The 124,488-nt window shown below is 38.7% G+C and overlaps 3 protein-coding genes across 7 annotated transcripts; 1 reads left to right on the top strand and 2 right to left on the bottom strand.

Annotated features, from left to right (window-relative positions):
- Window positions 1-10,614: 10,614 nt before the first annotated feature.
- On the bottom strand, window positions 10,615-12,581 carry LOC139707110 (serum amyloid A-1 protein-like). Of its 2 annotated transcripts, none has more exons than XM_071617128.1 (3): window positions 12,494-12,581; window positions 11,230-11,368; window positions 10,615-10,790 (listed from the first exon to the last, which is right to left on the bottom strand). In XM_071617128.1, the coding sequence occupies exons 1-3, from the start codon at window positions 12,579-12,581 to the stop codon at window positions 10,652-10,654; spliced, it is 366 nt and encodes a 121-aa protein (XP_071473229.1). In that variant the 3' UTR covers window positions 10,615-10,651. The 2 variants fall into 2 exon arrangements, with proteins under 2 accessions (XP_071473229.1, XP_071473230.1); XM_071617129.1 differs by having other exon boundaries at window positions 10,652-10,703.
- Window positions 12,582-32,114: 19,533 nt separating this feature from the next.
- On the bottom strand, window positions 32,115-71,894 carry Hps5 (HPS5 biogenesis of lysosomal organelles complex 2 subunit 2). 4 transcript variants are annotated; one of them, XM_071616350.1, is made up of 25 exons: window positions 71,765-71,894; window positions 71,236-71,330; window positions 70,911-71,137; window positions 69,056-69,217; window positions 66,960-67,070; window positions 66,756-66,820; window positions 65,537-65,729; window positions 64,097-64,230; window positions 60,183-60,395; window positions 59,812-59,883; window positions 53,864-53,952; window positions 51,862-52,040; window positions 51,254-51,412; window positions 50,085-50,271; window positions 49,093-49,216; window positions 47,754-47,903; window positions 47,073-47,150; window positions 46,261-46,838; window positions 42,213-42,333; window positions 41,881-42,036; window positions 40,826-40,945; window positions 39,241-39,354; window positions 37,280-37,386; window positions 34,700-34,970; window positions 32,115-33,095 (listed from the first exon to the last, which is right to left on the bottom strand). In XM_071616350.1, the coding sequence occupies exons 4-25, from the start codon at window positions 69,161-69,163 to the stop codon at window positions 33,035-33,037; spliced, it is 3,390 nt and encodes a 1,129-aa protein (XP_071472451.1). In that variant the 5' UTR covers window positions 69,164-69,217; window positions 70,911-71,137; window positions 71,236-71,330; window positions 71,765-71,894; the 3' UTR covers window positions 32,115-33,034. The 4 variants fall into 4 exon arrangements, with proteins under 4 accessions (XP_071472451.1, XP_071472450.1, XP_071472452.1 ...); XM_071616349.1 differs by lacking the exon at window positions 71,765-71,894 and adding an exon at window positions 71,572-71,658; XM_071616351.1 differs by lacking the exons at window positions 71,236-71,330; window positions 71,765-71,894 and adding an exon at window positions 71,572-71,636.
- Window positions 71,895-71,896: 2 nt separating this feature from the next.
- Window positions 71,897-107,175, top strand: Gtf2h1 (general transcription factor IIH subunit 1). The gene is made up of 15 exons (XM_027942377.3): window positions 71,897-72,178; window positions 79,990-80,158; window positions 84,839-85,031; window positions 85,773-85,938; window positions 87,289-87,382; window positions 88,636-88,785; window positions 88,919-88,998; window positions 94,438-94,565; window positions 94,677-94,764; window positions 96,400-96,488; window positions 96,885-97,002; window positions 100,631-100,721; window positions 101,001-101,116; window positions 103,034-103,126; window positions 105,916-107,175. Exons 2-15 carry the CDS (start codon window positions 80,005-80,007, stop codon window positions 106,000-106,002), a joined length of 1,647 nt encoding a protein of 548 aa, XP_027798178.1. The 5' UTR covers window positions 71,897-72,178; window positions 79,990-80,004; the 3' UTR covers window positions 106,003-107,175.
- The last annotated feature ends 17,313 nt before the right edge of the window (window positions 107,176-124,488 follow it).

Raw genomic sequence — 124,488 nt, 5'->3', positions numbered from 1 at the left:
TAAGCTCTCAAAGGCATAGAAAATGCCTGCTCAGCTGATTTAGCGAATTAGAAAATGTAAATCCTAGAGACCCACATAGTGGGAGGAAAGCTTCTGGGTGTAAGGAGCTAAAGTGTAATTTATGAAGCTTATAATAAAGCATTATGAAGGTAAAATCTGCAGTGGGAAAATGGGAGCCCAACTGGGAAGGGTTAAGCATCCAGGCAGGTGAAAGTTGGGGAGAGCACTTTGAGCTATATTACCCTGTGGGTTTTGCAGGGTGAGAGTGTCACTATCTGGCCTCTTTCACTGTGAATCTCAGCCAAGTAAGCCCTGCTCTGCAGGAGCTGGTGCTGGAAATGAGTTCCAAGGCTCCCACAAGAGCTCAGCAAGGCTAAGGCTTGTATGTATGTGAACAGTCACCAGCTCTCAAGAGAAAACCTCTCATTACTTACCTTAACCGAAACATTCTAGAAAGAGAATTCTGGGCACCATAGTTCAGCCTAAAGAAAGGAATATCATTTACAAAACTCTCTAAATTGAGTTAAAGAGAAAGTCTGATTCTGTGCCTGAAACCAAATGAAATTGATTGTTACCCCTTCCTTTTGCTGGATGCTACTTGGAGCAGCAAGGGCTACTCGTCACTCAAACCTCTTGCTTTTTTAGTCAACAGTTATATTCTCATTTTTTACTCATAAAAAGGATTACAGACTCTTACACTCTTTTTAAAAATGTTTTTTGTGTGTTATAGTTACACATAATAGTTGGATTCATTTTGACATAATAATACATGAATTGAATTGAATTTACTCCATTTCAGTCCCCAGTGCCTCCTGGTTCTTCCCCTTCCTCTACTCCATTGGTGTTTCTTCTATTTATTTTTTTAATTGGTGCTTTATAGATACCCATGAGGTGGAATTTTCTGTAAATTTTTTAAAAAATATTTTTAGTTGTTCATGGACACAATACCTTTATTTTGTTTACGTAGTTTTATGTGGTGCTGGGAATAGAACCCAGGGCCCCACACCTGCTAGGCAAGTGCTCTACCACTGAGCTAAACCCCAGCCGCTCTCTGTGAATAATTCTGTCAAATTAATTCTTGCCGCAGTCTGGCTGGGCACAAATCAGGAGCCACTCAAGAGGAACAAACTTTATTTTTGAACTCCAGCAGCACACTCTACACATGCTCCCGGGAACTCTCCCGAATGCCACCTACCAGGCTCCTCCAGCAACCACCAACCAGAAATCCCTCCTCCGACACTTCCCCAACCAATGAGAACTCTTCAGGAATCCCCGGGAGAGCTCAACCTGAACTCAAGGGGAACTCCTAGAGAACTCAAAAGTCATCATCTTAATGGCTTGCTGGCATCGCCTCTCAACCACTACTTCTGGCAAAAATGCCATGCGTCATCCCGACTCGGCTGTGGCCCTCAAAATTCTGCATTTCCTTCCTTTTCCATTCATCTTCCCTCCCCCCTCAATCTCCTTCCTGTACTCCAATGATATTCCCTCTATCCTCCTGAGATCTGATCTCCCTCCTTTGTTCCCTTACTTTCCTCTAGCATCTCCATATGAGAGAAAACATTAGACTTTAGATTTTCTGAGTCTGTCTTATTTTACTTTGCACAATGATCTCTAAGTCCTTTCACCCATTTAGTGGAAAATGTCATATGTTCATTCTTTTTTATTGTTGAGTAAAACTCTGCTTAATCCCTTCTAGACACATTCTTAATTGAATAATATATCTAGCATATGGGAGAAGAGAGATATGTCAAGATTTTCTTTTTCCTTTACATCATATATGTTTCAGATTCAAAGACCTGAGTGACAGCCATCCCTATTTGACCATGGAAAGTTTGTCCATGGGCCAGTGTGGTGATGCATGCCTATAATCCCAGGAGAAATTGGAAGTTCAAAGCCAGCCTTAGCAACCAATGAGGGCCTAAGCAACTTAGCAAGATCCTGTCTCAGAGCTAGATGATGCTTTTTGGAACACACTTTGGAACACACTCTTGTAAAATGAACATCTGTTTCTAATGCACTTACTTTCAATTACCCAGGTTCTGACAATGTAAGATTGTGTTTGTGATTACATAGTTGAATGGATTACAATATTTATGTATTAATTACACCAGAAGGATCGGCTAGGGAGTTTTGTTGCTGTTTCTTGTGATGCTAGGGATTGAACCCAGGGCCTCATACATGTTAGGTAAGAAATCTACCACTAAGCCATATCCCCAGCCCTGGTGGGTGTTTTAAGAAAACAAATTCCTGGGCCAGAATGTTGGAGGTGCTGGTCAGCAACTTTGAGTGGTCTTCAATAGTATCTGTGTTTGAAATTTTCCCTGTTTTATAGGTAACTTGTACAGAGAACATTGCTTTGTTGGGAAAGAGAGTGATAAATAATGTGGCACAGACTCAAAATAGCACAGGCCAAAGAGGATCTGTGGGAGATGGGGAGGTAAAGAAAGGAGAAATAGCAGTGGGACCAAAAGGACATAGATCCTACTGTTCCACTTTAAAAGGAACTGCAAGAGGAGCACCCCATGGGTGAGGATGAACATAAAGTGTGATCCACAGAGATAGGGTGGTTTTAGGTTGTTGCAATGGTGAATGAAGTAGGCAGAACAGATTTCTGGCTACAGCTCACCAGAAGGCAAAAGGGGAAGAGAAGGATGGAGATTGACCCAGAGAGAAACTATTTTTGTGCAGGGAAAGCAGGTCAGGCTGGGAGAGATAAAGGCAACAGTGGCTTAGCACATGGGCCAGCAACAGAAGATGGGGTTCTTTCTTGCTCTGGTGCTGAGTGTGGGGTGTTGTGCAAAGGAGGGCAGATTCTTAGGAGCCAGCAGAAGGACCTCCCCAGAGGCCCACATGGACTGCACAATGAAGCCCTGGGGATGCCCTCCAAATCTCCTCCCACAGGGGCTAATACTACTATTCACAGAAGTTCTGGACAGATGGAGGGCACTGGGAGGAGGGTAGATAAATCATGGTGAGTGAAAGGTAGATAAGAGCTAAGGTTCCAACATGTGTGCAACAGGAAGCATCTATGAGTAGGAAGTTTGCTCTTAGAGCTGAGCACAGCCTATAAATGTGGATGCAATAGGTCTCCTAGGCCAGGTCTGCTTTTTGAGACCTAGACAGAGGAGTCTCCCCCGAGGAAGGGTGCTCCGTTTTTCTGTGAACTCATGGAGTCACAAACACTTTGTTCCTCTGTCATATAGGCACATGTCCTAGGAATGACTTTCTGTTACTCATAAAGATGAATGAGCTGAGCTCTGGGGCATATGCCTGAAATCACAGAGCCTCAGGAGGCTGAAGCAGGAGCATCACAAATAAGCGGTCAACATAGGCAACTCATTGAGAACCTCTCTGTAAATAAAAAGGTCTGGGGGTATACCTCAGAGGCACAATGCCCTTGGGTTCAATCCCTTCTAACAAAATCAAAAATTACAACTAAAGATGAATCTGCCTGTAAACCCTTTCTGAAGGGAAGCTTTAGAGCATCTAAGGGAACCTTTCAAGGACCGGCACCCAGGACACATTCCGCCCTGTGGCTTATGCTCTTCCTACTCTAGTTCTTTGCCTCCAGAACATCCCAAATGTTCCTTTCTTGGAATTTGTAAACCCCTTGACAAGAGGAGGGGTGGATTATGGTAAATCACAGGTTGAGTGGTTTGGATTGGAAGAATGCCATAGGGCACAGCAATATCAGCTCTGGCAGCCAACACCTGAACATTGTCCCCTTGCTGTCTTGCCATGCTTCTACCACAAAGTTCCATTACTAAACACCCCAATACCTATCCAGTAGAGGCTGTGCCATTGGGTTCCCTCCTAGCAAAGATCCTCAAATCTGGCCACCTGGACTTGGAAGCAGTTTGGCATTGAAGTAAAGAGCCATGTCTTGGGCTCAGACAGAACTGGTGTGACTTCTGCTCTGCCATACTGACGTGGGGGCGGGGGTTTCCACATACTCGAGAAGTGCAGATGACATTTGGTCAAAGAAATGATTCTTTAGTGAAAGGCCACCTAGGAAGTTGGACATCAAATGGTGTCTATGTTTCTAGGTAGTGGGAAGCTCATGTTACTCTGGGTCTTCAGAATTTCACAAGTTCAATCATGCATCACTTAAAGGCAGGGATGTGTTCTGACTGATGCATGAGGCTATCATGCTGTTGAGTGGACATCTTCGAGTGAAGGTCAGTCAGTCCATGTGGCCTCTTGACTCCATCAGGACACACAGTGGATACAAATGTATGAGACTGCTGCTGGCAGCACAGGGCATAGTGTTGTACAGCAAGGCTTTCTTTTACTAAGAAGAAGTCATAGTGTAGACTAGGAAATACCAATAAAATGTGGGGTAGAGTCAGGCTTGGTGGCTCATGCCTGTCATCCCAGTGACTTAGGAGGCCGAGGCAGCAGGATCACAAGTTCAAGGCCAAGGTCAGCAACTTAGTGAGAAGTCTTAAGAAACTTAGAGAGACTCTGTCTCAAAATTAAAAGAAAAAAAAAAAAAAACGTCTGGTTCATAGCTCTGTGGTTAATTGCCCTTGGGTTCTAATTTCATCCTCAGTACCCCCCCCATAATAGTGTGACATAGTAAATACATAAACAGTAACATAGTCATTTATTATCATCATCTACTATTATATGCATACAGAACTTTTGGTGTAATACTTTTATGTAACTGGCAGTGTTGTAGGTTTGTTTACAACAGCATTACACAAACATGTGACTAATAACCTGGAGTACAGTGTTATTGTGGTTATCACATTGCTAGGTGGTAAGAGTTTTTCACTTCTATTATTCTATGAGCATGACTTTGTCTATTCATGCACCAGTTAGTGAGTGCCTTCTATGGGACAGCCACTCCATGACATGTTGTGCAGAAAATGGGCATCAAATCCAGGCTGTGTCTTCATAAAAATGAGTCTTATAATTGGGGGATAATGATTATAAATATATAAGAGAAATCTCACACTTATTTGATGATAAAACCTGTAAGATTCCGATCAATAAACAAGAAAGATTATGTGTACAAAAATTTGATTAAAGAAAAAGTAAGGTTTCACCAAGGATCCTATGATTGTATTCTCCCTAAAGAACAACAGTCTCCAGCTACTCTACCAGCCAAGAGATGAAGTAATGATCTGGCAAAACAGAGGAAGAAAGGGCATACAGCAGGAAGATCAAGGGTAAGGGTCTTCTAGGTAGTTGATTCAAGATAGATGATAGATAGATACTTCGTTTTCATACCAACATATATTACTTATATTTTAAAAATTTAATATATCTTGGAAATCCTTCCATATCAGTTTTGTGTTATTTATTTGTTTGTTTTTAACAGCAGCACATGATTACGCTGTTTGAATAGACCATTATTACACAATACAATATTGATGGCCGCTGTGAGTGTTACTCATATATTGCTATTGTAAACAAAACAGGCTTATACTTCATTTATTGTTTATACATCTCTGGAACATGTACAAATATTCTCTAGAATAAATTTTTAAGTAAGTGACCTGGTGAAAAGATAGGAGACTTTAAAAACTTTTATGTAGGTCACAAGTTACCTTCCATGAGGTCTCTATAAATCTGCACTCTCACCAAAATGCGTGAGAATGCCTAGTTCCACACTTTCTCTTACATAGTATACTATCAAACCTTTTGATGTTTGAAATTTTGGTAGATAAAATATAGCTCAGTGTAATTTTAGTTTTTTATTTCTCTTATTATGAGCTTGATTTCACATCCTCCCCTATGTTTAAGAGACATTTGCTTCTACTGTCAGGTATAACTACTTAGAACAAATAAAAAAGAAATATTTAAAAAATTTTAAAAAGAGCCATTTGTATTTTTTAGGAATTATACAATGATATCTTCTTTTCAAAATGGTATTTTTCATATTGGTGCTTGGTGTGTTTATTTATTATTTTGCAAGAATTTTTTAAAAAATATTTTTTAGTTGTACATGAATGCAGTATTTTTATTTTATTTACTTTTATGTGGTGCTGAGGATTGAACCAAGTGCCTCACACGTGGAGGCAAGCACTTTACTGCTGAGCCACACCCCAGACACCAAGAATTTTTTATACAAGGAAAAATTAGCCCTTTTTCTTTGATATGAGTTACAATTATTTTTTCCAGCTTCCGTTTATATTTTCATGTGGTGATTCAGTATGCAAAGTAATTCTATATATTCTCTATTGATATTTTTGTTAGTGCCCTCTAAATTTTGTGGTATAGTTTGACTTTCCCCACTTCATGTTCCATGGGTGCTGCAGATTTTATTGTTGCTATAATATTTTCATTATTTTGTAACTATTCATTACTTTTAAAATTTTAAAATATTGATAACATTTGCATTATTTTGTAAATATGAAGTACATTTAGAACCTGTCTTAACATAACAAAATATGTTTTCAACTTTACATCATTAAGATGATCACCTGATTGTCCCAGTCCCATTCATTGAATAACCCTCCTTTATTACTACTTTGACATTCAGTCTTTATTATGTACTAAATTATCATACGCACTCAGGACTAACTTGGAGATTTTTGTTCCGTTGACTAGTTTTTCCTGTACATGGCTCAGTACTACACTGTCGTACTTATTCAGACTTTATTCAATGTCGTCATTGCCTTCGTTGCTCTCCTTTTTTAGAAGTAGTTGAGGTTCATTTTCTGTTATTTCCTTTACCTGTTAGTTTTTGCTTCCAAAAACACTGTTGATGATTTTTACAAATTGTGTTGCCCACCACCTGTCTCAACTGTCTCCTTGTCTGTATGGGTGTTTCAGTTGATGTGTGGGGTGTTCAGGAGTCCCATGTCCTCCCCTGCCATTCTCTCTACACCTGTTTCACTAGGCCTCAGGCCACTCTTCCTCTGCAACCACATTAACAAGATCAGCAACCACTCCACATTGCTTAGGCAAGGGTCAACTTCACAGCCTCTCAGATACTACTGACACTGATTTTGTAACTCCACATTCTCCAGTCCTCCTTCCCCAATAGCTGTTCCTTTTCAGTCTATTTTGCTGAATCCAACTTTTCTCAGGACTTTTAACAAATGGAGACTCCAATGGTAGATACTGAGAACAAGCTCCAAAGGCCATGCATAGTCTTTTTTGTGGAGGTCCGGGGGTACTGGGGATTGAACTCAGGGGCACTCAATCATTGAGTCACATCCCCAGCCTTATTTTGTATTTTATTTAGAAACAGGTTCTCACTGAGTTGCTTAGCATCTCACTTTTGCTGAGGCTGGCTTTGAAGGTGCGATCTTCCTGTCTCAGCCTCCTGACCCGCTGGGATTACAGGCTTTGCAACCACATACTAATGAAAAACTTATTTCTCCTTGAGCAAAATAAAGTCATTAACAGGGGCTGGAGATGTGGTTCAGTGACAGAGTGCTTGCCTAGCATGCATGAAGCCCTGAGTTGGATCCCCACCAACACAAAATAGGAAACAAGCAAACAAACAAGGTCACTAATAGAAAGTGTTTTGGAAGCAAAAAAATTAATTAGTATATAATAAAATAAGCTCAACTTGGCATTTTTCCACATGATAGCTCTTAAAAATATGTGAAAACAAAAAAAAAGTGTTTCAGTATATTCAAGCATAAGGATAAAGGGTGACAATATAAATCATAAATTCTTGAGTAAACAAGTACTTTCTTCTTTGGATTAAACTCTGATATATTTTTAGGTTACAAATTCTAAGAAGACATATGATGTTGAGTTAGGAATTTAGGATAGAGAGATATATACCAAATTTTAAAGGAAATGCCCATGAGCCATTGAGATGCAGAAAGGAGAGGTGTACACCTTGAGCAACTTGCCCTTGGCCTGCTCCCTTGTAAAATGAAGGAAATACACAAGTTCAGGAAAAAGTGGCGCAAAATTATGCAGCTCCACCCTGGCTCTATCTCCAGACTGGTCCCTTCCCAACCCAAGCAGGGACTTCTCCCTCCTGAGATAGCCCACATTTTCCCTTGAGTGTGCACCTACTTCCTAAGTAAACCTGTCTATGCCTTTGTCTGTGGCTCAGTCTGAAATGCTATTCCCTTATGCATGCCAAGATCCCCACTGGTCCTGAGTTGAATTTCCCCTTCCTTCTGGGAACTTCTCAGACCCTACTCTGGAGACACCTCTTCTCCCATGACAATGTGATCCATTACAAATTGGTGAATGAATTTCTGTACCCAAGTTTCATTCCTGTGTATTATTTTTAGTAATAATATCCTTTTAGGAAGTTTTACATATCTACAGAAGATTGAAAAGCTTACCTTACTTGGATATAAAAGTCATTCTTTCTCTTATCCTTCTTTTGCTGCTGCCCTACTGCTTCCAAATCTACTTAAATACCACAACAGATAATCTACTTATGCACATCCACATATCAGCATTACACTCCTTTTAAAAAAACTTTTTTCTTTGTACATGGACATAAAACTTTTATTTTATTTATTGATCTTTATGTAGTGGTGAGGATCAAAATCAGTGCCTTACATGTGCTCGGCAATCGCTCTACAACTGAGCTACAGTGCTGTCCCGAGCATTACTGTCTTTTGACAATTTTTAACACCTTCAAACTTGACCCTCCCTGAACCCTAAGTTAAAATACTTGAGACTGCTCTCACCAGCCAATCTGGTGTCAATATCCATACCGTCATGTTGATCTTGCCCATGTCTTATTCTGAAATAAATCCACCTTCAAATATCCCAAATCTCCTTTACCTCCATGTCTACTAGTGCTTTCAGAAAAGAACTATATGAGAAAGTTCTCTTGGGATTTACTATAGCAACAGCTTCCCTACTAATCAAATTGACAACTAATTTAATGACTTTAGCTTATAAATATCACTTTCTCATCAATCTCCTACCCTTAAGAGTCTTCCTTCATTCCACTTTCAAAGCAAAAATGGAGACCAGTAATCAATTTGTTTACTGTGAGCCCCATATCCACATTTCCTTGACTGTCTGTGGTCCTGGAGCTGGACCCTCTAAACACCTCACTCTGGCCAGCTGTGCAGGATGCTAATCTCTGTCAGTAGAGGACAATGGAGGAATAGGGGGAAATGAAGACCTGTCTTCCTTGTGCCCTGTTTTGGCTTCCCAGGCTCCTGTGAGGTTCCTCCCCTGCCACACCCAGTGACACTCAGCCCAGGGAGTTTTAGTGAAACCTGAAGGACGTGGTTGTTTCAACAATTTCTGTGGCACCTCAATTAGATTTTCAGTGTGTTCAACAGCACCCCACTTCTGTTAGCCTGAGCTGCCATAACAAGGTACCACAGGTGGCTTCCACACAGATATTTATTTTTCAAAATTCTGAACACCAGGATGTTCTAGATTAAGGTACATGCTAATTGAGCACCTGGTGACTGTGCTCTTCCTGGCTTACAAACATGTACCTCCTTACTGTGACCTTGTGGGTTGCAGAGAGAGAGAAGATCTTTGTTGTCTTCACTCATAAGGACTATCAGTTCAGGTCCAAATACAGACACTCTGGGAAAAAGGCTTCAGCACATGAAGAGGAGAACATACAACTCATTCCAGAAATCCATCCCATCCACAGCTGACTTCCCAGAGAGATCAGTAGCATGCTTTCTGCTACTCCCATGAGAACAGCTTCTGAGCAGGTTTATAGCTCCCTCACCCCACATTCCCAGTGAGCACAATGGCCTCCTGGACAGCATGCTATCAAGTTCCATTGCTATCTCTATAGAGTTCCTGTTTCTCAGCTTTGACTGTGACACCCAACAAACATTCTCTCCATGTAATGGGCTATAGATTTGCCTAGGACAACCAAATGTCTACCTCTAGGGAGGATCATACAAAGTTTATACCCTCCTGATTTATTATCCATAGTGGAAACTATTCTTGATAATTAAGCATTCCTTGTATTAAAATTTCCCATTTCAACTCTCTGCCTGGTTTGTCTTCTACACGACCTGACTGATAAGGAGATCTTTTCCACCATGACTGTTCTTCACAAATACAACACCACAAATGGTGTGCACTTACATCTTTATTTAGGCTTGAAATAAGGCAATAAAAATAGAGTGGGAGACACTGCTCTGAAGGTATTTCTTGGATAGAATGAACAGAAATTGGTGAATAATTGGCTTTGCAGATGTTGCTAAAAACTAAGCAGAAAACCAAGATGGTGGTATCTGGGGCAGTATAACAGAGCCAGCCTTCCCATAGCCATGCCCCATGTCTCCAAAGGCAGACCCACTGAGGACTAAAGCCCTGGGGGCAGAGAAGGTGACAGGACACAGTTGTCAGGAGTGAGGTGGTCAGGACATGGAAAGGCCTGGAAATAGCAACAGCTAACCACGGGGGCCTGAACAAGTGAGAGAGTCTGATTCTGAGAAGCCTCAGTGCCAGTATCTGTCTGTGTTGTGTAACCACTGAAATCACATCCCCTACACCCTGAGGTCCAGGCTGGATCTTCTTGGTGTTTATTGTTCACCACTTTGTACCAAACATCCCACCCTCAATGCAAAACATAACACCCACTTGCTAGAATTTCCATTTCTTAAGTATTTATTGAACAATGACTGTGGGCCATCCACATATTTATGTGGACACAGGATGCAGTGATTTCATATCCCAAACTTTGGGGACTCACAGCCAGTCTCCTGATACAAAATGAAGATGAAGTTCAGTATTTATCAGGAAGCCCTTTAGGTCTGTAAATAATAGGATCTTCTCCTCTCCTGTTCGCTCTGTTGTCTTCCTGGTCTTCCTCTGAGTCCTCAAGTCCAGGGCCAAAAAATCTCAGAATGTTATTTCTGGCATCACTGATCAAGCAAGGCAGCAAGGAGATTCCTCAGCAGGCTGTTAAACCTCAGGCTACCCTCCTAATTCTATGCTGTCCAGGGGATGGATCTGAGGGGAGCCCAGGAAGATCAAGGAAGAGGGGCTGAGATACCACCCTTGCCTGGCACAGCCCTACTCAGCCTGGCTCCTCACCCTGAACCTGGATGAACAGCACCAGGGAGGGAGGGTTAGGGATCACTCTGTGGCCCTCCCTTTCTCTAGTTCTGAGTTGGCACACAGCCATCTCTGGCTGTCTCAATAGCCCAGGCCCTGCACTGACCATGGTGGAGGACTAGGCAGAGAGGACATGAGGAAGACTCAAGCCTCACAGAAACCTGCTGCCAGGCTCATTCCCTCATGATCCCCAGGGCAGCCAAGCTCTGCTCACCCAGGCCTGGCATCCCCAGGAACCTGCCTTACCTGATCATTTCAGCAGCCCAGGCACCCCCAGGTCCCCTTCGGGCAGCATCATATTTCCCTCGGGCATAGAAGTATCTTTGTGAACCTATGAAATTCGCTTCATTCAAGTCCCGGATAGCTCTCCACATATCCCAACTTCCTGAATTGGAAAAGAAAAGACAAAAGGGATATCAAGTATACATAAAGATCGTGACAACACCTTCAAAGGATATCCAGGAATTAATATATTCAAAATTTCATCTGTGATTTTTGCACCCATAGATATCATGGGTTGAGTGGAATCGTCTCTATTCCTAGCTGGCTTCTGCAAGTCACTCTAGTGAGAGTTGTTAGGGGTCACACCTGTTTGTCTTTGGTGGTCCACTGTGCTGAGGTGAGCTTCACCATACTTAGATGTGCTATGTTTAAGGACAGAAGGGAGGTGTCATTGTCAAACAGGATTCCTCACCTTCAGCACTGTTGATAAAATTGAGTCACGTGGTTCTCTGTTGTTCAGGGCTGCCCTGAGTCCCGTAGGATATTCACCAGCTCTCTGCTCTGCCACTAGATGTTGGCAGCATATTCTCCCAGTGGGACAACCAAAGACTTTGCCACACATTGAAAATGTCCCCTGGGCCAGCACATTACACCGGGTCCAGAACCACTGTTCCAGAATGAAGTTCCATGTGATTAGAAATTGCAGTGAGGGAGGGGGCATCCAGGAGGGGAAAGCCTGAGTGGGCTGCAGACATGAGGCACTTCTGCCCTGACTCCCAAGGAAAATGTATTTCTGTACCCTAAATGCACATCACTGTGACATGAGTGCCTCTGGGCAAGATCAGTGAAGTGCACTGATGCTGTGGTTGCTTGAGGAAACCCTAGTGTAATGGTTCTCAGCTGGGTTGGCCTGTTTTGATCACCTGGGGAGATACTGAAAGTCCTGACGCCCAGAACACAACCCTGCCCAATTCCTCAGACTATATGAGGAGGAAGAAAATCCAAGCATCCACAGGGTTTAAACTCCAGATGATTTCACGTGTGCCTGACATTGTTGACAATGGAATTTTAGGAAGTGGTGAGCAGACACATCAACTGGGCTAAATTGGCTTCATATATAGCTCATTGGCAACCTCTGCTCTGCCACCTGCTTTTTTCAGTCCCTTTAAAGAAATGCTCCTCAGTGTACCTGGGGCATCCTGCCACACAGGTAGCACAACGTAAGACTGGCTCCAGTCCTTCAGAGTGCACCACGTGAACTCTAGAGCCATCTCTCCACCACCCTTACCTAGAGCAGCTTCCTTCATGAATGAAAAAACCCCACCGCTGACTGCCAGGACCAAAGAGCAAAACACCAGGCCTGTGAGAAGCTTCATGGTGCTGAAATGAAAGAGGCATAATCAGACACATATGAGACTGGCACCTTTCCCTTTGACATTTATATCCTAAGAGAGCCTGGTTGTTCATTTCTACTGGTTCTCATTATAGTCCTAGTAGTTCCTCTAGGAAATCTGGCAATAGGAACTCACTTGGTACCAAAAGCCTTCATTCTGACCCCATCAGCCATGAATCCAAGTCTAAGAGAATAGCATGGTGGCTCCAACAGAGGATAGGGGAGTTGGGACCAGATTGCCACTCTAGAGGAGGCTATAATGCATTCTCCATGGGTCCCCTAAACCCAATCCACACCACACATGAGATAAATAAATAAATAAAAACGTAAGGGATCATTCCGTTCAAAGAAAATCACATCCTGATAGGAAAGAGAAAATAGAGTAAGGGTTTAAAAACTCACTCCTTGCACTTGACAATCACCTGATGTCTGGTGGAGTGGATCTGCTGGTCGCGGAAGGACAGGGAGAGAAGGCTGCTATTTATCCTGAGCCTTCCCCTCTGGGGTCATGGGCAGGGAGGGAGAGCCAACCTGAATTCCTGGAAAGTCTCTTCAGGTCATTTCCTATAAAAATCTGCAATAGAAATCTTACTGGACTCTAGGTGTTCTTCATCCGTGGGTCATTTTCCTCAGTTGTGCAATTTGAAGACACAACAGAGCTTTGCTCTGCATTTGGCAGCACCATGAGTCAGGTGAGCAGCTCTGCTGCTTAGCTCTGAGAGAGAAGAGGTAATGGAGATGAGGCGATGGAGGGGCAGGGAAAGAGCACTAAGATGGTGCCCCAGTGTGCTGTGAGGTGAGGAGCAAGAGGGGCTCCTGCAGCCAGGATCTTGCTTTCCAAGTCACTGACTCAGGAAGGGGCCTGCTGGGCCAGAGGGCAGATGCTTCAACAGTTAAGTCCTGCTGGGTTTCTATTTAAAGTCTATGAGCTGGATTCCACCTCTTGGGTCCCCTTCTTCCTCCGGGAGAAGTCTTTTCTGCTGTCCTTTAATAAACTTCTAATTTCTACTCTGAAAAAAATAAAAAATAAAAAAAATAAAGTCTATGAGCTACAAAACTGGCACGCTAGCCCCACACACCTCAGGTGTATCTAAGCTCTCACCTCTAAGGCATAGAAAATGCCTGCTCAGCTGATTTAGCGAATTAGAAAATGTAAATCCTAGAGACCCACATAGTGGGAGGAAAGCTTCTGGGTGTAAGGAGCTAAAGTGTAATTTATGAAGCTTATAATAACGCATTGTGGAGGTAAAATCTGCAGTGGGAAAATGGGAGCCCAACTGGGAAGGGTTAAGCATCCAGGCAGGTGAAAGTTGGGGAGAGCACTTTGAGCTATATTACCCTGTGGGTTTTGCAGGGTGAGAGTGTCACTATCTGGCCTCTTTCACTGTGAATCTCAGCCTAGTAAGCCCTGCTCTGCAGGAGCTGGTGCTGGAAATGAGTTCCAGGGCTCCCACAAGAGTTCAGCAAGGCTAAGGCTTGTATGCATGTGAACAGTCACCAGCTCTCAAGAGAAAACCTCTCATTACTTACCTTACCCAAAAACATTCTAGAAAGAGAATTCTGAGCACCGTAGTTCAGCCTAAAGAAAGGAATATCATTTGCAAAACTCTCTAAAGTTGGGTTAAAGAGAAAGGCTGATTCTGTGCCTGAAACCAAATGAAACTGATTGTTACCCCTTCCCTTTGCTGGATGCTACTTGGAGCAGCAAGGGCTACTCGTTCACTCAAACCTTCTGCTTCTGTAGTCATCAGTTATATTCTTATTTTTTACTCATAAAAAGTTTTACAGACTCTTACACTCTTTTTAAAAATGTTTTTGTGTGTTATAGTTACACATAATAGTTGGATTCATTTTGACCTAATCATACATGAATGGAATTTAATTTGCTCCATTTCAGTCTCCAGTGCCTCCTGGTTCCTCCCTTTCTCTACTTCATTAGTCTTTCTTCTATTTATTTTTTTTTAATTGGTGCTTTATAGATACCCATAAGATGGAATTCTCTATAAATTTTTTTAAAAATATTTTTGTTGTACATGGACACAATACCTTTATTTTGTTTACATAGTTTTATGTGGTGCTGGGAATAGAACCCAGGGGCCCACACATGCTTGGAAAGTGCTCTACCACTGAGCTACAACCCCAGCACCTCTCTGTGAATAATTTTGTCAAATTAATTCTGCATTTTCTTCCCTTCCCATTTCTCTTCCCTCCCCCCTCAATATCCTTCCTGTACTCCACTGATCTTCCCTCTATCCTCCTGAGATCTGATCTCCCTCCTTTGTTCCCTTACTTTCCTCTAGCATCTCCATATGAGAGAAAACATTAGACTTTAGATTTTCTGAATCTGTCTTATTTCCCTTTCCATGATGATCTCTAGGTCCATTCACCCATTTACTGGCAAATGTCTTGTTTTCATTCTTTTTTATTGTTGAGTAAAACTCTATTGTGTCTATATAGCACATTTTCTTAATTTCTTCTAGACACTCACATTCTTAATTGAATAATATATATAGCATATGAAAAAAGAGAGAGATGTCAAGCTTTTCTTTTTACTTTACATCTTATATGTATCAAATTCCAAGACCTGAGTGACAGCCATCCCTATTTGACCCTGGAAAGTCTATCCATGGGCCAGTGTGGTGATACATGCCTATAATCCCAGTGACTTGGCAGGCTGAGGTAGGAGAAATTGGAAGTTCAAAGCCAGCCTTAGCAACCAATGAGGGCCTAAGCAACTTAGCAAGATCCTGTCTCAGAGCTAGATGATGATTTTTGGAACACACACTTGTAAAATGGACATATGTTTCTAATGCAATTACTTTCAATTACCCAGGTTCTGACAATGTAAGATTGTGTTTGTGATTACATAGTTGAATGGATTACAATATTTATGTATTAATTACACCAGAAGGATCGGCTAGGGAGTTTTGTTGCTGTTTTTTGTGATGCTAGGGATTGAACCCAGGGCCTCATACATGTTAGGTAAGAAATCTACCACTGAGCCATATCCTCAGCCCTGGTGGGTGTTTTAAGAAAACAAATTCCTGGGCCAGAATGTTGGAGGTGCTGGTCAGCAACTTTGAGTGGTCTTCGATAGTATCTGTGTTTGAAATTTTCCCCATTTTATAGGTAATTTGTACAGAGAACATTGCTTTGTTGGGAAAGAGAGTGATAAATAATGTGGCACAGACTCAAAATAGCACAGGCCAAAGAGGATCTGTGGGAGATGGGGAGGTAAAGAAAGGAGAAATAGCAGTGGGGACCAAAAGGACATAGATCCTACTGTTACACTTTAAAAGGAACTGCAAGAGGAGCACCCCATGGGTGAAGATGAACATAAAGTGTGATCCACAGAGATAGGGTGGTTTTAGGTTGTTGCAATGGTGAATGAAGTAGGCAGAACATATTTCTGGCTGCAGCTCACCAGAAGGCAAAAGGGGAAGGGAAGGATGGAGAAACTATTTTTGTGCAGGGAAAGGTCAGGCTGGGAGAGATAAAGGCAACAGTGGCTTAGCACATGGGCCAGCAACAGAAGATGGGGTTCTTTCTTGCTCTGGTGCTGAGTGTGGGGTGCTGTGCAAAGGAGGGCAGATTCTTAGGAGCCAGCAGAAGCACCTCCCCAGAGGCCCACATGGACTGCACAATGAAGCCCTGGGGATGCCCTCCAAATCTCCTCCCACAGGGGCTAATACTACTATTCACAGAAGTTCTGGACAGATGGAGGGCACTGGGAGGAGGGTAGATAAATCATGGTGAGTGAAAGGTAGATAAGAGCTAAGGTTCCAACATGTGTGCAACAGGAAGCATCTATGAGTAGGAAGTTTGCTCTTAGAGCTGAGCACAGCCTACAAATGTGGATGCAATAGGTCTCCTAGGCCAGGTCTGCTTTTTGAGACCTAGACAGAGGAGTCTCCCCCGAGGAAGGGTGTTCCGTTTTTCTGTGAACTCATGGAGTCACAAACACTTTGTTCCTCTGTCATATAGGCACATGTCCTAGGAATGACTTTCTGTTACTCATAAAGATGAATGAGCTGAGCTCTGGGGCATATGCCTGAAATCACAGAGCCTCAGGAGGCTGAAGCAGGAGCATCACAAATAAGCGGTCAACATAGGCAACTCATTGAGGCCCTGTCTCTAAATAAAAAGGTCTGGGGGTATACCTCAGAGGCAGAATGCCCTTGGGTTCAATCCCCTCTAACATAATAAATACAGCTAAAGATGAATCTGCCTGTAAACCCTTTCTGAAGGGAAGCTTTAGAGCATCTAAGTGACTCTTTCAGGGACCAGCACCCAGGACACATTCCGCCCTGTGGCTTATGCTCTTCCTACTCTAGTTCTTTGCCTCCAGAACATCCCAAATGTTCCTTTCTTGGAATTTGTAAACCCCTTGACAAGAGGAGGGGTGGATTATGGTAAATCACAGGTTGAGTGGTTTGGATTGGAAGAATGCCATAGGGCACAGCAATATCAGCTCTGGCAGCCAACACCTGAACATTGTCCCCTTGCTGTCTTGCCATGCTTCTACCACAAAGTTCCATTACTAAACACCCCAATACCTTTCCAGTAGAGGCTGTGCCACTGGGTTCCCTCCTAGCACAGATCCTCAAATCCAGCCACCTGGACTTGGAAACAGCTTGGTGTTGAAGTGAAGAGCCAAGTCTTGGGCTCAGACAGACCCAGTGTGACTTCTGCTCTGCCATACTGATGTGGGGGCGGGGTTTTTCCACGTCCTCGAGAAGTGCAGGTGATATCTGGTCAAAGACATGATTCTTTAGTGAAAGGCCACCTAGGAAGCTGGACATCAAATGGTGTCTATGTTTCGAGTTAGTGGGAAGCGCTCATGTTACTCTGGGTCTTCAGAATTTCACAAGTTCAATCATGCATCACTTAAAGTCAGGGATGTGTTCTGACTGATGCATGAGGCTATCATGCTGTTGAATGGACATCTTCGAGTGAAGGTCAGTCAGTCCATGTGGCCTCTTGACTCCATCAGGACACACAGTGGATACAAATGTATGAGACTACTGCTGGCAGCACAGGGCATAGTGTTCTACAGCAAGGCTTTCTTTTACTAAGAAGAAATCATAGTGTAGACTAGGAAATACCAATAAAATGTGGGGTAGAGTCAGGCTTGGTGGCTCATGCCTGTCATCCCAGTGACTTAGGAGGCCGAGGCAGCAGGATCACAAGTTCAAGGCCAAGGTCAGCAACTTAGTGAGAAGTCTTAAGAAACTTAGAGAGACTCTGTCTCAAAATTAAAAGAAAAAAAAAAAAAAACGTCTGGTTCGTAGCTCTGTGGTTAATTGCCCTTGGGTTCTAATTTCATCCTCAGTACCCCCCCCCCATAATAGTGTGACATAGTAAATACATAAACAGTAACATAGTCATTTATTATCATCATCTACTATTATATGCATACAGAACTTTTGGTGTAATACTTTTATGTAACTGGCAGTGTTGTAGGTTTGTTTATAACAGCATTACACAAACATGTGACTAATAACCTGGAGTACAGTGTTATTGTGGTTATCACATTGCTAGGTGGTAAGAGTTTTTCACTTCTATTATTCTATGAGCATGACTTTGTCTATTCATGCACCAGTTAGTGAGTGCCTTCTATGGGATAGCCACTCCATGACGTGTTGGGCAGAAAATGGCATCAAATCCAGGCTGTGTCTTCATAAAAATGAGTCTTATAATTGGGGGATAATGATTATAAATATATAAGAGAAATCTCACACTTATTTGATGATAAAACCTGTAATATTCCGATCAATAAACAGGAAAGATTATGTGTACAAAAATTTGATTAAAGAAAAAGTAAAGTTTCACCAAGGATCCTATGATTGTATTCTCCCTAAAGAACAACAGTCTCCAGCTACACACATCATTGCCTGACCCCTTCTTGTCCACCTTAAAATAGATGAAAATGGCTCAACTCTTTGGACTTCCGCCCCAGTTCTTGCTGCCATACTGTTAGTGCACCCAGGATCACTGCAGTGGGCAGCACAGGATAGACTTCCCTCTTGTTCCTCTTCCTAACAAGCTAATTGTCAGGAATGTAGGAGGGCTTGATTAAGGACATAGATCCTAATTCTGTTGCACTTTATCCCTTCCTCTGAAGCCCCTGACCTTCATGAAGAGCACCTTCCTCCCATTGAGCTTCCATGTTGCAATTTCCGGGCTCCAGGAGATCCTGAGCCAGACTAGGACTTAGTCCTGCGTCTCCTCTGCCACTTATTCCTGTGTCTCCTCTGGCAGAGGCTTCATGCCTCTGCAGCCTGCTGGACTTCACCCAACAGAAAGAATCAGGGCAGAGGACATCAGGGGGAATGGGGTGGTGGGATTCAGTCCCAGCCCACCATAAGCAACAGCCAAGTCCAACCTGGTGTCTGGAACCACTGCCATCACAGTACAAAAGAGTTCTGCCTTGTGTTTACAGATATTTTGTTGTCTTTCTCAAAACATTTGCAACAAAGAAGAGTAAATTATAGACAGCTCAATATCCAAAACTTCTTATGTAATTGTATAGAACTGATGAAACTCATTTGGGGATGGGAAATCATTTTAAGTCACAATAATGTTTCCTAAGTTTTCTGTAAATTCCACTGAAAATAACCAGCACATATTATGTAACATCATTCACCCTTTGGCACCATTAGGTTACTCACATATAAATCGTTAAGAATATTTTATAATTTTGAAAAATAAAAAGGTTTTCAGCATAGACAGACAATAAAATATATGTCAAAAAAAGTGACTCCTGCCAAGCATGATGGCACAGGCCTGTAATTCCAGCCCCTCGGTACACTGACTGTTAGAAATACCAGGGTGCCACAAGGAATCAAACATGTACTTGTAAGTGACTCAGCAAGGTAAATATTACTTGTGCACGAGGGCATGCTATCAACGAAAATCTTGCAAGCAAGCACACTTGAGCAAGCAGTTTACCTGTTTTTATTCGTAATACAGTGCTACCCATTACTTTGATAAGAGAAGCTCAGTATTACAATCTACACAATTGGCTAATCTTAGAATTGGGGAAGGCAAAGGATAAAGCTTTAGTTAAAATGGCTATCATTGAAACTTGTGTCCCAATTAAGGCTAAACACTGTATTTTGAAAATGGACCGTCGAATTTTCCATTTCTCACATGAGATACGAGGATCACAGTTCAAAGCCAGCTTCAGCAACTTAGTGAGGCCCTAAGCAATTTAGTGAGACCCTGTTCAAATTTTTTTTTAATATAAAGGGCTAGGGATGTGGCTCAGTGGTAAATTGTCCCTTGGTTAAATCCCCAGTACCAAAAAAAAAAAAAAAAAAGTGACTCCTTCTCTGATTTTCCTATGACAGGCTGGCAGGAATGTTCGGGAAGTGTTTTTGATTGCCTTGTTGAAAGTCTATTTTTGTGTGTGTGATCTCTCTATTTTACAACTTTACATAATCTATTTCACTCATTGTGCCTTTAAGCTAAGAGACATAAAGCAATTTGAAGTATAGGCATCTAGTTTTCTCTCAGGCCCTCTTCAGTCTAGTTTCTGGTTGGTTCTAGAACCTCAGGCATGGTACATTGCCTCTCTCAGACTTGAGTTGAACTCATCTGAAAAATGGACACAATGCCCAGTTCATAGGGTTCTTAGGACTGACATAAGACAGCCACCTAAAGCACAAATTTAAGCCTGTGTTTTCAACCCTGGAGCCTTTTTTAGCTCCCATGGTGCACAGAATGTGATGTCACACCTGGCCTCTGAGTCTCTGGACTCTCACTCTCTTCTACATGGTGTCCACCAATAAGAAACACAGGCTGTGTGGGGCTGGGATGTGGCTCAGTGGTAGAGCGCTTGCCTAGCATGTGTGAAGCACTGGGTTCAATTCTCAGCACCACATAAAAAAATAAATAAAGATGTCCATTTACAGCTAAAAATATTAAGAAAAAAAAAAAAGAAACACAGGCTGTGGGACTTTGCTCCCAGTTCTCCTGTACATTATTCACTGTCCCCAATCCCCACCTTCTTGATTCTATTGATACTTTAAATTGCAGCTTTTCATGTTCTCTTTTGTGAAATCTTCCCTGAAACACACCCCAGACAATCAACCCCTTTTTTGGTCTACACGGAGCTCACACTTCTGTCACTGTAGTGGAGTTCTGCCTGGTATTATCTTAGAGCTCCTCTAGGACAAGCCTGGGCTGGTAGGTCTTTACACTCCCAAATGTATCCCTAACATAATCAATAGTAGAAATTAACATTCTTTTTGCTTCCGGGACACGCTAAGATCTTTCTGGACACAGGGCCTTCGAAATTGCTGTTCCCTCTTCCAGAACCCTGTTCTTCCAGATGTGCACCTGGTTTTTTGTCTTGGGTTTCAGTTGAAATCACCACAACAGAGAGGCTTTGCTTGACTACCCAATAAAATGGCAAGCTAGTCAATTTCTATCTCACCTCATTTATAGTTTCAGGATCTAAAGTAGGTTTTTTTTTTGTGTGTGTGTGTGTGTGTATTCTCTCTCTCTCTCTCTCTCTCTCTCTCTCTCTCTCTCTCTCTCTCTCTCTCTCTCTCTCCTTTCAAAAAAAAAAAAAGTCCATGAATAAAGAACCCTATTTGTGACTAGGGATATGGTTCAAGTAGCAGCGCGCTCGCCTGGCATGCGTGAGGCATTGGGTTCGATCCTTAGCACCACATAAAAATAAAATAAAGATATTGTGTCCACCTAAAGCTAAATAATAATAATAAAAGAACCCTATTTGTCTCTAGCAAAATGTGTCAAAGTGACTGGCTCTAGTATGAAAACAATAAATATACCTTTTATTTATTTATTTATTTATTTATTTATTTATTTATTTAATATTTATTTTTTAGTTTTCGGTGGACACAACATCGTTATTTTATTTTTATGTGGTGCTGAGGATCGAACCCAGCACCCCGTGCATGCCAGGTGAGCGTGCTACCGCTTGAGCCACATCCCCAGCCCTATTTATTTATTTTTTAAGGAAGACTCTTAGGACACAGCTTAGACAAACTCCATTTCTTTGCTTTTTCTTAATATTTTTTTAGTTGTTGATAGACCTTTTATTTTATTTATTTATATGCAGTGCTGAGAATCGAATTCAGTGCCTCACACATGCCAGGCAAGTGCACTACCACTGAGCCACAGCCCCCCCCCCCAAACAATAAATATTTCTTAAATGAATTTGTTAAAACTCATTTTAAGAGAAGAAAAAAAACAATAAAACTAGAAGACATTATTGGTGGTGTTTTGTTAAAGCAAGTTCTATAAACCTCTGTAGCAGAGCACTTGTCTGGCATGAGCACATTCTGAGTTCTATCCCCAGCATAAAAACAAAACAAAACAAATCTCTTCTTCTTTGCTGTCTAATGAAGTGGTAATATTCTTCTATCCTGTGTTATCATATTATCAATATTAACTGAGCCAGGCTTAACACATGGTATAAAGTAGACTGATGACTATATTTTCTGTGCTCACTGATTTTCTCAGCAGTCAGTAATTTTGGTTTCTTTTGAAATAGGGGTGTGGAACTCTTTCTGTGGGAACAAATAAGATTCAACATAAATTTTCAATTTTGTCTTCATTTTTGCAAAAGGTAAGTGTACTTCAAGGTCAACTGTCATGGAACATTTGGGCTGGTGTTTAGAGGCTGCCTCCTCTAGAGATGTGTGAATCAATGAATTCAAACATTAATTGAGTAAGACCCAAAGTCTTTCTGGAGGGTGATTCACATTGGGAGAGGCTGTGGGATTAGTCACCCAACTGAGACTTTGTTCTTCTCATTTTGAACTGTGCAATTACCAGAAGTCAATCCACCTGGATTAAAATAAATTTTAAAAATTTGTAGTAGCAGCAAAATCCAACATGGAAAATTTACCATTCAGGATTGAGTAAAGTCAAATTTTTCCTTTTACCAGAAAGTCTGTGTCAATATGATTAGTTAACAAATTAAAAGTCCTTGTTATGCCCTCTGTGTCCCAAACATTCTGCAACTACCTGGTTCCCGTACTTAAGAGACACAATTTACACCATAGTGATTCAATAAACAAAAAGTACTTTCAGGTCCAAGTGATTTCCCTTCCAACTCCCCTTGCATGCAAGCTGATTGCCTTCTTGGAGACTCACATATCTTTGAAGTATTATCTCATTCTGAATCTCTGATGAGACGTTGATGGGCACATTCCCCAGAAGCAAGGGCCTCCACCTTTCTGAGGCCTAGCAGAGAGGAGCTCCAGTTTCACAAAATTTCCTCCCAGGTGTGGGGAACTGAGCCCACCAGCACTTATAAAGGGAATAGGAAAATGATGACTGAGCCCCTGCTGGGCTCACCTGCACTCCTGGCATACAGATGTGTTCATCTCTAGATGCAGCACATTCAAGAAAGGTATGGAATACTGGGCCTTGAGACCAATGAGAACATTTCAGAGTCAAAGAAGAATGGATCTTGAGGTTTCCTGGGGCTCAGCTGGCCACAGTGTGTCCCAAATAGATTCCCATCTTCCACCAGCACTCCCCATTGATTCAACATTTAACATGGGATTCCTCAGACAGGCAGGGAGCCATCAGGGGTCGAAGTATCTTAGTTTTGTTTCCCTCACCCACCACATTGCTAATGGCAATCTTAGGAGCTCCCAAACCTTACTTTCTTTAAATGCATATGGGCCAGTACCTCACCTGCCTCTCAACCAGTGCTCCTGTCTTCCTGATTCAACATGCTTCTCTTTCCCTGTTGGTGTGTGTGTGTAGGTGGGGAGGTTGTTGTGGTGGTGCTTGTTTCATTTACCAGAAGTTTGGGCCCTCTCTTCTGCTTGAAATAATTGTAATGATAAGATTTGTTTTACAATATGGGTTTTATTATTATTCAGATATGGCAAGTCCCACAGAATCATTGAAAAAAAAATAGTTGGTTATACTCACAGATCCCCAAAGTCAGGGATGAACTGTGGTACGTGGGCCAGCCAGGGAAACAGGGGTGGGTCAGGAGAAAGAGAGCAAGGGAAGCGTGGACAAAGCCTATTTTTGGAGTTCTGTGGGAAACTCTCCTGTTTAGAACATCTTCAGCCTCCATTCACATCTATGCTCCATTCTCCCCTCTGCAGACTTGTGAGGAGGCTAGTGGTCTCCTCTACAACAGGTTCCAGGTGTTCCAGAGCCCTTGGCCAGTCCAGTACCAATGCCAAGACTAAATGGCCTGGAAGCAGTGCATGAGCATCTCCAGCCTGGACAGTGGTGTTGTGTACTCTCTGTCCTGGAGCCACTCACTGATGTCCCTGCCTCCCTCCATCCCACCACCTTTACCCATTGGGCTGGTACGTGCTAGAATCTGGTGCACAAACACACACTGTGCCCCTTACCTCGGGATAAGACAGCAAAGAGCTCTTCCCACCTTTCCCCTGACTTGGAGCTTGGCACATTCCCAGATGGACTGCCAATTTATTATACAACACTCTCATTGTCACCATGTGGACCTCCAGGATTCAGCTGGGTAACTAGAAAGTCCCCTGCACTACCTTGCCCCACTCAGAAGCCAGTTTTGTCAATATTTACTAATTGTGCAAGCAGAGCAGGAGTTTTCTGTGCCTTAGAGCTGGGAGCCCAGTATGCTCAGTGTGCTGTAAGGTGCCTTCCAGGACACAGGAGGTTTGCTGGGGCTAGCCTGTCTGTTTTATAGCTCATGAAATCAAAGGGGCTTAACTGCTGACACTTGCTCTGGCCCAGTAGAACCCATCCTGACACAATGACTGGGAAAGCAAGGTCCTGGCTACAGGAGCTCCCCTCACTCCAAACCTCCTGCAATGCTGTAGCCATCCAGGGGGGCTCCCTCCTTGCCTCTCCACAGCCTCAGCTCACCCAACACTGACCAGCACAACAAACCTAAATATTGCCCTCACAATTGAGAAAAATGATTATAGAGTCCAGTACATATTCTTTTGCAGTGTTTCTACAGAAAATGATGTGCAAGGATGCTCCCAGGCACCAAGCCTGTCTCTACCTCCCTGGCCATGATGCCAGTGGGGAAAGTTCAGGATAAATACCAGAAACTTCTTCCTGGAAGCCATACACAAGCGCCTCTCTCCATCAGACATGAGGAGAGGAGCAACTTTCTAAAACAATCTTACTCTGTGTTCTCTTTTCCAAAAAGATTATAAATTCACTTAAAAACAATTATCCCAGTTAGTATTTGTTCCATGTGAGGTCTGCCCCCAGAGGACTTGTGGAATGCATTGTGTGTGTTTGTGCACATGGGCATGCGTGTGAGTATGTATGAATTAGGCTAGTGATAGCAATTGTGTAATAAATGCAGAAGAGATTGGATTTGTTGATACTGCATGTTATTCTTTGCAGCAAGGACTGCCTTGTTGGTACAAAGGGTCTGAAACACTTTCATGAAGGCTGAGCCAGGGTGTGAGTGGTGGTGGTGGTGGGTGAACGTCACACAGGGCAGACCCCTGCACCCTTCCAGAATCAGATCCTCTCCCTCCCAAGGTCCCTTGAGTGTGTTGTTTCTATTTCCAGTCCTTTACATGTCTTGGCCTCCTCACTCCCTTTCAACTGTGTTTGTCACCTTACCACTGCTCCCAGCATCTTAGTCCTCAGTATTCTGTGTCTGGAATCAGGGAACACAGCCATAGGACTGGCCCTAGAATCCTGCCCCAGCACCTGCCTGGTCTTCTGTTCCTTTCTCAGCAAGACTACAAATGCAATTATTCACCAATTTCTGTCCATCCTAAGAAATGCCTCCAAAGTACTTTCACTCTGGGCTGGGGATGTGGCTCAAGCAGTAGCGTGCTAGCCTGGCATGTGTGCGGCCCGGGTTCGATCCTCAGCACCACATACAAACAAAGATGTTGTGTCCGCCGAAAACTAAAAAATAAATATTAAAATTCTCTCTCTCTCTCTCTCTCTCTCTCTCTCTCTCTCTTAAAAAAAAGTATTTTCACTCACTCTATTTACATTGACTTATACAAAATTTCTAGAACAATCCATGTCTGAAAGGGAAGCTTAGTGACAACATCAGAACAAGTGTCAGCTGATTTGTGTGGCCTTTGACCTGTGTGTCCTAGAGGAAGGAGGAAGGCACCTTCCTTCAGGAGCCTTTCCCAGCAGGGGGCAGTCTGCAACATCCTTACTCTGACTATTCTCTCCTGCGTCCCACACAGGTTATGAAATTTGGGTTTCCTTTTCGTGAAATGTGCTGGCTGAGAAATACAGTGAAAAAAAGCACATGACACAGAAATAATTTTTTTTTTTTTTTTTTTTTTTTTTTATTTTTTTTTTTTTTAATTTTTTTTTATTGGTTGTTCAAAACATTACACAGCTCATGACATATCATCTTCCATACATTTGATTCAAGTGGGTTATGAACTCCCATTTTTTACCCCAAATACAAGTTGCAGAATCACATCGGTTACACATCCACATTTTTACATAATACCATATTAGTGACTGTTGTATTCTGCTACCTTTCCTATCCCCTACTATCCCCCCTCCCCTTCCCTCTCATCTTCCCTCTCTACCCCATCTGCTGTTGTTTAATTCTCTCCCTTGTTTTTTTTTTTTTTCCCCTTTCCCCTCACAAACTCTTATATGTAATTTTGTGTAACAATGAGGGTCTCCTTCCATTTCCATAGTTTCCCTTCTCTCTCCCTTTCTCTCCCCCCACTCGTCTCTGTTTAATGTTAATCTTTTCCTCATGCTCTTCTTCCCTGTTCTGATCTTAGTTGCTCTCTTTATATCAAGGAAGACATTTGGCATTTGTTTTTTAAGGATTGGCTAGCTTCACTTAGCATAATCTGCTCTAATGCCATCCATTTCCCTGCAAAATCCATGATTTTGTCATTTTTTAGTGCTGCGTAATACTCCATTGTGTATAAATGCCACAGTTTTTTAATCCATTCATCTATTGAAGGGCATCTGGGTTGATTCCAAAGTCTAGTTATTGTGAATTGTGCTGCCATGATCATTGATGTGGCAGTATCCCTATAGTATGCTCTTTTAAGGTCCTCAGGGAATAGACCGAGAAGGGCGATAGCTGGGTCAAATGGTGGTTCCATTCCCAGCTTTCCTAGGAATCTCCATACTGCTTTCCATATTGGCCGCACCAGTTTGCAGTTCCACCAGCAATGTACAAGCGTACCCTTTTCCCCACATCCTCGCCAGCACTTATTGTTGCTTGACTTCATAATGGCTGCCAATCTTACTGGAGTGAGATGGTATCTTAGGGTGGTTTTGATTTGCATTTCTCTGACTGCTAGAGATGGTGAGCATTTTTTCATGTACTTATTGATAGATTGTATGTCCTCCTCTGAGAAGTGTCTGTTCAGGTCCTTCGCCCATTTGTTGATAGGGTTGTTTGTTATCTTGTTGTTTAATTTTTTGAGTTCTTTGTATATTCTGGATATTAGGGCTCTATCTGAAGTGTGAGGAGTAAAGATTTGTTCCCAGGATGTAGGTTCCCTATTTACCTCTCTTATTGTTTCTCTTGCTGAGAAAAAACTTTTTAGTTTGAGTAAGTCCCATTTGTTGATTCTAGTTATTAACTTTTGTGCTATGGGCGTCCTATTAAGGAATTTGGAGCCCGACCCCACAATGTGTAGATTGAAGCCAACTTTTTCTTCTATCAGGTGCAGAGTCTCTGATTTGATATCTAGGTCCTTGATCCATTTTGAATTTACTTTTGTGCATGGCGAGAGAAAGGGGTTCAGCTTCATTTTGTTGCATATGGATTTCCAGTTTTCCCAGCACCATTTGTTGAAGATGCTATCCTTTCTCCATTGCATGCTTTTAGCGCCTTTATCAAATATAAGAAAGTTGTAATTTTGTGGATTGGTCTCTGTGTCCTCTATTCACACAGAAATAATTTTGAGAAGCGAGGGTGGAATGGCTCTGCGACTTTAGGTTCCTGCTTCCACACTGGAAGGAGAGAGAGAGAGAGAGAGAGAGAGAGAGAGAGAGAGAGAGAGAGAAAGAGAGAGGAGCCTGTGTTTTATATATTTATACAAGGGGGCTTCAAAGGATTTTAGTGGAATGTTCTTTTGCCAAATAAGGCAGGAGGGGGCCTGTACAAACCCAATGGGTAGTGCCCAAGTCTGGAGCTACAGAGCAGCCTCTCTAGTCGAGCAAGGACTAAGAGCACCATGTACTTCCCATAATAAGCCACAAAATGACTTGCAATACCAGACCAAAATCTCCTTGGCTCCAAGGCCGAAGAGAGGCTATTCAGATAGCTCAGGGTGGCCCCCTACACAACATGCTATTTTTATTTAGGAAAACAGTTCACTAAAAAAAAAAAATCTGAAAGTTAAAAGAATTGTGGGTGTCTTGTCCATAGCCCAGTTCTGCTATGCCAGAGGGTAGGTGGCAGATGGGCCAAAGAAAATGCCCAGAGACAACATGGGAGACATGGTTTATTGGAGGAAGCTTAAAAGAGATGAAAAACTCTTCCAAGAAGAGTTCAGTGGTGACAAGCTGACAACACATCTTTCTGTTATGATTTAGATATTACAGGTCTCCCAAAAGCTCATGTGTGAGAAAATGCAAGAAAGTTTAGAAGTGAATTGATTGGGTCATGAGCATATTAATCAGTGAATTAATTCCCTGATAGGGATTAACTGGTTGGTAACTGTGGGCAGGTAGAGTGTGGCCGGAGTTGGTGGTTCACTGGGCGTGTCCCTTGAGGTATATATTTAGTCTGTGGTGAGAGGAATCTCTCTGCTTCCTGGTGCCATATCCCCAGGTGTTTTCTTCTGCCACGCACTTCTGCCATGATGTTCTATCTCACCTCAGATCCTGGCTGTCTATGGACTGACACCTCTGAAACTGTGAGCCCCATATAAACTTTTACTCCTCTCATTGTTCTTGTGAGGTCTTTTGGTCTGGTCAGCGAAAAAGCTGACTAAAACACTGTTCCTCCCGGTGTTTTGCCAAGGAGGGCCTCCTCCACAGTCTGTCCCCGTGGCAGCCAGCTGGACCAGTGACATATACACAAAAAAGAACAAGGGTTGAGACTTGCTCTATTTCACTTCTTCAAGTTGGCAAAAGGATAAACAGTTATAACAAAAATATTCTAAAATGTAGATGCTTACGGAATACACAAATTTACATCACACTTAACAGTGCTGCAGTTGCCAAGGGCTTCGGCCCTGTACTGTCCTTTGGGTCCTTCCAAGTTGTTGTTCTATTTCTCTGTACTGTGCTTTGCCACTCAAAATGCCATCTAAGTGGTACAGAAAGCTCAGTCCTTGTTCCTGATGCCAACCCAATAATGAGAAAATGGTTTCGAAGAAAAGGAATAAGAAGTTTTATTACTTTCCTAGCAAAAAAGCAGGAAAAGCTTCTTTGACTCCAGTCCCAGAGACTGTGAATCTGTCCATCAATGGAAACAGGCTTTTTGTTGTTGTTGTTGTTTTTGTTATTTGTTGTTGTTGTTCTCTTTAGTTATACATGAAAGTAGAGTGCATTTTCACATATTATACATACAGGGAGTATAACTTCCCATTCTTGAGATTGTAAATGATGTGGAGTTACACTGGTTGTGTCTTCATATATGAAGGAACATAGAAAATTATGTCTGATTCATGCTGTCTTGTCTAATCCAATCAACTTCTATTCTTCCCTCCCCTACCCTTGTTTAGTGTTAGCATTCACATATCAGAAAGAACGTTGGGTTTTGGGTTTTTTTTGGTATTGACTTATTTCACTTAGCATGATAATCTCCAGTTTCATCCATTTACTGGAAAATGCCATAATTTCATTTTTCTTCATGGCTACTATTCCATTGTGTATGGATACCACATTTTCTTTATCCATTCATCTGTTGAAGTGCAACTAGGTTGGTTCCATATTTTAACTATTATGAATTGAGCTTCTATGAATATTGATGTAACCACATCACTATAGTATGCTGATTTTAAGTCCTTTGCATATATACCAAGGAGAGGGATAACTGGGTCAAATGGTTAGAACAAAGACATTCTAAAATATAGAATTCCAAGTTTTCTAAGGAATCTCCATACTGATTTCCAGAGTGGTTGCACCAATTTGCAATTCTACCAGAAATTTATGAGTGTACCTTTCTCCCACATCCTCGCCAACATTTATTGTTACTTGTATTCTTGATAATTATCATTCTAATTGGAGTGAAATGAAATCTCAGTGTAGTTTTAATTTGCATTTCTCTAATTGCTAGAGATGTTGAGCATTTTTCATGTATTTGTTGATGACTTGTATTTCTTTTTCTATTAACTGCCTGTTCAGTTCCTTTGCCGTTTATTGATTGGGTTATTTGGTTTGTTTTGTTTTTGTTTTTTGGTGTTAAATTTTTTTAGTTCTTTATATATCCTGGAGATTAGTGCTCTCAGTGGGCATTTTTTCCAGGCCTTTCTTCCATTCCTATTTGTTCCACTGGACCAAGATTGACAGGAAACCACAAGCTCCTCATCAGCACAGTAGTGCTGAATTGTGCTGTTCTGCCTAGTTATCCATAAAATTTAGTAGTATCTGATTTCTACTAAACAAAGGATGGGAAGGTTGGTTTGAGCTGTGACCTCAATCTAAAGCTACTTCTCCTGACATGAGGGGAGGAAACTTTTCTGCCACATGCCATGAAGGGACAAAGCCTGAAGGGACAAAACCCTAATAGAATTTCAGTTAGGGGATTGTCAGTCTTGAGCAGGAACACAACCAGAGAGGCAATGTGCAGAAAGAACCCAAGTATCAGAGGACTAAGGATAAGGGAAAATTTGGGTTCTGAAACTGAAAAAAAGAGTTTGGTAACAATGTCATAGAATGTGGAGCTCAAGAGTTTGGGCTTTATTCTGAAAACAGAGGGGAACTGCCAAAAGTTTCTAATTGGGAAGTGGCAAGACCAAGGCTGTGCCTCAAGAGGAAAAGGATTCTGGCAGTGGATCTGCAATTAACTTCCCAGGAGACCAAAACAATCACTCTTTCTCAGGGGCCTTCATTTACTATAAACTAGGAAAATGCTGATTCTAAATCTAGGAATATGGGGTGGGTGACAAGTTGAGGGAGGTTAGACTAGTTTGCAGACCCCCAGATTCCAGATCTGGGCAGGATCCCTGACCTTTGTCTTAATAAGCTTCTGTGACCACCCATGGTCACCTACCTTTTAACATGCTTGATTAATTGGCAGCAATCCCTGAGGATGACCTTTAAAGGTCACTGGAGCCAGCCTCAATGGTCTAGGCAGGAAGGAATGAGAATGTGTATTGGTGACGAAAGAGAATGGGAAAAATGACTAATGGAAAACACCATCGACACAAAATTGAAAAGATTTACCTATTAATTAGAAGTGAGAAAAAAGGAGATGGAAGAAGCAAGGATAACTACAAGGTTTTGAGCCTTGATCAAAGTAATGACAAATTTAATACAACAAAATTAATTTCAATTTGGTCTTCCCACTCTCTGATCCATATAAATCCAGTTTCTATGGGTCTGTCTGATCACTAATAGGAGAAAATGATGTTCTAAACCTTTCAAATGACTAACATTATTACAGACACCGTCTGCATGTTAGTCTCATTTAATTCTAATAGGTAGCTCAAATCTCATTCCATATGCCAGGTACTATGCTGTATACTTCACATTCCATCATGTTATTTAATCCACAAATCACCCTGAATGAGAGCTACTATCATTCCCATTCTACAGATGAGAAACTAAAACTTAGGAGAAATGAAGTAACTTCCCCAAGGTCATTGAGTTGAAGAGCAGATGTTTAGGCATAGGCAGTCTGCCTTGGGAGACAATCTATTGGCCATTATACTACTCTGTAGCTGTTAAACAGTGGTCAAATCTGGAAACAAAAGTGAAAGTGAAGCACCCAAGAATTACAGTCTAGGTTTTTTTTTTGTTTTGTTTTGTTTTTTTCTGTTTTGGTAAAGAGTGTGATGGAGGAAGCAATCTGTTTAGAAATTTTAGGCAAGTGATTGATGTAATCATATTTGAAAATACTGCCTAATAACCAAACATACTGTTTAAATTTAAATGTTTAACTAAAGATTTTTTTTCCCCTGTTTGCCTTGGAAGATAAATTTAGGAGATATGAGTTGTGTTTGTTATGTTAGAAAATTCCCTGTACCCTTCTGGTAAAAGGATTGCTGTAATATGCATTGACAAGGGCTGTCAGGAAATGATTGCACAGTGGTGTCAGTTTATGCTGCTTGTTATTACATTTTTTTCTGGATCCTCTTTCAGTCATGCAATGATAATGACTAACACTGACAGTGAAAGGAGGGCTCTCACTTTCCTAAGGGTAAGCCTCAGTACAGACTTACATTCAATTTAAGTCAATGAAGCCAGAACTCAGGTGATGCTAGTGGGAAGGTTTCCCACACTTTCCAAAGTTCTAAACCAACTAACTCTGTAAGGCCTCCTTTCCCTGACAAACTCTTCAATCCACCTGCTGCATCATGTTCAGGTGTCATGTGTATATACTACAGCAATGTGTATCTGTGTTCTCTGTTATAAGTGAGAAAAAAAGGAATGGACATTCAATGTATCTAGCACTTTATTCTCCACATTTTCGTGCATATGGCTCAAAAATAGACCTCATGTCAACATTCTGTTAAAATGAAAACTTGCATCAGCTTTTACATTTATTGGTAATGTAATATACTATGTAAATGTACAACAGTCTAACAAATGACAATCTAGTTACATAGCTTAAATAATACAAGCACTTGCTGCGTCTTTAATAGTACTCAAGTTTCTCTTATGGCTTTTTAAAAATAATTTTGAAAGGTGCATGATTCTCTTGGGCTTCTCTGTTTAGGAAAAACATTAGAGACAACATGTTTCCAGTAATGAATTAGTCAACTACATATATGTTCATGTTAGAAAATGTCAAATAAATACTGGGAAAAATACTTTATATTAACTCAATTTTACATTTGGGAGATTTTTTAAATATCTAATTTGAATCTTCAGTATTTCATTTGTTTTATATGTCAATTCATTATCTTATGTCCTATTTCAGTAGTTTCTAGACTGTCCCAGTGAAAATAAAAAAGAATTCAATTCCAGGTAATAACATCATCCATCTCCATGTGACAAAAAACTTCTGCTCCCAACATAGGAGCCACACTAGAAAAAAATTTCCCCCAATCCACTAGTGAGAAGCAAATATATTTTAGTTTAGAATGAATACTGCACAGCTGTGAACATTCACATTCTGAATCCAGAAAACAAGGATTCCTTTCAAAATCCAGATTCATTTCAAAATCCAACATTGGTTGAGGAATGCTGAGGTTACAGAGCCACAAATGCCAAGAATACAGACACTGACAACTAACCCTGACAAGGCTGGCAGGGTTTCAGTTCGTGCCTTTCCAAAGGTTCAGGATCATGATTCATTGTTGTTATTGTTGTTTTTCCCAAAAATGTGATGACATCCTGCCAAATCTTCTTCCATTAGGGCTGCTGAGACCAGAGAAACCGATCACATTTTTCAAGCATGCTTTGTATCAAGGCTCTGAAATCCCAAAGAAAAGAAACAAGCACATTTAGCTACAGTTGATCATTCTCTACAGAAAACATTAAAACCTATAAAAGTTGATTGACCCAGTGAGTCAAAAGACAAGAGATTAAAATCAAGAGCGAAAGGCAACCTATGGAATGGGAGAAAATATTTGCAAATCATATCCAATAAGGGTTAACATCCAGAATATGGGAGAACACCTACAACAACAAAAAGAAAAAATAACCTGATTTAAAAATGGGCAAAGGGCTTAAATAGTTACTTCTCCAAAGATGTTATACAAATGGCCAATAAGCATATGAAAAGATGCCCAACATCACTAATCAATATAGAAATGCAAATCAAAACCAAAATGACATATTACTATTACCTCACATCCACTAGGTTAGCTACTATTAAAAAAAAAAAAAAAAAAACAGAAAATAGAGTTAACTGGGACATGGAGAAATTTGAACCATTATGCATTGTTAGAAAAAATTTAAATAGTATAGCCACTATGGAAAATAGTATGGAAATTCCATTTCTGGCTATTCACCCACAAGAAACGAAAACAAGGTGTAGGAGGGATATTTGTGCACCCATGTTCATTGTAGCACTATACAAAGAGAAAGTAGAAGCAACCCAAATGTCTTACAACAGATAAATGGATAAACAAAATGTGGTATATACGCACAATGAAGTATTATTCAACCTTAAAAAGTCAGAAAATTCTGTTAACATACAACAACTAAGAAGAACCTTGAGAACATTATGTTAAGTGAAATAAACCAGTCACAGAAAGAAAATACAGTTGAGTATCTCTAATCCAGAATTCCCAAACTTTTGCTGGGCATAGTGGCTCATGCTTGTAGTCCTAGTACTTAGCAGACTAAGGAAGGAGGACTGAAAATTCAAAGCAACTCTGGGCAACTTAGCAAGACCCTGTATCAAAATAAAATTTTAAAAAGGGTTGGGGATATAGCTCAGTGGCAGAGTGCCCCTGGGTTCAATGCCCCAATGCCCAGTTCTACTGCCCCCACCCCCCAAAACCCCAAAACTTTAAAGAAGGTTTGAATTTTGGAACATTTCTGCTTTGGGATTTTTGGATTAGAGATGCTCAACCTGTAAAGTCTATGCAAATATTCCAAAATCCAAAAAAATTCTGAAACCTGAAATATTTCTGGTCCCACGCATTTGAAATATGATAATTCAACCTGTACTATACAATGTTACTTAGAGGAGGTAGTTAAAAAAAAAAGGTAGGATTATCTTTTTGTGGTGCTGGTGGCTGGGGATCAAACTGAGAGCCTCAAGCATAGTAGGCAAGTGCTCTACAAATGGGCCACACCCCTACAATATTCTTAGAGAATTGAGTATACATCATATTTGGGTACTCATATTAATCCAAATAGTGTCTTGGTTATGATCATGAATGAAATTCTACTTTAGTTTCTTCCCTTAATCACTTTAACTACCAAATCAATCTCAGTCTCCCCATCTGTTAGTGAGGGGTCAGGACTAGATGATCTCTACAATCTCATCTACCTCTAAAAATCAGGGGAGGGGGGGTGTTGTACATTCTCCAAGCACCATGGAAAGGCATGATAAACTGGCATTACCTCTGCCTTTTCTCAGCAATCCTCAGGATATCACAGGTTCTGGTAAATTTCTCTGACAACTCAAGGGCCAGACCACACTCCTGTAGCAATGACCATGCTGGATCTGGACCCATGGCCTTAGCTAACAGGAGTGCCACATTCTCTGTGTTGATGGGAGAAGGCCCATCATTGAGGTTCCCATTTAGTGACTCCTGGGGGACTGGACTTGAACTCTTCTTCTGTACAAGATGTAGGAGAAGCTTCCATTCCTCCACAGTCTCTGGGATCCAACCTACACACACACACAGAAGCAATGTTGGCTCTGACTACTCTTAGTACATTGCCTGCAGAGAGGAGATAGTAGAAACTGCAAAGACATTTAATATCAAAACAAAAATATGCAGAAACATAATTTCATCACCATGGCACAAAGTTTTCGGAACATATATTGAATAAATAGTTCATGATATAGAGAAGTCTCAAAATTAGCTTCAAAATCCATTCAATAGCTTACTGAATGCTCTATGTCATGTGCCATGCTATGCACGGGATATGCAATGATGAACAAAAGACAATCCTTACACTCTTGCAGATTTGACAATCTAGTATACAAGACAGAATTAAACATAAAAATATATACTTATAAACTGTGCTAAGTACTCTGAAGAACAAAGAACCACTAGAGACAATAGCTGACTTTGTTTACAGAAAGACTATGAGGAAGTGACATTCAAACAAAAACTGAAAGATGAGACAAGCTTAGAGGGCATGTTCATGTGGCCCACAGAATGCACAAACTTGGAGCAAAGAGTAAACATAGAGGGAAGGGACCTGCATTTCTGATGCAGGAAACATGGAAAACAATGTGACACAGGAAAGAAACTGGTGGGTTCAAAGAATTTTTATAAAAGCCTATAATGTATAAAGGTAGTAGAATGAGTAAGATGATAAGGCCAGGTCTTAAGGACCAACTTAAGAATCCAGAATCTGGACTTTTCTGAGTTCAGCAAACAGAGTTTCAGAAAAGAAATTGCATAATTCAATTTTCATTAAAAAAAAATCATTCTGAAGGGAAATGGGTTAAAAGTGGTTAAGTGTGGAACCCAAATAACCAGTTATGAAGTTGTTGCAACAGTCTAGGCAAGTAGCCAGGATGAGAAATTAAAGTGGATAGATATGAGATATATATTTGGTAATAAAATCAACATGACTTGGATAGTGACTGATATAAATCACAAGGAGAGAGAAGTGTCAAGAAAGGACCTTATTTAATACATTGGGAGTAAGAATTCTTAATATTAGTAAAATTATATTAATAAAATATTGGGAGCACTTTCATCTGGGTTGGGAAGACTAGGAGATTATTTATGCTTCTTGAATTATCAACCTTTTTCTATAACAAATATGTTGTAATTTTAAACACACAAACCAGTTTTATCTTTTCCTGATGATTCTCTCATTCATATATATATATATATATATATATATATATATATTTTTTTTTTTTTTTTTTTTTTAATACTCCTACAAAAACAGCTGGCCCTCCTATTTAATTTCTGAAACAAAGATGATCTCCGTAATTATAGATATAGCTGGATGCTCAGAGCTGACCCTTGCCAGTCAACTGGTTTCTTGCTTCTGCTCTAACTTTCCCTGTCCCACACCAGAAGGGTTGAAAAAAGTTGTAGTAAAGGATCACAGGTCTTTCCACTGAGAAGCGAAGGACCTGAAGGCATGCTGTCAGCATCTGTGCACTGAGATGAATACAGAAGCACTACAAAACTGACCAAGACCACCTCTCGGAGGGCAGGATGGACTCTCAGACTTCAGCTATCAGTGTGTTAAAGTCCTGGCCTTCTGACAATTATCTTATCAGTGTGAACTAATGAAAAAATTTTAAATGGAAATTATCGAAATGACTGTGAATGTTAGTTAAGTTCATTTTAATGAATTAAAACTTTTGACTGTCTAGTGAGAAAACATGATGCAGTAAAAATACACAAGCACAAATTCTGAGAGGCCTGGGTCTGAACACCAGCTCTAGAATTTACTAGTTGTGTGATTTGGGTCATTTAATTATCATTTCTCGGCTTCAGTTATGACATCTGGAAGATAGAAATAATAGTAACTATCCCCAAGAGTTTGTTATCTCATTTAAAACAGCATATGGAAAACACAGCATTAGTGCCTGACATATAGTAAGCACTCATCAAATAGAAAAGGAAACAAATATGTGTGTGTATACGTGTACGTGTGTGTGTGTGTGTGTGTGTATACATATACGTATCTCTCTCTCTCTCTCTCTCTCTATATATATATATATGTATCTCTCTCTCTATATATATATATATATATATTAACTATATATATTATATATATATATTAATTATATATATATTATATATATATTAATTATATATATATAATATATATGTATATATATATAGAGAGAGAGAGATCTCAAAGGACACAAATTAAAAAACCCTACAAATTTGATAATTACCTAGAATGGTCATTAAAATGTTTACCAAATTCCCTTATTTAAAAGTCTGGAGAGACTTCTAAAATACTCAATCAAGTAGCTGGTTGGCAAGTACACACCATTATCCCCTTCCATCAGGCTCATATCATCCAGATACACAATGTTGGTGAAGGCCTCTCTTCTTCTCTCCAGCTCCAAACAGAGAGTAAGATATCCAGGCCAGAAACTTAGAGAACAAAGTTGAAGAAAGGAATAAGACAGTGAATTTATCCATAACTGTGCTAATAGTAGACAGTAGCCACATGTGACTATCTACATTTAATTAGAAGTAAACAAAATTTAAAAGTCAGTTTTTCATTTGACCTGTCCATCTTTTAAACATTTGACAGCCACATGTGACTAGTGATTACCATATGGGACAGAGCAATAAAACATTTCCATTATCATAGCAAATTCTATCAGACAATTCCAATCAATAGCTTTAAAGAGAAAAGCAAAGGCCAGGCCCAGTGGCACATGTCTGTAATAAAAATTACCCCGGAGGCTGAGGCAGTAGAATGCAAACTCAAGGCCACCCTAAGCCATTTAGTAGTAATACTCTGTCTCAAAAAGTAAAGTGCTGAGGATGTAGTTCAACCCCAAGTACTGCAAAGAAGAAAAAAAAGCTAGTGACATTTGAGGCCAGGCACCCATTATGAGGCATTTAAACTTTATATAGATTCATACACTTTTAGATTCAATTCAAGAATCAGCATATTTCTTCTCCCAATGTACAAACCTTGGAAGTTCTCCTGCTCTTCCCCTTCCTTTATTTGCTGTATAGTAAGTCCCACTGCATTCTCCTTTGAAACATCCATTGGATGTGTCTTTTTTGCTGCCCCACTAATCACCAATCCACTCATATCTGAATTAAGGCAACAACTTCCTAGACCTTTCTGGCTTCATACTTCATGTATAATGGTCTTTAGAAAGCTTCACTTTCATTTTTTTTCCTCCTCTACATTTTATGTCCTTTCCCTTCCCTTCAATTCCTTTTCCCTTCTAGTACTGGGAATTGAACTTGAGGAATTGGCCCTTTTTGTACCAAAAAATCTAAAAGGGTCTATATAGGTAACTAAATTCTTCTGACCAGCTTTCCAGGTCTTGCATCTCATCATAATGCCAGGAGAAAGAGAGAAGGTTGGAAGGATAGGGAGATGGGTCCCTGGGTAACTTCTTGGGCAGCATCCCTCTTTTGGGACCCCTCCATCTTTGGGAGCTCTGCTTTCTTTCTATTACCTTAATAAATCCTGTTAACTTTGCTCTCATCCTGTGTCTGTGGATTTTATTCTTCAGATTCATGAGCAAAGAATCCAACCCCCTGCTCCATGATACAATCACCCATCAGTCTCATCCCTCATTATCAATGAATAAATATGTATTAAGTACTTACCACTATATAAATTAGGCAATGTGGAGGAAAAGAAAGATACAGGTCCCTCCAAAAGATTATTACCCAGGTAAAGCCATAAGACAACATCACCAGGCAATAAATAATCACTCATGAGTGATGTGGATAATAAGCAGTGGCAGTTTTTCTTGCCCTTGCCCTTACTCTTTCTCTTACCAGACCAGCCAGTCTTCTGGCTCCTCTAAAAATGCAAATCTTACCCAGACTTCAGGGCTTACCTCCAGAATCTCATCTTCTCCTAGATCCTTTACCCACAATTCTACTGAGCCTATTCTGATTTCTCTTCTTAGAAATCCATTATCAACCGTAACTGACATCACATAAATGGAGGCTGAATTAAATACTATCTACATGCCTGAGAACCAGGGCTAACAACTGAGCCTGGGGAATGGAAAGAAATTAGCAAGAGCCAGTCACTCACTCACCCACACACACACACACACACACACACACAGCCACAAAATTTAAATGTGAAAATTGTTTACTACCACTAAAACAAAAAGGTACAGTTATCTTTAGGAAGCAAAATTGAATTCCCAAGTGATAACACATACCAATTCAGGCCCTTAACTATAAGGTTATGCACTGAAGTGATTCTTAACTTCAGCTTCTGTGAAAATCCTTACTTACCCACAAGTCCTACAGATATCAGTCATTTTCTCTTTGGTTGTAAAATCTGCAGGAAGTTTAATTAGCTGAAGGATCAGCTGACTATAACCCCAGGAAAACAAGTGTGAATGAGGCCTGTGAAATAAAAAAAAATAAAAATAAAGAAGTCAGTAATTAGAAAGGAAATAAACTCTAAAAAGTCCTAATTAGTTGTCTAATAGGAAAGAATACAGTTTATGTCATAGCTGCCTGTAATCTCAGTAACTCAGGAAGCTGAGGCAGGATGATCTCAACCAAGAAAGGCTAGCCTAGGAAACTTAGCAAGGCATCGTCTCAAAAAATTTTAAAGGGGCTCGGGATGTAATTTAATGGTAGAGTGACCCTTTTAAAAATCCAGTATTATTATATCTTCAAACATTTCCACTTGGCTTTTGAAAAATGTAAAGTAGCTACTTCTATAACCTGTTCATTTTTAAAAACTAGAAATTTAGGGGTTAGAGTTGTGGCCCAGTGCAAGAGTACTTACCTAGCATGCAGGAAACCCTGGGTTCAATCCTCAGCCCAGTATCACAGTAAAACAACTAGATATGTTAAGTAATCAAAACCAAAAAAAATAAAAAATACTGGGCATGGTGGTGCATGCCTATAATCCCAGTGACTCAGAAGGCTGAGGCAGGAGGATCTCAAGTTCTAGGCCAGCCTCAGCAACTTAGCAAAACCTTGTCTCAAAAATAAAAAGGACCAGGGATATAACTCAGTGGTAAAGCACTCCTAGGTTCAATCCCTAGTACAAAACAAACAAACAAAAACAGCAAAAAGAAAGGCTATAATTTTACTGCTCACAGCCACTGCTATCCTTCTAGTCCTTTAGCTAGATATAAAATAAGACAGGCATTAGTTTTTGTTTTGTTTTTTTTACCTATTTCCCTCCCTGGTACTGGGGATTGAACCCAGGGGCACTTAACTGATGAACCACTGAACCACATCTCCTGTCCTTTTTTAAATTTTTTATATTTTGAGACAAGGTCTCACTAAGGGCTGAGACAGGAGAACTGCAAGTTCAAGGCCAGTCTCAGCAACCTGGCAAGAACATGTCTCAAAATAAAAAAAATAAAAAGGGCTGGGGATGTGGATGAGTGATCAAGTGTCCCTGGATTCAATCCCTACTACAAAAAAAAAAAAAAAAAATCCTCTATCAGGTTATGTCTAGAAATCCCTTGAAAACTTTTTAGAAAGAAAAAAAACAAACAACAAAAACCAGTCCACACACACAGTTTTCTCTAATGGGTTTAATCACCAAGGACTCTTAATGTGGGTCCATAAATGAAGTTCAGAGAGATCATTTAATTCTCTGAAGTCATATGCAAAACTTTGCATTAATGTGCATTTTTCTGAAAGCAATCATTAAATTCTTATAGGGTCTGTGTCCCTAAAAGTGTTTAGAACCACTATAAAGTATACTCAATTTTATTATTACAGTAAATTAGGTCAGTCTTTTCTATAGCTAATCGTAAAGTGAGCCCAGAATGCTGCATGTGAATAAATCAGTTCCATCCCAAAGGAACATCAGAGCTTAGTTCTTAGAAAGAGGACTCCCCTTCCATACCTGGGGTATCCTTCATCATCCATAATGCTTGTACTTGGTGGAGCATCATGGGACACTGCCAAAAGCAGCCAATCCAATCTTAAAGATTCTGGTTGTAGAAGGGACTCAAGGAAGTATGACCTGAGAGAAAGTTGGATTGAAGAATCACCAATCTTCATAATGAGAGAAAACAAACTATGGGATACGAAAAATTTTGATCAATAGATCAATATAGTAGATAAAATAACTTGAAAATTCTTTTACTACAGAATATCTAGAAATGCCTGTGAAAATTTAATAGTCTTCTAAATGAATAACTGAGTCTTCTAGATATACAGAGAAAAAAAATCAAAGTTCCAATAAGTAAATAATAAAAACCAGTGTGACAAATGTGAACTGAAGGAAAAAGAGGAAGTTGACAGTTTAATAACCAAATGGGAATTTATAGGTATGGCAAGATAGGAAATGATGAATCAGCCTGAAAAGAGAAAAAGCTGGAAAAGAGAGCCATTCACAAAAAGTTGGGATATTGTCAATGAAAAGGTGGCAGTAGCCAGACATGGTGGCACATGCCTGTGATCCCAGCCACTTGGAAGGCAAAAAGATCACAAGTTTGAGGCCAGCTGGGGTGATTTTCAAGACCCTGTCTCAAAATAAAATTTAAAAAGGGCTGGGAATGTGTCCAGTGGTAGAACACTTGCCTAGCATTTGCAAGATTCTGGGTTCAATTCTCAGTACTGAAAAAAAGAAAGAAAGAAAAGGTGGCAGTAGATATTCTCACTAGTAGAGAACACGAAAAGCTCATCTGTTTTAGACTAGGCTCTGAATCAAGGACATAGTTTTGTACTCATGATCTGAGAATCCCCGAGAGGGAGGGTGGGTAAAGAAAGGTAGTATATATATATTTGTGGTGTGCACTATGAATTGTAGCAGAAGACAAAACTGCTCAAATCCTCATCTTTCACAGTAGGTGCCTCAACTTGGTGCAGTTAATAGTAAAAATGTTACACCTGCGATAAAGAGAACCAATGCCCTATCAAAAAAAAAAGGGAGTCTACAAATGTGCTACCCCTCACCGTTGATCTTCAGGCCTTGATTTCACCAGACTGTCTAAATAGGCCAAAAACTGAGCAGGATTTTGATGACAAAGTTGCATGATATCTGAAGGCAAAATGTATGGATAAAACCTGATTAAGGATCGAAGGGCAGATTCCCCAAACTTCTCATACAACCTGCATTTAAAAACAGAACCATTAGTCTCCAACTTCAGAGAGAGAATACAACTTGATTACATTAAGTACTAATTAGAAATGAAAATGAATATACCAATGTGCAAATGAGTACAACTTCAATGAAAAAAAAAATGCATGTACTTCAGTTCCTATAAACACCATATAGGACAACCTACCTGGTAGCATAAGCAATCAGCAAAGGACTATCAAAAGGAATTGAATCATCTAGTAACTTTAATCTTGCTGGTAAGTCTCCTTCTTCCATCTCCATATATATAGAAGTGGAACTTGCCATTTCTGAAAAATAAAGCACATCTTTTTTTCCTTCGACTCCTAGCTGCAAATGTTAATTAACATACTCATTCAAAAAGCACTGGTCACACACCTACTATATGCATCTACTACATACAAGGCCCAGTGATTATTCAGCATTGTAGGAGAGATTAAACAAACAAACAATTTCATCTGGTCTTTGTGCCTATCCATCTGTCAGTTTGATGTAGAGGACAGTGTGTGGTATTGTTCACGCTGAGATCCACGTGGAGTAGAGTGGACTAAAACTACAAGGGAAAAGATTTCAGTTCAACACAGGATTGGTAGGCGAGCATATGTGAGCAGCCAGGGCAACAAGAGATTTTACACATTAAAAAAAGCATTTTAATATGCTAAGTGAAGATAGCCAATCCCTAAAAAACAAATGCTGAATGTCTTCTCTGATATAAGGGGGGTGACTCAAAATGGGATAGGGAGGAAGAGCATGAGAAGAAGACTACCACTAAATAGGGAAGAGAGGTGGGAGAGAAAAAGAGGGAGAAGGGGAGTTGCACGGAAGATGGAAGGAGAACCTCATCGTTACACAGAATACAAGTATGATGTTGTGATGAGAAAAAGAAAAAAAAAGTGTGTCACATTAAATTGGATAGAGAGAAATGATGGGAGGGGAGGGGAGGAGTAGGGGGGGGACAGGAAGGGCAGCAGAATAGAATAGACGTTATGATTGCTGTATGTATATAGGTGACTCTATGACCAGTGTGATTCTGCAATCTGTACAATTAGAAAAATGAGAAATTATACCCCAATGATTCAAATGTATGAATTGCCAAGATCATTGTAATGTCATGTGTAGCTAATAAAAAAAAAAAGCATTAAAACAAACAAACAAACAAAAAGAACAAGCCAGGTAACACAACTCAGGAGGCTGAGGCAGGAGGATCGCAAGTTCAAAGCCAGCATCAGTAACTTAGTGAGGCTCTAAGCAACTCAACGAGGCCCTGTCTCTAATAAAATATAAAAAAAGGCTGGGGATGTGGCTCAATGGTTAAGTGTCCCTGGGTTCAATCTCTGGTACCAAAAAAAAAAAAAAACCACCAACAAAATGTAATCTCTACTTTTGTGGACTTTAAAGCATATTAAAATTTTTAAACAGGATACAGGTACAGATAATAAATATATAAGTGACCATTACTCTTGAAAAACATGAGTATCTGGGGCTATATATGTCTACCATTTATATATATATATATATATATATATATATATATATATATATATATATATATATGTGTGTGTGTGTGTGTGTGTGTGTGTGTGTACACATACATATATATAGATAGATATCTCACAAACATAAATATCTATCATCAATGCCAAACTGATCAATTTTTTTCTAGCACTAGTATCTATCGCTTAGAATTAAAGTCAATTAAATAATTTTAAAATATTTGACCTGCTTTTTAAAATATTGGTATAGCAAATATTCATCTTCTGAAGTAAGATCTGACTTTTGGGAATAGCAAAAGTCATTTAAAGCCAAGTCTGATGAATAAGGTGAGTGAAAATCTAGTTAAAACTAAAAGTACATATACACATATGAATCTAAAGATAAAATGAGTTTTTTTCCAAGAACTTTTCAACTAGTTCTGAAGACAAATCCCAAACAGTTCCAAATGTTGTCTTCCATAACTATAACATCCTTTAAAAAGTGAGCCCTGTTCAACTGACCATTTCTAGAAGTCCAATGTGCAATCCATTACCCTACAGGGTTCAACAGGTAATTTCTAAAAAGCCAACCTTCAGTTTCTGATGTCTTTTTTATTTTTTAAAGTCTTTTCTTTGTTTCCCAAATTGTTCCCCATTTGACTGTGGCAGGCAATAAACACTTAGAGGAATCCAAAGGAAGCCATCACTTAGAGTTGGAGAAGTAAGGGAAAGCTTTATGACTGGGTATAATCTAAGCCAAACTTATTTCACCTCAATTCAAGTAAACACAAGTGCTGTCTCATCTCAAACTGCCTACCAGGCACCGATAGTAAGCAACAACCGCCACTCCAGATGATGCAAACTCTTTTCTGCTATTCTACTGTGACCAGGGTGGGGTATGATCATGTAACAGAAACAGCAAATTTCCAGCAATATCCTCACACATTTCAACCTATTTGAAGAGATATAACTTGTTTCTTATTTTGTATAGAAGACAATCTCCTGCTGGGCATGGTGGTGCACACCTGTAATCCCAAAAGCTCAGGAGGCTGAGGAAGAAGGATCACAGGTTCAAAGCCAGACTCAACAGCTTAGCAAGGCCCTAAGCAACTTTGCAATACTCTGTCTCAAAATAAAAAATAACAAAGGGCTGTGGACCTGGCTCAGTGGTTAAGCACCTGTGGGTTCAATTCTTGGTACAAAAAAAAAAAGACAATCTACTACAACTCAGAAAAATAATCCAAAACCATTTTTTGTGCTATTAACAGCTATATGTGAACTAAAACAAAATTACTAATATAGATGCATGTTTCTAAAAAGCGAGATCTTTAAGTCAGATAATATAAAACTGTATCTTGGACTGGGGATGTAGCTCAATGATAGACCACTTACTTATTATGCCTGGCACAATTCACTTTTGAAATGAAGAAAAAGTGTGCTTAAAATCTAAATCAATTAGATGTGGTATCTGTTATTCAAACAGAATTCTCATTAAGAAAATTTTCCTCTTAAAAAAAAGACAATCGGGGCTGGGGTTGCAGCTCAGTCATGGAGTGCTTGCCTCGCAAGTGTGAGGCATTGGATTTGATCCTCCACATAAAAATAAATAAATAAAATAAAGGTATTATATCCATCTACAACTAAAAACAATTTTTAAAAGGCAATCAATACATTCTTTAAGGAATGAGAGAAGATTTGTGTCAGGTTGGCAAATAATGTGACCTTCACTCAACTCTAAGGTGGACACTGATGGATATGAGCCCAAATCTTTAAGGCAGACATGCAAGCGCTTCACCCATATTTATTCTCTACCTCCTGGACTCATGCACCGAGGTCACATTTCCCAGTCTTCTCTGCAATTAGGAAGGGCCATGTAATAGAATTCTCACCAGATTATGAATAAAAGACAGGTAAGGCATTATCAGGCCAGGTCTTTCAGAGAGCATGTTCCACATGCTTTCTCCTGGATATAGTAAGCAAACTTTAACCAACAGCCCCAAGGGAAGATGGAGCTTAAAACAATGGAAGGAACTTGAAATGCTAAATTACCACAAGAGCTGCTCATTGACCTGGAACACCTGCCCTAAGCAAGAAATAAACTTCTATTATGTGCAAGTTATTACATTATGAGATATTTATTACAGCAGTTTAGCCTAGCCAACAAATACTATCTCTGTGCCTAGGTTTCCTCATGTATAAAATGGAAAAACACTATCTACTCTAAAGATTGCTGTTAGGATGAAAAGAGATGATGCCTGGACACTGTTTATCATATTATACTGTACACAGGATACTCAGTATATATTATTTCTATATTACTATTATATGACAGATTTTCTTGTTTTTATATATTTGTATTTACAAATATTTACTTTAGCCCCAACTGCTCTGACATTGCTATATCATTTTCTGTATGTAACTATAAGAATAAGAAAATGAATTTCTCATAATGGAGTTGTAAATGAAGTCAATGTTAATTAAATAGTAAAATGAAGGCTGGGGATATAGCTTAGTGGTATATCTTATTAGCATATTCCACATGCTTGCCTAGCATGTGGAAGGCCCTGGGTTCAATCCCCAGAACTGCAAAAATAAATAAATAAAATGAGTAGAAAACAGAATGGAGGGTTGACCACTGCAGAAGTGATTTTTCCAATTAAATCATTATTTAAACTCAAAAATTCCAAAATGCTAAGGTCCTCCATATTCAGTTCTTTATCTTTGATAAAGCAATTTGATTATTACCTTTCAATCCTTCAATAAAAGTATCCCAAACACAAGGGTTGTTAGTATAACTAAGCTTAATACTCTCCTTTGCTCTTTTCAAGTCCAAAAGAAAAAAGTACTTCTTTAGGAACTGACAAGCCAGAATTTCAGAAGAGCATTGTTGCAAAGTATGGTCCACATGTTCACCAGTGCTATTGATAGCAGAATTCAGTATATTCAATTCCAAACACAAGGTTGTCAATTCAGCCAGGTCCTTTTGAAGACTGTTTGCTATGGTGCATGGAGAACATACTTGAAAAAGGTCATCCAAGGGCTTCCTCAGACTAATTACAGATTCACATGCTGTTTGATCAACAGTTTCTTTATTGTCTAAAGAGTCCCTTTTTTCTTTTTCATTATCTTCATCCAATATTCCCTTTTTTGACTCATTAAGTAATAGTACGTCCTGGTTCAATTTCATGGGTGAGTTGCCAGTATCTGAAATGCCTGCAAAGTTCTTCATGGCAAATGTTTTTTCTAATTGTGAAAGCCACTCCAGTAAAACCATTCTCAGAGACTTGGGTTCAAATAAAACCAGAGGATCCAGCATCTTGGTCCTATATAAAACAGTTAAGTGTGAAAAGAATATGATAAAACATACTCATCTGGAATAAATGTTCTTTATGAACAATTATCTTAGCAACAAAACAGAGAACAGTGACTTTGAAATGTCACTAATTCTTAAATTTCAATTGCAAATGAGGCTTCCTCTCTGCCTCAGACTGTCCCAGGCCCACTAGGATGGTCTCCAAAAGCCACCTCACTGACTATAAAATTTCATCCACACTCACATTGCTTCTGCTGTTGCTACTGTGAGCTCCTGGAACATGTCTCCTTCTGGTGGTTCACCAGTTATCTCTTTCCCTCCTCTAGAAGAGTATAAAAAATAAAAATAACATTCACAAGAGTTAAAGAGGATTAGAGCTTTCTTAGGAAATATTTCTATGTGCTTACTAAGTGGCAGGTATTGTTCTTCATGGTATGTTACACTGCCTGAACAGTCCTTTTCTCTTTTTCATTATCTTCATCTAATATTCCCTTGACTCATCAAGCAATAGCACATCCTAGATCTTATAGGCCAGAGAGCATGAATAACTTGCTCAAAGTCACATGCTAGTCAGAAGAAGAGCTAGGACAAGGCCTAACTCTTACTTAGTCATCTTACTCTTAATCAAACACTATTCTGACATACCAGAAATTTGACACGATTATGGGGGAGAAAGGTGGGTTTTGCAGTGGAGAGATGAAAGAGATCTAAATTAAAATTCTTTAAAATTCTATCTCAATAAATTTGCTATGGGTTGATATAATTATTCAAATCTTTGTGGAAGTCTCAATATTTATAAGATACATAAACAATCTTCAATGAATAGGGTCAAACTGTGCTTTCTCCAACAGGTCAGTTTATGGCTTTCTTCAAACTAACAGCTGGTTCCTCTAGAATGTACACAGATTTATATGTAAGGGCTTACTCAATGTCTTCCTCCTGTGGGCAGGTAACCAAACTCATTTCCTCTTCACATGACTGATCATCATCCCTGGTATCTGATCTCATTTTTAGCTCAGGGCTTGCATGAAGGGTGCCAATCTTCTCAGTAGTTTTACGCACAAAGCTAGAAACACTAGAAGTAAAATAACAAAAAAATTATATGAAATGTCACTACTGCCAAAAATGAAAAATTCAGTACCTGAGTTTGCTATGTTCCTATTAGTCCTAGGAAGACAGCTTGAACTTAATAATAGAGATTGTTTATAGTAACTTCTCTAATGAAGAATATATTTCACAAAAACCTCATGTAAAACAGACAATATAATGATTCACTTCATTTAGAAAACTGCCCTGAGAAACAATGATTCAATGCTAACAAAAGGTCTTAACTTTAATTATGTCTGTAATGTTTATGCCAACTTAGGCAATGTAAGCCATGTGATCATCAGCTCATCCTGGTCACAGAATAACAAAGAGTTTATTCATAAAACTCGGCTGCTAACTTATTCACAATATACTCTCCTAGACAATCAAAATTTGTATCCAGTAAGACTCCGATAAACAGTTAAGTAGCTACACAAAGTCTCCCCTCTCAAACTCAACTGTTAATACTGGTCCCATGGAATGGGTAGAAAGAATTCTGAATCTCCAATTCTGACACCCAACTGAGAAAGGATCAAAAGATGACTAGTAATAGTGTTCCAGGCTAGGGTTGTGGGTTCAATCCTCAGCACCACATAAAAATAAAATAAAGAAAGATACTGTGCCCACCCACCTAAAACTAAAACATAAATATTAAAAAAAAAAAAAGTTTTAAAAAAATAATACTGTTCCTATCAGGGATGAGGAAAAGGTAAATTTTTACATTTTGCTCTGTCTGGGAGAAGCCAGAGCTATAACAAATCAAGTATTTAGCTTCTCAAACATGGAAGGAAGTTAAATTCCCCAAAGTTGGAATGAAAAGTTAACAGCTTCACATAATAGGTTATATGAGAAATAATTTAGAGACTTCTTTTTCTCATTTAAAATGCTTTTTCATCTCAGCATCAAGTACCAAATGTGACCTTTTCTTTAGCATTGAATCATTGTTTCTCAGGGCTATTTCCTAAATGAAGTGAATAATGGACTTTTCATGAAATATATCATTGATTAGAGAAATTGCTCTAAAAAAAAGAATCTTTCTTTTTATTAAGTCCAAACTGACTTCCTAGGACTAATAGGAACATAGAAAACTTGGGTATTGAATTTTTCATTCTTAATTGTAGTGACATTTTTTTGTGAAGTCAAGTCAGAAATGGAATTAAATGACAAGACTCATTTACCTTTCTTTGACAGCCTGAAGAGACATAAGAGGAGATGGAGAACGAAATGATAATGGAATGCCAAAGGGGAGAAAAGTTTCATTCTTATCTGTCTCAAACGTCACTGGAACATGAGAAACATTATCTAATGAATGGAATTGGGGGAAAAGAAATAAAATCAAATCACATGGAATTTTTTCTTTAAACTTTAAAGAAATTCTAAGATGAATAAACTAAAGGAAATGAAGGATTCAATATCAAAATCACAACTGACCCAGATACAAATGAGTGTGGAACACAATTATACAAGATGCATGAAATGGTCTACATAAAACACTTAGGCAGGTACCTTCATTTGCCTACTAACCCTGAATCCCCAACAAGTCAAAAAGGAAGTTTGGGGCCTCTATTATTATCTTCTCAACAGTTCAATCACAGGAATACGTGAACATTGGAAAGGGAAGGCAATGGCTCCCAAAACTGAAGCAATTTCTCAGTCCTGATGGAAAATAATTTTGTTAGTAAGGATAAAACCTTTCCACTCTTTTGGTTAATGATCTTTCTCATCCTTTTGCAGCATTTCGATGCATGATTGAAATTAGGCACTTACTGATGTTAGTTCAAACATGAGGTTAAAAAAACAACTAAAAATAAGCTGGATGTGGTGGTGCATGCCTACAATCCCAGCAGCTCAGGAGGCTAAGGTACAAGGATCACAAGTTCAAGGCCAGCGTTAGAAACTAAGTAAGGTCCTGTCTCAAAATAAGAAATGAAAAGGACTGGGGATGTGGCTCAGTGGTTATGTGCCCCTGGGTTCAAAAATTTAAAGAAACAACTAAAAATAAACCTACTCTCCTAATGGTAAGCAGATCTATAGGTTTAGATACAAAATCTATCAATAGGCTAAAAACTACTCATACCTAGAAACTTTATGTACAAGATAATTTTGGTAAGAAGAACCCACAGAAAATAACTGCTTCTCATCAACAACCAACAGGAAATATATTCATCACCTTCATTTTCCTGTGATCCACAACTCTGATCTGGCTGGTCTTCTTCCTGATGTAAGGTAAATTCTTTAAGTCTCTCATCTTCTGAGAAGGTTTGGCTATGAAGGGAGCAAGAGTCTTCATCTGACTGACTGCCTCTTCTACTACTAATGATACGATAAATACCAGAGTCCAAGATGCTAAAACTTTCCTAAAAATGAGGTAAAAAGAAAGAAAGAAATCAAAGTAAAAATTTCCTTTGTAATACAATGCAGCTTTTTCACAGAAATACCAACACTAAAATGGGAAGCCAGTAACAACTATTATGGCTTATTAGAACAAATTGGTGAAAAAGTTTAGGTGCCTGGCAGCTGGGTATTTCACATGTGCTACTGGCATCATGCTGCCTGATTTCTCTAGCTTGTCTTCATAAAGCATGGCAGTGAGAATAAGGAGTAAATGAGATAATCCCAAGTTGTACTGAGACTCATATTAGCATGAAGCATCTGAAATCACCAATTAGGAGCAACCTAATTTGTGCTGGAGGCTATACAAGGTACATTCTGGAACAGAAAATAATAAACAATGACAAAAACAAAGTATAGCTTCAAGACACAGCTAAGTTTCATACAGACGCCCAACAGCTAAAAGAAAGCCTTTCTTCTACAACTTGAATCTCACGTGTCCCCACAAGGGCCCATGTGTTGAAGCCTTAGTCCTCAACCTATGGCACTTCTAGAAGACAGAAGAGCCTTGGGATACAGTGGAAGGAAGTTAGATCACTTAGAGTTTGCCCTTGAAGGGGATATTGAGACTACAGTCCCTTTCTGTTTCTCTCTTTGTTTCCTAGCTGCCATGAGGTAAGCAGCTTTGATCCATCATGTGCTCCCTGACTTGATGTTCTACCTAGCCATCAACAACCATGAGCTAAAACCTTTGAAACTATAAGCCAAAATAAATCTTTCCTCCGTATAAGCTGTTTATCTCAGGTATTTTATCACAGTGATGGAAAGCTAACATACCCTATCTCAAAAAAAAAAAAAAAAAAAAAAGGAATGAAAGAAAGAAACAAAGAAAAAATGAACTACAAGGAAAGGAAGACAGGATTTGGAATCCTAGGGGTAAATGAGTATAGTCTAAGGTGAAGCAATATTACTTTACAACAAAACCCCTTTAAAAGTGAGAATACTTACATGTGATGAAATGGAGCTTCTTCTACTACTACAAGCTGAATCCAAAGGTTCAAATTTTAAGATCAATTCATCCAGCTGAGAAATTAGATCACTACAGGTTTCAAGGTCCAGTTGAGATTTCAAATGCTCCAATTTATCAACAGTCAAAGTTTTTCTTGCCTAATGAAAGGAAAAGTAAAACCCAATTGTATAGCTGACTGTCTGAAATTAAGTCTATACTCACATGAACAATAAATAACAATAAATAAATGAACATAAAATTAGGTCTAACAAAGAACTAACAGATGTTTTATAAACACTTAGAAAGCTAATGAAAAACTTAACCAGAATTATCTCAGGAACTAAGAATTTAATTGAGAATTACCAAATACTCCCCTTAAAAACAAGTTCTAAAATTCAAATAAATTTGATATTTTTTAAACAGAAAGCATAACCTTCTTATTACCCTCCACCACCCCAAGATATATCTGCTATGCTTTCTTTGGGGATTTATTGCTACATCTGAAGGTCATATAGAAGAGCTAAGAAAAATAAGCAATTTTGTAAGACAATCCTGAAAACTAGCATGGTCTAGCTTGATGAACTTATTTAGATGAGTTCTGACTCACTTTACTGGCAATAATAGAATTTTGGAAAAGACAACACGTGCGAGCAGCCAGGTCCCATTGGCTTCTCCTCAGCAGGCGTTCCACACAGCGCTCCACAGACAAGAGGGAGAGATGTGAGACTTTCCCATTTAGGTGCAAACAGAACAGCTCATTTTTGCAGACAGCCATATCCTGAATATCTACACAAATCACAGGGGTTAATGCACAGGATGTTAGCCCAACACTCCTTTTCTGTTTCTGCAATGGCTGAAATTATTCTAATAAATTGACTTTATAAATAAGGTTAGTTTTGACTATCTCTGCTTTTATACTTGTATTTCAATGAAGAAACCATATTTTAGACACTATTCTATAAAGATCAGGAATAAAAGATATGAAGAAAGAACCATATCTCTCTGATTTAAAATCCTATGGTTAAAATGCTATTTTCTGTGAAAAGGAATTGGGATTGTAAAATAGGTAATCTATATTAGAGTCAGGACCAGTGTTCCTGAGAATTACAACCTGATGATCAATGAATGGATTAAAATATCTGTCTTGGCGGAACATCTTGAAAAGATTCAACAAGGATGTGAGGGTGATCTAGCTGTGACCTCTGTCACGCCATTGATTGCTAGGGTTAATTCAGCTGATCTGGCTGGCTAGATGGGTGTCCTCTTCCTCCCCCATCATTCCATGTGTGTCCCTCCCAAAGCTGCGCACTGGGTCTGTAGAAAATGACCTTCCCTGATAGAGGAGGACCTGTTCTTTGTTCAAGAGTATATAATTAGCTGCACTCCCCTGCTAGAACCTCCAAACAAGCTCTCAAGACTCAACAAACTAGTTTTCAAAGAACTTAATCCACAAGAAATCAATGTTGATCAGACCAGTAATACTTTCTTTCTCTCTCTTAAGTAGAAAAAGACCCCCAAAAGTCAACATACACTCTCTACTAAGCAGCAGTGCTAAAATAGCTGCATTTCGCCCATATCTGGTTTTAACCAAAAGAATATAAAGAGTGTCTTTGTCTTAGTTACATAATAATGACTTCTGTTCCCTCAGGGACTTTTTTTTTTTTCTTCTTTTTTTTAGTGTTGGGATTGAACCCAAGGCTTGACACACACTAGGCAAGCACTCTACTCCTGAGCTACATCCCAGCCCCTTCAGGCACTTTTCGAATTCTAAACTGTTAAGATACAAAACTGGAGTGAAAGCTGAACTTCTAGAAGGGATAAAAACTAAGGGCAAACAGAGGGGAAAATTAACCCATTTATTCTTTTTTTGTGGGGTGGTGGTGGTAGTGCTGGGGATTGAATCCAGGGCTTTGTGCCTGTGAGGTAAGCACTCTACCAACTGAGCTATATCCCTAGCCCACCCCACTTATTCTTTAGCAGTGGCTACAAATATTTAAAAATAATAATTTTAAAAAACTGTATTTAAAAGTATCCTTAAAAACAAATATCTGAATATAAATTCAAAGATGTATGGTTAGGAAGTACCTTATAATGAGAAACATCTATGATCCTAATTTTTATTTTTTTATTTTTTAGTTGTAGTTGGACACAATACCTTTATTTCACTTATTTATTTTTTTATGTGGTGCTGAGGATCGAACCCAGGGTCTCGCACATGCGATGCGAGCACTCTACCACGAGCCACAATCCCAGCCCCTATGATCCTAATTTTAAAAGAAGCATTAACCCATTCTCTTTTCAACTTCTTACACTGCAAGAGAATCCTCTTACAATAATCAAATATCATAAGCTTTATGAAATTAAAAATCACATAAGAAAAATATAAGCCAGGCAAGGTGTTGCACCCTATATCCTTAAGAGACTTGGGAGGCTGAGACAGAAGGGCCATGAGTTCAAGGCCAGCCTCAGAAACTTTGCAAGACCCTGTCTCAAACTAAAAAATAAAAAAAATTCAAAAGGGCTGGGGGCATAGGGTGTAGCTCAGTGGTAAAGAACCTCTGGGTTCAAACCCCAGTACAAAATTAAAAGAAAAAGAAAAATATAACTACCTTTGACTTCACTCCATAGAAGAACTTGAACATTCTGAGGAATGAAAATATAAATTCCTTTTTCTGTCCAAGTCAGTACACAATGCTCACTGAAAGAAAAAAAATGTAAGAAGTTAAAAGAATTAAAGTTTGCTACGATACAGAAGTTTGATATATTTCCCTGAATTCAGATCTTCACATTATCTATTAAAGTAAAATCAGACCATACAAAGAAAATACAACAGTGATCCAACTAATCAAATCTTAATACTCTCCTTTCTGTCTATAACAGCATACACACACAAAAAAAATGCATAAAAAGATGCCAGATTGGGAAAATTCAGACACATACACTAAAGACCTTCTAGAAAAAGAAATGCCTGGTATCTGGAGAAAGAAAAGCTTAGGGACGACTTACCCGACATTTATTAAAGTAGTTAAGCTTCTTGTATTTGATATGATAGGGGCTCATTTAAAGACTAACATCTTATTGCCAATCAATCATTGCTCTAGTTAGCCACTTTTAGAAATGATAATATTCTAATTTTGTTAATTGTGTGTACATGACAAAAGATTGAGTGCATCTGGTCACATACATGCCAGAAGATTTATCAAGGGCTCTACCTATATCATCTAACTTCATAGCCCATGAAGGTAGAAGTGTTATCCTTATTTTACAAAAAAGAAAACCAAATCTCAGAGAGATGACATAATATGCCCAAGCCCATTCAGCATGAAGACAGAAGAGTCAGAAAATGAAACTAAGGATGGTCTAGCTCCCAAACCTGGACATTTTTTTTTCCCTCTCATACCTCACAGAATCTATTTTCTCCCTCATTTATTCTCAGTAATCTACCCTGTTATCCAGTATACTAAGTATTTCATTTTATTGAATTATCAAAAGTAACAGATTTCCTAATTACCAAACCCAATAATCCTTCACTAATCCCAGGCAGAAGACTGTTCCTTCTTTCTTGAGTTCCATTTCCCAGATTCTCGGATACAGTTTTTTCTTGGGTCTCTGTCTGCCTCTCCAGAACTCTGGTTCTCTCCATTTCTCCTGTTCTTTTCTTTCTTTTTTTTCATACCATTTACTCATATAAATATGAGTGTATCTTATATATCTCATGTACCTTCTCAAGGCTGCTACTAATGTATATATACCACTGATAATTTCCTTTCCTTAACCCTAGTCAGGACATTCCCCAACATACAGGGTTCTCACTATAGCTCCCTATCAAGGATCAGCTGAGGTTCAACTACCCTCTGAAATAATTTCCCACAGCCCCATAGCAACTGTGCCTCTTCCTGTACTCAAATCTATTTCTTGTCAATTCACTCATGTACTGAGTCATGTACTACTCTGTTACAACTCTTGTTTTTTGTGTGTGTGTGTTTTTTTTTTTTTTTTGAGAGAGAGAGAGAGAGAATTGTTTAATATTTATTTTTCAGTTTTCGGTGGACACAACATCTTTATTTTATTTTTATGTGGCGCTGAAGATTGAACCCAGCGCCGCGCGCATGCCAGGTAAGCACATTACCGCTTGAGCCACATCCCCAGCCCACAATTCTTGTTTTTTATTGTTAAACTTTTTTTTTCTTTTTAGAAATAAACCACATTTCTCCAATTAAGTATAATCTTAAGCATAGGAATAATATTTTCTTTGTCTCCAAGAGTACTAAAAATGGTTCCTTGAGGCCATGAACCTAAGAGTGATACTTTATAGGACTTGGATCAATACATACAATATATACAAATATTAACATTCTGTCCAGATCACTGACCCTAAAGGAAAGTAATCTTTGTCATAAAGATGGAAGATAAGGTCAGCATTACAGTCCAAAGTAAGTAAAATTGGGAAGGCTGTCTTCAAGAGCCATAGAAAATATATGATATATACTCTTATCTGAGTAAAGAAATAAGAGGTCATAATTTTTTATATTAAACTTGATATTCAGCCTGAAAAATTTCTTAGAAATAGTAACCTACATTAAATGGGGGGTGGTGACTAAAATTAGAGCTGACAATTAAAATTTATACATTTTTCATCCCCTTATTACTTCACTAATAATAAATAAGTTGGGACATAAGCCTAACAGCATTGTTTACAAATTCAAGAAAAGAAAGTGTTAGCCAGGTGCATGCCTATAATCCTAGCAGCTCAGGGGGGGGGAGGTAGGAGGATTACGAGTTCAAAGCCAGCCTCAGCAATTTATCGAGGTGCTAAGCAATTCAGTGAGACCCTGTGTCTAATAAAAAAAATACAAAATATGGATAGGGATGTGGCTCAGTGGTCAAGTACCTCTGAGCTTAATTCCCGGTACCCCCCCCCAAAAGAAAGTGTTATCTATGTACCAGAAAAAAAACAAAGTACAGGATATTAGAATGCTCCCTTATGAGTTTTGTAGGTTGTGCCAATGAACATAATTTAGGACACAAAAATGGAGGAAAAAGTAAATTAACAAGGATAATAAGAAGCCCTCCTACTCATGTTTTTCAAGAAACTTTCCACTGAATTAGTCATTGTTTAAGAGCCTTCAATGTGCCTAGTGCTGTGGTACTAGAATGGATATTCATAACATAGTAAGATAGTGGTGATGATGGAGGAATAAATGAGGTTTGACAACAGTGCATAGGAACGAGTACCTAACCCAAGCCTGCTGGGGGAGTTAGCAAAAGCAAAGTGACATTAATTATTATTTTAGCTGAGGAATAGGCCAAGCTACATCATGAAAGGCTCTATTTGCCACAGCAGGGACTATAACGAAAGTTTTAAATAACCAAACTTGAAGGATAACTATTAGGAAAATCAAGCATATTTCTGAGGAAGAATGCTTTCTACTACACAGCGAGGCCATACTATCACCCAACTTATCACCCCACATATTATGTTATAGTTAACTGAGTGTTTTATGTACCAGGCACTAAGCCAAGCACTGAGAATACAACAGTGAACAAAATAGCCATGAAGCCCTCAACAAGCTTACTGTTTAGGAGCAGGATGGGTTTATAAATATTAATATTTAATTATAAACTGAAGAATGCCATAAAGGAAGGCCCCTAATAAAGGAAGAGGTTTTAATATGCTTTATGAAGTATAGGCAAATAATTAGCTGCGTTCCTCCAATAACTTTCAGGATGAATAATGTGTTTATTAAATGTTAAAAGGTCTATAATTCATTTTTAAATACTTTGGTTTAGTGAATGTGATATACATGAATTAATTTTTACTTTGCCCTTGGTGGCAACTAGTTAACATTGACAGTTTTTAATTTTTATTTATTTACTTAACTGCAGTATTAGGGATTGAACCCAGGGCCTTTACCACCAAGCTACATCCCCAGTGCTTTTATTTATTTTATACTTGTTATTTATTTACTTTTGTTGTACATAAGATTGAACCCAGGGTGCTTTACTACTAAACTACATCCCTAGCTCCACCTCCCTTTTTTTTTTTTTTCATTTTGAGACAGGTTCTTATTAAATTGCTGAAGCTGGCCTCAAATTTTTGATCCTCTTGCCTCAGCTTCTGAAGTAGCTGGGATTACAGGCAATCACCACTGCACACAGCTTATTTTTTGTTTTGAGACAGGGTCTTTATTTGCGGAAGCTGGCCTTAAGCTTGTGATTCTTCCAACTCAGCTTCCTGAGTCACTGGGATACAAGAAAATGCCATCATGCCCCACTCAGTTGTTTTTTGGTTGTTGTTTTATTATTTTATTGTCTTTTTATTTTTTATTTTGAGCAGGGTCTCGCTAAATTGCTCAGGGCCTCACTAATAAACTGCCTTTTTTTTTGGTACTGGGTATTAAACCCAGGGGCACTCTATCACTGAGCCACATCCCCAGCTCTGTTTTGTATTTTAGAGACAGAGTCTCACTGAGTTGCTTAGCACCTCACCATTGCTGAGGCTGGCTTTGAACTTGCAATCCCCCGGTCAAACTTGCAATCCCCCGGTCAAACTTGCAATCCCCCCGTCTCAGCCTCCCAAGCCACTGAGATCACAGGTATGCACCACCGCACCCTGCTAATAAACTGTTTTTTTTTTAAATCACATTCTAAGTTGGCATGGTGGCATGCATCTATAATCCAAGGCACTGAGAAGGCTGAGTTTGAGGCCAATGTCAACAACTTAGAAAGATTCTGTCTTAATACAAAAAACAAAAAGGGCTAAGGATGTAATTCAATGGTAGAATGTCCCTGGGCTTAAACCCCAGTATCCCCCCACACACACACAAAAATCACAAATCACATTCTAAGAGTGATTAGTTACTCTTTAAATGAACCCAAACAGAAGTCCACACTCCAGCCAGGTGCGGTGGCACATGCCTGTAATCCCAGCAGCTTGGGAGACCTTGAGGCAAGAGGATCGATCAGTAGTTCAACTTAGTAAGGCCTCAGCAACTTAGTAAGGCCCTAAGCAACTTAGCAAGACCCTATCTCTAAATAAAAAAGGGCTGGGTATGTGGCTCAGTGGTTGAGCATCCCTGGGTTCAATCCCCAGTGAAGTCCACACTCCAGTGTGCCCTATAAAAAACTCTAAATACCATTTTCTAAATCAGCATTAGAGATCTTATTAATTAGCCTAAGGACATTAGAAATAATTTTTCACTGATGAAATAAGTAGAGTTCCAGCACAGAGATTAGTGGGAAATTATACATTCATACTCATACCCTTGTAGAATAAGGTACAGTAATTGGCAGACCCAGAAGTTGACAAACTCTACAGTGGACTCTGTGCTGCCACTTAATATGGATTTTGCATCTAATGCACCTAGAAGGCTAACTTGAAGTTAGAATAGGGCTGAGTCTACCTTGAATAGATCTTTCATGCAAGATATTTGTCAGAGTCTCTAAAAAGCAGAAAGTTGAAATTTTAATAAGATTTCAAGAACAAGTTCTACAACTATGTTTGTGCCTGCCTATTAATAAACATATATCTATGAGGTAGACTTTAGTCAGGGACTTGCTTTCATTATATCACCCCAACAGGTAGAAGATGTTATAAGAGAATGAATACCAACAGCTCTGATTGTCAGATGTTCCCTGACAATTATAGACTCTCCATTTGGTTTGGAAAGGGATTTTCTTTTGTTTTCCCATACTTTTGTTTTTTTTTTTCCAAGTGGTGCTTTATAATTGTGCATATGTGGGAAAGTATTTTCTCATTCATTTTCACTTTTTTTTTTGGTGTTGGTGATCAAACCAAGGCCTTGGGCATGCTAGACAAGCACTCTACCCTTGAGATAGATAGATATATATATTACAGTCTTATTCCTCTTATATAGAGTATTTCATGTAACTAGTCATTTTCTAACTTTCCAAAAATAATTTAGGGTAAAAAAAAATTTTTAAAAGTTACTGGGGGGGGGGGGGGGGCTGGGCTGTAGATCAGTGGTACAGTGCTTGCCTCAAATGCGTGAGGCCCTGGGTTTGATCCTCAGCACCACATAAGTAAAAAATAAATAAAGATTGAAAAAAGAAAGCAAGCTACTGGGGACTGGGTTTATAATTCAACAACAGAGTATTTTGGATAAGGCCCTAGGTCCTAACACCACAAAATAAAAAATAAATAAATAAAAGCTAAATGGGAGAGCTAGGTGTGGTAAACTGAAACATGTAGTCCCATCTACCTGGGAGGTTGAGGCAGGAAGATTGCTTGAGTCCAGGAGCTCAAGGCCAGCCTGTCCCCCCAAAAAAAGTCAGGGGAGGACTAAGGGTATATATTGCTCAGTGGTATAATACTTGCCAACATGCAAGAGGCTCTGGCTTTAATTCCCAGCACTATAAAAAACAAAACAACAACAACAAAAATGCTCCCCCACCACCGAAGAAATTAACTAGCTAGGGTATGGTTCAGGGGTGGAGAACTTACTTAGTATGCACTGGGTTCAGTGCCAGAACCAAAACTAAATAAATAAAACCAAACTGCCTTTGAATAAAAGGAAAAGCCAAGGGAAAAACTTACCTAAGATGCAAGAGTTTGGGAAAAGACAAAGACTGGGAGCATCCAATTGTATGATCATATTGAGGTTCTGATCTAGGAAGCAAACACATACATTAATGATTTACTAACAACCTAAAATTACAAAGTTTTCCCAATATTGTGCAATTTTCACCGCCAAAACAATTTCAAGAGCTGAAATGCATCTGCCCTTATTCAATTAACTCCAATCAGAGGAAGGACAACTGATTAGAGGCTTTATCTTTTGATAAAAATTTTACTTAGTTCTTAAAAGGTATAACAAAATCATTAACAGATAGGAGAAGATCTGAGATTTTAATCCAACCTCCAAGAAAATTCCTCAAATAATCCCAATCAGCCACACAAATCATTACCTTGGAGTAATCACAGGAAGAGGTGGCAATGAGAGGAGTTTCTTGAACTGATGTGTACTTATAACTTCCCCATCAAAGTTCACTTCCCACATCCTGGAGCCAGGACGAGCACAAAATATCAAAGGTTGCTGGCTCCCAGAACACCTTGCAGGGAAGAAACAAGCTCCATATTCTCCATCTCTTTCCTTGTTTCCAATTTTCCAAAACTTTTCTCTAATGTCCAGAAAGGAAGAGACACTATGTTTACTTACAAAAAAGTTAAAGACAATGGCATTATGAATCAGCATGGCCATGATAATCCCACCCACAATGTTCTCTTCCTTCTTCATATTAGTATTATGCTGGAAAGAACAATGTAATAGAAAGGTCAAAATAGAGCTCTGCTCTATTTCTGTGACCGGAAGCAAACCTCTTCACATTAGTACTCAGTTTATTATCCATAGAATGAGAGATCAGAATTGATGGAAAAACCTGTTTCAATCTAAAAGGTGAGTGCCACCAAACCATTTCATCATACATCCTTGAACCCTAAAGTCCTTGTGCAATACAATGCTCTCTGGACATCCCATGGAAGCCATGACTCTACCTTTCCACCTCTATCTCTAAGATATGTCATCACCACAAACATCCAATAAACTCCTCTTTCCCCAAAATGCTACGTCCCTCTGAAACATATCTTGGAACATTCTGTCCACTTAGGATTACATGAGTTAAATACATAAAAGTATTTGAGCTGACCGCAATGGTGCATAGCTGTAATCCCAGAGACTAGGGAGGCTAAGTCATGAGGATTGCAAGTTTTTTTTTTTTAATTTTTTATTGTTGGCTGTTCAAAACATTACATAGTTCTTGATATATCATATTTCACACTTTGATTCAAGTGAAGGATTGCAAGTTTGAGATACACCTCAGCAACTCAGCAAGGTCTTAAGGACTTAGCAAACTTCTGTCTAAAAATAAAACATAAAAGGGCTGGGGTTGTGGCTCAGTAGTAGAGCATTTGCCTAGCATGTTTGAAGCACTGGATTCGATTCTCAGCACCGCATATAAATAAATGAATAAAATAAAGGTTCATCAACATCTAAAAAAAAAAAAATTAAAAAAAGGTCTGGGCTTCTGCCAGAAAACTCATTAAAAACATTTAGTGTTAATTAATACATAATATCTATACACACACACACAAAAAGAGTAAACGTGTCCTTTTTGCAGTCTAAAAAAACAAAAAAGGGCTGGGGATGGGACTTAGTGGTTGAACAACCCTGGGTTGAAACCCAGGTACCAAAAAAATTAAATCAAATAAAAAGTTCAAAGCCCACCTGGGCAACTAAATAAGACTGGAAAACTTAGTGAGATCTTGTCTCAAAATAAAAATAAAAACTTTTTAAAGGGTAGAGTGCTTGCCTAGCATATGCAAGGCCTTGGGTCCGACCCCCAGTACTGCAAGGGAAAAAAAAAAAAGTGAGTGCACTGCCTAGTAAATTATAATAGTAAATTATAGGTGATAAATGATGAGTTTACCTTTTCCTAAAACTTCCTGTTACTTATTCTTCATGACTTAGTTTCAGCAGTCTTCCTCTGAGAAACTTCCTTGACTCTCATATGCTGAATTACATGCTTCCTATATTATGCTTTCATAGTACTGACCACATTATAAGTGGCAATTATTTCTATTTGAATAGATTATTATGTTTTGAGACAAAAGGCATTTCTTATTTCTTTTTATTTTAATTTAGAAATTTAATTCCTTTATTGGCATTGCTATGCTTTTATTTTTAATTTTAATTTGTTCTTTTTAGATATACACGATGGTGGAGTACATTTCATACATTATATATAAAAGGAGTATAACTTATCCTAATTAGAATCCCATTCTTACGGTTGTACATGATGTGAAGTTTCACTGGTGGTGTATTCACATATGAACATAGGAAAATTATGTCCAATTCATTCTGCTGTTTTTCCTACTCCCATCTCTCTTCCCTTCACTCCATTCCCCTTTGTCTAATCCAATGAACTACTATTCTTCCCTACTCCCCCTTGTTGTGTGTTAACATCTGCATATGAGACAGAACATTTGGCTTTTTATATTTTGGGACTGGCTTATTTCACTTAGAATGATAAGTTCTCCAGATCCAGAAAATTATTCTTTTAAAAATTTATTATAGAAAAATTTACTGACAAAAGTCATAAAATCATTCTTTTTTATGGCTGAGTAATATTCCACTTTGTTTATATACCACAATTTCTTTATCTATTCATCTGTTAAAGGGCACCTAGGTTAGTTGCTTAACTTAGTTGTTGTGAACTGAGCTCCTATAAACATTGATATGGCTGTCTCACTATAGTATGCTGATTTTAAGTCTTTGGGGTTTATATCAAGGAGTGTCTTATTATACCTTCTTAGTTGAATACCAAATATATAGCAGTGTCTGACCCACAGAAATCACTCAGTACACTACAGATATCTCTTATTGGGTAATGATCTATTTATGCTCTCTGGCATAAATTTACTATAATTCAATAAAATTATAGTAAATTCAATAATTCAATAAAAATTCCTGTACTTATTTGCACCATGCATAAAATATGTTTTACTATAAAAACATGGATGTGAAAATGCTTTGATATGGACTTAGGGTAAAAAAAAAAAATTTTATTTTATTTCTTAAATTCCTTATTTGGGAAATAAGATATATTTCTTGCTTGATATTTTATGTCTAATACAGTGCTAAACACCCAGAGTACAGCATGAGGTTAATTAATACTTTCATATCCTTAAAACTATCTCTACATTATGGATGTGGAAACTGACATTTGGCAAGATTTAAATAGGGGCAGAACAGGGAGTTGATATCATGTTGTCAGGTTCCATTATCCAATGTTCTCTCTCCTCTATCATTGTTTGTTTGTTCTTTTCCTTCTCAGATTCACCTTGTTCAACAGCTGACAGGAGAAGCAAATTCATAACTTATCACTTTTGTTAATCATTAAGAGTCCCAGTTATTGTTTTCTTTTTAAATACTGTTTGTTGAATGGGGACATACATTGAAACTAAAAAAAATATTAATATAATTGAATTTTTAAATTATTTTACTATTATATCCTTGAAAACAGAATTCTACCTAACAGAAAGGGGCATACCTAAGGCATGTGACTTCTGCAGCAAGTTCTACATTACTGCAACTCAACTCAAACTTATCACTCTTTGAAATGAGGGGGGTTCATAATACAAACTCATTGTTGTGTGTGCTCAAATTTTTCTATAATAAATTTTAAAAAGAATAAATGATACTAATAAGTATGGTAGCAAGCAAACCAACCAGCCAGGGCCAGTTAGGGATGGTGGTGATACTGGCCAGTGAAAATCTCCCTGCAGTAAAAACAGCTGAGAAACTTTGCATAATGATACATAATACTCACTTCCAGCTATTTCTCATTCTTTTGTGATATTTCATGACTACCTCTAATACACTCCTTTCCATTCATCATACATTTTATCCACCTTTGAGATATTGGTGAAATAATTGCTGAATTCATAACACTCTTAATTCTTCAGCCAATTTAACTCTGAAGTAAAATGCTATTAAATACACAGCAAATTTTAAAAACAGCAACAACAATCAGGGAAGTCTTCTTGATTGTCCTATTGAACAAGACTTTAGCCTTTAGCCTTTTGCATCCTTTAACTCAATGTTCTATAAGATTATACTTCATGGTTGGGTTCTTTAAATACTTGTCTTGATTACCCATCACATTTCTCGCTCTCCTCTACCTCCTCTCTACTTGCCAACATTAGCTTGTATTCAAACAGTTCCTTATTAATATCTGTATAATTAATTGAGTGGTTTGTGCTAGATGACTTCTAAGATTCTCCTAAATTTCTATATATCTGATGACTCATGGTGTCAACATACCTCTCAGTGTCACACAAGAAAGATCGAGTAAGTGAAGATATAAGCAGTCTTCCATCCAAATAATCTAACTGCACAACACAAGAGTCAACTGTTGTTATTGTCTGAACAGGAAACATCACAAAGGCAGCAGATGCCTAAAAGGGACATGAGAAGAAAATAAAGTATTTCATTATAACATTTACATAGAATCTCCTCCTCTTTAAATAAAATTTCCTTCTCTTTTAAATAAAAATGACATGGATAACAAAATAAAATTTTTAAATAGGCAAAAATTTAATTTGCCTAAAGGGATATGAAAATTTAGCTCTCAAAAAATTTATGAAATAATTTGATACAAACTTAAGGCTTAATCCTTAAAGCTCTGTTTGTGATTATCTAACCTTAGAGGTTGGAATAAAAAAGTTGAAGCAAGTTTTGAAACATGTGAAAGAATTTTTCATCTATAGATATATTTCTCCCTTTGGGAAAAAGACAAATTAAGTCTACACTATGTAAAGGGTTTTAACTGGACTTTGAATCAAATGATAATTTAGGGGCTGATGATGTAGCTAGGTGGTAGAGCACTTGCCTACCATTCATAAGGCCAGGGGTTCAATCCCCGGTACCAACCTTTGATGGGGCACGATGACCAAGCCAGAATATTCTAATGTGTTTATTTAAAACAGAATAATTTAGTCAACTGTAGTTAGATGTCTCCTTTTCTGTCAAAAATTCTCCTAGAAAATGAGTCACGAGAGAAACTTTCCCCACATGATCACCTACAAAAACTCTAAGAACAGCTGTGTCCCAGCTGTGATATAAAGGCCTTGGAGAAGCAAAACAATGAGAAACTGATCTGCAGTGTCTCAAAATCAGACTGGAGCATTCTGTTAGAGTTACCTGAGTCCCATCCTTTTAAGCAATAAATGTGGCAGGAAGCCTGGGGACCTACACATCTGAGCATAAGTCCCTTTATGATTCCATTCACATTAAGTTACATTTATCCTGAGACAAAATATTCCTATACCCATGAGTTTGGTCTACACAGGGGCCAGGAAAACAGGAGACTGAACAATTGGTGCCATTTCTGTATTTGCCATTTTATTAGTAACTAGTAAATAGACATCTTTTCTTTCTCAATGGCCTTGTATTAAAGAATACTATTATTAGTAATATTATTATTTAAATGCACCAGACAGGTGAGTTAGGAAATACAGCAATAGACAATGTGCAAATTATTGAAGTCAGTTCACAAGAGCCACTCTACAACAGTATCAAACGAAAATAGTCTACCATATGTACTGCCATATGTACTACAAACAATTCTCAAAACCTTTTAGGTCTGTGCTTTAAATCTGTCCCCCCAGAAATACATTGAATAAAATTGTATCCTTTAACTCAATGATAAGATCACACTGAGTATCTCTAATCACATACATAAAGAACTAGAGAGGTTCTCACCTTTGCTTGTTTAGATGTATTGAGTTTGATGGCAGAAACTTTCCCCACATGATCACCTACAAAAACTCTAAGAACAGCTGTGTCCCAACAGAGAGCTGTAACTTTTCGGCCTTTGTGTTCTGAAGACACGTAAATTCGTTCTGGTTTCCCACGACGCTCTTGATTTAATTCCCAAACAACTACAAGACCTTGACTGCAAGAATTGAGTGACAGAAGCAAATTTTTGGCAGTGGTGAAAAAGATAAAAATTTTTAACTACATTGAATCATCAATTATATTAAACACACAAGCAAACACTTGCTCTTCAGAAAAAAAAAAAAAGGAAGTAAAGGCCAGAGGGAGGGTAGAGAAAGGGGAAATGCTGGGAACGATATTGGTCAAATTATATTGTTATATTATATGCATGTACAAATATGTAACAACAATCCTACCATTATGTACAATTATAATGTACAAAAATATGGAAAAAAAAGAAAAAGAAAAAAGGAAGTAAAGAGCCAAGTTATTCATTTCCTTGTTTTAGTTGCCAAACCATCATAACAGAAGAACTTAAATGTTCTAAATTATATCTGTTACCTTCCTCTTTTAGGACCTTTAAAATGTTGTTGACTCAAATTAGCAGTTTTTATAAATCCTAGAGTGACTAATGGTCCATCTGGATGGCTGGAAAGGTGTCCCAGGACACAGGACTTCCAGTATCAACACTGGGACAGTACTAGGCAAATTGAGGTGGCTGGCCACCCTCAGTTTAAAATGCATTTGGAAGGAAGTAGCCAGACAATCTCATCGCCCTGCTCCCAACACAAAAACAAAAAGGGAGGAATGTTGGGTGAGTGGGAGACTCCCCACTGAATTCCTTACCCCTCCCCTCCTCAAGCTGAAGAGCGCCAAATTCAAAGGTTTTCTCAACCAATCCCTGAAGGACACAGTGTCCTGAGTCACCCTGCCAATCAGCACCCAACACGTCCCCTATACAACCCTTCCTAAGCAGAAGCTTGTAAGGACACACTCTCTGCCCTCTGCCTTCTTCCTCTCTGCTCTCTTCCTCTTCTTTCTCTCATCTTTCCTCTCTCTGATCATCTTTCTCTCTGCCCTCCTCTCTCTGCTCTCTGCCTCTCCTTTTCTTCCCCTTCAGGCAGCCCCCCAATAAAATCTCTTGGTTGAAAATAAAATAAAATGCATTTGGAAAAGATCAGATAGTTTTAAAACAATTTTTTACCTGGTAGCTACAGCAACGTAATCATCATCATGTAAACAGCAAGCAACCTGAGATATTGCACCTTCCTAGGACACAAAAGGAAAAATATTGTTTAAGTACCAAGTTTTCATCCTTCTTTTATTCTAAATGATTAATCATATTGGAGAAATTCACATTTACAAAAGATACTCTTAATTGTATGTGACAGGCTACCCTTGGTCTTACCCGGTGTGAAAGAAAAAGCCTGTGCTTCCAGCCTTCTTTCTGAATGAGATTGAGTCCTCCTCCTGAGCTGCCCAAAGCCAACCATTTCCGAGACACAGCTATGCTTGTGCACTAAAATCATGTGAAGAGACATGCATGAGATACTCATAGCCACTTAACCAAATAAACTACAGACTGGAAATAAATAATGAGGATTTCTGTTCAGGTTCCTCCCCTCAGTCCACCCTCTGACCAGATGGATACAACATAATGGCACTCACTCTCTAATTCTAGAATACTGAAAAATATCAAACAAAGAACATTTATATATCAAAAAGGCTGAATAGGCTCAATTGTATAAATGAGTAATCTTTTTTGGGCAAAAGCCAGTTATTAGACCATTCGTATTTTGTGTAACTTGGCTAAGGTCATTCCAATGCTGACTGCAATGGGGGAAGACGAAGTAAGTTACCAGGGGATAAAGCAATTTGCTCCCTTAAATAACTTCTAGTCTGCATAATCATCACAAAACACCACAGTCCTTAGAGCAAGTGAGACTCTGGAGGGCACAGATTCAGGTCACCGTACTACCATGTCTCCCCAACCTATCAGTCTGCTGACTTCTCTCTTGACCTGCCAAACAAAGCAGTGGCCATGCTATGCCCAATAATCTGTGGCCAATTATTGGTTTGCTACTAAGAGACATTACTAACCTTCTTCAACTTTGTTGCTTTTCACCACAGAAGCTGAAAAACCTAAATATTCACTTTCCCATTTTCCCTTGTTGCCAGGGGTAACCATGTAGCTCAATTCTAGCTAATAAGGCTAAGATTGCTTTACCTTCCCAGACGAAAGGCAGAGTTTCAAGAAAACAAACCCTCTGCCCTTGGCCCCCTCATTCTTTTTTTTTTTTTTAATATTTATTTTTTAGTTTTTTCGGCAGACACAACATCTTTGTTTGTATGTGGTGCTGAGGATCGAACCCGGGCCGCAAGCATGCCAGGCGAGCGCGCTACCACTTGAGCCACATCCCCAGCCCCTTGGCCCCCTCATTCTTGCTTGAGATACAATAGGGACATTAAAACTGGAGGCAGGATATGTATCTTGCAACTATGAATAAAAGCCAACATATAGATGATGACGAGAGAGAGAAAGATGGAGAGCCTAAGTCCTCAGTGACATTGTTGGGCCACTATACAAAAACCAGCACCACCAACCTCCAATGAGATGATAAACACCTTAATTGTGTAAGTCACTGAGATAAGGTATTCTGTAACTTGCAGCTAAAAAATATTTCTAACTGATATCACCTCTCACAAATGTTGCTCATATTGCTTTGCCTATTGTTTCCTATTTTCCCTCTCCTCAGAGGCTAAAATGTACTTTGGAGCAGTAGCAAAAGTGCAAAATCAAGTTATTTTTGAATTAGTTATGATACTTTTGTTATTTACCATATCATCCTGCCTCTAATCAAACAAATTCAGATTGCGGGAACTATACACTTCCCACACAGCTAATTTTTACTCTGCTCCCTAACCAGTGGTTATATCAAATTTCTTGTTTTGGAATAAGGCAGTGGTTCATGTTGTTCAAAATGTAATGTGGGGGCATACTCATTTATACTATTAATTTTAATAACATGCTTTACTTTCTGAGAGAAGAAAGCAAGATTACTGAGAAGGAAAAAATTATTAGAACCATGGTTTCCAGAGCTGGGGAAGAATTCGAATGATAGTTTAAAAACTATATCACATAAGAGCTATGATGCCAGGCATGGTGACACACACCTGTAATTCCAGGATCTTGGAAGGCTGAGGCAGGAGGATCTCTCAAGTTCCAGCCAGCCTGGGCAGTTTAGCAAGACCCTATTTCACAATAAAATAAAAAGGACTAGGGGTATGGCTCAATCATAAAGGACCACTGAGTTCCATCCCTAGAAGAAAGAAAGAGAGGGAGGAAGGGCTAATGACTATGCTACTCCCACGTAAGGTATCATGAGGACAGGTAAGAATACAAAAGATTCCACAAAACAGAACTAGAGACCAGGGGGAAATATAACAGAGCACATAAAAACATGAATATGAAAATGAAACTAACACAAGGATGAAGAAATTCACCTTTAAACGACTGGAGTCCAACCGCAAGGCTGAGAGTAATGGATCCAGTGACTCAAACTCTGCAAGAACATGGCTGTAGGACTCTGGTATCACTGGCACAAAAGTCATTTAGTCAAAAAGGTGAAACTTGTTCAGGCACAGTATTCCTTGCCTGAAAAAAATCTGCAAAAATAGAATTTAAGATCACCATTCATTCAGGATGCATTAAAGAAATGCGTGGGGAACATAAGGAAAACATGAGACAGAACAACTAGTTCTACTTTGAACATGCTGGTAAAAAAAAACAAAAACAAAAGCAAAATAGTAATAGTGTGGTCCCTCTATTTCACATTCCTTGACTCTAAAACTCTTAAAGTATCATGTCTAGATTTCAAGGCCGTCCAGCATCCTATCCCACTGCATTATCTTATAGTGTAAGAAGGTAAAACTGATACAGTAGGGCTTAAAAGAAAAATTGGTCAAGTTCCTTGAAGTAAAACAGCAACCCTACTATATTTGAGTGGTAAATTTTTAGGAGTCTCTCATTTAAATGCAATATTCTGTTGATAAGGCCTCAAATACTAAAGCCTTGTCAGCAAGCATTAAAGTTATCAACCAAAATTTTAACAGTGCTTAATGAAGGCCTCTAGATCTCTCCATTGAACCCGGCAGGGGCCTGATATGTATGTTTTTTGAATGAAGTGAGAAGATACAAGGAATTGGAATACAAAGAATAAGAGCTCGAATAAAAGAAACTAGATAGGAATTAATAGAGATAAGAATATTAGGTAGCAAAAGTCAAATGCCCAATGAGAACTTTGTAAACTAACACCGAGTTGCCTATCTGTTCAACTAGTCTCAGTAACTTTCTCAGGTACACGTTTGTCTGTGTGTGTGTGTGTGTGTGTGTGTGTGTGAGAGAGAGAGAGAGAGAGGGCACCAATTTAGAAAGAGAGAGATGGCACCAATTTAGAGAGAGAGAGAGAGAGAGAGAGAAATGGCACCAATTTCCAGGCAAAAAGAAAACTGTACCATTACACACATACTACAGTCTTATTTTCTGGTAGTAATTTTGTCTCATACAATTCAACATGCACAAGAAAAATGTTGTTCTAAAAACAACCAACCAAAAATTTAGTAGAACTATACTCAAAATACTCGAGAACTCCTGATCTAAAAAGATTCTTCTCTTATTTTTTTCACTCATTCATTTTATTGTGTAGCTAATACAACATCAGGCACAATGGTGGGAACAAAGTAAGTAAAACAATTCCAGAAATCAATTTACAATCAAACAGGGAGAAAAACACAAATACCACATACAGATATAAGAGAAACATAAACAAAGTGTTTTTTTAGAACTTAAGGATTAGAGGGATCACACTGAATTAAAGGGAACCACAGATAACTTCCTAAGGGAAGTAGCACAGCACCAGGTAGGTTTTATCAGAAAGAAAGGGAAAGGGTAGTAAATAGTGCAACAATAAGCAATGATATAGAGATGGAAAAATGAAAATATATTTGATGAATACATGTTCAGTCTTTGGTTGAAACACTGAATGGAATAATGAAAGATAAAGCTGGGTCCTCTATAATGGGATCAGTAGAGGAGATCTCATCTCTATTTCTTACTCCAGTTCATCTCCCTGTTACTTCTCTCCTATTCTCCAACTGAACTATGTGTGGTCCTCTTTCAATCTATAAGTTTGTTGTGCCTCTATGATTTAAAATATGCAGTTCATAAACTCTTATCCCATCTAACAAAACCTTATCTTTCTCCAAACTGAGTTTAAATGTCACTTCTGTGAAGTCTGTCACAGCTCTACCCTAGCAAACAAAAAAATTAAGCCCATAGATGAGGGTGAGAAATGCTTACCAAAATCAATCAGTAAAACAAAGGTTGGCTTGTTCAAAGCTCACAGGGCTAATAAAAGGTAGAGTTGAGACGAGAATACACATCTGATAAGTCCAGATCTAATCATCTTCCCATTTCCCCGATTATTCAATAGCAATGTGAAAGAGTCGTATTCGGGGTTTGCTGTTCACACATCAAATACAAATCACAGTGTTCTTTTGGCCCACTAGTTGTATGGAACGAAAGGGCTGTGAAAGAGACAAGGAAAGGAACAAAAATTAAAGAAATAATGCGAAAAGGAAGTAACAGATTTTATTTCCATGAATAATAATCAGAGAATTCTCACCTCAGAGAAATTGCAACATATTTTGTCACTGCATTCGTTCATTCAACATTCTGAGTATCTACTACGTTCTCAGCCTTCACGCACCGCTGGAGATACTAGGATAAAAACATAAGTCCTCGACCTCAATAAACTCCTCATCTAGTGGAACCACTACCTTTTTAACAGCGGTAACATTAATACTGTATTACGCCCTCTTGAGTTCCGGTAACCAAGTTTTCAAAGCCAGGCTCACAGACCAGGAGCCCAAAAGTCCCAGCCCTGCCACACCACATCCCGGTCAGCAGCTCCCAATTTTCAGTGGTCCGGACCTTCTGGGCTCCGCACCCAGCCACTCACCGCGCACTGACAGCGGAACTTGAACTTCTCTCTCCCCTCTCGCTCCTCCCCGGCCTGACTTACGTCACCCAGGAGCGCCGGAGACGCGGGATAACGCTATTAACGGCACTTTCTTGTCACGTGACGATTACGCCCCTCCCTGCGCGTGGTCCCACCCCCCTCAGGCCGCGGTTGCAATTACGCTCTCTACCACCTGCAGTCGGTGGGTCGCCGCAAGCGGAAGACACGTCGTTAACCGGGATCGGAGGAGCCCTAAGCCAAATGGGTGTGACAGATAGGATTCCGGAGATCTTCACCGCACGAAACCGGAGAGAGGAAACCAAACAGGCGGGAACCGGTGGGGGAGGGAGGGAACTAACGGAAGGTGTCATGGCGGCCGCGCTCTGGGATCACGTGTCCCGCAGGCCCGCCTTTGTACTTCCGGTCACGTGCCCTCGGAGACCTCGCAGCCAGCGATGGAGGCGAGACCCCCCAGTAACAGAGGCGGTGGCGACGGCTGCGGCCACTGGGTTTCAGCCGCTTCCCAGCAGCAGCTCTAAGCTCAACGGAAGTCGACCCGATCCAACTCAGTTACTCACTCCTAGCCGGAGACTGTAGCTTCCACCTGGTAAGTTTAGACCAAAGAATGCGGGCAGGTGGGCGGTGAGTAGCTGACAGGCCCGGGGGTCGCGGGACGGCGCGGATTCTGCACCTTTTCCCAGCGTCGCTTTTGCGGTCTCCACACCGTTTAAGATTGCCGTCTCCTTTGCCCTTATTATCCCGAAGTAGGAAAGAGGCTACCCGATCCTTAATCTGCTGGTCTAAAGGAGTCCTGCCCTTCCACGGAGAGCAGGGACTCGAAGATCCATCCAACGCCGGGATCTGACTTACTTCATGAGAATGAAGGAAGTGGAGGCCGCTCCCGGGCAAAGAGGTCCTTCCCTTTAGGAAACGTACTGTAGAGAGTCTTTCGGTTTCAGTAAGGAAAGCTCTCACCTTGGAGGCCGAATGAGCTCGTGCTTCCACCTGTCAGTCCTGCCGCCTTTAAATTTTTTATTTACACGTGAGCCAACCTACACACTTCCAGTTTTAGTCATTCCCGATGTGATTGTCATGTAATGAAAAAAATGGAAATATATAATTATTTCACAAATTTTCCAATGTTATCAGGCTAAATTGAGTAAGGTGGCTTATCTGATTGGCTTATGTATTTATTGATTGATTGATTGTGGTGCTGTGGATTGAACTCAGGAACGCGCTACCACTACTGAGCTACATCCCCAGCCCCTTTTATTTTTTGAGACAGGGTCTTGCTGAGTTGCCAAAGCTGGCCTCGAATTTGGCGATCCTCCAAGTCGCTGGGATTGCAAGACCACACCCAGCTGATTGACTTTTTTTGTTGTTGTTTTTGGTACTGAGGATTGAACCCGGGGCACTTTACCATCCCTAGCCCTTTTTTTTTCCCCCCTTATATGGAGTTTCTCTAAGTTGCTTAAAGCTTTGCTAAATTGCCAAGGCTAGCTTCCAATTTGTGATCCTCCTTCCTCAACCTCCCAAACTGCTGGGATTATAGGCATAAACCATCATACTTGGCCAGCTGATTGAGTCTTAAATGCCCATTTTAACGTCTGTAAAATAGGAGTGGAAAGAGGTAGGAAATTTTTTTATCCATCAGAAGATCCAATTTAAAACATGAAAATGCACTGGGGATGTAGCTCAGAGGTAGGATACTTGCCTATCATGTAGAGGCCATAGGCTCAATCCCCAAAACAGCCAAAGAAACAACAAAAAAAGACCACCAAGAGTGGTTTAAGGGCTGGTGTTGTGGCTCAGTGGCAGAGTGCTTGCCTTACACGTGTGAGGCACTCGGTTCAATCCTCAACAACACATGAAAATAAAGATTGTGTACATCTACAACTAAAAAAGTGTTTTTTAAAAAATTGGTTTAAAATACATCTTGCAATACTGGCTCCATACAACCCAATATTCTCTCATTATACAGAGTTGTGATTTTTAAACTTTTTAAAGGAATTAAACAATTTCTCCCCATGAACTCTTACCTGGAATGCCAGTATGTAAAGCAGCATTCTTTGGTGGAAGGCTACACCAACTCAGCCTCCCCTTTCCTAGAGGCTAATCTTTGGTTATTAAGACAAAGTTGCCAATCCTAAAATTTTTAAAAGCTAAAACCATAGCTGTGAAAGTGGAGAAGTCGTAACAGCAGGGAAAATAACCTCTAGGAGCAGGCCTAAGATTTACAGAAGGACTGGGCTCTAGGGAGAACTTAGAACCTATAAGTAGTTTTAAATCCTTAATTCTTAAAGGGGGAGATGGTCTGCTGCCCTTACCCAGTTGACCTTTAGCAGCATGACACAATGATAGATTTGAGTCTCTCCTAAGTGATGTTAAATGCACATTGCAGTGCAAATGTGTAAAAATAATTAAAGTGAATGCAGAGAGGGCTCTTTAATAGAACAGATTGGTACAGTCAGAGGGAGAAAAATCATTTAAAAGTAGAGGCAAATATCTGAACTTCAGTAGGTTGTGAATGCTTCATGTGTGTACTGCTCACAAGGCTTTTATCTTCCCCTGCTCGTATATTATTTTAAAGCCTGTTTGTGTGTGTGTGTTTCTCTTGCCATCAGAATGTTGTATGGTGTATTTGAGATCCCTTAACCCTTTGACCACCGTTTCTACCTTATGGATATTGCTGTTAGAGATGTCACTGTGCTCTTCCCCCTTTCTCTCCTCCTACCTTTAATGTGGCTGTGTCAGCCATTGATATAATATTCCCTCTTTTCCCCACTTTGATTACCAGATGATTATTCTTCACTTTTGGTACTCTTGTCAGTTTTTGTTTTGTTTTTGTTTTTGTTTTTGTTTTGCAGTGTTTACTAGTGGTCATCAGCCCATTTTCCTCTATTATGCATCTCTATGTCACATATTCCTCTTGACTGTCCCTGCACTGCTGTAAAGTGAAAAGGTACTTGGCCCTAAAATTGCCACATTAGTATTCTCCTTAATATCATACTTGTTGGAAAAATATCCTTAAAGCAATACGTTTTGGTTACTTTTGACATACTTATAAGTTGTTATTCCCTGTATTGTTGAATTATTAAAACATTTTTTGATTGCTTGATACAAATAGTATTCCAGATCTCCTGTCTTTTATGTTGGTAGATAAAGCAGCTTTCTCTGGCAATTCTCCTATCTGAAAGGATAAGGGTGATAGGAGTTTATATTTTACGGGTTATCTTTTTTCTCCTCCATTTATCTCTGCACTTTTAAAACGTGTATGTAGGTGATAGAAATGCACAGATGCAGTAATTAAAAGATTTCTGCTCAACCATTTTAAATTCTTGCTATCCCTGTTTCCTTATAGGGCAGGATCCAGTTAATGGAATCTGTGTGAGAAATGGTGCTCTGATATGTGAATTGAGAGCTCTAGTGCTTCCTGGAGTTGAGCCTAAGATTTATGTGCAAAGATTTCTTGTGTCTTGCTGAGACTGGATTCTTTTAAGAACAAAGATCTTATAGAGATATCACAGATATTTGTTGGATTCTTCCTAGGAGCCAAATACTATGCTGCTTGGTGCTATACTATGAATACAAGGGGCCTCTGCCTTCCTTTATTAAGTTTGTAGTTTGTCGAATTTGAAGAATTTAAGGAATTACAGAAAAAAGAATTACAGGGACTGAGGCTGTAGCTCAGTGGTAGATGGCTTACCTAGTATGCATTAGGCCCCTAGTTTGACTTCCAACATTGGGAAGAAAAAAATGTAGTAAGTGCTATGGGGAAAATAATAGCAAATGTTAGCTAATAATTTGGGGGTTTGTTGGTGTTTGGTTTTGGTTTTGGTGGTGCTGGGGGTTCAATCCAGAGCCCAACATATGCTAGGCAAAAGCTATGATTTTGAAGTTTAGAGTACTAGACTGAAAAATATGCGTAAAAGTTAGCCAGTTAATGGGAAAATGTAGCTTCAAGCAAATAAATTTTTAACTGCCTATCAATACTTTTTTGAGAAGGTCTTGGTATAAAAAAGTTATGATAGGGCTGGGGTTGTGGCTCAGCAGTGAAGCATTTGCTTAGCAAATTCAAGGCCCTGGGTTTGATCCTCAGCACCACATAAAAATAAACAAAATAAAACTATTGTGTCCAACTAAAAAATAAATATGAAAAAAAAAAGTTACCACAGTATTATCACAAAGTAATCTTTTTTAAGTAAAGCTAGATCTTCATTGACCTGACTTGTTTAGATATAGCCTACAGCAATATGTCTTCATAAACAGAATATTTTGTGGCTCTTATTGAGTTCTACTGGGAAGACCTGTTTGCCTCCCAAGGAATCTCCCTCAAGAAAAATCCGAAAATCACTGAAGCCATTTAGAATAACCTCAGAGGTTCATTCTATTAACCCTCCTAAAATTGGTACATTCGTCCTTGAACAATTAACAGAAACACTACAGATGATCAGGGAAACTTGCCAAGCAAATTAACTGAGACAATTGACCATTGTGCCCAGTATTCAATAATTTGTCTCTGATTTTTTTTTTTTTTTTTTTTTTTTAAGGTCCCACCATTTTTTTTTTCCTGGTGGTGGTGCTGGGCATTGGAACCCAGGGCTTCATGCATGCCGGGCACACACAGTCTACAAATTAGCTGCATTCCCAGCCCTCCCCCAAATGAATTTTAATAGGTTTCACATGTTATGTTATATAAGAGATTATGTTTTTCCTGGTTAATTTAAAGTAGCTGATTCAAAATCAATTTATACAGTCCCATGAATTCTTCACTTTACAGTTTCTCTGTCTTCACCTACTTACTTTCTCGTCTTCTCAACTTGGAAATTTTCTGTTCTTTTCCAAAGCTAACACTTTGCATTTGGGCCTGTAAGCCCAGTTAATTGGGGACTTGCTCTATCAGCTACCCCTGTTCACTGTTTTTTCTTCTAATTACTGATGTGCTTTAAATTATTTAATAATTATGTGGTAACCTCCACCAACTCTCCCCTCCCATCTTTCTCAGATTTTAACTCATGTTTCCTAAAATGTTATTTGTATAGCATACAGTATAGTTTTACAATTTCGGGATGGGCTGTTTTCTTTTTCTTTTTTATGGACACAATACTTTTATTTATTTTCGAGGTACTGTGGATCGAACCCAGTGCCTCACATGTGCTAGGCAAGCAGTCTACCACTGAGCCACAATCCCAGCCCCCAGAGTGGGCCTTTTAAGATTGTCTGTTTATTATGTGTATTAGGAGATTGATATAAAAATATTTAACAGTTCCATAAATGTAAAATTTTATAAATTAAAATTTTAAATTTACACATATTGTAGAAATTGAAAATAGGGGTTACTTTTAATTCTTACCCACACTTTACTTGTAAACATATGATTTGATAGGAAATACATCTCAGGAAGACATTAACTTCTTTTCTCATTACTAAATACTTATTCATTGTAGATTATCCAGAAAACACAAAGAACATTTAAATCATTTATGTTTCTGTCACTCATAAATGTTATTAGACTGGTGTCTATCTTTCCAGTTATGTATATTTGAATAATAGCATAATGAATCTCTGAGGTCAGCCTGATTCAGGTCTGAACCCAGTTCTACTTTCTTGATAATTTGGGAAAGTGCATTGATTTCTCAGACCCAGTTTCCTTATCTACAAAATGGAACTAATTTTAGGACCTTCTTCATAGGATTATTAAATATGGACTGAATGAGATAATACCTGAAAAGAACTTAGTCTTCAATAAATTTTAGATAATTTTTTCATATAATAATATGATTTTTAAAATATAATAATAAAACATGCTTTATATCTTTTCAAGTAATTAAGTAGTCATAAAATAGAGGCTTTTGAACTTTTTGAGCGACTAGCCTTTAATCAAAATCTTAGGAGAACATCAAAAGGTTAGTCAGTTAAAATATGGTATTGTGTAGTAAGAATTTTAACTCTGTTATATTTGGTGTATACATATCAAAACTGGAGATTGTAGAACAACATGGGGAAATATTTTCAGTGGCAAATGAAAAACACAAAATCATTAGCTTGGATTTACTTTATAATATCTGTAGTGGTGATACAGTTAATATCAATGCAATTTAAAATGAAGAAAATTAATGTTAGGGCTTGGGGTTTGTGGAGTTTTTTAAAATTCCTTTTCGTTTTTGAATTTGATAAAAGCAATTATCTAATTAGGCTTTAGTCTAACAAATTACAAATGCTCACATAATGCAGATTATCTCCACCTATATAATTCAACATTGCCTGACACTCTCTATATCCAAAACTGAATTCCTTGTGTTCACTTTCAAACCTGCCCTTCCTTTTCATTTATTTCTGTAAATGGCACCTTGTCCTCATGTCATTGAGAGTTAGAAATGGGGCATTAGTGAGCAATTGTGACACTTCTTTCAGTACTTATAATGTCTATTAATCTGCTTCCTTGGTTGTCCTTGATCCCTTCCTCTCCAGTTTCACTGCCCCAGCCTGGTTCAGAGACCTGTTCTGATCTCTCTCTAGTCTCTGTAATGCTACCTAGAGATTATTTTTCAAAAATACAGATCACTCAAAAGTATTTAGATATTTAGAGGGTTTTTGTTGCTTAGAACATAGAGTGGCATTCTCCACTCTGCTTCCATTTTAACCATCTGACCTCATATCCCACTGACCTCCGACATGATTATCATATCGCATCCAGATTCTTTACCATTCTTAGAGAGTTTCACGCCTTTGTTCAAACCATTCCCTTTGTTTGCAATGCCATTTACCCTCTACTTTCTTCATCAAAATCCTCTCTTCAAGACCAAATTTATGCCTAACATGGTGGCACATGCCTGTAATCCCAGTTACTCAAGGCAAGGCCAACCTCGGCAACTTAACAAGAACCTGTCTTAAAAAATTAAAAGAGGGGGTACTGGGGTTGTAATTCAGTGGTAGAGCGCTCACCTGGCATAAGGCTCAATCCTTAGCATCACATATAAATAAAAATTAAGATATTGTGTCCACCTACAACTAAAAAAATAAAAAATGAATTAAAAGAGGGACTGGGGATATAGCTCAGCGGTAAAGCACTTGCCTAGCACGTGTGAGGCCCTGGATTCGAGCCTCCACGTTATATAAAAATAAATTTAAAAAATAAAGGTACTGTGTCCATTTATAATGAAAAAAATTGTTTTTAATTAAAAAGAGTTGGGGATATAGCTCGGCAGTAAAGCACCCTTGAGTTCAGCACCCAGTACTGCCCCCCCCCCCCGCAAAAAAGGATCCAGTTTATAACTATTTTTGTATAATAAAGAAACTACTGATACATGCAACAGTATGGTGAATTTCAAAATGGTGAAAATCTAGAGACATAAAAGTACGTATGTAAGATTCCTGGTACAAAAACTAATAATAGGTGATAGAAATCAGAAGATAGTGGCTGGAGAGTAACGAAAACAGAATTAACTAGAAAATATATGAGGGAACTTTTCGGGGATGATGGAGATGTTCTGTCTCTCCTTTGGGGTATTTGTACATGGGTGTATGCAATGGGCAAAACACATCAAACAGGACACTGAAAAAGCTATATATTTTGTTTGTTTGTTAATTAGACCTCAATTTTTTAAAAAATTGTATGGCAAACCAGGGCTTCCCAAGTAAAAAAAAAATTGCCTGAGTCCTAACTCAAAATGTTTTTTGTGTCCCTTTTGGGACTTGACACATTCTAATTTGTATTACAGATAGCACACATACACACATTTTGCTCACTGGGCTAGAAGCTCTTTGAAAACAAATCTTGCTGTTGACTTTCATTCATCTTTGGACAACTTATAGGCTCTTCGGCTCAGTACAAATTTCCTAAATAAATATATTCACCCTTCACCCTTTTCCCACCTAGAAGACCGTTCATGCTTGTAGTAAGCACTTGGAAGGCTAGATAGAAATGCCGCTTGAATTCAGGTGGTTGAGACCAACCTGGATAACACAGTAGAACCCTCCTCTTATACAAAGGAACCTGAGACTGGGAATGTAACTCAGTAATAGAGTGCTTGCCTGGCTTGCGCAAGGCCCTGGGTTCACTCCCCAGCAACCCCCCCCCACCATGTAAACACACACAAAAGCCTATAAGAGAGAGAGATGACTACTAACAATTCAGATAATCAACTTAAGAAAAATTAGAAATCGGATCTCACTTTTTTTGGTGTTGGGAAGCAAACGCAGGTCCCTGCACGTGCCAAGTAAGTACTTTACCACTGAGCTACATTCCAGGACAAATTTTTATAATACCTAGATAAACTGATTTCTTCAAAATTATACTTTAAACTGTGCCTGAAAAAATAAATTTAAAAAAAAAATTAAACCATTGTTGACTAAACAAACCCTTCCCAATTGATGTGTGAAATTTTTTTTTTCCATCATCTTTTTTTCCTCTTTTAGCACCTGATAGCCATCATGGCAACTTCATCTGAAGAAGTTTTGCTGATCGTGAAGAAGGTGCGTCAAAAGAAGCAGGATGGAGCTCTATACCTCATGGCAGAAAGAATTGCTTGGGCGCCAGAAGGCAAAGATAGATTTACAATCAGCCATATGTATGCTGATATTAAATGTAAGTCAGCTATACTAAGGTTTAATACATATGTATGACACATTTACTAGTAACTTTATAGAAGTATTGTTTATAAATCTTTGTGGGTTTTGAATTTTATATCAAAAAATCATGTAGAAATTACAAAATGCAGGCTGGGATTGTGTGTCATAGGTAGAGTGCTCGCCTAGCATGTGTGAGGCACTGGGTTTGATCCACATAAAAATAAAATAAAGATATTGTGTCTACCTGTGACTAAAAAATAAATTTAAAAAAAAAGAAATTGCAAAACAGGATCAGTGAATATATACTGTTTTATAACCTGATCTTTTCACTGTTAACAGATTGACATACAGATGTAAATCTGCCTCATGTGAAGATTTATACGTACTCTTAAAAATTGTGTAACACTACACTGGATGTGTGTGTAGTTGTGTATTTAACTCTTCTCTGTTGAAGGACAGTTATGAATGAAGTTTCCAGAATTTTGTTGTTGCAAGTATTTCCACAGTGTAGAACTGTGCACCAATATCTTTTTGAAATTGTGTAGGTAGAACACATCCCTGCCAAGGATTAACTGTTTCAAATTGTTTATACATTTTAAAAATTAACAGATGATGACAGGTTGTCGTATAATAGACTTGCACCATTTAGGCAAATTGTCTAATTAATCTTTAGTTATGTGGCCATCTTTTCTTGGGAAGATACATTCAACTTTATACTGAACAAAATGGGAGATACAAAGCTTTTTTTTTTTGGTGGTGGTGGTGGTGGTGGATGCTGGGGATCAAACCCAGGGCCTGGTGCATGCTACCTCAGCCTGAGAGCATAATTTTTTTTATTTATTTTTATTTTGAGACAGAGTTCTGTTAATTTTTCCAGAACAACTCTACCACTGAATCATATCCCTGGCCCTTTTTTAAAACTTTGAGATAGTGTTCTGCAAAGTTGCAATCCTTCTACCTCAGCAACTATAGGTGGGCATCACCATGCTCATCTTTTATTTTCTTTATAATTTTCAACTTTGAAAGCTAACGTCAAAACAACTTCTCTTTCCAAATTAATTAGATTAACTCGGAATTTTTTACCTAGAAGTCATGGTACTATGTGGTTTAATAAAAATTGGGTTTAAAAGCACCAAGTGGTGGCCTGGAGTTGTGGCTCAGTGGTAGAGCATTTGTGTGTGAGGCACTGGGTTCAATCCTCAGCACCACATAAAAATAAATAAAATAAAGGTATTGTGTCCATCTACAACTTAAAAAAAAAAAAAAACCCAAGTGAATCCTGGAGTTTAGAACTTTTATTCTGGAAAGGATTTCTTCTTGAGTAAGAAAAACCAAAGAGAAGGTGGACAAACAACCCTCTACAAATTGTGGTACTTTCACTCAAACTATTAATATGGATTCATTTATTTCCCTGAACATAAGATTCTTCTAAGGCTGGAGATACAGCTCAGTTGGTAGAGTGCTTGCCTTGCATTCACAAGGCTGTGAGTTCAGTCCCCAGGAGAGAGAGAGACACACACACATGTACACACACCAAAAAAATAAAGATTTTTCTAGATAAAATCCTGTATAGATTTCCAGCAGCACGATGTCTCCAAATCCAGACAACTCTCAATTTGCAGGTGCTCAGTTTACAAATGTCTTTGTATATAAACAGTTTCCCTAACCCAAGGATTTACCTGCTGGAAATGACCAAAATCCCTAATTTTCTCCATTAGAATAACTGTTAATTTTCAAAAGGAAATATTGTTTTTAAGATTCATCACACAGTACTGCCCAAATTGTATGGGGTTTTTTGTCAACTATCCTGATAAGGATACCTTCTCTTAAAACTATTTCTCTGGAAAACTACCATGTTTCCTAAAAAGTCTTGCAAACTAACATTTGTACAACAATAGACTTATAAACTAAGATCTGCCTGTATTAGCATTTCTTATAAATGGGAAGCAAACCCTATTGTGTGTGAAAAACACACTCATTGTAATACCCTAAAGAATATACCATTCTCCCATTTCTTCACAATTATAAGTTATGAAGGAGGGGAGTGCTTACCCAAATCTAGATCTGTACTAGAACAGGTTTCATTTTCAGTTGAATATTTGAAAGAATGTCTACTTCTGAAAGAAGTCAATGGAAAGTATTAATAATAAACTACACAAGTAAAAATTAGCAGTAATTCTTATCAGAACTGAAGTTAGGGACTGGAGATACAGCTCAGTTGGTAGAGGGCTTGCTTTGCATGCAGAAGGCCCTGGCTTCAATCCCCAGCACCACACACACACAAAAAAAAAGAACTGAAGTTAGTTTGTTAGTTCAAAAACTTTATAAAAGGGCTGGGGTTGTGGCGCAGTGGTGGAGCATTTGCCTTGCACATGTGAGGCCCTGGGTCCAATCCTCAGTACCACATAAAAATAAAGATATTAAAAAAAAAGTTACCTCATTTAAAAAAACAAAAACAAAAAAACGACTTTAAAACATAGACTCTCAGAGATAGGGGCTAAAATTGACAAGTGGTAAAGCAGTGACTAAGTTTCTTGGAAAGAAGTAATTGTTTTTGAGGAAAGGGATAATAGAACATGCTGGCTTACTCTGTAAATTGCTTCTCATTGCTGCATTTAAACTCTTGGTCTGGAACCATCGTCTTTCTAGTTAAAGTTTCTGTTTATTTAAAGTTTAGAGTTCTATATAGCCTAAAATGAGCTTTCTAGGCAGTATGTCGCACTATCATGAGTCACCAACTTAATGGGACAAAGTCTTCTGTTCCTTCCCCTATGAAAGAAAGAAGGAATGCTATTCCCAATGAAGGCTGCTCTTTAAAAACACAATTCTCCTTCAAGGTATATTTTGGCACTCCCAGCCCTGGTTTTTAATTTTAAAAATCTTAAACTTACAGGAAAATTCAAATAGTATAAAGAAAACCTATGTAATGAATCCCATATATATACTTCAATTGTATTTTGCCATATTCATTTTATTACTTGTGAGTATACTTTTTGCTTATATCATTATCTTACCAAGAATATAATAAATATCCAGACCATTGTTAAAATTCTTAGTTATCCCAATAATGTCCTTTTTTAAAAAAATATTTTTAGTTGTAGATGGATACAATACCTTTATTTTATTTATTTATATGTATGTAGTGCTGAGGATTGAACCCAGCACCTCACACATGGTAGGAAAGTGCTCTACTATTGAATCCATAACCCCAGCCCCTCCTCCCCAATAATGTCTTTCATTGCTGTGATTTTTTTTTTTTTTTTTTTAAACCAGGACCCAGTCTAAGTACATGTAGTTGTGGTCTTTACCTCTTTCAGAGATGGTGTTATAGAGTATCACATGTCCTGAATCATTTATTTCTGTGTTTTGTTGTTTTGCTTGGTGATGGGGATCAAACCCCGGAGCCTGTACACACTAGACAAGCACTCCACCGCTGACTAAGCAACATCCCCAGCCCTTTGTATTTCTTACGAACTGAAAGTCAAATACAATATCTTGATCATATTCCTGTTAAACATTTTGGGCAAAAATAATACTTAGGTGGTCCTGTTTACTTCTTTTTCTATCATCTCAAAAAGCACATAGTAAGCTGGGCACTGTGGCACACACCTATAATAGGAGGCTGAGGCAGGAGGATTGTGAGTTCAAAGCCAGCCTCTGCAAAAGTGAGGTGCTAAACAGCTCAGTGAGATCCTGTCTCTAAATAAAATACAAAATAGGGTTGGGGATGTTGCTCAGTGGTCTAGTGCCCCTGAGTTCAATCCCCAGTTCCAAAAAAAGCACACAGTATCAGGTAATCCTGCCTTTTTTTTTTTTTTTTTTTTTAATATTTGTAGATGGACACAATACCTTTTTTTTTTTTTTTAATGTGGTGTTAAGGATTAAACCCAGTGCCTCACACATGCTAATCAAGTGCTCTACCACTAAGCCACAACCCCAGCCCTATCCTTTTTTGATCACTTAAAGTGGTGACAGCATATTTTTCAGAGGCAACATCATGTATTTTCCTTTGCAGTTAATAAGCAAACCTTGGATTTGTTAAGCAGGGTTTTTTGTTTGTTTGTTTGTTTGGTTGGGTTTTGTTTGTTTGTTTGTTTGTTTTAAATGATAAGTCATTTTTGCTAATGTTGATTTTTTTTCTTATTTTTATTTATTTTTTTTTAATGCAGTGTTAAAAAAGTGCTAGGCAAGTGCTTTGCCACTGAGCTACAGCCACAGCCCTTAATGTTGATTTGAGGCAGTGGTTTAAATTAGCTTCAGGACTCCTGGTTAGCTGATTACAAAGCTTTGAATTCTTTGTTTTTATTTTACTTTGCGATGCTGTTGCTTCTCCCTAGGGCCTCGCACATGTTCTCACCACCGAGCTATAACTCCAGCCATGGTTAGAAAGCTTAAAGATTTAGGTTTGCCCTAGTTAAATGGAAGCATTGGTATCTGGAAGTGGAGGTGAAGTGGATGAGAAGTCTGACACCAAAAGAATACCAAAGAGGGAAGTAGTGTTAGTAGTGAAATATTGATTCATACTGCGGTTACATGAGAAGAATAGTGCATTTCTGCAGAAGCCTTCAGATGGGAACAGAGCAGCTAAATCCTAAAGGGATCCTCAGTCTTCTTGGCAGGAAAAGTAACTTAGTATATAGCAGTTTACCCAATGTGGGTGAGTAGTTCATCTAATTAGCTTCATGCTTCTTTTTAGGCCAGAAAATCAGTCCAGAAGGAAAAGCTAAAATTCAGCTTCAGCTGGTCCTACATGCAGGGGACACAACTAACTTCCATTTTTCCAATGAAAGCACAGCAGTGAAAGAGCGAGATGCAGTGAAGGACCTTCTTCAGCAACTACTGCCCAAATTCAAGAGGAAAGCAAATAAAGAACTGGAAGAGAAAAACAGGTGAAGGACCAAAGATTTAGCTTTTAAAGAAATAGTATATTCTAGTCTTCTAGTATTGTAATAGCTTTGTTATTTCTCCCCGCTTGTGCTGTTATCTTTACCTCTATTTTTAGTTCTCAGTTTTAGCATTTTACTTACTCTGTAACTTTGGGGAAATGAGAATATGCAAACCCAGAAGTTAAATTAACTACATCAAGCCTAATGTCTGATTAAGAGCAGAACTGAGATTAGAAGGTACTAGGGTTCCTTAATTTCTTTTCCCAGTTCTTTCAGAGAATGGACTGAACCATTAGAAATGTGTAATAATGAGAATTTCATCACCAGTTATCTGTCAGGTGCTCAGTTTCCCAGCTCCCAGTACTTGTCACAATGAAGGATAAGTTGCTAAAAAATCTCAAGCATACCTCTGCTATTTCCCATTCACCTTTCTGTATGAAAGAGAATTCAGTAAACAAATACATACATAGTGATTATATTATTGTATTAACAAGGTTATAAAGATTAATAAGGCCAAATCCCTTAAAGAGTTTAGTCTTTGTTTCTTCAGATTTATCTTCCTTTATTTCTCCCAAAATTGTTTTGCTCTTAATTGCTTAAAAAATGAACTAAATGATCTCTGCTGCTCAGTCATCACAAAATAAAAGTTATTTCAATCTTTTGTGCCACAAAGTCTTTTAAAAATGTTATTTAAATGGTGTTTTATTCTAGAAGTTAATTATGTTTAATATATTCTATCACCAGAATGCTGCAAGAAGATCCTGTTTTGTTTCAGCTTTACAAAGACCTTGTTGTAAGTCAAGTTATCAGTGCTGAAGAATTCTGGGCCAATCGTTTAAATGTGAATGCAACAGATAGTTTTTCCACATCAAATCACAAGCAAGATGTTGGCATTTCTGCAGCATTTCTGGTATGTAAACCTTCTAAATTTCTGAAAGAAAAGAAGTGAAAATTCCAATGTGTGTGTTTTCTTTTTTTCATACCTTTATTTCATTTATTTATTTTTATGTGGTGCTAAGGATTGTACCTCATATGTGCTAGGCAAGCACTCCACCACTGAGCTATAACCACAGCCCCTATGTTTCCCTCTATATTTCTTTTCAGTTACATTTCCTTGGTTTTGGGACTTGATCCTAGCCTAGTGGAAGTCAAGTGAACTTTGAAAGTGATTGTTAGAAATTGTACTAATACTGGACCCAGTATATAACCTAATAGTAGAGTACTTCCCTAGCATGTGTGAGGCCCTGGGGTCAATTCTCTGCACCACCAAAAGAAGAAGAAGAAGAGAGAGAAATTGGACTAATATTTTTAAATTTAGGGCTTTCTGGTACCTTTTTTAAGTGATTGCTGTATTTTAACTTATAATACAAAGTTAAATGTATAATGATATCATTATAGAAAAAGGTTTATAAGGACTGGGGTTGTGGCTCAGTGGTAGAGTGCTTGCCTAGCATGTGTGAGGCACTGGGTTCGATTCTCAGTACCACATATAAATAAAGTCCATTGACAAGTAAAAATATATTAAAAAGAAAAAGATTTATAAAATAAATCTAGTAGAAAATTGGGAATTCCTTACCTGTGGAATTAGGGAATAAGATTCTGAACTTTAGAGGAACTAGAACCATATTTATACATTCAAAAAGTTGAATGCCAGGGCTGTGGATGTGGCTCAAGCGGTAGCGCTCTCGCCTGCCAAGCGTGCGGCGCTGGGTTCGATCCTCAGCACCACATACAAAAAATAAAGATGTTGTGTCGGCCGAAAACTAAAGAATAAAAACATTAAAAAAAAAGTTGAATGCCAGTTGTATGTTTGGTATCTTTCTGGTTGCTCAGTAGTACCTTGAATTTATAAAGCCTTTCCTAAAGAAACCAGTTAGTTAATTTATGTTTAATTCATAACCAGAGTTTATAGTGGTTTGGGCATCTGTACAAGTTTTATGTTAAAGCTCCACTAGCTCTCTACCTTTTGACACTCAAACAAGCTTCCTTTATTCCTGACCAAATGCAATTTTTGACCATAACAGGCTCTCAAGGATGCAGATTTTGTAAGTTACTAGGAGTATGAGAAACAAGTCTGGCTTTTTTGAGCCCTGTCTCTATGCTAAAAGTGGAAGTAAAGGACTTACTTTGTCTATAGGTCATTTAGAAAGCCTGTTTCCCGCCTTTCTGTAGTGTCTGTTCAGTACTTAGTCATATTCTCTGATGTTCTAACTAATATGTATGTAAATTCCTATGTGTATATATGTGGTCTTTGTTTTAGGCTGATGTCCGGCCCCAGACAGATGGTTGTAATGGTTTAAGATATAATTTAACTTCTGATATCATTGAATCCATATTTAGGACCTATCCAGCAGGTAAGAAGAATTAGTTCTTCAGATGGTTAAAATATTTGTTTGGATGAAATCTATATCAATGAAAAAACAAAAAGCTTCCTTTATTCCTGACCAAGTGCAATAAAATACATAAAATATTTTATCCATTGCTCAACATGTGGTAGATTCTAAGGGCTCAGTCATTAATGTGCATTTATTAATTCATTGGTAATGATAATTGCCATTGTTTCCATCAGTGGTTCTTAAACTTTAGCCCTCAAAATACTTAAATGAAATAACTTGCTGCGGAGGCATCTATAAATGAATTCCTCCAGAGTGACCTTTCTAATTCACAAATCATTTGCTATGCAGAAAGCATCCTAATGATTTATGATTGCACCCAAAGAATGAGAGCCACAGTTTTAGTCATGCTCCTAATTAGACAGTGTTTCTTTAAGCCATTTACTGTTCTCACTTCCCCACCCCTGCCCCTTTAGTCTTTAAGAAATGCTTCTCCCTCAGGATTCAGCTCACGTATGGATTGCCTCCTTGTCACTTCTATAAAATCCTGTCTTATTCAGGCAGATCTATTCTCTCCTTTCCTAGTATTTTGTCTGCCCTCAAAGAATTATCATGATGTTAGGTAATTATATCTTTGTTTCTGATAACATATTCACATAGACTTTAAATATTTGCCAAACACTAGGACTTTTTTCTATATTTGTTTGATCACAAATACCATGTGAAGTGAATACTGTTATAACCCTCATTTTACAGATGAGAAAAACAAGGAACAGAGAGAGCAAAAGTAGTATGTACAAAGTCACAACTATAAGGGGCAGGCTTAGAATTTTGAACTCAGATTCTGGCTGAAGAAACTGTTCTGAAACACTATATTCTCTAGACTATAAAATTCTAGTGAACTGAGCTGATAGTCCCATGGTTAATGAAATTTGTATTTTCTCATCACTTAACAAGAGTACCTTGGATTGAAAGCACTCATTTATAAATAAACAAACAAGCAGACTTAGGTCAAACTCCAAGGTTCTTGGTTTTTCTGCTAAAACTTAAGGACTTTATTTTCTTGGTGCATAATGCAATTTTTTAAATAATTTGTTAAGATTTATAGTGCCTCGCCTAACTTCAAATCATATTTCATATATATCATTAGATTATGATATATAGCAGTAAGGACTTTATAGTTCTTGCTTTTAGTTGTATTTCTATTATCTAATCTGAGAGGTTTTAAGAAATGAAAATTTAGTAACTATTTCTTGTGGTTTTTCCCCCAACAGTAAAAATGAAATATGCAGAAAATGTTCCCCATAACATGACAGAAAAGGAATTCTGGACACGTTTTTTTCAGTCTCATTATTTCCATAGGGACCGGCTGAATACAGGGTCAAAGGATCTCTTTGCAGAATGTGCCAAAATAGATGAAAAAGGTAACTGTTTATCCCTGATACATTCTAGTATTTAGCTTTCCACTCTAGTTATTAGAACTATGAATGGTTTTTTTTTTTTTTTTTTAATATCTGAAGGGTAAACTTTGAACTTTGTATTTCATTTGTTTTCTAGGTTTAAAAACAATGGTTTCATTAGGAGTGAAAAACCCACTACTCGATTTAACAGCTTTGGAAGATAAACCATTAGATGAGGTAAGAAACAATAAAAGGAGTTAGAAAGCAGTATTTTCCTAACCTTAACATTTTCATAGTTTTTAAATTGCGTAAGTGTAGATATTCCACTTATTTTTTAATTAAATTATTTATTTATTCTAATTTGTTACACATGATGACAGAATGCACTTCATTTCATAGTACACATATAGAGCACAGTTTTTTAAGTTAACTGTACACAAAGTATTTTCACACCATTCATGTCTTCATACATGTACTTAGGGTAAATGTCTAGCTCATTCCACCATCTTTTCTACCCCCTTACCCCCTCCCTTCCCTTCCCTCCCCTTTGCCCTATCTAAAGTTTCTCCATTCCTCCCATAGATATTCCACTTATGGTATTGTAAAAGAAGGAAAATACTGTTATCTGAAATGGTTTTTGAAAAGTATTTTTTAGCACTCTTGAGACCCTGGGTTTTTGATCCTCGGCACCTTTAAAAAGGGGGGTGGGGGGCTTTTCAGTAGTATTGTTTGCCATTAAAATTACCTTTAAGAACTGAAATCCCTGTATGAGTTGCTAAAACTTTTTAGAAACAATTTTTTAGCTTTCCCATGAGCAATTATCCAGGTAATTATCAGGGCTTAATATGATAAGTTCAGCATTCTACCTTAGTGGCTAACTTTTTTTTTTCTTCCCATGTTTACTTGTTTTTGTGATGCTAAGGATCCAACCCAGAGCCTCAAGCCCTATAGGCAAGCACACTATCACTGAGCTACATCCCAGCCCCTAGTTAACATTTAATCTAAAGAAATGGGGATAAATGTTAGTAGACTGGAAGATATTATAACAAACATTTGTTGATTGATTGCCTGCTATCTGCCTAGCCTTGAGTATTCTGATGTCCCTTACCCCCCACCCTAATCTATTCCAACAATTAGACCATTAAGTGTAAGCTACCTACCTCGGTATCATGAGTCCAAGTGTACAGATTTGTCCATTCACAGAGAAAGAAACTATTCCTTTCTGATCTAGTGTTAATTCCATCTGTCTCCATCTCTGGTCCAAGAACTTGCCTTCTTCAGTTATTCCCGTAATTCTGTTTTTCATTTTCTTATCATTCTTCTGCCTTATTTTCTGCTGACTACATAAACATACATCCCTTTATTTTCTCCTTTCTAACTTTTCCCTTTATTTTAGTACATGTACCCAGTTAAGGAAAAACAGTGTTAAAATTTTGTGCTGCAATCTGATTTCACATTAACTGAAAATAATCTTTGGTGCTCACGTGAGTCATTTCCTTGATATTCAGTCATTTTTCTTGGTAGTTCTCCAAACTCAGTTATTTCATTGGTGAATTTCAGCATATTACAAACATATACCGCTTTGATTCATCCTGAGAAAATGCTTAGTGAGCTTTAAAGATGCAGGTTGTTAATAAAAATAATTGCATTTTGTACATGCACTTTATAACTTTTTTACCTCTCTAATTATCCATGTCAATACCATAGTTGTTAAAAAAAACATAGGCTTTAAAACCAAACTACTTAACTTAATGCTGATATTTTTTAACATTTCTGAATTCAACTATTTTTGGTTTTTTACTTTTTTCAATAAAATGAAACTAATTGTACTGGCCTTATAGGATCATTTTAAAAGTTAAAAGAGGGAGCTAAGAGTGTGGCTCAGTGGTAGAGTACATGCTTAACCTTGGGTTCAATCTCCAGAATCTACCCACTCCAGTAAAAGTTAATAGAATTGGTATGTGGTAAGTGCTCAATAAGAAATAGGTGTTATTTTTATTATTATCTACATTTTTAAATGCCTTCAGAGTATTCTGTTGTATTGGTATGGCTATTTCAACGTCTGCATAACCAATTATTTTATTTTATTTTATTTTTTTTGGTGGTACTGGGGATTTGAACTCAGGAACTCATGCCAGGCAAGCACTCTGCCGCTGAGCTATATCCCCAGCCCCTAACCAATCTCTTTAACAGAAACAATCATTGATTCTATTTTTCCTTTAAATACCTTTATTTTATTTATTTTTAAGTGGTGCTGAGGATCGAACCCAGGGCCTCACACGTGCTAGGCGAGTACTCTACTGCTGAGCCACAACCCCAACCCCTCTATCAACTTACAATTGTTTTAACTGTCACAGGATATTATCAAGCCTCTTTCTGAACAAATTCTGTTTCATTGCTTTAAATACTAATTACATAATGACAAATCCCAAATATCCCTGATCTAACTGAAAAGCACCAAAATCTTATATAAAGTTACCTGCCTGATACCTCCAGTTATATATTTTACATATATCTTATCTTACCATGTCCAAAATGGAACTTGTGATTCCCATCCTGATAAACTTTATTTCTTCTGGCTTTTCCATATCCCAGTAAAAACCATTATTAACATTTGCTCAGGCCAAGAAACAAAACAAACAAAACCTGGGAGTGTCTTTGATTCCTCCCCTTGGTTCACATCAAACTATTCAGTTCATCAGCAGGTCCTCTGGTTTGATTGCTTGTTTAGTTTTCTATTGGATCTTCCTGTTTGTACTTTTGGCCCATATAGTCCATTCTCCTCTAGCAGGAAGAGGTATAAATCAGATCTTGGTGTGAAGCTCTTCGATGCCTTCTTATTGAACTTAGAATAAAAATCAGAACTCCTAGTCAGGCATAGTGACACCCACCTGTAATCCCAGCAACTTGAGAAGCTGAAGAAGTACGATCTCAAGTCTTAGTAACTTAGCAAGACCCAGAATAAGAAATATAAAGTGCTAGGGGTAAAATTCAGTGGTAGAGTTCCTCTGGGTTCAATTCCCAGTTAATCCCTACACACACACACACACCCCCCACACAGAGCCCTCCCATAAGGCTCTGCTTCATTTGGCCCCTATCTACTACTACCTCAGCTTTGGCCTCTGCCACTCACTCAAGCCGCATATATAATGACCTCATTTTGGTTCCACACCAAGTTTTCTCCATCTCTGGACCCTTTACACTTACTGGTTTTTTGCCTTCTCTTCCTCTATTTTTTACCCATCTGTTCTAATGTCGCCCTATCTAAAGTAACTCTACCCAATTCATTCTATCATGTTACCTTCTCTGTTTTATTCCTGTTAATTTGTAACTTCCAAAAAGCATCTTGTTTTGCTTGATAACTACTAGTCGTTTTCTCAGTAGAGTATGTTCCATGAAGCTGACACAAATGGCATATATGAAGAACATAGTAATTATTGAATCGATGCAAAAATCACATAGGAAGCCTTCTATTATCTCTCTGGAACTTTTTTCTTTTTCCTGTTAATTGTTGGGGGTTGACTGAATTTAGGGCCTTGTGCATACTGGGCATGCATTTCTTGTTTTTTGTTTGTTTTGGGTTTTTTTTTTTGCAGTCCTTGTATGGAACCCAGAGCTTTGTGCATACTAGGCATGTGTTCTGCCACTGAGCTACACTACCAGTCCCTAAACAGACTTTTTTGTAGTGCTGGGGATTGAACTCAGGGTCTTGTGCATGAGAGGCAAGCACTCTACCAACTGAGCTATATCCTCAACTCACTGGACATGCATTTCTTTAGCCTTATGTCTCAGCAATTCTTGACTCACCTTTCATTATAGTTATACTGAATTACATATAAACTCATGACACAATATGTATTACTTTTCTCTTATATTTTTGTTTAGGCGGCTTCGTTTCTGCAAAATGTTGCCACCACCCATGTCTATAGCAAGCACCTGTTTATCCTATGGTGCTTCTTGAAGCTTTTTTCAAAGCTCTTCTCCATAAGATTAACCACTTCCTCTCTCATAGGTAACTCTTACTCACATATACTTGCTTATAGCCCAACTTCCTGCTAACTAGTATTTAAGTTCCTGTGGCACATGGTCTTACTAGTTTATCAAATAATTACTAAATTCTTCATATATGCCATGTGCTGGAGATAGTCCAGTAAACAAAAATAAAGTCAGCCTCATGGAACATACAGTCTACCAAAAGTGACTGGCAGGTATGATGGAAAATAAGATTTTTTTAAAAAAATATTACAAATGTTATGAAGAAAACAGGCACAGTGCCTGTAATCCCAACGACTCAGAAGAAGAATCATGAATTTTAGGCCCTAAGCAACTTGGTGGGACCCCTTTGCTAGGAACAAAGATCAGTGGGAAAGCACCCCTGGTTTCAGTCCGCAGTACTAAGAAAGAAGGGAAGGGAAGGAAGAAAGGGAGAAAACAGGACAATATGATGGAATGACTGGTTTGTGGAGAGCTACTTTAGTTAGGGAAAGTCTAACTAAACAAGTGACCTTAGAACAGATGTCTAATTATCTTCAAGACCTAGCATATGACATGTATTCAATCATTTTTTGAAAATATTATGTAATTTTTCAATATCACATTTTATAGAGCTTAGAAAAGTTGATTACCTAGAATAATGTCTGGGAAAATTAATAAAGCCAGAATTTTATTTATATATACAAATATCTTAGTTGGACACAATAGCTTTATTTTATTTATTCATATGTGGTGCTGAGGATCGAACCTAGGGCCTTTCATGTGCTAGGCGCGCGCTCTACCACTGAGCCACAACCCCAGCCCATAAAGCCAGAATTTAAATTTCTGTCTGACTTCATAGTCTGTGTTTTTCTCTCATTCTGTTGTGTTACTTCATTTACTATTTAACTATATCAAAAATTCTCGAGCCATACACGCTGGTACATGCCTATAATCCCAGCAGCTCAGGAGACTGAGGCAGGAGGATTGCAAGTTCAAAGCCAGCCTTAGCAAAAGCGAGGCATTAAGCAGCTCACTGAGACCCTGTCTCTAAATAACATACAAAATAGGGCTGGGGATGATGCTTAGTGGTCAAGTGCCCCTGAGTTCAGTTCCCAGTATCCCCCCAAAAAAGAAAAAAAATTATCTTTTGTGTTTTTGGACAGGGTACCAGGGATTGAACCCAAGGGTGCTTTGCCACTGAGCCACATCCCCGACCCTTTTAATTTTGTATTTTGAAACGGTCTTACTAGGTTGCTTACGGTCTTATTAAGTTGATGAGGCTGACCTCAAACTTGCAATTCTCCTGTCTCTGCTTCACGAGTTACTGGGATTACAGGCATATGCCACCATGCCCAGCAAGAATTGCTTTTTAAAAAAAATACAAAGGCTCTTGATATATAGCTCAGTGGTAGAGCATTTTCCTAACTGGATTGAGGGCCTGGGTTCCATCCCCAGCATCTTCAGAAAAAAATGCAGAGTTGAAGATTAAGAGGGGCTTTTGTAAAAAGCTAAAAGGAGTTAATGATATTTTTTATTTTTGTAATGTCACTTATTTTTTAATGTTTACCTGTGGCTATTTAAAATTCATGAGAATGCATTGTTCTATAATCCAGCACATTTTTCTACTAAGCTTATCTTTTTCCTATTAGATGAGATCAGAATCTTATTTTGATTTTTAATATACTAAATTGTTTTTCATAGGGCTATGGCATTTCCTCTGTGCCATCTACTTCCAATTCTAAATCCATCAAGGAGAATAGTAATGCTGCCATCATCAAGAGGTTTAACCATCACAGTGCCATGGTTCTGGCAGCAGGTCTCAGGAAACAGTTAAGTATACCTGCAAAGGTGCACTCACTGGGTTTCTCAGGATATCCAGTTTGTGGTAGATATTTCTACTTATATTTTTTTACATTAATGTTTTTCCCCTTTGTTTTAAGAGAAGCACAAAATGAACAAAATGGTGAGCCGAGCAGCATGGATCGAAATTCTGGAGATGCAGACAGCTTTCAGCCAGCAGTCAAAAGGGTACGGACAAAAAAATTGGGGCCACTTAGGAATTGGGTTTCTCCAGATATAAAATATCTGGGAGGAGTACTTCATGTTGCTTATTACATATGACTTTCTCTGATCAAGACATTGTTTGCCTTTGAGTGTGGAACATTTTAAAGCTCCTCAGCTTTGGCTCTTTAGCCAACTTTTCCTTGAGTCAAATCTATTACTATTTTTATTGAGGTTTTATTCCCTTTCCATAAATACAAATACACTATTTAATGTGTACATTTTATTTTATTTACCTGGAAAGAGTATTCAACAAAGGCAATTGAAATTTTAAAAAGTTCACACATAGGATTTTAAAAAGTGAATTGGCCTTCCTGTTAAACCTAGCATTTTAGAGCTGGAAGTGTCTTCTCATTAAATATTCAAGAAGTCATTTGGGACTATGGAAAGAGTTGGCTACTTATTTCTTTTCTGCAACTTCATTAAGCTACTCTCTCTGTGTTTTTTAAGCCCCAATTATAAAAATAAATTATATAAGGCTTTCTTAAGAGAGCAATCGGGTGCCAGGCAGAGTGGCACATGTCTATAGTCCCAGAAACTTAGGAGACAGGCAAAAGGATTACATGTTTAAAGCCAGCCTCAGAAATTTTGCAAGGCCCCAAGCAAGTTTTATTTTTTCAAAGTAAATATTTAAACAAGTGCTGGGGATGTGGCTTAGTGGTTAAGTGCCCCTGGGTTCAATCCCTGGTACCAAAAAGAGAGAGAGCAATCAGGCAGTATGTAAAATTTTTTAAACTTTATGCTCTCAATTTCACTCTGGACTTTTTTTTTAAGGAAATGATGTGTGCAAAGATTTAGATATATTCGTTACAGTGAGACAGTAACAACATCCTAACATTTGTAATACATCCAATACAGCGGAGATTGATACAACCATTATTGACTTTAAAAGTATTAATAGGTCAGTGGTAGAGTGCTTGCACAGCATGCATGAGTTATTGGGTTCAATCCCTAGCACTAAAGAATAAAATTTTAAAGAATAATAATTGGGGTTTGGGCTGGGGCTCAGTGGCAGAGTGCTTGCCTTTTTCAGCTTGCAAAGTATGACTAGATAATTCATTTGGGGGAAACATGATAAAAGACACACCTTCATATGCCAGATTGGCAAAAATTAAAAATTTTTAATACTTAGTGAATACTTAGTATCATCAGAGTGTAGGAAAATAGGTACTTTTTGTAATTGATTGATCAGAAATTGGTTCAACCATTTATAAGACAGTAATCACTAGGAAGTAAAGTTCATATCGGATGATTTCATTTTTTTACCTTCCACACGGTTTTATCTTTTCAGTCATGTTCATTACTTGTGTAAGAGAAAGTTACTGCTGGACACAGTGGCGCAAGCCTGTAATCCTAGTAGCTCAGGAGGCTGAGACAAGAAGATCGGAAATTCAAAGCCAGCCTGAGCAAAAGCAAGTCACTAAGCAACTCATGGAGACCCTGTCTCTAAATAAAATACAAAATAGGGCTGGGGATGTGGCTCAGTGGTTGAGTGCCCCTGAGTGCAATTCCCAGTAATCCCCCCACACCGCCCTCAAAAAAAAAAAAGAAAAGAAAAGAAACTTACTAACAAAATAAAAAAGACTTTGTTAATAATTATAGGCGAAGTTACAAGAATCCATTGAATATGAAGACTTGGGAAAAAATAATTCCATAAAAACGATTGCACTAAACCTCAAGAAGTCAGATAGGTAAGTTTGATCACTGGTTAATAAACTTGAAGTAGAATAGTTACATAGCATAATTCACTGCAAAATATATTTTGCAAGTATAGCATTGATTTTTTTAAGTCAGTTTATTACCATTATAGTATCTTTTTATCTTTAAATTTACTCTGTTGCCTGGTACAGTGGCATACACCTGTAATCCCAGCTATTTGGGAGGCTCAGGCAAGAGGAACCAAAGTGAAACCCTGTCTCTAACTAAAATACAAAATAGGGCTGAGGATGTGGCTCAGTGGCGAGTGCCCTTGAGTTCAATCCCTGCTACCCAAAAAGGCGGGGCGGGGCTGGGGGGTGGGGGTTAAAAGACAGAAATAGAGTACTTTTACTATGTATGACTGGTTTCTTCTTCTGTGCTATCTTCAGGTATTATCATGGTCCAACTCCAATTCAGTCACTACAGTATGCAACGAGTCAGGACATTATTAATTCTTTTCAAAGTATTAGACAAGAAATGGAAGCTTACACACCCAAGTTAACTCAGGTAGGTGACTTATATTGTGTAGTTCCCATACTTACTTCCTCGATTTATGAGCACAGCCAGCTTGAAGTATATAACTAATATTTTAATTGGCTTTAGAGACCTATTCCTGAAAAATAATTTCTTTTAAAAAAAAGGAGGTAGAGAAAAGGTATTTGGCATATTTAGGAAGCATCTGAAGGTAATGAAAAACAATGAATTTTGTGATTGCTAAGTTTTTATTTCCACACACTCGGTCGGTTTTATTAGGGAAATTGCCAAATTATTTTTTACCTTCATTCTCTGGATAGTCTACATGACCTCAAACTCAGAATATGTAAAATAGAGATCATTATGTCTTCCATTTTTCTCACCCTTCACACTTACAGTTAACTGGCAAGTTCTATCAGTTCTTTCAGTATTTCTTGATTCTGTCAATTTGGTTTAGGCAAACTATGTATTTTCCTCAACATTACTATAAATTCTTTTCGTTAAAAATTAGAAGAGTAATTACTAGGCACTAGTGGGTGGGAAAGGAGTGAGGGTAAAAGGGTGGATGAATAAAATATCACAGTGAATCCCATTAATTTGTACCATTAATATGTTAATAATTCTTTTAAAAGATCCTTTGTACTTTGGCCCTAACCCACTTCTCCAATTCCATCTTCAGCCAGTCTCCACTCCCTCTACACACAACTTGAGTTCTATATCACTCTAAAATATCCAGACTCTTTTGATCACATCATTATCATGCTTCCTGTGCTTTTCCTTATGCTTTATATCATCTTAGAATGCCCAAAGACTTGGTTCTGCCCCATAGAAACTAATAGTGTTTATTTAAGAATCAGCTCAGATTTTATTGCTTCTGTAAAGCAGTCTTCGACATGTACAGAGAGGAATTGACTTTTCTATTTTTGAAGGCACTAAGGCATCTAGTATAGACCTATTGTGGATTTTATCCCACATTGGAACCTTTTTAACTTTTTGTTTTGAAATAATCTCAGATTTACAGAAAGTTGCAAAAAGTGTTTTTAGACACCCCCCACCATTTTTTAAAGTAAATTAACAATGTAATCTCCCTTTACTTCTAGGTCTTTCAATGTATGTTTCCAAAAAGCCAAGCCATTGTTTTAAATAACACAGTACAGTTATAGAATTAATAGTTAACATTGTTGGCTGAGGATATAACTCAGTGGTAGAGCACTTGCCTACTACCATGCACAAGGTCCTGGGTTCAATCCCCAGCATTGCTAAATAAATAGATAAACATTGATAAACTATTATTATCTGTCCTAACAGGTCTTAATAAAAATGGGCTGGAGATATGGCTCAAGCAATAACGCGCTCGCCTGGCATGCGTGGGGCACTGGGTTCGATCCTCAGCACCACATAAAAAATAAAAAAATAAAGATGTTGTGTCCACCAAAAAAATAATAATAATAATAAAATCACACCAATTATATCACTAGAGTTATTTATAATAAAAATTTTACTTGATCTAGCAGCCAAACCTGGTTCATGAGGTATATTTGGTTCTCTTGTCTCTTTAATCTCAACTTTAAGTTGGAACAATTTTTCAGTCTTCCTTGTCTTTCATGACCTTGACATTTAAGGAGTATAGGCCAGTATTTTGTAGGATATCCTCAACTTAAGTTTCTCTAATGTTTCTTCATGATACACATTTTTTGACGCTAATACTACAGAAATTATGTTGTGTCCTCAGTGCATCATATCAGAATTCACATGTTCTAACTTTTATTTTATATGTATATATATATTTGTGATAAACATTTATTTATTTATTTATGCTGCTGAGGATCAAACCCAGTGCCTCACTTGTGCTAGGCAAATGTTCTACCACTGAGCAAGAGCCTCAGCCCCACATATTCTAACTTATAATATTAACTCTGATCATTTAAGGTAGTATCTGCTGGTTTCTCCACCAATTTTTTTTTCCTTTTGTAATTAATACATCTTGTATTTTTTAATCTAATCCATACATATGGATTTCTGCATGTAAAAACTCCATTGCAAAATTTTAGACACAGAAGCCCTGATTTGAGTTGTTCCACAAATGATTTGTTCCTTCCTAGAGCCACAGGCCCTGGCACTTGTTAGGCACTCATTGAATAATGGATTAATTATGTCCCTAAATGTTAATACTGACACCATGGGGAATATATTTTCTCCCCCTTGGCTTTGTTTATTCACTTTCTTCAAAATAAAAAGGGGTTAGGGATGTAGCTCAGGGGTAGAACACATGCCAAGCATTTGCGAAGCCCTAAGTTCTATCCTCACCAATGTAAAAAAGAAAGAAAATTAAAAACAAATGATAAATTTTCTATTATCTTTCTTCCCCATCTCCACCTCCAGCACTTATCAGGGATACATGTTAACATATTTTGGGGGCAGGCCCCGGTTGTGAGGGGTTTTTTGTTTTGTTCTGATGATGGCAGGTATGCTCTCTACCATCAAGCTGCATTCCCGTACTCCATTGAATGTTTTATTTGACCTGTTTGCTTTCCATAAACTCAATTTTACCTACAATGGTAAAGAGTTGAATTGAAGTAGTGCTTCTGAAAGGACTTAACTAGGGGCTGGGGATGTGGCTCAAGCGGTAGCGCGCTCGCCTGGCATGCGTGCGGCCCGGGTTCGATCCTCAGCACCACATACAAACAAAGATGTTGTGTCAGCCAAGAACTAAAAAATAAATATTAAAAAATTCTCTCTCTCTCTCTCTCTCTCTCTCTCTCCCCCCCCCACTCTTTCTTTAAAAAAAAAAAAAAGAAAGAAAGGACTTAACTAGGCAAAAGTTAGTGAGTTTCTAGTTCCTATGGACTTGCCAATTACAGTAGTTCCTCCTTAGCCACAAGAGATACCTTCCAAGTCCCCCAGTGGATTCCAGAAGTTGTGCATAGTGCCTTTAATGCCTTTTCTATCTTAACTAAGCATTTACCAAACACTGTGGTCATAAGTTTTGCAGCTTGAGGTATAGAAGCAAAACTAGCATGAATTTTTTTTCCTTCATAATTCATAGATTTGTTTTTATCATAGATCTTAGTAATCTCAGTATATATTTTTTTTTCCATAAATCCAGAACTTTCACCTCATCATTTAAAGTAAGCACCTTCTGACTTCTCTTTTGGCATGTCTGAATTGCAAACATTACTATTTTTGCATGTGGGGCCATTATTAGGTAAAATAGGGGTTAGACAAGTCCAAAAGTTCCACAACAGTAGGTCTGGTAACCTAGATGGCTACTAATTAATAACAGGCAGATAGTATATACAGCAAGGATGCACTGGATGATTCATGTTTTAGGCTGTACAGAGCAAGATTTCATTATGTTGCCCAGAACTGTGCACAATATAAAACTAAGATTGTTTGTTACTGGTTTTCCATTTAATATTTTCATCCCATAGTTGACTACAGGTAAATAAAACCAGAGAAAATAAAACTACTAATAAGGGAAAACTGTATTTCTAGAAAACAGGTTTTTCTCTTGCTACACAAACTATTTCTGGCCTCAAGGGAAATAATTTTCTCTAGCTGCTGAATTTTATAGAAATAAACACTTGACCTTCTGGTATAAATGGAAATGTTAATTCGGCAAAAAGACAGAAAATCAGTTTCTATGTCTCCTTTCTTTCAGGTTCTCTCAAGTAGTGCCGCTAGTAGTACCATCACAGCACTGTCACCTGGAGGAGCACTTATGCAGGGAGGGACACAGCAAGCCATAAACCGTATGTGCTGGGCCACTTTTTGCTATACCTTTGCTTAAATAAGCTCTAAAGAACAAGACCACGGGAGTGCTAAAGTTAATTGTTTTTTCATTGGGGCACTTCTGGGATCTTTGCTGATTGGTATGTGGTACTGGGAAGTGAATCTATTGCCTCATGCATGCTAAGCTTGTTCTCTGCCACTGAACTACACACCACTATTGCCTTGAGTGATCATTTTTTCAAAGATTATACATGTGTGAAAATAACTTTTGTCCTGTGGACCTCTTCCTTCTCTTGCAGAGATGGTGCCAAATGATATTCAGTCCGAATTGAAACATTTGTATGTGGCTGTTGGAGAACTTCTGCGGCATTTTTGGTCCTGTTTTCCTGTTAATACACCATTCCTAGAAGAAAAGGTTGGAATCAATTTTAAACACAGCTAGTTATTATGTAGTGAGTTCATGAGATATTATTTTGAAATTGGAAAATTTTATTATTTACCATTTGCCAGACAGTGGTAAAATTATTTTGTATATGTTATGTGATTTATTCCTCACTGTGTCTTCATATTTTTGGTTTTACCCATTTCATAGATTAGGAATCTCAGATCTAGATCAGTTCTATATTTATGATCATATAATTTTAAACTTAAACATAACTCCATGCCATAATAAATAATGGAAGAACAGTGGCCCAAAACAAATAATATGTGTAAAATTACTTATTTGATACATTTTCATTGATAGTAAAATCCAAAATGAGAACTAACAACAAATATAGCCTTTTTTCTCCCCTTCTGTACTGGGAATTGAATCCAGTGCTTCACACATGCTAGGCAAGTGCTCTGTCACTGAGCTACATCCCCAAACCAGCATTAAGTATTTAACACCAAAACCCTTTTAGCCAAGTAAAGGACAGTTGACAAATGAGAAAATATTTATAGCATTAATAATAGCTTTCCTTATATAGTTTGCTCTTTAAACATTTGTTAAGGATAAGAAGTTGGGAGTACAGTTCAGTGGTAGAGCATGTACTTCTAGCATGCTGGAGGCCCTGAGTTCAGTCCCCAGCACCAAAAAAAACCGAAAATCAGAAAATGAAAGAAAAAGATAAAGATCTCAGTAAAAAGAACAGGCAAGGGGTGGAGGTATAGCTCAGTAATAGCATGTTTGCTTAGCATACTTGGACCCTAGTACTGAGTGGTGGGGGTGGAGAACAATAGGCAGTCCAGGTATAATCACATCTGTAACCCTAGGTACTCAGAAGACTGAGGAGAACTGCAAATTTGAGGCCAGCCTGAGCAATTTAGGGAAATCCTGTCTCATAGTAAAAAATAAGAAGGCTAGGGATGATAGTTTAATGGTAAAGTGCTCATTCAACCTCTATTTTAAAAAAATAGAAAAAAAGAAGGAAAAAAAAAACTTTTTTAAAAAATAAAAAAGAAGACGCAGCAGAGGCAACTCACTAAAAAATGCAGACAGCCAGTGAACTTAGGAAATTTCCAGACTCACTAATACTAAAATAAAGCAACAATGAAAGTTTTTTTTTCACCCAGTAATTTGCAGAAGAATAAAATGATCATTGTTGGCCTACCTGCTAAGAGAAGAGACCTTTTTTTCCACTTCCATAAGTTCTTTGACTTAGAAACTCAACATTTAGAAATTTAACCTATGGAAATAATAACGTGTATAAATATTTAACCACAGAAATGTTTCTCTGTTAGTAAGAAAGAAAAACTGGAAATGGCCTAAATATCTACCAGAAGGGGATTGATTGGTTAAAGAAACACCTGGTATAACCAGGCACTGGCCCATGCCTGTAATCCCAGTGGCTCAGGAGGCTGACACAGGAGGATTGTGTGTTCAAAACCAGCCTCAGCAATTTAGCAAAACCCTGTCTCAAAATATAAAAAGGGTTGGGGATGTGGCTCAGACGTTAATCACCCCAGGGTTCAATACCTGATACCAAATTAATTAATTAGAATTAAATAGGGTGGGGATGTGGCTCACCTGTTAAGTGCCCCTGGGTTCAATCCCTGGTACCAAAAAGAGAAACATCTGGTATGTTCTCACATTGAAATATTACACATCTATTTAAAATAGTGACTTAGATGAGTATTTACTGACTCAAAGATTCACATTAAGCCAAGTCAAATTTTGTAAGAGCATGTACGTTTTTTTATACATTTACACACAAAGCAAAATATCTAGAAGGCTATGAATTATGAACCAAAATATCAAAGATGACCTGTGAGTAAGTAGTAGGATATAATAGATATATTTTTATGTTCTTTCAGGATTTCTTTGTAATTCATTGTTTTCTATCTTTTTTAGGTAGTGAAAATGAAAAGTAATTTGGAACGATTCCAAGTTACAAAGCTCTGCCCATTCCAAGAAAAAATTCGAAGACAGTATTTAAGCACAAATGTAAGGCACCAATCTGATTTTGGCCTAATTTTCTTTCTCTTTGTAGTAAACTAATGAGCTTTCTTTGATATAAATAAGCAGATACTTTGTTCTTTTCTGTTGCTTAGTGTACTGTTTTTTAGTTGTAAAATGTCATTCATTCACAAGATTATATAAAAAAGTACATATACTCACCAATCAGGAAATGTACTGAGATATTACCATCATTCAGATATTCTGAGTGTATAAAGTAAAACATGGAGAAATGATTGTTAAAAATGCATGGTGAATTATGACCTCTCCATATTTTACTTTATACATTTGTATAAATGTGTATACATATGTATATATTCCTAAAAAATGTATATTACTAATTTGGAAAAACTAAGCAACACAAGCCTAGCAACATAAGGAAAGGCAGAATTAGTACCAATGTTTACAGCAGGTAAAATGAATAAGTGAAAATGTCACTTTGTGCCCAGGATTTTTAGGATTGTCTTTTGTTTGTTTGTTTTTGCAGTGCTGCGGATTGAATGCAGGGCCTTATGTAGATGAAAGGCTATACCCAGCCCTTAGCATTGTTTTTAAAAGGCCAGATTTCAACCACACAACATAGTTTATGTGTAGTATGCAATTGTTTCTGGAGATGACTTGTGAAGAATAATATATACAAACACAACACCTAGTATTTCAGTAACTAGGGGTTGTGGCTCAGCAGTAGAGCGCACCTAGCACGTGCAGGGTACTGGGTTCGATCCTCAGCACCATATAAAAATAAAATAAAGGTATTGTGTCCGGCTACAACTAAAACAAACTATTTAAAAAAAAATAAAATAAAAAACTAGAGAATCAGAAAGGGAGTTTGTTTCCTATCTTTTTTAGGTAGTGAAAATGAAAAGTAATTTGAAACGATTCCAAGTTACAAAGCTCTGCCCATTCCAAAAAAAAATTTGAAGACAGTATTAAGCACAAATGTAAGGCACCTATCTGATTTTGACCTAATTTTCTTTCTCTTTGTAGTAAGTGTGCTTTCTTTGATGTAAATAAGCAGATACTTCGTTCTTTTCTGTTGCCGAAAAGCTTACAACTGAAAGCTTGTAAAACGGTTTTCAAGATAGGGCAGCCCAGTTAAAACTTGCACAATATTGTTTCTTTGGTTAATGAGCTGGGCATGATGGCACATGCCCTGTAATCCCAGCAACTCAGTAGGCTAATGCAGGAAGGTTGTAAGTTTAAGGCCACCCTCAGCAACTTAAGGAGACCCCATATCAAAAAATAAAAAGATAGCTCAGTGATAGAGCACAACTCTTTCAGTCCCCAATACCACAAAAAGAAAAAAATTAAATTAAAAACTGAAAAATCTTTATTATTTAAGACTTTTTCCAAGTGTTTATTCCTTAAGCATTCTAAGTGCATTTTCTCAAAATATAAAAATTGCATATTTATAATCATAAAAGAAGTTGGGAATGTCTGTCAACAGTAGGCCGAGCATTGCAAATAAGTTTTGAAGTCTTGTGCCTTCTTAGTTGATTATAATTGTTTGGAGCGCTATATTGAAAGGGGTTCTGAGACCATGTGTAGCCTTACAGAAGGATATGGTGTTTATCAAATTGGTATTGTTCCCTATCAAGTAGAATAACTGATTTTTATAGTTTCCAGACAGCCAGATACCATAACCTTACCAATCATAATAATCATAATAGGTGTGTCAAGTGAGGGCGATTGATGGGAAGTATTCTGTGTATTGAAACCAGAGCCTTATGTATAAAGTACTCTACCACTGAGCTATATCCCCAGCCTAAGTTTTTGTTTTAGTTTTATAGCTCTCAGATCTAAATCATTGAAACACTAAAAGTATTTTAGGACCTCCCTGCCTCCATCCCCATCCTCCCAGAATTGACTTACAGATTTAACTTCCAACCACATAAACCCTGTACACTTCTAATGAAATATTCCAATTCATTCTATCTCAGTCAGTGTGATCTGGCTAACATCTAGTTACACATATGATGAGAGCAAAATTTTTCACTCAGATCTACAGTCCTAAACTAAGATGTGATGTTATACATTATTTGAAGCATTTAAACCATTTAAGTTTTCTGTAACCTACTATTCTACATTGCAGTCCTGAAATGTTGAAACTGAAAAGACCCTTAAAAACAGTTTAAAAAATGCTTCACAAAATTGTGCAATAGAATTAACTGCAGGGGCTTTTAAAATTCAAATTCCTGGGGGCTGAGAATGTAACTTACTGATAAAGTTCCTGTTCAGCATGTATGAGGTCCTCTGTTTGATCCCAAACACTGCAAAAGAGAGTAAGGCATTTTTCATATGTTCTGTAAAAGATAATGTTGATACAACCATCCTGGCCTTGGTCAACAGACCAGTGTCTTAAAACCAGAAATTACCAACTTAGAGCACAGTTAAAACTTGCGCAATATCTTTTCTTTGGTTAATGACAGGGCAGACATCACAACAGAGACAAAACAGGTCATTCTGGCCTCTGCACTGTACCATACCATCTCCCTTACTTTTCCCTACGGAATGTGTCAGATAGGCTCCAGGTGTAGCTCAGTGGTAGAGTGATTGCCTAGCATGTGTGAGGCCCAGGGTTCAGTCCCCAAAACCACAAAAACAACAAAATCTCTCTGTTAATACCTTTGCAGAGGGCTTGCACATCCCTTGTTGATTATGGAAGTACTGATCAGCTAGGACAATACTCTAGAAAGTCTGTGCCAAATTTGAGTTGGGAGCATTAACTGCCCCTGCCTTTGCCTAGTTGTGGTTAAGTGTCTTGCTGTGTCTTTCAGTTGGTAAGTCACATAGAAGAGATGCTTCAGACAGCCTACAACAAGCTACACTCGTGGCAGTCACGGCGCTTGATGAAGAAGACGTGAGGTCCATGGAATTCACAGGTTTTGTGAGATTGAGAAAACTGTGACCTGCAGTGTCTCTGGAAACCTGGCCTGTCAGACATGCAGATGAACACAAGGAATAACAAGAAACGTCTGCACCATGCCAACTCCCAGAGCAGATTCCATTATATTTGCACATTGGGAACTGAAAGGAAGGAAGGGACTGTGATTGAGCTAAACTCTGGGGAGGTAAATTAAGGCAGAACCAAAATGAGCTAAGTTGCAAATATATATGTATATGTATGTACATATATATGTGTACATATATATGTATTTAAAGACTGTTTACTGCAGTTACTCAGGAACTGCTTTTGATTCACATTAAGCTGCTTTCAGAAATTAAAAAAAAAAAAACAACACTTTTTTAAAGGGTGCATTGATAAAATCTAAGGGTTTTTGTTTTTGTTTTGTTTTTTTGGTTTTGTTTGTTTTGTTCTGTGTAAATTTTTTCCCTAAGTTTATGGCACAGGGTAGACCTTAAGTATTTCTCCTCCATCCTCCACCTGGATTCTCAAGTTTTACTGAATTCTAGTTGTACCTTACATCAGTTAAAGAGAATACTTTATAAAATAAAGCAGAGGGAGACTGTTGCTCAACCATCAGGAAACAGTTATAGTCAGAAGACATCATTGGTCCTGTGTTTCCTACGGAAATAAGAAACAATAAATATTGCACTGAATGTTTGTGGTTTGGAGTTCCTAAATAAAGGGGGAACATATTTGCAGAAAGTCCCGCGGGGTTTTAATGCAGATTTTGTCAGAAGACAATGGCGCTGCATGTTTTTCTTTGAGTGCAAATGTATATTGCTAAGATTTTTTTTTTTTAAGATGGCATGTGCTTTGAAAAGAGAAATTGCATTTTTAAGAGTTACGAGTGAGAAATATAAGAAATCTTACTTATTTTCACCTCTTTAGAAGAAATAAAAGATGTTTCTCATATCTCCTTTTCTCTGTTATCTGTTACTGTCTTTGGCGAATCGATAATCATTGCATAGTGACTGAAAAGCCGAAATGCAAAAATATATTTTTTTTCCTTGTTTCTGGAACTCGTGCCATATTTTGTTCCTAAGAGGATCAACTTTACTGTCTATCTAAGACTTCAGATGCTTGTATTAAAAGTTACACCAAAAGTAAAAGTTTTTACAGATACTCTTAACTGGAATACATCTTGTGTGATTTCTCATTATGTGTGATACTTACTTGAATGGACTGCTCAGGGACCACCCATTCTTTTTAAAGCTGTAATACAAGCTGGTTATCCTTAATGCCTAGACTTGATCAAAATATTCATACCTTGAGCTGGAAAAGTAAGGGCATATTTATTGCCTTATAATATTTCACAGAGCACTTTTCAAATATGTTATTACCACAATTACTCTGAGTAATAATAATGGAGCAAATAGAAAAACATTTAAATTTAAATTAAGAATGTATGTCTGGGGCTCTGGTTGTGGCTTATTGGTAGAGCACTCGACAAGCATGTGCAAGGCACTGGGTTCAATCCTCAGCACCACATTAAAAATAAATAAAGCAAAGGTATTATGTACAATTACCACTAAAAAATATATTTTTTCAAAAAAAATGTATGTCTGTTGGGAAAGGCAGGCATAGATAGAATGCTCTATTTAAAGATTAAATGATACATGGAGCCTGAAGAAGACAAAAACAGTTTAGGTTGTGGACATAGTGGTACATGCCTATAATCCCAGCAACTCGGAAGGCTGAGGCAAGAAGATCGCAAGTTTGAGGCCAGCCTTAGCAACTTACTGAAACCCTGTCTCCAGACAAAAATTAAAATACTGGGGGTGTTGCTCAGTGGTAAAGTATCCCTGGGTTCAATCCCCAATACCAAGAAGGAAAAAAAAAAAAAAATTATTTTTTTTATGAGAAATTGGGTAGGCTTTATTTTTTGTTGTTTGTTTTGGTACTGGGGATTGAACTCAGGGTGCTCAGACATTAATAAAATACAAAATAGGGTAATCTTACCTTACCCTATTTTGTATTTTATTTAGAGACAGGATCTCAATGAGTTGCTTAGAGCCTCACTTTTGCTGAGGCTGGCTTTGAACTTGTGATCCTCCTGTCATGTGCCACCACGCCCGGCTGGGTAGGCTTCATTTAAAATGGCAAATTTTAAAAAGCTTCTTCTCAGCAAAGGAAACAATAACAGGAGAGAGCCTATAGACTGGGAGAAAATCTTTACCACATGCACCTCCACGATAAAGCACTAATCTCTAGGATATATAAAGAACTCAAAAAACTAACACCAAAAAATAAATGAGATAAGGAACTTGGACACTTCCAGAAGAAGAAATACAATTGATTAACAAATATATGAAAAAGTGTTCAACATCTCTAGCAATTAGGGAAATACAAATCAAATCTAAGATTTCATCTCACTCCTATCAGAATGGCAATCATCAAGAATATAGGCAACAATAAATGTTGGCGAGTATGTGTTAAAACAGATACATTCATACATTGCTGATGGAACTGCAAATTGGTGCAACCACTATGGAAAGCAGCATGGAGAGTACTCAGAAAACGGAATGGAACCACCATTTGACCCAGCTATCCATCTCCTTGGTTTATACCCAAAGGACTTAAAATCAGCGTACTACAGTAATACAGCCATGTCAATATAGCAGCTCAATTCAAAATAGCTAGACTGTGGAACCAAGCTAGGTGTCCTTCGATAGATAGAATGGATAAAGAAAATGTATATACTCAATGGAATATTACTCAGCTTTAAAGAAGGGTGAAATTATGCCAGTAAATGGTTGGAGTTGGAGAATATCATGCTAAGAGAAATAAGCCAATCCCACAAAACCAAAGGCCGAATGTTTTCTCTACTGTGCGGATGCTAATTCACAATAAATTGTTGGGGGGGTGCAGTTATTGGGAAGAATAGGGTTACCTTAATATTTATTTTTTTTAAGAGAGAGAGAACTTTTAATATTTATTTTTTAGTTTTCGGCGGACACAACATCTTTGTTTGTATGTGGTGCTGAGGATCGAACCCGGGCCGCACGCATGCCAGGCGAGCGCGCTACCGCTTGAGCCACATCTCCAGCCCAAGAATAGGGTTACCTTAGATTAGGTAGGGGGACGTGATGGGAGGGAATGGGAGGGGGGAGGGGATGTGAGGATAAGAAGATAGTAGAATGAAACAGACATTATTACTTTATGTATACATGTGACTACATGACCAATATGATTCTGCAACATGTACACTCAGAAAAATGAGAAATTATATCCCATCTGTTTATGATATATCAAAGTGCATAAATGCATTCTGTCTTTCTGTCATAACTAAATAAAACAAATTTAAAAAATTTAAATCCCTAAATAAAAGTTTCTGAGATCAGTGTACATGTATGAATCTGTAACAGTGAATACCACTATTATACGTAATTATAAGGCACCAATAAAAATATATGCATAGATAAATAAATAAAAAGGCAAATTTAGCTAAACCTTGGAAATTAAATAGGATTTTTTGCAAGATAGAGAAGAAAGTAATTTGTTCTAGACTAAGGGAAGAGCTTTGTGAAGGTTTGAAAGACTCCCAACATGTTAGAGAAGCAGATTTTAGGTTGGAGGCTTAATTGTGAGGGACTGAGAAAAAGGCTTTTTAATTCAGGTTGTGAATGTTCTTGCGTGCCAAGGGAAGAAATTGAGACCTTACTAATTAGGTATGGGAGACCTGGGATACAAGTTAGAGCTTATGAAGTTTTTTTTAATATTTATTTTTCAGTTGTAGTTGGACATAATACCTTTATTTTATTTATTTTTATGTGGTGCTGAGGATCCAACCCAGGGCCTCATGAGCGCTCTACTGCTGAGCCACAACCCCAACCCCTTATAAGTTTTTTAATTTTTGTTTTTATGCTGCTATTGTTTAAATAAAAGTTTCTGGCAGTTAGGGAAACCAGAATCTAGAATACTTCTGAATGTTCAGGTCTGGTAATTTGGTTAAAATTAAAGTGAAGTCCCAGTAAACAGAGGACGGGTTGGGAGGGTTGAGTAAAAACATAGAGTAAAAACATTCCTAAGGTATATGTGACCAGTCCCATAAGGGGTGAAGAAATCAAGGGGGGTTTCAACACAGGTAGCTGTTAATTTCTTTCATTTATTTATTTATTTTTATTGCGGTACTGGGGATTACCATCCCCCAGACCTTTTTATTTTGTATTTTGAGACAGGGTCTCGCTAAATTGCCAAAGCTGATCTTGAATTTGTGATCCTCCTGCCTCAGCCTCTAAAATGGCTGGGATTGCAAATGTGTGCCAACACGCCCAGCTTATGCCAAACACTTTTCCTGCTATATCTCACTTCTGATTTCGCAGCAACCAATGGAACTGGTAGATCTACAGATTATTTATCTATAGATTAGGAATGGTTTGGAGAGTAAATAATTTACCCAATTCACACCCAGCAAGTAGCAGAACAGGAATTTGTCCTAAACTGCTAAGTCTTCTCTAGTCATTATAGTTGAGAAGTCTGTGAAATTGGAACTTTTATTCCTGAGCCCAGGCTTTCATTGTCTAATATCTCCTTTGACCATTCTGTCATTTCTGCCTAATTCTATTCTGTGCAAACCACATCATGAGGTTAGTCGGCCTAGTAGGTCTCATTGACCTAATTAGCTACAAATTATGAAAGTATGTCTTGCCTTAGGAAAATGAGTTTCTTGGGTTGGGGAGGTGGCTCAGCAGTGGAATGCTTCCCTGACATGCACAAGGCCCTAGTCTCAATCCCCATCACCACCAAAAAAAAAAAAAAAAAGTTTCTTGTAGAAAGAAGCATAGAGTCAGTAGTGTCAGTCTACTTTGAACTTAAATTACAGAATGAGTAAGTACCTTGATATTTGCTTAAGTCTGGAACAAAATAATGTTTGAATGTCGATACCTGCTCATCCAGACTGAGGATGTAATCCAGAAAGTGAATTCCTATTGGTGCATACACCATCATTCTCAAGCTGACAGTGCCCTGGAATGGAAAGCAGCCAATTTTAAACTTAGATTTGCTGTCTCCAGTGTGAAGACTTGTATGGGATTCCTCCAAGATTACCTCTGCCCTTTCCCAGTTTAGCTTGTTCAAGACTCAGCTGTTCTCCCAGTTCTCAAGGCCAGGGAAGTCTTAGTTATTTTCAGCTCTTAAATTGTCCAAAGCTGGAACATTGCCTCGAACCTGGTTAAGGAGTGATTAGCCTTAGTAAGTAGTTCATCCCCTTGTTTGGGTGTGTATTAGTCAAACAGAAGAGACTTTGGAAATCTTGGCATCTAGTGGTTTTCAAACTTTGTAACCACAGAACCTTGTTTTTGTTGTCATTAACAGACCCCTAATACATGTAGCACACATGTGATGGTACCTGTTGAGATCCAGCTCCTCCTGTCTCCCTAACAGAATATGACACATGAAAAACCAATACCCTCTCTGACCACGTGGCAGCCTGGGAGGCTGATACTAGGAATGTGCAAAGTTGAAGTATAAGATAGTTTCTGGCTTAAATTTTACTGATTTGTCCTCATAGAAATAAATAGCAAAATGATAGACTTAAACCCTACTCTATCATCAATTACATTGAATATAAACAGGCGGAACAATTGGATCAAAAAACAAGATTCCAAAAAACTATGTATCTATATGCTAATTATAGTCACAGAAACATCTATTCTGACCTCACTGGACTTATGTTCCCATTAGGTGTCAAATTCAAGTTTGTAGGTATTAATAGAGTTCAAAAACATTAATCATTCTAAAGTTTTTTTTTTCTGACCCTATTGGCTAAGCAAAATACAAATTACTTACCAGATAATGTCCATTTAAAAAACCATAAAGGAGCTGATGTGATAGCACACTCCTAAAATCCCAGCCACTTGATAGTGAGGCAGGAGGATCCCAAGTTTCAGGCAACTTAGACCCTGTCTTAAAAGGGCTGTAGATATAGCTCAGTGTTAGGGCACTTGCCTAGCATGCATGAGGCTCTTTGTTCAGTCCACAATTCTGCAAAAAATAAATAACTATAAAAAAGCATAATTCATGTCTTTTTTAAACATTTGAGGAGTACTGGGATATAAAATACTAAGTATCCTTGTACCCTTTGTCCACATCTCACTCCTATGGTAACAGTGCATTGGTGGGGGTATTTTTCCATGCAGTTAAATTATTTTTCTAACCAGTGACCTGAAATTTTTTTTTACAAAGAAGTACCTGTGAACATGGCCATGCTCCTTAAAATAATCCATGATGAAGGGGCTTGTCTCCTAAGAGAAGAATCTATTTCCGGTCCTATTTCTTTAGGCCAAATCCTTGTGCATTTTTGTCCTATCCATTAGCATCCAATTTTTGGCACCTGGTTATTCTGAAAGCAGGTTATGCCTACGCCAAATAAAAATCCTTGGAATTTTACCATACCAACCAGATCCTTTCTACCCTAGAACATTTAGATTCACAAAATAGGCAGCAGAGAGAAAGAGCGTTCCAACTGACCTTCCCAGGGTTTGTTGACCCTTTGGCAGCAACAGAAACATAGTACAGCAGAGCTGTCCAACACAGCACAGACTCTGGACCTAGGCTGTTTGGGTTCAGATCCCATTTGCGTAGCTCACTAGCCATGTGACCTTGAACAATTTACTCAATCTGTCTGCCTGTGTTTCTTCATCTACAAAATGGACCTAGTAGTAGTGTTTAACCGAGGGCTATTGAGAGGCTTACAGATGAGAGCCTATAGACACTTGGAGCAGAGTATCACACAGGAGAAGAACTGTGTGTTGGCTATCATTAATGCTGGTATGGGGCTCCCCTGAGCCACACAGTGAAAGGTTGCTACATCTTGATCTCATTGTTTAACCTGAGAAACCTAATGAAAGAAAATGGTAACCATGCACAAGACCCTTGATTCATTTTCTTTGGGGGGGCGGGGGGAGAGAATATGCTGAGTTAGCAGGAAAGCAATTTTGAAACTTGATTTGATAGGCACAAAGGGTTTTATCTTCTAAACAAAGTCACTCACAGGCTTCAGCTAGCATTTTCCTAGACCTAAATATGGTGGTTTGACATCAGAATAACTGCCATCCTGGGATGTAGCTCAGTGATAGAATGAACATCTAGCATGTCTGAGGCCCTGAATTCCATCCCCAGCACATGCTCATGCACACACACAGGCACAATTGTAATATCACAATTAAAATGGACAAGAAGGAATTTCTTTAAAAACAAAATAGTGATCCATTTTCTGTGTCATGTGAATGATAAGTCTAACTTATGTTAAAGTCCTCAAGTTCTACAATGGAGCTGCCTGGGTTCAACTCCCAACCCTACCACGTATTAGTTGTATGATTACTAAATCTCTCCATGCTTCAGTTTCTTAATTTGTAAAATGAGTATGATAATATTTTTATGAAAATTAAATGAGGTAATGTAAGTGCTCCAAATAATGCCTGACCTGAAATAGAATTCAATAAATGTTCTGAAACTTATTATTATTTACCATTAGAGGCTTCACCTCAAAGCTTTCTGACTCAGGCTGGCATATAATATCAAAATGGTAGACAGCTGAGACAGAGAAAAAAATGTAACATCTATTAGATCTGTTTGGCAAATATTCAATAATGATTAAGCTACTATGTGCCAGTCTATAGCCCTCACCTTACGAAGCCTCAGGTTATTAAAAAGCACTGAGATGATGGGTAGAATAGACGGTCTGTGCCCTCATGGAACTTACTTAAGAATAAACCAAATCGGGCATAGTGGCACATGCCTGTAATTCCAGCCATTTGGGAGGCTGAGGCATGTGGATTGCAAGCCTGAGGCCTGTTTAGGCAAATTAAAAAAGAGGCCAGGGAGGTAGTTCTCTGGTTTAGGGCTTGCGTCGCATGCACATAACCTTGGAATCAGTCCCCAGGACCCGTCCCCCCAAAATAAACTGAGGCTTAGAAAGGTGAAACAATTTGCATAATGACCCTGACTCCAACTTGGGAATAGAAAGCTAAGATTCAAACTCAGCTTTTGAAAGCAAAATCCATGCAGCTGGAGACTACTGACCTCTCCCTACTCTCCTCACTACCTCACTACCCTGTGTCTGCAGGAGGGAACTTTCTCTTCTACCTACTTATAAATAATGGAGAGCTAGAGAGTTATTTTATTTCTATCAGGCCACACACCAACAAGCACAGATGGCTGTGAGACAGGGAGACTGCTTCATTCTGAAGAACAATAAAAGGATACTTGGATCTAAAACTGCTAGGGAGGTCACACAAGCTCTAATTCTTCTGTTGGTACCACTAAGCATTCATTATGTGCTAGACCTTTGGAAGAATTCTGAAGCCTTTACTGTATTATTTTCTGTTGGCATTTCACTTTTTAACATTAATTTTTGTTTTTTTAGCAAAGTTATGCATGCTCATAATTTTAAAAAGTCAAAAGTGTTAAATAAAGGGTACCAGGCCTGGTGGTACAACTCAGGAGGTTGAGGCAGGAGGATCAAAGTTCAAGGCCAGCCTTGGCAATAAACTGAGACCCATCACTCTATTTTCCCTCTCTCCAGCCTCACAACACAGCAATTTCAGAGTTGTTTTTTTAAAATAATTATAATGTTTTTACATTTTGATTATGTGAATATTGTTCAGCATTCTGGACAGAGTCTTGGCACCTGAAAATTGGCTAATTTGAGGAGATATTTAAAGGCACTATTTGCAAATGTGTGGCCAGCATATAAAGAAACCATGAGACAGTGCATAACCCAAGTTCCCAAGCCTAGGTCCATAAGGCAGTGGGAGGAACTGTTACCAGAAGACAAGACTCTAGGGAAGTTAATGGGCACAGTCTGCCATGGTCCCATAGGGAGGGAACCATCTTGCTCTCCTCCCTACCTCTTCGTCTCCACTCATGAAGGCAGAGGGCATATGACATGATTGCTGTGTGGTTTGCTCAAGTTGGGCTCCCATAGCCCAGAGCAGTATATAGTGTCAACCCCTAAGTTGGCCCTCTAGTTTTGAATGAGATCCTTTCAGGTTGATGAGAAGCTCAATGTCCATAGGTGGGTCTGTCAGGTAGAGGGCTTCACTAGAACATGACTGGGTAGAAAAGCAATTTTTACCCAAACTTTCAAATGTCATTATTTATGGGACTTTTCTCTGAGACCATTCAGTGAAGAAGCCCCAAGTTTTTACCTGGGAATGAAAGCCTGGATGCTAGCTTTCTGGGAATTGCCTGGAGAGGGGGCTCTCTGTATGTAGATATTCTCTTTGCCCCTGACTTTGGTCAGTACCTCTTACCATTGTACTGTGCCTTGGTTGCATTTCCCCAGAGAATAAAGCTATTTTCACTGAGATGGGGACAGAAGATAGTCATTTTTAGTGGGAATAGGAATCTGGGAGGCTGGCATTTCCTATTATTCCTTGTTTCAGCACCTTGCTTACATCCTACCTTCCATAGTGCCTGGTCCGTCCAATTCCTGAGCTGCACAGTGCTCTGCAAGGTAAATCAGCTCACATCTCTTCCCTGTCTCCCTCTGTAGGCCCTTGAATTCACTCTAGTATCAGTCACTGCTGATGCAACTTTTGTAAAGTGTTGTTGGCAGAACTCATCTGCTGTTGCCTCCTCTTCCAGTCTCTCCATCTTTATGTGATTATACTACTGTATGTTCTTTTCCAATCACTTTAGTGGGGCCTGGGGAAGAAACTAATTTAAACATGAGTTCAGTCTAGCATATTCACCAGACATCTATTAGCACTGAATTTTGGTGATGTTTTACTTTAGTGTTTAGGTGAATGCTCATCATTTCATGACTGGAGGCCATAAGGAAGGTTGGTCTAAACTGATATCACCCAAAGCCTTAGCTAGCTCATGCTTCTTCCCCTAACCTAAGCATGTCACTATGATTCCACTAAGTTCTTAACTAGTCCAGTCTTTCTCTAAGTGTGGTTGTTGGCACACCTTCAAGGGGTTGAAAGTATAAATGTCAGATTATATACATTTTTTTATTTGTAAAATCTATGTTTTGACCAGAGTATAGCTCAAGGGTAGACTGCATGCCTAGCGGGAGCAAGACCCTGGGTTCAATCCCCAGCACCAAAAACACACACACATACACACACATACATACACACACACACATACACACACGTTTAAATATATATTTTTTTAAAAAAATGTACAACTGGCATATCAGGGTCATATTTGGCTAAAAATTAACCTAAGTAATTTTTTTAAAGTGTTAGGTTGAATAATGGTATTGGTACTATTCAGGAATGGCAAACATTATAAAAATGCCTACACTTTGACAAACACTAATTCTGCTGAGAAGCAACTACATGACTCAGAAAAGATACTTTAGAAGCACATTTCTTTCCAAACAGCCCTAGGATTTGTGCTCTTCCTGCCACCTGGTCCCTCAGCCAGAATGGAACCTATAACGATTAAACCATGTGGGCCTCCCTCCCCCAGAAATCACTGTTTCTGTGGAATGAATATAGAAATGCTCTGCTCTCATCTGAGCTAGCTGGTGACAAGAGGTTACTTGTAGATGGTGTGGACTAGAAAGCAATGCCACCTTTCTTAATGCTGCCTGTTCACCTCCAGGGACCTCACTTCCTTTGTACCTTGCCTGAGAGGCAGGCTGAGGATTATGGGTGGGACTGGTAATTAAAGGTTACCTGGAGTGTTCACTTCTTCGCCTCAGGGAGAGCAGCTGGTTACTCTCCTGAAGCAGAACTGCTCTGACAAGGCAGCTCCAGGCCATCTCTCTTAGGTTGGGCTCCTGAGAGTGTCCAGGGAAGTGTCTTCAGTTCAACATTCCAAATTGCCCCAAAGGGACTTTTATATAAGGGAAATAACATTTAGGAGCACCTACTGGGAGCCCTGGCCTTCACATTTAAGCCTCACAACAACCTATAAACTACTCCCCGAATTCTCCCAGTGAGTGGCAGAGCCAGGAATCAGACTAAGGGCAATGTGAGGCCAAAGAAATGAACCGTGGTGGGAGAAAGACAATAAGCAGGCCTATTCCTGGAGCCTCCTGGACAGGAACAGCCTTTCTGAATCCACCCAAGGGACAGAGAGCAGCCATTGTGTAACACCCACGGATTTTTTTGTTTGTTTGTTTGTTTTGTTGTTGTTTGCGTCTCTCCCCCAGCTCTATACTGAGGATTGAAGCCAGAGGTGCTTTACCACTGAGCAACATCCCCAGCCCTAATAGTTTTTATTTTGAGACAGGGTCTAGCTAAATTGCCCAGACTGGCATTGAACTTGGTATCCTCCTTTCAGCCTCCCAAGTAGCTAGGATTACAGGCATGCACTGCCACATCTAGCAACACCCATGTATTTTACATTGTAGACTAGAATCACCAAAAGGAGCAGAAACCGGTAGCCCCTCCCTGACCAGCCTAACCCTGTGTATAACTGACTGCAATACTAAGTAATAATGCATTCCTCTTTTAAAAAGTGTGTGTGTAACCAAAAAAAAAAAAAAAAGTGTGTGTATGTGAGGGATCTAGAGCAGACCTCCCTAAGGAGCAAGTCAGGGCTACACCTGGATACAGAGCCAAGAATTCTGCTATAATTTATAATCCAACATAGATGAAACAAGCTGTCAGGACAGTGACCACAAATGCCTCTTCTCTCCAACTCATTTCCTGCAATAGGATATGGTTTATTGAGCAATTACTTTGTGCCAAATGCTTGTTTGCATTAAACATTTCACAGATATGTAAGACATTTAATGTTAAATGAAAATGGTTAAAGTTTGTATGGTTCTCAATTCTAAGGCTTCCATGGTGTGTTGGCTGTTGCCTGGACTCTCTTCCTGGAGGACAAGGCAGCACAGCTGGAGGTCCTGCTGTCTGTTCCTCCTTGTCCCTTGGAGATGTGATGAGCATCCCTCCAAGTGGTGTGAGAAAAAGGGGGGATGTCTATATTCTGAAAGGACTGGACAAAAGACAGAAAGATAGGGCCTCCACAAAGGGATCACTCTAAGCTCTGTATCCTCCCAACCTTACAACTGGGACTTGACAAGACTGCACATAAACAGGCCTGCAGGAGCTGTTCCAGATGGTCACTTGATCCCTGGCGCATTCCTGGTGCTCAATTCAGTGAGAGAGCATTCCATGCCATGCAATGATGCTTCGTGTAAACCTCATTGATTTTCTGCTTGGTCAGATTTGTGAGAGCCCTCTTCAGCAAGGCCTGGCAGTTTTCTTGGGAGTCTACTGAGAAGCATTGTTCTTGTTATTAGAGACAGTAGCCACCTCTAGTCTCCATAAAAGGAGCCTGCCCAGCTGCCACCTAAATTTCATGTCTTTGTGTGTGTATGTGGTGTTTTTTGTTTATTTGGTTTGGTGCTGGACATTCTATCAGTGAGTTACATCCCCAGTCCTTTTTATTTTTTTATTTTGAGAAAGGGTCTTTCTGAATTGCTTACAGCCTTGCTAAGTTGCTGAGGTTGACCTCAACCTTGTAATCCTCCTACCTCAGCCTCCTAAATCACTGATATTATACTCTGACAGCAATTCACAGAACTTAAGGCATTGTTTCCAATGTCCCACTCTCATTGCCCTGCCAAATTCCTTTGAGACTTTTTATCTCTCTTTGTTTTTATTATGCAGGTTATTATTCTGTAGACACAAATCCTTCTCCCTACTACTGTCCTACAGAGTCTTCCCCAGTTTGACACTATTGATTCTGCATCACAGAAAACAAAAAAACAAGTTGAACAAAGACCAAATCCCTTCTGAGATAGGGAAAAGAAGTTGAATGGGAAAAGAGGAAACACCCAGTGAACAGGGAGGCTGTGAACTCTCCCCTGGTACAGGATTTACACAGTTGAATTTTTTTTTTAATGTTTTTCTTTAGTTGTCGATGGACACGATAACTTTATTTATTTTTATGTAGTACTGAGGATCGAACCCAGTGCCTCACACGTGCTAGGTGAGTACTCTACCGCTGAGCCACAACCCCAGTCCTATCGTTGGAAGCAGAGGAGATGGCATGGAGGAGTAAGAGGAGCGGGAGGTACTGCTGCCAGGGCCAGTTTATATTTGGACTGGTTTTTCTTCAGGAAACAGAATCTCTCAAAAGAAGAGATCTCTCTACCCCCACCCTGCCCTGCTCCTCCTTCTCCCTTTGAAGAACCAACAAGGGTGCAGTTTGGCTTATATGCTCTCTCTCTCTCTCTCCCCCTCTCTCTCTCCGGCTTTTGCTGACCACCCCTTCGGCTCTTCAATTCCATATTGACACCGATAAACAGTTCCCCTAGTTGAGAGCCTGCCAGCTCCTCAACTACCCCAGGGACTATTATATGGGGGAGGTAGCAAAAAAACTACCATTGATGACTACTGTTTGCAATCAATTTCCTGTACCCCACCCCCTCTCCCACCAGCCCGAGAGAGCAAAGTCTAAAGCCAACTAACAAAGTGGAATTTTCAACTTTCACCTCTTTACCTGAAAAGTTTTTAATGTTGGAGCCCCACAGCCTACCTCAGGAATCAATTCCACACTGTGGGGAGAGGGCAGGCCCCAAAGAAGGAGCTTCCTGGCCTTCCCCATTTCGGACCTTTCTCAAAGAACTCCCACTGGCTCTGAAGCCTTCCAGGGAAGCACAGCTGGGCTAGCTCCTTAAACATGGGGCAGGCCCACAGGGTACATTGGGTCTTTTGCAGCAGCCAGCCTTCCTGGGTTCTGCAAGGGAGCCCTGCAAGCTCTGGATCAAAGCAGGAAGGCCGGAAATTGTGGCCTCTTGTTACCATAGAGATGCTGGCATAGCCTGCGCCCATCTGTGGTTGACAGGCCCCCTCCTTTGAGAAAGGGGGAGGTGGAATTTGGGTGCTTGAGAACCAGCTTAGCCTGAGGAGGGGGGCAGTCAGGAACACCATGAACTTACAACCCCAAGGATTAGTGAGGAAGCTGATGCTGGCAGCTTTCCATTGAGATGGCCTCTGGCTCTTGCTGATACTGCAGCTTTAATGACTGGGGTGTGCCACAGGCAGAGTGAAGACTCACTGCCAAGCTGCCAACCCCAAGCAAGAGGCTGCTGGAAGAAGCTCCGTACAGTGGAAAAAACCCAGGAGTCAGAGACTGACAAAAGAGCCACACCCAGAGGGCCAGGGAAGAGCCCAGGCATGTTGAGAAGGTGCACGGAACAGGGTGCAGAGGAGAGCATAAGGCTGGGTGAGAGGGTCTGGTCCCCTAGTCACTATTACTGAAACACTAAAGGACCTAAGAACACTGCCCTTCTCTGAATTCTGGGGTCCCGTCCTGTGTCTAGTGTCTTCCCTATGAAGCAGGGGCAGGTATGACGCTGGCAATCTCCCTCTGATTTGGTGAGTAAAGGGCCTAGGTTTTGAGAACCTCCAAGGCTTCCATCCCTCCTGTGACTAAAACTGGAGACTCAGCTAAGTTTAGACAACCTGATGCTGCCAGTGTGTCTGTCCAAAAGGCAGAGCCCCGCCTTGCACACACACAGGTCATACCAGGCTAACGCCACACCAGGGACAGGAAGGCTGACCAGACAGGGCTCTGAAGCACCCTTGTGGCCAGGTGAGCTGTCTGGAAATCCCTGCCCTGTGTGACGGTCCTGGGGAGGTTTGGTCACCTTTGCCCTTGGATATCCTGGGAGCAAAGGGTGAACAGCTTACTATTCTCCCAGGCTATGAAGCAGGAAAGACTAGCAGAGTGGTTTAGGGGAAGAAAAGCAAGCCTGGGAACCTGAAATCCACCTGCTTTTCAGCTGTGTGGTCTGTGGAAATTAAATGTTTTGTGCTTTGGTAGTCTTGCCAGTAAAATGCAAAAATTCCTGCTCTGCTTTCCTCTGCTGGCTGGGGTAAAAATGCCATGAAAGAATGGATGGGAAAGTCACCATAAGCCATGCACAAATGAAGGACTCAGTGAGCTTTATGTGGCTTCAGGACGAGTCTTCTCCAGGTCTTTACCAGTCCCCACAACCTGAGGTCCCTGCTGGGGTGGTGATCTGGGAGCTACCCTTTGCTCCTCTCAGCAGAATTTAAGGCTTCTGGAGCCAGAACCCCTCTGGTCCCAAGAGAAAAAGACAAGGGCCTCTGAGCAGGCTCAAGTAACTGGGCAGAAAGCTTCCTGGTCCAGCAGAACCTGCTTTCTGAGATGAGTGTTAGCTAGATGAGTGTTGTATAAATAATCTAAAGGAAATCCAGGGCCCGTAGGCCTGCCAGCCAGCATACACACAGCTCAGACCTCATTCCCTTCCCTTTCCAGCCTCAGGAAATGACAAATAGGCCTCTGTGACTGTATTCATACCTTCAATTGGCTTTGATCCTTTCAGAATTTCTCAGGAAATTGCCCTCCTTTCTTTGAGCTAGGGCTTGGGATATAATTCTCCATTTGGTAGGAAAGGTTTTAAAGAATCTACATAGGATTCAAAGAGTGATGGTCTTTGTTATTGGAAATCTGCTTTCTTTTTTTTTCCAGGTTTTAAAAATAGATTTTATTTTTTAAAAGTTAATATGTGCATTACAGGAAAAGGAAAAACACAAGCAAAGAAAAAAATTCATCCAGTCACAAGCAGCTTAGTTGGATTTGTTCATCCAGGTCGTGCATATACACACACAACACCCCATTTTGTGTGATTGAGATCATAGTGACATCATGCTTTTCTACATATCATGAATATTCACAAATTCAAAATCCCAAAGCTACAGAGTATTTTTGAAAACCAAGAATACACTACATCATATGTTGCTGATGGGACTGCAAATTGGTGCAACCACTCTGGAAAGCAGTAGTAAGATTCTTTAGAAAACTTGGAATGGAACCACCATTTGACCCAGTTATCCCACTCCTCCTAATATATGCAAAGGACTTAAAAGCAGCATGCTACAGTGACACAGTCACATCAATATTTATAGCAGCTTGATTCACAATAGCTAAGCTCTGAAACCAATCTAGGTGCCCTTCAGTAGATGAATGGCTTCTGGAGCCAGAGCTCCTCTAGTCCCAAAAGAAAAAGGCAGGGGCCTCTGAGCAGGCTCAAGTAACTGGGCAGAAAGCTTCCTGGTCCAGCAGAACCTGCTTTCTGAGATGAGTGTTAGCTAGGTGAGTGTTTCGTAAACAGTCTAAAGGAAATCCAGGGCCCGTAGGCCTGCCAGCCAGCATACACACAGCTTAGACCTCATTCTCTTCCATTCTTTCATGACATCTTTACCCCAGCCAGCAGAGGAAAGCAGAGCAGGATTTTTTCCATTTTACTGGTAAGACTACTAAAGCACAAAGATAAATGTGGTTTATCTACACAATGAAATATTAGCCATAAAGAAGAATTATGGCATTTGCCAGTAAATAGATGGAACTAGAGATTATCATACTAAGTGAAATAAGCCAATCCCAAAAAACCAAAGGTCAATGTCCTCTCTGATATACAGATGCTAACACACAATAGGGAGGGGAGGGAAGAACAGAAGGTTATTGGATTAGACAAAGGGAAATGAAGGAAAAGGAGGGGAGATGGGAAGAGGAAAGACAGTAGAATGAATTGGACATAACTTTCCTATGTGCATATACGAATACACAACCAGTGAAACTCCATATCATGTATAACCACAAGAATGGGATCCCAATTAGAATAAGTTGTACTCCATGTATATATAATATGTGAAAATACACTCATGTATATCTAAAAAGAACAAAAATTTAAAAAAGAATACACTATACCAATTCAATCTGTACAAAAAAAATGCAATCCTTTCTTGGGGACTTAGAAATCTGCTTTAAAAGCCCTGTGAGATTGTCTTTCTTTCTATTTTTTTCCCTCAATTTCTGGGGATCAAATCTAGGAATGTTCTACCACTGAGCTATGTCCCTACTTTTTTTTTTTTTTTTCACTTTGAGACAGAATCTCCCTAAGTTGCTGAGGCTGGACTTGAACTAGTGATCTTCCTTCCTCAGCCTCCTGAGTCACTGGGATTACAAATGAGTGCCACCATGCCTGTTTTCCTTTCCGTTTCTTTCTTTCTTTTTTTTTTTTTTTTGTTGTTGTTGTTTATTTTTTGGTACTAGGGATTGAACCACTGAGCCATATCCCTAGCCTTATTATTATTATTATTATTTTGAGACAAGGTCTTACTAAATTGCTTAGGGCCTTGCTAGATTACTGAGGCTGGCTTTGAACTTATGATTCTCCTGCTTCAGCCTCCTGAGTCACTGAGATTACAGGCATGTGCCATTATGCTTGGCTTTTTTTCTTCTCTTTCTCTCTCTCTCTCTTGTTCTGAGGATCAAACCCAGTGCCTCCCATATGCTAGGCAAGGGCCCTACCATTGATCCACATTCCCAGCCCACTGTGAGATCATTTATATTTACAAATTTAATACCCCACAGTGTCTTTGGAATTTTGGAAACTGTTTTAGAATTAATGTGGGGAACAAGAAGATGACAGGCATAGGTTCATGTGGCTGTGAGTGGGGACAGTCCTTTGATTGTTTCCCACTATTCCCAGGAATACCCCTGACCATTTTCCAAAATGGGCACAACTTTGCCTGTAAGTCCTGAGCAATTTTAGAAATGAAGGTGAGTGTGGAGGCTTGATTCATAGACTTGGAGCCTTTTTGCAGGTTAGAATTAGAAGGAAAGAGACCCCTTTTTGTATACTAGTGAGGCTACATAGGCAATGTGACTGCCGCAATGTTACCCAGGGATCCATGACAAAGCTGGGGCAAGATCCTAGGTCTCCTGACCCCAGGTCAGTGTCCCTTCTCCATCAAGCTGCCTGCTATTCTTTGTTAAACCATGCCCATCAACTGTCTCACTACCCAAAGTGTCAGGAAAAAAAAAAAAAAAAAGGCTGTTACAGTTTTCCATGGTCTTCCCCTGCTGTGATCAGACAAGGAACACTCTCTGATATGGGGCCCACACTGAGCATTGAAAGGGCCTTAGGACTCCCTCTGTAGCACTTATTTCAGGGGTCCTCAGTTTGGAAGTCACTATGTTCTGGTAACAGTCTTTGCCTGGGAACCTGTCAATGGGATGGAAAGTGTGAGATCCAGTATTCCCAGGAAAGGATGGAGAGGAAAGGGCACAGCGATTACTACTTTTCTGGGGTAGGAAGCTTCTGGGAGGGAATCTGAGATGAATTCTCTTAAGGAATGGTGAATGAACTCTCGAGAAAGTTCTAGCCCCAAAGGGAAGCAGGCAACATCTAGCACCTGAGGATGTGCCCTGCCTGGCGGAGCAGAAAGGGAAGAGGGGAAGTAGCAGGGTACCCAGAGATGTTACCAGGAGAGCTCAAGCGGTTTGGGTGGAGGCTTCTGGCCTCATACCCATCATCTGAGGGATGGATGAATTGCGGGTGGGTGTTGGGGTGAAGGTGACATAAAGTAGTTTTCCAGGAACAGATGCTGCTCTCTTACCAGAGAGAGAAACCTGTACTTTGGCATGTACACAGCACACCCTGGTCTGTCAAGGACAGAGGGAATGAGGTTATCTGCATCTTGGGTCTTGCAAC

The sequence above is a fragment of the Marmota flaviventris genome, chromosome 9, assembly GCF_047511675.1.
Source record: "Marmota flaviventris isolate mMarFla1 chromosome 9, mMarFla1.hap1, whole genome shotgun sequence".
Lineage (NCBI taxonomy): Eukaryota > Metazoa > Chordata > Mammalia > Rodentia > Sciuridae > Marmota > Marmota flaviventris.
This window is presented reverse-complemented; position numbering and strand designations above follow the sequence as displayed.

Excerpts from the sequence above, each read along its gene's own strand:
- LOC139707110 (XM_071617128.1), bottom strand. The coding sequence starts at position 12,581 with ATGAAGCTTCTCACAGGCCTGGTGTTTTGCTCTTTGGTCCTGGCAGTC. Across the intron at positions 11,369-12,493 it reads CATGAAGGAAGCTGCTCTAG|GAAGTTGGGATATGTGGAGA; the intron begins GTAAGGGTGGTG and ends TTTCCAATTCAG. Across the intron at positions 10,791-11,229 it reads TGGGCTGCTGAAATGATCAG|TGATGCCAGAAATAACATTC; the intron begins GTAAGGCAGGTT and ends TTGCTTGATCAG.
- Gtf2h1 (XM_027942377.3), top strand. The coding sequence starts at position 80,005 with ATGGCAACTTCATCTGAAGAAGTTTTGCTGATCGTGAAGAAGGTGCGT. Across the intron at positions 94,765-96,399 it reads TTCAGCCAGCAGTCAAAAGG|GCGAAGTTACAAGAATCCAT; the intron begins GTACGGACAAAA and ends TAATAATTATAG. Across the intron at positions 97,003-100,630 it reads ACACACCCAAGTTAACTCAG|GTTCTCTCAAGTAGTGCCGC; the intron begins GTAGGTGACTTA and ends CCTTTCTTTCAG.
- Hps5 (XM_071616350.1), bottom strand. The coding sequence starts at position 69,163 with ATGACTTTTGTGCCAGTGATACCAGAGTCCTACAGCCATGTTCTTGCA. Across the intron at positions 66,821-66,959 it reads GGCTTTTTCTTTCACACCGG|GAAGGTGCAATATCTCAGGT; the intron begins GTAAGACCAAGG and ends TTTGTGTCCTAG. Across the intron at positions 39,355-40,825 it reads GATGATGAAGGATACCCCAG|GCCTCATTCACACTTGTTTT; the intron begins GTATGGAAGGGG and ends TTTATTTCACAG.